We start from the raw sequence: 144,179 nt of genomic DNA, 5'->3' as shown, positions 1-144,179 counted from the left end.
AGAAGGACATTTTTTTATTTTATATTTTCAGATGCTTCTTTTGCATACAATTCCTTCTTTTTGTTATTAATATCACGAAATAATTAGAATATAGGAAAATAGTAATTTTTGAATTTTCTGACATGTTTTTAAGATAAACAACTAATTGAATAGTCAAGTAAGTTCAACGTGTTATACTCTTTAATAATTGGTTGAAAGCTTTTAAGAACCAAAATTATCAAACAAATTGGAACTTCGTGTAGAATATTTTGTAAACAAAAGTAAAGCATATAATTAAAAAAATTGTAAATTAAATCGATAAATTTTGACACAACAAAATGTGTACTACAAACGAGCCTGAGAATCTAGTTACTTTTAAATTGAGCTACAATATAGCAGCTGTTGTTGGTATAGAAATAGTTCTCGAAAACTGATGAAGCAGCCTTCAGCCATGAAGTTCAATCAAATACATAGAATAAAAGCCAAATCACACATACAGTAGGAAAAATGAAAGAATATCCATGAACGAACATATAAAACACGCTGTATTTTCCTGTCACCGTGTCACACAAAAACTTGGCCAGCGCAAGTACATGTAATAATTATTATTACACGTACTTGCGCTGGGCAATTTTTTTACAGCGTGTTTTATATGTTCGTTCATGGGTATTCTTTCATTTTTCCTTACTTACTTACTTACTTACTTAGTCCTAAGCCTTTCTACCTTTAGATGTAAGGCTGTCATAAGGCTGAAGTTTGAGTTTGGCAGGCAAAGCGAGAGGTTTTGGGGCCGGTGTGTTTGGCGATAAGGTAAATTCGGAATCGAAACCTATCACAATAAAAACACCGGTTTTTAAAAGACCTATCGTTATCGATAATCGTTAAAGATAAAAAGTGTACTTGTGCGAAATAAAAAATAGACTTTAAAGTGTATATAATAATATTTTTCTACAACCGTGTTAAAAATGCAATTTTTAGCACTCCATGCGTGCGTTAAAAATGCTACTTTAAGGCACTAGTGCTTTAAAATATTTTTAAGGCACTGCAGTTCGTATTGACCGTATAGACAATTTTGATGTAATGTCAAAAAAATATAAAAATGGAATGTCAGTCACGTCCAAGTAAAAGTTTTTGTAGATATTGTCCTGTAATTACGTTTGTAGAAAAAATATTGTAATGCGTGTTAAAAAGTACATTTTTAAGGCACTCATGTGAATTGCAGAACTCGATATCGCTCATTCTCCAAACTTTCACATGCGTGCCTTAAACGTGTACTTTTAACACTTATATCATAAATACCTATTATATTAGTGCTGACGATAACATCTACTAATTTAATTTAAAATGGCCAGTGGCGGAACAATTCGAAAGGAAACCAATAGAAGGAACGAATATAGTAGCGACGAAGAATCGAAGAATAAAAAATATAAAGGGGATGAATTGTATTTTGAAAAGAGTAATATGACGAGACGAACACCGAATAAAAGCAACGATGCAAATGAAGAGATGATAAAAATGATGCGGGAAGTTATGTGGAAAAATGATAAAATGATGGCAGAAATAAGAACCATACGGAAAGACCAAAAGGAAACGATGGAATATATTAAAGAGCTAAAAGAAAACAATAAAAAATTGGAAGAAGGTTTGAAAATGGCAAAGAAAAGAATAGAATAATTGGAAAAAGATAGACGGAGAAATAATATAGTATTAAAGGGCCTAACACTGGATCCTAACAATAGAAAACCAGTAAAGGAGTCAGTAGAACACTTCATTTTTCCTACTTGTACCTAAGTTGAAAATAGGATTTTATAAAATAGGAATGAAATATACGTTCTGTCACAAAATTTTGGCTTTCATTTTAACAAAATCAAAATAAGATCAAGTTGCCTTTAGAAACAAAAGCTTGTTTACTTTGTCTACTGTCAGCTAAGATTTTTTTTGAAGTTTTCGCTTTAAGATGTAGTATAAATTACAAATAAGAAAAAGTATCTACAAGTTGGTTCGAGAGCACTTAAAGCTGAAATCTATCGAATATTTCAGAATTAAAACAATTCACGCAGAACTATTTATAGAACAATAATGGATGTTGTTCTGAAGCTATTTCCTTGTTGCATTTTTATAATTAACTATTTAGATGAGAAATAAGCCACAACGAAATTGAAAAAAATAATTTTATTAACGCTTCGACGCCCAAATCGGGTGTCGTTGTCAAAATACAAAATACTACTAAATTAAACAAAAATGTTTTTGCTTAGTAAAAAATTCTTCTAATAATTTATTTAATCTGACTGATTTATATCGGCAATTCAGACATATATTATAAATTTTAAAGTAGAAGACTTTATGATATTGCCAATATTTATGAGTTGCGTACCTGGGACTACTTTACTGAGAGATAGTTCATTCGATTACATGAAATCAACCCCAACTCAAGAATAACTGACACAAAAAAATCATAGCATGTGATCTGTCTTTAAAAAGACAACCAAATGCAACGATGACAGTAAAATTCTCGCGTTAGAGATTCCATAGTAAATCACGAGGGAAACCCAGGAAAAAACCTCGTGATACTATCCCGACATCGTAAGTATTTGTTCTTACATTAAGTTTACTCTCAAAACTAATACCAAATTCTGACTTTAATATATAATATTATATACATATGTTGTTTAAATTATAAATAATATTAATAATACATAGATATATAAGTAATACTAAAATATAAAATATGTATTAACTCGATATGTTATTGACTTATTAATCGTGGTATTTTCTTTCTATTGACTTCCTCTTTCAGTATGAGTATCCACATCCTACTGCATTCTACCGAAGAATTTGCGACACAATTGGTTTCATTTAGCATAATTAGAGCCGCTTCTTTGATTTTCCTCTTTTTACTATCTGTTTCTTTCAGGACTATACTTGAATCTCTCCACTGAACTATATGTGCATTATCCCATGCGTGTTGACATAGTTGAGATCTATCAAATTCTCTATTTTTAGTATAAGACTGATGTTCACTTATTCTAACGTTTAATGATCTTGATGTTTCACTTAAATAAAATTGTTCGCATTCACAAATTATTTTATAAATACAATTATCTGTTCTTTCTTGTTCATTGTTAGGTTTATCTTTAGATAGAATAGATCCCAATGTGTTTGTTGTTTTGAATGTTGTTGAAATGTTGAATTTATTTCCTATTGTTTTCAGTTTCTCGGATAGTCCTTTTTTATATGGTATTGATATTTTCGTCGTATTATTTCTTGTGAATGTTGTAGGATCCCGTTCTAAGTTGTTCTGTTCCATTCGATTCAATCTTGACAATTCCTTATTTATAAACGATAAAGGATAATCATTTTTTAATAAAACAGATGTTAACAATTGTTTTTCTTCTAAAAATGAATTTTTGTTAGAATAAGTAATTTTGGCTCTATCATATAAGGATTTAATGATTCCCTTTTTAACGTTGATGTGATTTGATTTTGTAATTTAGATATCTGTTGGTGTGTGTTGGTTTTCTATACACTTGAGTCTCATATTGAGTATCCTTTTTTGAGACTAAAACATAATGGAGTGCCATCAAGGAGTACCATGATTGAGTCTACAATAGGGAACTTGCACTAAAAATTTTTTTGCATAAAATTGTTAATTTATATTTTAAAATGTTATATTCAAAAGATTACGTCTTAACAATGAATAGTGTACGTATAACATCTAATCACAGTTCCGCGCCTAAAATTTCCGTTTTAAACAACTTCAAAAGCGAGACCTGGGGTCTGACGTCACAGGCCACTCGTATCGTTTGCTCGTTCGGCGTGGGCTATTGCATTTAATGCAGTTTGCCCATAGATAAATAATATAGTTGAAATATCTTGTTTTACTCTGTGGCAAAAATGATTTTTTCTGTGACAGGCAAAATATTAACATTTTATCTCTGTTGACATGTATCAAAAAGTTCTTTTTTATGAAATTACTTTTGTCGTTTCTTGTGTTGAAGAACAAAGAAGAAACAAGTAACTTAAAAATAAACAAAACTTTTAGTAATAAAAGTAAGAGTAACTAAAAAGTATTGGTGCTACTATAGTATGCGGTCTACAGTCGGGTTTCTACTATAGCTTGCGGTCTGCCGAGGGATGCGGTGTAAGTATAAGCTGACATGATAAAGATATTAACTTGTAAAATTACAATAATGATTCTTCTTATTTATGCGTATTATTAACTTTGTAAAGAAGGATTTTGTTGGCTATGTACACGTTCTATCGGTACGTCTGCTAATCACCATAATCTTTTCTCAGAAGGCTTTGAACACAATAATGAAAGGCTCCAGTAGGTACTAATAAACATTACAATAAAATATAATCTTTATTATAATGCAAATTACACCGTAATCTTTTCCAGGATATACGAAATCCTTCGATTAGAGGTAGGTAGATAAAACCCACGAGGTAAACCGTATACTATAATATAATGGTACCAAACTATTGTTATAAACGGTTTAAACATGCTTAAGAGGCTATTAGATCTTCCTAAATTTAGTGTCCGATATTTAGAACGTTCTGAATTCAGGATAGTGTAATCGCATTTAGTCAGTTAGCATCCTAATTAGGAAGGTTTTTCGACTTCCTAAGTGGCTAAATCGTAGAGATGGAACACAATAGTATTTTTCGGTAATATTTTTTTTGTTATTGGCATACACATTAGTGATTCAGCCAGTTACAAGTTAATGTTTTAGCCCTATGCATCACATTCAAACGATCAACCTAGTTGGTAGGTACCAATAATTTTGTATTTTTAATCTAGAGCAGAGGTTCTCAACCAGTTGTACGCGTACCACTGGTGGTACGTGGGACGATTTCAGGTGGTACGCGTCGCGTGGGTGAAACAAGCTGTTACGCTGGGCCTCTGTCTGCGGATGTGGCAGAATACAGTATTCCTCGAAATATCTCAAATACCAGATGTAGTGGTTGACATAATTCATAATTCTTCACTTGGAATCTCTTCAAGAAAGTTTTAATAAATATTTCTCTGAAGATTATTCCAAACTTGACTGGATCAGAGATCCTTTTGCAGGAATCTCACCAAATGAGTTGTAATTGCAGGAAACATTCATCGATCTAATAGAAAATAGTTCTGTGAAACACAGCTTTAAAGAGAAATCCTTAGTTGACTTCTGGATTGAGTTAAAATCCGAGTATCCAATGCTCTTCTGACAAGCTATGCTGTTTTTGATGCCATTTGTCACTAATTACTCGTGTAAGACTGGTTTTAAGTACTGGACTATGGTATATATTTTAAAATTAAAATTAGACACCACAATTGTGTCTATAAAACAAGCCAATGGACATGTTTCTGATAGTAAACATGTTTCTAAAAACAATATGATCGGGGGGCATTTTTCCATTCCATGACCCCCTACCCCCAAATGATTGGTGGTACGCCAAAATCTTCAAAATATTTCAGGTGGTTCAAAAATTCAGGTTTCAGGCAAAATTTTAACAGTTTTAAATGACAACTATATCTGCCATAAATTAGAAATCTGTTACAGCCGTATTGACCTGAAATTCTTTTGAACCCATCACATTAAACAGATGTGAGATGTTGGAATCGAAACAGACGCCGCCGATGCGTTTCTCTATGGTACCTATTCCGTACCTATTTCATTTCAAATCTCTTGCCCGGTCGTTCCGAAAAGTGTACGACCGGCGCTGGAATCGAAACCGATGCCGTCAAAGTTTTGTCACGTGTAATACGTGGAATAGTCGATTGAAACATATTCCGACGTACCCGCTCCAGTTCCAGCGTGCCATCCCTAATCGAAACGAACGTCGCCGATGTGTTCCCTACTAACCCTATGGTGGCTCTTTCGATGTGGCTGTGCTAAAACCTATTCCGAGCGAGAATCCAGTTCCGAGTTTATTGTAAATTGCGGATTGCGGTCGATGCGGCGCCGTTGAAATCGAAACCGATACCGTCGACTTTTTGGTCACTGGTGCGTGGAATAGACGATTGGGACCTATTCCGAGGTACCTGCTCTAGTTCCATCATGCCATCTCTAGACCGTTTCATTCTTCTTTGGGGCACTCAAGTTTGGTTGTTGTGGTCTGGGTTAACGATAATGTTTTGGCGCCGAAGTCATGTTTGGAAGCGCACATTAGTCGGACGTCTTCTTTTTCAGATAATTTGGCATGTTCCTCTTGAAGATGTCTGATAGAGCTCCGTATGCGACCCATGCTGAGGTGATCCTTCTTTGTAGCTCGGCAGTTTGGTTGTCTGGCAATTTGGAGTTCATCCCTAAATATTTATATTTATGGACCACATGCTATTTCATTGAAGTCGACTTTTGGATTTTCGCTTGGTATTACCAGGTTTGTCATGTTTTGTGTCTTTCCAAAATTTATGTTTAAACAAACTTTCTTACAGGCGGCATCTAACGCAGTAAGCATACATAGTTCTAATCTCTCCAAAGTTGTGTGTTATAAGAGGTACCTGCTCCAGTTCCACCATGCCATCTCTAGTAAATCGGATGGATGTACATGTGTACAATCCTGTACCATTTTCTATGCACCCAAAATAATAAAAATGTCACTGGATGTACCCAAAACGATAAACATGTCACGATGCTGACTGAAAGGTAATCAATCATAATTACCTTTCGAGCCCTTCGAAGAGCGTACCTGTTTTACCTGCTTTTAAAAGTTTAACCTGGTTAAATTAGGGCAGTAAGTGAGGGTATGGGACTCCGAATTCTATCCTACTATATCGATTTACTTGATATTTTCACAATAAGTAGGGAACAGCTCAAGAAACAAAGTCTACCCTATGCCGATGTGTGCTTTTGTCTTGGGGGCGGTTCCCACCCCTTCTCGGGGGTGGAAAATTTTTTGGTTAAATAACTACGGAAGTTGCTAGAGGACCCAATTTTAAGCAAAAATTGTTCTATATTTTTTTTTTTCGAAAACTCAATAGTTTTTGAGTTATTCGTGGTTGAAAATTGGTTATTTTCATTGAAACATAACACCCTTTCAAACGGTTTTTTGCGAATACCTTAAAAACTATGCATCTAACTAAGAAAACTATATAAAATATTTTTGTAGCTTATAAAATAACAGAGATTGTTTCCTTTATGAATCTTCTAGTTATAACACAAAAAGATATATAGTAAGTGAAAAGAGTTTGTTTTCTTAGTGCATGCTCAAATCAGTGTATTCAACTTGAAATAACAGAGAAACGGTCGATTTTAGGTGTCGACCAATAATTTTTCTTGTGCTTGAAAAGACCTTTAAAATAAGCAATATTAAATGTCGATTACATTCAAACTAAGCGAGATAAACTGCAAAAAATTTGATGACTTACGTATTTTAAGAAAAAAAAGATAAGAATATTTAACCCCTCATCCACAAGTAGTTAAATGCATCGTTTTACTATAGTGTTATTTTTATGTTCAAATAGTTGGGCGGGTTTAACATGAGTGTTTGAAAAAAATAAGATTAAATTATTGAGCGCATTTTTAAATTTTCTTAAAAATCTTCCTGTTCCTCCATGTAACATGTAACTTAAATGCCATACAAAAATGTAGGTTTCTTTTAGATAAACATTTTAATTTTATTTTTCATAACCGTATCTCTTATCATTTTCAAGTTACATGGAGAAAAAGGAAGATTTTTAAGAAAATTTAAATATGCGCTCTATAATTTGATTTTATTTTTTTCAAAAACCATTCATTTTAAAGCCGCTCAACTTTTTGAATATATAAATAATACTTTAATAAAATGTATTGTAGAAGGAAAACGATACATTTAAATTCTTGTGGATGAGGGGTTAAATATACTTCTCATTTTTTTCTTAAAATTCGTTAGTCATCAATTTTTTGCAGCATATCTCGCTTAGTTTGAATGTAATCGACATTTAATATTGCTTATTTGAAAGAACGTTTCAATCACAACAAAAGGTATTGGTAGCACTATACACCTAAAATCGACCGTTTCTTTGTTATTTCAAGTTGAATACACTGATTTGAGATTGCACCAAAAAACAAATTCTCTTACGTATCATATCTCTTTTTGTGTTATAACTAGAAGATTTATGAAGAAACGAATCTCTTTGTTTTTTATAGGCTACAAAAAAGTTTTATATAGTTTTTTTAGTTAGATGCATTGTTTTTAAGGTATTCGCAAAAAACCGTTTGAAAAGGTGTTATGTTTCAATGAAAATGGCCAATTTTTAACCACGAATAACTCAAAAAGTATCGAGTTTTCGAAAAAAAAATTATAGAGCAGTTTTTGCTTAGAATTAGGTTCTCTAGCAACTTCCGTAGTTATTTAAGCAAAAGTTTCCCACCCCCGAGAAGGGGTGGGAACCGCCCCCAAGACAAAAGCACACATCGGCATAGGGTAGACTTTGAAAAAGGAGATAAGTTGAGCCTATTCCTAAAATTTGATTAAAATCCATGCAGTAGGATAGAATTCGGAGATAATAACATAGTCTTGCTCTCAATGACTGCCCTAAACCGAACCCCTGTGGGCAAAAGTTTCCCACCCCCGAGAAGGGGTGGGAACCGCCCCCAAGACAAAAGCACACATCGGCATAGGGTAGACTTTGAAAAAGGAGATAAGTTGAGCCTATTCCTAAAATTTGATTAAAATCCATGCAGTAGGATATAATTCGGAGATAATAACATAGTCTTGCTCTCAATGAGTGCCCTAAACCGAACCCCTGTGGTTTTAACACTTCTTGGTTTTCAGACCCTGTCTTTGTGCTATTTAGCATCCTAAATTTAGGATGGTGTAATAGCGAGCTACAGTGACTGAATTTAGTGTCCTAAATCGTATCCTGAATATCGGTCCTGAATTTAGGAAGATGTAATAGCCCTATTACTAATAACTCTTACTTATTTGCCTTGACACCTCGCATTTCTCCAATAGAATAGCTTTCACTACTTTTTATAGAAGTTGCCACGATGAAGACATAAACGGTAGGTAAGTTAGTCAGATTGACCTTTTGAAAAACCCTCGTCCGTCATATTATGCGTTTTAAACTCTTTACAAAGTAGCACTCAACTTTATCAATTTCAGTTTAAAACTAAGCTGATTCGGGAACTACTTATTACAATATATAAGATTAACATTAATACCTAGGAATTTTCCATTAAAGACGATTAAAATGTAATATACCCGTGATACCTACCCTAATCGCGTTGTTTCCGACTAGCTAGCCCGGTTGACCGTGGCCTGTGACGTCGAACCAATAGAAGGACGTTCAAGAGCCTCCTAAGATATTTGAATTTTATAGCATTTTCAAAGCGTCGTAATTAGCGTACAGGTTAAAAATATTTGATTTTTTCGTATGCAAGCGTTTTAAGATCATGTTACCTTATGTTTTTTAATATCATTTTAATATTTAAAAATTTATGCAAGTTCCCTAGTGAAGACTGCTTGCATTTACTGCACAGAAATCAGAGAAATTGGTGAGAAGAGCTAAAACCAGCTTGGAGTGGAAACTAGAAGGTTGGCTCGTCAATCTTCTAAGAATACGATATCGTTGGAATTGAGGAGGAATGGTCTTAAACATCGAAAGATACGTAAGTGCCATAAATACTCTCAAGCGTAACTCCTTCAAACTTAGCATCATATTATTGCTCAAGGGATACCCAAAACACCAAATACCCTTTGTTCCCAAAAACGATAATCTTCCAAACTTGCCGCAGCCTTGCCCAATAGAGGATTTTTGGACTTTACTGTCTAGAAAAGTTTATCATGGAAACTGAGAAGGTCCAGATGAAGAACAATTAAGACGGCGAATTTACAACATCTAAGAAAAATTGATCTGAATTCCGCCCAAGACCTCATGAAAAACATTCGTAGAAATTTGCGTCTAGTATAGAATATTGGGGCACTCCACATAATTTGATAGTATAGTTTAGTTAAGCATTGAGTTGTAATTTATGATAACTAGTTAGTGTTTTAATAAATTTCTTCATTAGCAAAAATAATTCGATTAATATATTGTGCCAAAACTTTTAGGACATACGTTACTGAAACATATAGGACTCATTCTCAGCATATGGATTACATTTTATTCATCAAGGTAAAATCGATACTTACATGTTCATCAGTATTATGGTGGTCAAAGATGGAGCAAAAAATTGTCATCATCAAATCTGCAACATATTTCGCCAAGTTCCGTAAAATGATAAAAGCCTATCTATCTGAAAGACCATATTATTCAGTAACGGAGTTTCTTAACCAATAACTAAGAAATTACAGTATTCTTATGTATAAGTAGAATTTTGACCTATATGAGTGTTATATGCAGCAGCTTAACTAAACTTATTAAATTTCTTAAGGAAGATTAAACAATTTGCAATGTTGTTAAATTTTGCATTAGATTGCAATTGTTTTTTGTTTCACTTCAATATTTTTTATTTATATTGACGATTTATAAAATTTTACTAAATTGTGTTTGTTGTTGTTTTTATTTATGACTCTTGTAAGCTTTGTCTATAAAATTGTAAAATTGTCCATGACAATAAAGCATATTTCTATTCTATTCTATTCTATTCTATTCTAAGAGAAAACATTAGCCTAATGGTAGGGGAGCAAAGTATGCTAAATTTGCAGTCACTCGAGCGTTATGGGGACATATTAGGTTGTGATTATTAGGTCCTAAAATCAAAAAAAGTTAAGTAAAATTTTCCATTTTAGGGGGCGCTTTCCATTTTTTAATTTAATTTTCGTTTTCCAACAATCGTTTTTTCCGACTACAGCGCCATCTATCCATAATTCGAAAAAATGTCTCGAATAAAAGTTGATTATTTTTACGTAAAGAATCCAAATCTTCAATAAAAATTTGGGGGTCCCATTTAACATTTTAAAGTAACCCCCCACCCCCTCCGTGGGGAGTCGTGTTTGGCACCATTCGATAAATTTTTCAAAAACATTTTGAAAGTTTATTTTGCAGTTTTTCGATCTGATGTTCATTTTGCGAAATATCGCGGGGTTTGTATTTAAAATTTTAAATTTACCCCCCACCCCTCTCCGTGGGGGGTCATGTTTAGTACCATTCGATAGATTTTTGAAAAATATTAAAAATGTATTTTTTAGTTTTTCGATCTGACGTTCATTTCGAGAAATATTCGCTTTTTTTTGTGAAATTATTTGACTTACCCATTTCCTTACGCCCCGCTCAAATCGTCAGATTTTTGAAATATACACTCTTTTGCATGTACTTAGCTTACCTTATCTTAATCTGACAATTTCGAGTATTTTTAAGGATAGATTTTTTTCGGGTGCCCTTAACGAAATTCCCTTTGTTAAGATCCAATATTTGGTGGAGGTCGAGTAACTGACGCGCTCGAGTAACTGAAAAAATCCCCGCTTGGGCTCCCCTACCATAACCATATTTTATAGTATCCGGATATAGGCCCAAAGTGCTTTTACAAGTGGCCATATCCCCATGAGAAGGTTGGGGCAGAGGAAGCACACAACCTCGGCAGGAGGGTTTTACCTGGTACACAGACTGGTCTAAAACAACAGATGGATCAAGTACAAGATTATTCAGTAGTGGTGGAAATGTTAACATCTCTATTCCACCAGAATGATATACCTGAGTACTCCAGGTAGAGATTTATGCAATCTTGCAATGTGCAAGAGAAATTATTAATATGGAGGTTTCCGCACTAAAGTATCGATAGTCAGCTGGTTAAGTAGGCTTTTATAAGCCCTAAAGTAAACTTTAGGCTAATGTGAGAATACCGGGAGAAACTCCACAGACTGGCGAAACGTAACAGTGTCACACTGGTATGTTTACCAGGTCACCAGGTGCTACACGACAATTAAAGGGCTTATTAACTTTCTAGAAGAGGTTCAGCTACAAAATACATACTTCGGTCCAGGGCCGACTGTGTAAATGGCAAAAAGTACCATCCGCCACCAAAAAGAAGCATACAAGAAGATAAGTCATAACAGACTTCCTTATTGGACATAAGCCAGTAAAAGGACACCTGCATACAATTAAGCTGTTTCATGGAAATGACTCTTTAGCAGAGACCTGGAAATGTTCAGTCTTACCTTACTCGACTACGAAACATTAAATTTTAGGTGACAAACAATTTTTAGATACTACCAAGTGACTACAAAAACATATGGTACTCATCCATTAGATCTGTATAAGCTGATACAGGGTTTCAAAATTCTGGAAATGGCATCATGAATGAATTAAATAACAGCTTTCAGGTCAAACAAAAACTTAAGCAAATATAAAGGCAATTCTTCGATTCGTATCACACTTACGTTGGGGAGCAGATCCAAATATTTCTTTGTTGTTTTTTAAAAATAATATAAGAGCTATATTTGACTACGTATCAATATTATACAGTGACGCATCACAGTGTCATTTAAATAAAATAGACATCATTAATAAATCCCTTAGATTGTGTATAGGAGCCCTAAGAAGTACACCGATAAATAATCTACAAGTTGAATGCTGTGAAATGCCGATGGATATAAGACGAAAAAACTTGGCATCAGCCTTTTAGTTAGATTGTATGAAAAAAAGGCAAATTTAATTACCAAAATACATCAACTGTTTTTAGCAGACTTGACAGAAAAATATTGGATAAAAAAGAAAATATAGTAGATTTATATTCAAAAATGACAATATATAATAAACAACTTTATAAATATGACATAAACCCAAATTATAATATTGATTTTAATACTATGGAACAAGTTCAGGTATACTTTTTAAGGGACTATAGCAATTTGCCTCTATCTTTAAGAAAATTAGTGTTTATATCCGACAGTTCACAAATGTTCAAAGACTGTTATATGGTATATACAGATGCATCAAAAAATATTGAAGGTGTGGGGTGTGCCTATTGGGATAGCAGTAATAAAATTAGCAAAATGTTCAAACTAAATTCTATTATGAGTATTTACACAGCTGAGTTAATAGCGATAATGGAAGCACTAAAATATTTATCTAATATAAATCATTCAAAGTTTATAATTTCTAGTGACAGTAAAAGTTCTCTAAGTAAAATTAGTGCTATAAATGCTAAATCAAAAGTGAACTACATTGAATTATATATAATAAATAAAATTAAAGAACTTCAGCAACAAGGAAAGTCTGTTAAGTTAGCATGGGTTAAAAGCCACTGTGGAATAACTGGAAATGAAATGGTAGACGAATTGGCTAAAAACGCGGTGACAAAAGGAGTATTAACACATTATCTTTGTACGTCTGGAGATATTGAATCAGATTTATTCAAGGAGCTTAAGAAAGAATGGAAAGAAAGGTATATTGATGAGAACATAAATACAGGAAATCACTACAGATCAATCAGAAACTATATCACAGATAAACCTTGGTTTTCTAAAATGGAGTCGACAAAGGATATGACAAGAACCATATGCAGAATAGATTTAACCACTGTCTTACACCATCATATATATTTAAACTTAATATAGCTGATAGCCCTCAATGTATTTGTGGTCAGTTTGGTAACCTACAACACAAAATTTTGACCTGTTCTCTTATTTCTAATAAAGTTAATATGTTTTTAAATTCACTGTATTCTTTGACTGATGTCCACCATCCCATTAATTTAAATTATTTATTAACATTAGAAAATAATGAGTTGGTATATCGACTATTATACAGTGCTAGTCAAAAGTCCGTACCCCCCTCGTATCTTTTGATCGGTTATACATATAGGTAATAGTGAAATTTGGAGTGAGGAAATAAACGGACGTACGCTTCTTAACTAGTTATGACAGGTGACGTAATAGTGACAGATGACTTTACAGCGCCACTGTGACAGATAATTTTAAATGGGACCTTATGGCAAGTGACACCTCATTTGAAAGGTATTGAAAATATCTCTTCAGTCATACTAATTTTTTTGGGTTTAATTTGATTTTGATTTTGGTGAATAAATGAAATAAATATAACTTTGTAGTTTCGCATTTAATTCTTAAAAATTAAAATGTCCGCCAATGGTTATTTTGTCAAAAAAGTTGACATTTTTCAGGTCTCTAGTAGTTTTTACGTCAACGTCAACCTTTTTGACAAGTAACCATAGGCGGAGGTTTGAATTTTTATTAATTAAATGCGAAACTACAAGTTTATATTATTTCATTTATTCATCCAAATGAGCTTAAACTCAAACAAAATTAGTATAGCTGAATAGGTATTTTCAATACCTATCAAACGAGGTGTCGCTTACCATAGGGTACCATTTAAAATTATCTGTCACAGTGGCGCTGTAAAGTCATCTGTCACTTTTACGTCACCTGTCATGACTAGTTAAGAAGCCTACGTCCGTTCATTTCCTTCCTCCAAATTTCACTATTATAAGTATAACCGGTCAAAAGCTACGAGGGGGGGGTACGGACTTTTGACTAGCACTGTATAAACATATTTTAGATATTAAACTTAAGTTGTAATTGTAAAATATAGTTTAAGTATTTCTTGTAAATTTTTATATATTAAAAGAAAAAAGAAAAGAAAAAAAAATATAAATAAAAAAAGAAAAAAAAAAAAAATAAAAGAAAAAAAATAAAAAAAAATAAAAAAAAATAAAAAAAAAATACAAAAAAATATATAAAAAAAATATAAAAAAAATAATAGAAAAAAATATATAATAAAAAAAATATATAATAAAAAAAATGAATGACGAACTTGGACAGTCCATAGTAAAAAGCTTTCGAATGAAGTAGAGGGCTAAAGAAGAAAAGAAGAATGTTGCAGTTTTTACTGTGGAACTCTGAGAACATCATTTAGAAAAAAATAAATAAAAAAAAATATAATATAAAAAATTATTAAAAAAAATACAAAAATAATTATTTATTAGTACAATTGTTTATTAGAGATTAATATTAGTATTAGTTTTAGGATAAGATACGAAAAAATGACTAATAAAATAAAAAATAGTAAAATTGGCGAATGGATTTAGTGTCCGCAGTCATATAAACCCAAATAAACAACAACAATATAAAGGCAAGAGCCAAGAGAAAAATCACTTACAGAGTGGCGTATACAAACTTACATGTGGTGACTGCCCAAAAGTCAGTTTTTTTTGTAAGGAATCCCAAAAACTTACATCGGTCAAACTGGTAGAATTTAGTTATCTGGTAGAATTGGTAGAGCAGTTACTAATTTTTACGTTATATATACGGGTTTAAAACTGCCTATGCATGCCTTATACCTACACCTAACCGCATCCACATACAGGGCCGTAACTACGATGTTGCGGGCCCCGGGGCAAACGTAATCTGGGGGCCTCCTACGCCCGGCGCAAGGGGGGTCCGGAAAAATGTTTGATATTTAACCCCTTGAAAACGCATTTTCCTTCTGTGTGATCACCCCACTCTCTTATTTCTTTTTTTTTTAGCATGTCCTGCAATAATTATAAAATTAGCAGCGTTAATGAATACATCTTCATCTGTATCTGACATTGTGGACGGATCATCAACGAATGCGTTCATTCGCTACAATGTAAATGGTCTTACTCTGTAGCGAATGAATAACCAAGCGAACTACCAAGCAAATGTAAATGCACCTTAAGGTGCCTTTACACCAGTTAATAGGGAAAAAATCATCGATTTCACGTAAAAATGTTAAGCAGGGTTTTGAAGGTTTTAAGCGATAGATGAGGTATAAATAATGATAATTCCGTGAAGACGTACAGCTAATTTTTCTTCTTCTTTTTTTAAAACAGTTATAAAGAATGAAAAACTAAGTTTTTTTACTATAAAACGTTTCTTATCCATTTTAGAGAAAAATGTTTCAAATAAATATTGTAGACCTTAAGAAGTTCTTCAATTTGGTGTGACACATATTGCAATATATAAACAATTGACCGAGATAATTGTAAAAAACTCTTATTTTTGCACTAATTTTTAAATATTAATAACTGTATTTTTTGCACAACGATATTTAATTTAACTACTTTAAATTATGCCAATTAATGGGTTATTTTAGTGAGCTAAATTTGAACCAGATCGACCAAATAGTTTATAAGTTATTCAATTTGTTTATCCCAGACAGCAATTGTTTAAACAACTGTTCTTGCCCTAACAGTGACTCTAGAGATATTTTACAAATCGCAATCGATTATTTGAGACTTTAGTTTTAAGATGTATTGAAAATGTTTTAAGATTTTATCAAAATTGTTGTTAAAAAAACCGCCTGAAAAAGACCCTACTTTTTAGGTTATAAACAATTAGAATAACTTTGACAGTTTTTACGTTACACGCTCGTATGTAGGCTCACTGAAAAGCTGGTGAAAATATACACATTAAAATAATAAAGTGGATTTTATATGACTAACAGAAATCAAGTTAGAATTTTTTTTTCAATAAATCATATTTCCATTTTTTATAAACATTAAGAGCTGAAAATTGAATAAGTTGTTTAAGAAAGTCTATATTTTACGATCCAGTTTATAGATTGCATATGCAGTAAAAAAAATAAAAAGTCATGACTCATTAAACTGATGGTACTCGTGAAACACCGCCAACAAATGTGAAGGTGAGAATAGCTTCGTTTTATTTTTTAGAATGGAATCCCAATTTGAAACATGTTGAAAAAATTTGCAGTTTAATTGCTATTACTTGCTTTAATTTTACAATAATTTCTCGTAAGAATTACTTATATTTTACTAATTAAAGAATATTCATCATCATCATCATACAACCTCTTCTGTCCACTGCTGGACATAGGTCTCTCCCATTCTTCGCCACTCTTCACGGTTCTGTGCTTCTTGTTGCCATTTCTTGGATATTCGTTTAATGTCGTCCATCCAGCGTGTTGGTGGTCGTCCTCTGCTGCGTTTGTCTTCTCTTGGGCGCCAGTCAATTAGTTTTCTGGTCCATCGTGAGTCTTTCAGTCGCGCTATGTGACCTGCCCAATTCCATTTCAGCTTGGCTATACGTTCAACGACATCAGTGATACCTGTTCTTTTCCTTAAGTCTTGGTTCCTTATTTTGTCTTTTTTTGTCACGCCGAGAATCGATCTTTCCATGCGCCTTTGTGCCACTCGCATTTTTAGTGCTGTTGTTTTTGTGAGCGTGAGAGTTTCTGCTCCGTATGTCATAATAGGAAGAACGCATTGGTCAAATGTCTTCCGTTTCATAGCTGTCGGGATGTTGCTCTTAAAGATGTCTCTTAGTGATCCATACGCCGCCCAAGCAAGTGTTATTCGTCGTTGAAATTCGCAGGTCTGATTGTCCTTGCCTATTCTGACTTCATGACCGAGATATATGTACTTTTCTGTCAATTCTACCACTTGATTTTGGATGGTTAGGTGTTCGCTGGGAACTAAATTTGTCATAAATTTGGTCTTACTGATGTTCATTTTTAGACCTATTGTTGAAGACACGTTTTCTAATTCTAGTAGCATTTGTTGTGCTTCACCCAGATCTTCGGTAATAAGTACTATATCGTCGGCAAAACGCAGATGATTGAGCATTTCTCCATCTATCTTTATTCCTCTATTTTCCCACTTTAGCATTTTAAAGGCGTATTCGAGGACCGCTATAAATAATTTAGGTGAGAGAGTGTCGCCCTGTCTCACACCTCGCTTGATATGAATTTCTCTGGTAGTATCATGTAGTTTTACACGCATTGTGGCGTTTTGGTATAATGTTTGCACTAACTTTGTAAACCGGTAATCTATTCTACTATTGTTCAGAGCAGTTATAATGCTGTCTAATTCCACAGTGTCGAAGGCTTTGTGAAAGTCTACGAAGATAAGTACCAGTGGTTTGTTATATTCTATCGACTTTTCTATTAAGGTTTTTACTGTTTGTAGGTGATCGTTCGTTCCGAATTTTGAGCGGAATCCAGCTTGTTCTCGGGGTTGGTAGAAATCTAACTTTTTTTCTAGTCTTGTCGTAATTATTCGGGTAAACATTTTATAGATGTGGTTCAATAAGCTGATTGGTCTATAGTTTTCTAGGTGCGCCTTGTCTCCTTTCTTGTGTAGTAAAATTGTTACTGCATTGTTCCATGTTTCCGGTATGCAACAATCTGTTAGACAAAGGTTAAACAAAATTTTTATTTGGTTGAGAAGGACACGTCCACCCATCTTTATAGCTTCTATTACGACTCCATCTTCTCCTGGCGCTTTGTTGTTTTTCATCCTTTTCATTGCGTCCTGGATTTCGCTTAGTGTGATCTCTGGCATGAGCTCTGAACCCTGGTTGATAACTTTGCGTGATGCAGCGGCTTCTAAATTCTTTTGGTCTTCTCTTTGGCTTGTATATAGTTCTTGATAGAAGTCTTCAACTATGTGTAGTAGTTCTTCTCTATTTGATGTGGGGACTCCTTCTTTGTTCTTTAGTTTGTTAAGTAAAGAATATTATTTATATAAATATACAATAATTATTAGCTCAGGCCCAGAAAATAAATTGGTTGAAAACACGATCTTATCCATAAAACAAAAAATATTTTTAGCAGTTAGTAAAAATAAAAAGCAATTGATTCAACTTTTACGTGCAGAGCTCAACAAATCTGGGTACCGAACTAAGTAGCAGATGAAGATGCAGACGTATTAATAGTGCAGACAGCTCTTCACGAACATACATATGAAACTAACAAGACCATTGTAATAATTGGTAATGATACTGATATACTCATAATATTGACGCAACTCTCTGCTCCGGACAATAACATATATTGTGAAAAAAAAGGCGCAAAAGGAAAATCTATCTATTATAGTTGTAATAGTTTTAAACATTCTCATCTAAGAAAATACGTTGGGTTCTTATATATTTTTACTGAGTGTGATACAACTTCCTCTTTTTTAATCAAGGAAAATTCAAATTATTAACTGCATCGTCAGAAATTGTAGATCTGATAAATATTTTTTATGACGAGAATGCTAACAAGGAGGACATCATGAAAAACGGATGTGATCATTGTTGCTTTGTATTCTGCTGCAATTGATGTTACATATAAAAAAAATAATAACATATTGGCATTAAATTAGTTACGCTTTTTACAATTTATAAGAAATACAGGGAAAAATCTTTTAAATTGGAAAATTTGCCCCCAACAGAAGGTGCAGGTTATCAGCATGTACTTCGCGTTTAACACTGGTTAGGTAAAAAACTGGATGCTACCCAGTATGGATGGAAAATAACTGATACGGGTTTTGAACCTATTTACACCTTAGATTGTTTGATATCTAAAGATATATTAAAACAAATTACATGTAAATGTTCAACGGGTTGCAAAAGTACAAGATGTGGCTGTAAAAAATATGGTATAAACTGTACGGATCTTTTTACAAACTGTGCAGTGGAAGAAGAGGAGAAAAAATGTTGTAATCGCGCTGCAGTGGTTCTTGACGATGTCGAGTCAGACTTTGTAGAGGATAAACTGTATCTTGCCGAGAAGCGATTTAGAAGTTATAGACGTTCACTAGAATAATCAAATTAAAATTCATAAACAATGTTTTACTTTTTTATTTTTATAATTAATTATATGAATTTATTAAAATATATATTACTATCAAAACAAATATATAAATTTTATTCTAATTATTGAACTTAACATACATCATTAAATAATAGTGCAAACATATTACATATTTATACTTATTAGATGCCTATCTAAACAAATATTAATAGCTTCATTAAATTAAATAACATTTCATAACAATTCAAAAACAAAATAAAACAAAAATTAGTTTTTTAAAAACTATTAAGGACTTTTAAATACTTTTTAATTATTTCAAATAAAAAAAAAATAAATAATGTATTGTACTAATTTATAATTATTTTATATTTATATAAAAAATATACTTTAATTAATAATTTAAATAATTTTTAAGGAATACTTGTAGAGTTCAATAACTTTTATAATAAAATTCAATTAATTGATTTTCACGGGATTTTCCAATTGTGCGAGGTGAAATTTACACAATTCTTAGTATTTTCTTGAGCTACTCCAGTTAAAAAAGAAGGTTGTGCATGCTATGGAAGGTGATAATATATTGCAGTTTTTTCCCAAAAAAGGAAGCGAAGCTTGAAAAATTCCCACCTTCACTTTCGTTGGAGGTGTTTCACGAGTACCATCAGTTTAACAGGTCATAAGTTTTTATTATTTCACTGCATATGCAATCTATAAACTGGATTGTAAAATATAGATGTTTATAAACAATGCAAAATTTGATTTATAAAAAAAATACTAACTTGATTCCTATTTGTCATATAAAATTATTTTTTCTTTTTTAATATGTATTTTTTCACCAGCTTTTCAGTGAGCCTACATGCAAGCGTGTGACATAAAAACTGTCAAAGTTATTCAAATTGTTTATAACCTAGAAAGTAGGGTCTTTTTCAAACGAGTTTTTTAATACCAATTTTAATAAAATGTTAATTTTCTCTTAATGCATCTTAAAAGTAGACTCTCGGATAATTGATTGCGATTTGCTAAATATCTCTAGATTCACTGTTAGGGCAAGAACAGTTGTATAAACAATTGCTCTCTGGGATAAACAAATTGAATAACTTATAAACTATTTGGTCAATCTGGTTGAAATTTAGTGCACTTAAAGAAACCATTAAATGGCATAATTTAAAGTAGTTAAATTATATATCATTATGTAAAAAGTAAAGTTATTAATATTTAAAAATTAGTGCAAAAATGAGAGTTGTTTGCAATTATCTAGGTCAATTGTTTATGTATATTAATATGAGTACTATCAAATTCAAGAACTTTTTAAGATCTACAACACTTATTTAAAACATTTTTCTCTAAAATTTACAAGAAACGTTTTATAGTCAAAAAACTGAGTTTGTCATTCTTTGTACCTATTTAAAAAAAAAGAAGAAGAAAAATTAGCTGTACGTCTTCACGGAATTATCATCATTTATCTCTTATCTACCGTTTAGCACCTTCAAAACCCTGCTTAACATTTTTTCATGTTTTTTTCCCTATTAACTGGGGTACTTAAGCAACTGCAGTGTGAGCGAAACACGGTACCATGTGGTTCCTTTCACATACCAACATGTGGTCTAGGAAAATTGGATAAGACAAAGTAGCTGGGCTGGGACCTGGGGCCCCTATTCCGGTTGCATTTTAATTTTTATTTCGCCAAAATAACTTATTGCCTCATCATCATTATCATCATCAGTGGCGTTACAGCTCTTTATGAGCCAAAGCCTTCTTCAGAACAATCCTCCATTCGCCCCTGTCTCTGGCAACTCTTCTCCATGCTCCAATTCCAAAAGGGTTCCAAATCATTTTCTAGGTTGTCTTGGTACCTAAGTATCGGTCTTCTTCTTGCTCGTTGTCCTATCTGCCCTTTTCGCTCAAAAACTTTTCTGACTATGGCATCTTCCTCTCGCCTGATTACATGACCTATCCATCTAAGGCGTGCTACCTTAATGAATTGTACAGCGTCAGGTTGTCCAAAATTTCTATACAACTCAAAGTTGTAACGCCTGCGCCACAAACCTTGTTCTTTTATGCCACCATATATTCGTCTTAGAATTTTTCGCTCAAAACGTTTGAGCAGTTCTTGGTCATTCTGAGTAAGTGACCAAGTTTCTGAGCCCTATGTTAGCACTGGTCTTATTAGTGTTTTGTAGACAGTCAATTTAATTTTTCTAGGTATTTTTGATGCCATCTGTCTTCTTAAGCCATAGTAGCACTTATTGGCGAGCACTATTCTTCTTTTAATTTCTTCACTGACATTGTTATCTTTAGTTAGCAGCGAGCCTAAGTATATGAAGGTGTCGACACCTTCCAGTATTAGGTCGTCAATTATTATTCTTGTAGGTATCGGGTTGCTTGACCTAGTGCAACACATATATTTGGTCTTTTGAACATTTATATTTAGCCCCATTTTCTGTGCAGATGCTCTTAACGACCGAAATGCTTCAGTCAGAGATTGTTTAGATCTTCCTATGATGTCTATGTCATCTGCGTATCCAACAATTTGTACTGATTTGTTAAAGAGTATTAATTTGAGACTCTCGAATTATTTTTTCTAATGCCAGGTTAAATAAGAGACACGATAACCCTGTCTTAGTCCATTTTTGCAATGGAAGGGTCTTGAGAAATCGTTCTGGATCTTTACCACGCTCTCTGCTCCTGTTAGCGTAAGTTCAGTTAATTGGACAAGATGAAGCGGTATTTTAAATTCTACCATAGCAAGTAGAAGTTTGCCTCTATTAACTGAGTCGTATGCGGCTTTGAAGTCCACGAATATGTGGTGGGTGTCGACGCCGAACTCTAGGCTTTTTTCAAGGATCTACCTCACTGTAAATATCTGGTCCGTTGTTGATTTATAAGGACGGAAACCGCACTGATATCCTCCTACTATTTCTTCAGCGTAAGGGAGAAGTCTATTTGTCTCTCCCTCATGTCTCCCTTTTTGTGTAGAGGACACATAACACCCAACTTCAAGTCTGTGGGTGTTTCTTTCTGTTGCCAAATTGCAGTTATCAGTTTATGCATGTGTTTCAAGAGGGTGTCGCCGCCGTTTTTGAAGAGTTCAGCAGGGAGATTATCCGAACCGGGGGCTTTGTTATTTCTAAGTGTTAATATGGCTTCTCTAATTTCTTCTTCGGTGGGGAGTGGCTGCCGATCATCTTCATTAATTTGAAGCATGGGATCCTCCATCTCGCCATCTTCATGATTGCCACTAAGCAGTTCTTCAAAATGTTGCGCCCATCTGTTTAGTATCTGTTCCTTGTTACTAATTATAGAGCCGTCCTTATCTTTACAGGCTATTATTCTGGGTTTTGAAGTCTTTTCTGCAGCTATTTATCTGTTTGTAGAATTTTCGTATGTCTTTTCCATTGTGGTAGTTAACAATTTCGTTTAGAGCGTGTTCGTATTGCTCTTTCTTTTTTCTTCTGAACATTATCTTTTCTTACCTTCTAAGATTTTCATAATCTTCTCTAATAAAACTAATTTCCTCAGCAACAATTTATTTCTTTACGAAAAGTCTCGGGGGCCCCAGCTTAGCCCGGGTCCCCTCTTCCAATGGCATTTTAGGTTTTGTTACGCCGAAATAACTAATTTCCTAACTAATAATTTAAATTTTTATGTTAAGGTCTCGGGGGTCCCAGCTTATCTCAGGCCTCAGAGCCCCCTGTTCTCTTCCAATTGCATTTTAGTCGAAAAGACTAATTTCTCCAGTGAAAAATTAAGACTTTATGTTGCTGTTTTTTTTTAAATTGTGTCATTTGAAAATATTTCGTTGATATCGGCTTTATTTTTATTTTCCTCGTTAAAATCTATGCACGGCCAACCAAAAGGGAGCCTCTGCGGGGCCCCCCTTGGCCGGGGGCCTCGGGGCACTGCCCTGGTTGCCCCAATGGTAGTTACGGCCCTGTCCACATATCGACGTTCCGTGGATTTTCTTACATTTTCGTTCCATGATAGCCTTGTTCTTTCCCTCTTCCTCATAATCCGAAGAACGTGACCAAACCACTTCAATCTCTTCCACTCTATTCTGTCCACTGCAGTATCTTGGGCGTGCGTTCGTCTTCAGATTTCCTCGTTACGCACTCTCTCCTGTCTCGAAACTCAACATTTCGGAGGAAGTAGTTCATTTAAATTGCATGGACTCGTCTCCTGGACTCTGCTGTTAATGCTTATACCTCACTTCCATACATCAGAACTGACTCCTCGAAGGCCTTTCCTATTCGAATTGTTGTTCTAATGTTTTTTCCAAATCTACGAAGGCTATGTAGGTCTCTTGATTCTGGCTGGTTATTTTCTCCATAAGCTGTTGAATTACAAACAGATTGTCAATGCATCAACTTCTACAGTGAGTCCACTTTGGTCTTCACTTATTTTTCCTCTTGCTTCTAGTTCCAGTTTGTTCTTGATGATTCTACAAAACAGTCTGCTAAGGGTAGAATAACCACTGAGTCCCCTATAGTTTGATGGATCTCTACGTTTGTCTCTTTTGTATATGGAAGATATGTAGTAAGTATGTTTTCGATTCTTTAGGGAGGTATGCATGAGGAGGTGGCGTTCAAAAAAGGATTTGTCACAACTAGAACAATGTTCAGAAAATCAAAAAACTATTTCTTTATTTTCCAAGTTTGTGGTTATGAGAATTTTTTTTTCTAATAATAGGCTGGTAGTTCTGGACACTAAAAATAAACATAAAAGTAAAATATTTTGTGCTTATTTTGCAAAAATAGGTTTATTCAATGGACTAAACGCGTTTTGATCGACCGCTATGGACAAAACCATAGGTCAAAATGTAGGTAGGTATGTAGGTCAAATGAATTTACAAAACAATAAATTTGATGTAAACATCAATAATTTTATTACTTATGAGTTGAAAATCGAAAGTTAACTACCACCTCTGCAACACTCTGTAATGTAACACGTGGTAGGGTTCTTAGGTTATCTCTGGAGGAGAGGTTATAATGAAACAACTTGTATCGTGTCTAGATTCAGAATGGTTTTATTTCCGCTTCATTGCACTTGTCGCTGTCACGTCACTCTTACAATGTTACCAATTTGAGTGCGTTCCGAATACTACCTATTTACATACATCACACACTCTAACAATGAAACTGAACAGAACACTGTCAAAACTCCTAACCTCAAACAACAGAGCATCATGGGTAGGGCGAATGCTGTCCTGTGATTGGCTCGTTGTGACTAAACCTTTTCTGATCAACCACTTATGGTGGACAAAACTTGTTTTATTTACCTATATTTCATATGTGAAAAACCATACGACAAAATTTATTTTGATCACACTTTTATTCATTAACATGTAGGGTTCAAAATAAGTTTTAAAATGACACCAAAATCTTAACAGGTGATTCAGGAATCTCAGGAATCTCAACAGGACAAATCCTTTTTTAAACGCCACCTCCTCGCATTTAAATTTTATGCAACTGTTCATAATATTTGTCAAGCGTTGGATATGCGTTTTTTTACACCTATTTTTACGTGAGGAATCCAAATCTGCAATAAAAAGTGGGGGTCCTATTAAAGATATTTTATAGTTTTTTCCCACCTTACTTACAGGGGGTGGAGTGGGTATCGTGTTTGGCGTTATTCGATAGATTTTTGAAAACTATTGAATACCTCTATTTTTCACGACCGTCCCGCAACTTTTGGCACACCCTAATAAGGTAAAGGAGGGTAAGAGTACGCGGTCGGCTAAAAGTACGCAGGGAATTTTTAAACACTTGGCATCACTGCAGTAATTTCGTGATATCACGTTTTAGGGTCGATTTCTCATACCTGCGGTAATCTATGGTTCAGTTGAACCAGGTTCACCGGTGATCTCCGATTTTGTTTGGAATGCATTTCTCATTGCACGTTCATGTCAGTGCTGGTTCTACAGCTTTCGAGAAATGCCAATAGATGGCAAAAGATAAAAAACTGTCGCCATTTTGAACTACCTTTTTTATGCTGTTTTTGAATAAAGTTAAATTTAAGTATTTATAGTCAAATAGTCATTTTAATAATTATAAATATATATTATAAAAACAAAAATAATGTTATCGTTTATCGTTAGGCTTAATATAATAAAATAGGATATATTTATATTATGACAGCGTTTCGTGTTAATACAACGCATGCGTAGTCCATGAAATCATCTGAACTGAGTTCTGAAATCTTTGAACGGCCGAATTCCACTGTTCAAGCATCGTTCAAGTTTAAACTGCCATCGGTTGAACGTGAATTGAGAAAGACGATTTTGACTTTAAACTGACGTTTACTAGAAGTTCAGGTTAAACTGGAGTTGAACTCGATATGAGAAATTGGCCCTTAGTGTGCTTTCAACTGGCGAAGAACCCGCATATCGTCATGCACCTTACACCCTATCTTTGGGTTTTACAAGGTAAATTGTTCTTTTTCACTTGTTTTCTTGTTTTTTTTTGGAATGTAATATTTTTACTCTAAAACGTAGGAGTTTAAGGTTACTTAACAGTGGTAGGCATATTTTGTATTAATATTAATAGTCTGGGCTGATTATCGGAGAATAGGCCATTTTTGGGAAAAGTTATTTACCAGCAATTTTATTGCTGAAATCTAATTATAAGATCCTATATATTAATAATATAGGTATGCAAAATCCTCAGATAGTGTGCTACTTTTTTTATAAACAAAATGGCGCCCGAAAATCGTGTTTTTTTTCAATTATTGCTCTAGAACTCCGAAGATTTTAACTTTACAACAAAAACACCCAAATAAAAATTCACCGTGATTAAATTCTGCATAGAGACGTGTTTTTACCGATCTGCTCCGACGAAAATTTTCCTCGGAAAATGTGGGCTTTCCCAACAAAATCTTTAATTTTCAAATAAAGTTTTAGATAAGTAATTATTTACCAATAATTAAATAATTTGGTGATTTAAAGGCCTTCTTGGTTTAGATTATAGTTCCAGAAGCTGGTGAAAATTAAACGAATATTTTAGCAACAATTCAATTGTTAATTAATAATTTACGGTCGCAATAATAACCAAAATAATTATGATACACTGATCAAACTTTTAAATCTTATAAATATGAGATGCCTATTTAACATTTTGTCGACAAAATATAAATTTTTATTTTTTTGCATAATCTTTAAATGTTTAAAAAATATATTTATAAACAAATTAACGTTTCTCAGAAAGTTTTTATTATATTATAATTTTAAAAAATAGCTAAAATGCGCATTTTAAATATCTTGAAAATGAATGCTTTAAAACTTTTTTGCAACATTTTGCAAAAAAGTTATGAAACAGCAAAATAAACATACAATTACTACGGTGTTAATAATTTTTTTTTAATTCTTTCAAAGCGTAGAAGTGAGTTTAAAGTACAAGCTAATTATTTATAAAACAATATCGATTATCAGCTTAATGGTTATATTTTAATTAAAGATTATAAATATATTTTTTTGTAATTTACACGCGCGAAAGTAGAATAATACAGTACCGTAGCTACCCGCCCACATATACAACTCGCGCGAGTTTAAGCGTGTTAGTCGCTTCGAGTGAACATTTTATCTCCGGCTCTGTATCAAGCCTACTTTCGCGCTAAAAATTACAAAAAAGAGTATTTTTAATCTTTGATTAAAATATAACCATTGCACTAATTTTTGACATTCTTTGTGAGTAATTAGAGTGTACCATAGACTCACTTTTAAGCTTTGAAACAATTAAAACCAATTATAAACAATGGAGATATCGTATATTTATTTTGCTGTTTTCTAACTTTTTTGCAAATGGTTGGAAAATTTTTTTAAAGCATTCATTTTCAAGACCTACGAAATACGCATTTTAAGTATTTTTTAAAATTAGAATATAATAAACAATTTCTAAGAAATGTTAATTTGTTTATAACAATTTTTTTTAAACATTTAAAGAATATGCAAAAGAATGAAAAATTTATATTTTGTCGACAAAATATTAAATAGGTATCACACCTTTATAAACTTTCTAAGTTTGATCAATGTCTCATGATTATTTTGGTTGTTATTGCGACTGTAAATTGTTAATTAACAATTGAATTGTTGCTAAAATATTCGTTTCATTTTAACCGGCTTTTGAATTTATAATCTATACCAAGAAAGCTTTTATTTCACCAAGCTATATAATTACTGATAAATAATTACTGGCCCAAAAAATTTATTTGAAAATTCGAGATTTTGTTGGGAAAACGCACGTTTTCCGAGGAAAATTTTCGTCGGAGCAAATCGGGAAAAACATGCCTCTATGTAGAATTAAATTGGGGTGAATTTTTATTTGAGTATTTTTGGTGTAAAGTTAAAATCTTCGGAGTTATAGAGCAATAATTGAAAAAAATACGATTTGTTGGCGCCAAATTGTTTATAAAAAAAGTAGCACACTATCTGTGGACTTTGCATACCTATATTAATAATACATAGGATCTTACAATTCGATTAAACCCATAAAATTGCCGGTAAATAACCTTTCTTTGTACTTTACTAATTAGACCAACGTATTATAACTATTTTTTTTTCAAAATTTAAAGATTATGCAAAAAAAAAGAAAAATTTATATTTTGTCAATAAAATATTAAACAAGCATCTCATCTTTATAATCTTTATAAGTTTGATCAATGTATCATGATTATTTTGGTTATTATTGCGATCGTAAATTGTTAATTAACAATTGAATTGTTGCTAAAATATTCGTTTAATTTTCACCAGCTCCTGGAATTACAATCTATACCAAGAAATCTTTGATGTCACTAAGTTATTTAGTTATTGATTAATAATTATTTACCTAAAACTTTATTTGAAAATTATAGTCTTTGTTAGGAAAACCCGCATTTTCCGAGGAAAATTTTCGTCGGAGCAAATCGTAAAAAACATATCTCTATGCAGAATTTAATTGTGGTGAATTTTTATTTGGGTGTTTTTGTTGTAAAGTTAAAATCTTCGGAGTTATAGAGCAATAATTGAAAAAAATACGATTTGTCGGCGCCATTTTGTTTATAAAAAAAGTAGCACACTATCTGCAGACTTTGCATACCTATATTATTAATATATAGGATCTTATAATTCGATTCCAGCAATAAAATTGCTGGTAAATAACTTTTCCATGAATTTTGCTAATTAGCCCAGAGTATAAGGCAAATACGATACGGTTAGCTATCTAATGAGTGGAGTTAAAGAGAAGGGTCTGTTCAGTGCAGGCCCGTAGAGGCCATTCTTTGAATCATGTCACATGAGTTTAAAGTACGCAGTCTAAAGATTTCAAAGATGGAAAAGCGGATCAAAAGGAAAAATATGAAAGATAGTGACAATGAAACCAAAAAGAAAGCTTCAAACCTCAAAAATAAACTAACTTTTGATATTGAGCAACCCAAACCATCTACCAGCTCAAACCGAGAATCAGAAGAGACTGTTGAGTGCTCAGGATGCGGACAGTCATTTAATGACAATTGGATTAAAAAAATGTGAAATGTGTGCAGAATGGTGGCATGAGGTCTGTTCAGCGTATGAAGGAAGCGGATCTTTCGTTTGCGACCATTGTAAGACTCTTAGCTAGTGCGTACTTTTAACCTAACTCTTTCGTACTCTTAGCCTCCCTGGAGCTCAAGAGTATGCACTGACACTTTTTCAAAATATTTTTTACAGAGATGTTTTTTGTTTAAACATAATAAAATATGATTATATTGTTACGTAATGAATAAAGATCGATATTCAACCAATATGGTATTGTTATGTCTTTCTTCCCGCAAGTTACAACCCAAAATAACCTAAGTGCGTACTCTTGCCCTCCTTTACCCTAACTATATGGTTTTAGCTACATCGCCCCATGAAAATCGTCCAGATTATATTTTTTCTGTAATTCTTAAAGGATTTCGTTCAAATTAAAAACAAATCAATCGCGTTCGTGTATTTCAAGATGACGTTTTTTTACAACTTTGTGACTCCATTTCCTTACGCCCAGCTCAAATCGTCAGATTATTGAAATATACACTATTCTTCATGTTCTTAACTTACCTTTTCTCAATCTGACGTTTTCGAGTTTTTCTAAGGATAAGTTTGTTTTACGGATTGCCTCCAACGCACGCCCCTGTATTAAGAGTCCACATGTGGTAGGGGTTCATTACAGGGTACAAGGGTTCTCCCCATATGATTTTCTGACGCTCTTAAGTGACGCGCAAACTCCCCGCTTGGGCCCCCCTACCATAAGCGAAAGGCTATACGGGCGATAATTTACGGCGCCGTAAGAGCAGTAAACCCATTGGTAGTTAACTCCTCCACCAATTGTAGATGAAATAGGAATTAGTCAACCAATGCCTCGTCAGGTTTACTGCTCTTACGGCGCCGTAAATTATCGCCCGTGTGGCCTTAAGGATTTTACATATTATCATGCAGTCATCGTTTTCAGCACGTAGCGTTTAGTTTCCGAAAAATATTGATTTTAATGGTTTTAAATATGAACAATTCATACTGTCCGGAACATTTCGGAGTTTTTTGGAGACTACGCTACGTGCCGGAAACGATGAGTGCATGATAATATGTAGAATCCTTTAGCCTTAGCATTAGCGTTTAAATGATATAACTACTAACTACAAATGACAAGTCATTTAAGTTATAACATAGTATCATATAATTTAGATTTTTAAGTCAATAATTTCTTTTTAAATACAGGCAACCTTTTTATAACGCAGAAAAACAAGCTATTACGCTCATACCTGCATATGTGACGCACACAAATCTCTTCAAATGGGTCTTTAATTGTTGCTTTTAAAATTGTGTAAAGGTGGTTAAAATTTGAACAACATAAAAAACATTTTTAGGATCGTAAAACATTTTAGGAATCAAAAAACAAACAAAAAGTAAATGTACGTTAAATTAAAAGGATTCATTGGTTCAAGGGTGAACGGAAGAATGATTTATGAGTTGGTAAAAGTGATTGCTTTTCATTGATTGATTTATGACATTCTTCTTCTAATTTAAGTACCGTACCCAAATTTTAGGCGTGGGTAGCTTCCATAAAAATTTGCCGATATCGTTCTCAATCTTGCGCGGCATGTAATAGTTGATCTGCTGATAAGCCAGTCCATTGACGAAGGTTTCGGAGCCATTTCTTCATACCAATTCCTCCTCTTTTTCCGTCAATGTTTCCGTTGAGTATAGCGTCGTGTATCTGCTTCCTCACATTATATGCCCGAGATATTCAAGTTTTCTCTTTTTTATCATCTTGATTAAGTTACCTTCGCCTTGACCTACTCTATTTAAGACTTCTGTGTTTGAAATGCGTTGAACCCAAGATATTCTGAGCATTCTACGATATAATCACATCTCGAAGGCTTCTAATTTGTTCATTATGTTAACCTTCATGATCCCGGTTACACGTCCATATAGTCCCTCATACAGGATACACATACACATCACATTTTAGGAACTTGATTCTTAGTTGTAAATTCAGCCGAGAGGTGCTCAGGATAGATCTAAGTTTCATAATTGCTCCTCTTGCAATTTCTATACGAGTTTTAATTTCTTTGTCCGGATTTAGTGTCTTGTTTATCCAACATCCTAGGTATTTAAAATGGTTAACTTTTGTTATAGGTTCATTACTGACAATTAGTTGCATAAGGCCGACGTCTTGTTTGCTAACCACAAGTAACTTTGTCTTTGTTGTATTTATGGTAAGTCTGTTTTTGGAGCACTCTCTAGTGACTCGATCTATAAAGAATTGAATATCTTCGATACTTTCAGCCATGATTGCGGTATCATCGTCTGCATATCTGATGGTGTTAATAGTTTCTCCCCCAATTCGAACTCTTGTTGATTGTCCAATAAACAATCCACATTGTCCTTCCAATGCTTCGTTGAAAATTGTTTCTGAGTATACGTTAAACAAAGTTGGGGATAACACACAGCCCTGTCTGACACCTCTTTGATTGCAAATTTTGTCTGTTTCTTTGCCATCTACCAGAATAGAAGCTTCTTGATTCTAATGTAGATGTAAAAGTCTCAGATCTTTATAATATATTCCAATCATTTCTAGATATTCAAACAGCCTATCATAATGAACCCTATCAAATGCCTTCTCAAAATCTATAAAGCAGACGTAAATTGGTTTCTATACTTCCCATGATCGTTGAAGTAATATTAGTACTGAGAACAAAGCTTCCCTTGTTCCCAATATTTCTCTGAAACCGAATTGTTGGTTTTCCATTTTTTCTTCACATTTCTGCTTGATTATATTAAGAGTTACCTTATTATCTTATTTATGATATATTAAGGTGTTTTCTCAGGTTCCGGACATACTGGCTCAGATGCTTATAAATATGAAGTTCAGCCTGAAATGCACATTTGCATAAATTAATTTCTTGTGGTCGATAACAGAACGTATTAACTCTCTATTGTCTTCTTCTTAAGGTGCCGTGCATTTCTGCGTAGGCGTCCACCATATATTATTGTCTTGTCAGGTGAGATGTTAGATAAGTATTCAGGATTAAACTATTCTGTTTTTAGCAGCATTACGAAGCATTTCATTTTACACCCTAGATTTCCCTTACCCTCTATCTAGTACCAGTTGCTGAAAAGTGTATCGTTCTCCTCGTAATATGTGCCTTAAATATGTAGTCTTTTTACTTTTTATATAATCAAAAACGTCCCTATCCTGCAAACCCGATCTTCTTAATACTTCCTCATTTATGGCTCTGTCTTCTTCTTCTTCTTCTTCTTTTTATATAGACATTACTCTGTCTGTTTTTTAATGTGCCTCCAGTAAGTTGCCATTCCATCTTTTTCGTGGTCTTCTCACTGATCGTCTTCCTATTGGGGAACCGTCTCTCGCCGTCCTTACTACTCTATTTGTTGTCATTCGGCTTATGTGGTCGTTCCATTCTACTCTTCTGCTTTTCACTCAGTTATTAATGTTGTCCACCTTGCATCTCCTTCGTATATCTGCACTTCTAGCTCTATCCCACAGCGTCTTACCATCGATTTTTCGCAATGTTTTCATCTCTGCTCTTTCTAGCATTATTTTGTCCTTTCTGTATCAGGTCGTGTTTCTGCCGCGTATGTCATTATTGGTCTGATGACTGTTTTGTAAATTCTGCCTTTCACTTCTTTTCCGATGTTTTTATTTCTCTATATTTTTTCATTCAGGCAACCTGCGGCTCTGAAATTAACATGTTAAATTTTCTAGCGGTTATATTAAATTCGTGCAGCATACGTTGTAAATCTTCTTCACTTTGAGAGATTAGTATTGCGTCGTCTGCATAGCAGATTATTTTAAGTTGTTTTTCTCCCATTTGGTATCCTTTTTTTGTTCTTACTTTTTTTATTATTTCGTCCATGATCAGGTTGAACAACAGAGGACTCAGGGAATCTCCCTGTCTTATCCCATTGCCAGCTTCAATTGGGTCAGTTAGTTATTCATCTACTTTAACTTTTATTGTGTTGTTCTGGTAGATATTTTCGATCGTTTTAATTATTCCTAGAGGTACCTCTCTTGCGTACAATAAATGGAAAACGTCCTTTAATTTGACCCTGTCAAATGCCTTCTGACTCTGTCCGTCCATGGTATTCTAAGCGTTCGGCGCAGGCACTACATTTTAAAGACTTCAAGTTTGTTAATGGAGCTGGTCTTTAACGTCCATACTTCCATTCCTTACAAGAGAACAGACCAAATATAACACTTAAGCATCTTATATCTCAGTTTGGAATCCAACTTGCGATCAGTCAGTAATTTACGAAGCCTCAAAAAAATATTTCTGGAGTTCAGTCTCAGGGTCCTAAGCCTCGTTCAGCAGACAAGTATTTAAACTGGCTAACTTTTCGATTCCTACTCCAGCGACACATATTATTATTTGCTCTAAAAAATAAATAAATTTTTTGAGTGCTTCCACAGAGGTGCTCTGATGAGATTTATTTTAAAATCGAAATATGTATGCCCTGTGCTGTAATCAAATCTGAATGATCTTTATTTTCAATAAATTTTCTCATGTTCTTCTTGTAGACTAGGAGCCGGTATAGGTGAAATTTGCTAATCATTTTAGCCACGATAAGACCATATAACTTAAATAGTAGAACCTAAAAGAAAACGCATGAACACTGTGCCGCAGTGTTGCCAATCGGCGGATAATTATCCGATTTGCGTACCTTTTTGAGAGTTGTCGTATCTTCTTCGTATCTTTAAACAAATCGGATATTTACGGATATTTTTCAGTGTATCTATCTACCATCGACTAAAACTTTCTCATCCATATATTCCCAACACCAACAACACATTAATTTTGTTTGGTTTCACCCAAATTTTTATAAATAGCCTATATTGGATGAATGTTAGTGACATCCGATACTTTTCATCTTTTGACAAAAGGGACATGTGCCGATTCTTTTGTTTAGAATTTAAATGCACAAGTGCATCCATTTAAGGCATACTAATCCAATTCAAATTTCAAAAACCGTCTGCCGTCCGATGTTATTTATGAGTTTTTAGTTTTTAGTCTTTAAACTTATGAAAGCTAATTCACGCACGATTTAGTTTTATTTTCATTTTATGTAGTGCAGTGCTTAAGTAACTCAGGACTCGAAAAAAATAATGCATTTTAAAAGCATTGACCAGAAATTTTGCGCCTATGCTATTATTGTAGCTGTAGTTTATTTTGTATTGATTTATTTATTATTTATTTTTCCAGTACCTAGTTTTAGGTAGTTATTACGTTTTAATAAAATAATATTTAAAAGTGTTTTTTTTTACTTAAATAATTATAATAAATTAATATAACGATCCAAATAATGAAATATTTAGATTTATTTATTTATTTAGAATTTAACACTTACGATAATACAAAATACGAATAATATAATAATAGTAAGTAAATAGTATTTACATACATGAATTAGGTAATAATCAGCTAGGATACGAGATTTTCATCTACCTACTTATAATAAACGAAAATTTTTAAACCGTGAAATAGAGAATCCAGTAGATTAAATAGGGGAGTGCATATAGATTTTCACTTCGGAAAAAATCAAACAAGATAGAACTTTTTGTAATTTCATTAAGAAATGTTTAATAAACAACATATCAAAAAGTTCTACCCGAGAAGTGGGTGCTTCATTTTTTATTAAACAAATGAACTACGAAATAAGATTTTTTTTAAATAACTCCGAAAATATAAATTTTAGAAAAAAACTTACTTGACCATTGAAAAATTCAGAAAATCTTACAAAAAAACCTTATATATAGAATTTTCTAAAATTAAATCTCTATCTTCTATAATTTTTTAATTATAACGCTAAAGTCACCCTTCTCACAAACATTGGCGCACTGTAAACTAACGTGCGGCAAAGTGCATGGTTCAGTTATTTTAATGTAATTCTTTAACTAATGGATCGAATGAAATTTTACAAATTGAACATGAAATAAGAATAATTAAGCTATCTTATGGTTATAATAGAAAGAGATAAAATATATGGGCATAACTACGGTGTGGGCGGAAAGTGAAACATGAATTTTGTTTAAAACTGATTTAAAAATGTATAACTAATACAAGTTTTCTTATAAAACTCTCAATTTTGCACAACTTACCTTTCAAGCATCTTGCTAAATGATGTTTCATTCAAAAAAAATCTCAAAAATTTAATTCAAATGATATGACGCCTCAAAAAATGTAATTTTTGAAATCGTAGTTTTATAGAGTTAGCACCAATTTAAGACGGTATTACTCAAGTTTGAAAAGATCTATTACAGTTTTATAAGTGTTTTTTTAAAGCTTTGGATGTAGTCTCTAAAATGCACTAAATTATTTTACTTTAGAAATGAAATAAACTATTTCTTTTTAAGAGAATTAAGAAAGATAACAAAAATGTAATACAAAAACCGAAAATTACCAGCTAAAAAAATGTTTGTACACAGTGATCAAAACTTTTTTGTGTAAAACTTACCTAAAATACATTTAATAATAAGCTTCAACAATAATAAATGTTCAGCAAAAAAAAGTTTTTTTAGCTCTTATACAGTATGTCTGCGTAACTTGATAACTTTTTTATTATCAGTTTTACGAAAAAAAGTTATTGTTTATAAAATACTCTGCATTGTATGTTATCTAAGATGCAATCATCAAATATCAAATTTAATTAATGTTATACGAGGTATGTCAAAAAATATGAATTTCACTCAAGAGTAAAGTACCATTACATTTCACAATATCGAAAATTGTTATTAAGAAAAGTTGTTTGGAATTAAAAAATTTGTTTTAGCGTTCAATTACATCCTTCTAATTAAAATATTGTGAATAATAAAGGCACTTCTTAAGAAAAATTCATATTTTTTACATATCTCGTATAAAATTAAAAAAGTTTGATGTCTGATGGTTTTATCTTAGATTTTAGACCAGGGAGAGCATTTTATGAAAATTAACTTTTTTTCGTAAAAGTGATAATAAAATAGTTATCTTAATTGAAATAAAATGATGATGAGTATCCGTAATTTGAGAAAAAATTTAAATTTTTTTGATTAGAATGATGTAATTGTATATTTAGACATAGTTTCTAATTTCAAACAATTTTTCATAATAGCATTTTTTGATATGCTGGAATATAAAGATACTTTACTCTTTAACGAAATTAATATTTTTGACATAACTCGTATAAAATTGATAAAATTTGATATCTGATGGTTGAGTTTTAGATTTTTGACTATTCAGAGCATTTTATTAAAAATAACTTTTTTTCGTAAAATTGATAATAAAAAGGTTTTCAAATTGTAATGCCATATTCGGATTCAGCATAATCAAAAACAAATTAGAAACATCTTTGATCAAAGTAAAATGATGAATTTAACGATATTTTTAATATTATTTATACAAAACAATTGTTATTGTTTAAAGAATTATTAAACAATTAGCGGCCAAATCTGCGAGTAGAACATTTTACTTTAACATGTATATAAACTAACAAAAAAAGTTTTAGAAAAATATAAGCTTGTTTGAATTTTTCCGAAACAATGCATGTTTTCGTTCTAATTGCACTCCTCTAAAAGGGCCGGTTGTTCGAACGCTAATCAAAAATGGAATTGGAATCAACTGATCATTATCAAATATTATTTAATTACTGTCAGTGTCAACTTTGATTGGGTTGCTGAAAACATAATTGATTACAATTATGAGATTAATTGATTAATCAATCAATTATGTTAATAATTGTTACGTTAATTGATAATTAATAATTAATTAACCAATCAATTATGTTAATTATCATAATGATAATTAATTACAATCAACTGATTGGCGTACGAACAACGGATTTTGTTATTTGATGGTTGTTAAGGGGACTAAAAGAATAACATTGTAAACATTGATTTTAATAACAGAATAATTTTTGACCTAGCGTACCTTTTCGTGAAAAATCGGATATTTTTCGAGCGATCATCTAATAATCTAGAGAAATACGATTGGCAACACTGCTGTGCCGTCACTTTTAGTGGCACATGCGTCGACAGTGGCGCATTAAACTTTCCACTTATGAACGGGATAAATAAATTAAAAACTGCCCTCCCGTACTCCCAGAATTCAATTCTTTTCATTTTTTTACATTCCATGTGATTAAATAATAAGACATAGCGTAATTTTAACCCACCACCGTCTCTCCCCTTCCCCCACTATCGAAAACTTCATTTTTCGTTTTTATTTTTTTAGGTGGGATGAAATCAATTTTAAAATTTCAAAAAATTCATAAATTCAGGTATAGTTGAGACTTGCAAAACATGTATATTTTTTATAGATCCCTAGGTTAATTGTACATAACCTCAAAAAAATAAAAATATTTTTTGTAGAAAAGCGTATTACTTTTTTCTGGAAGTAGCTGGAGATCTATTTTTTTTCTATTTTGTGTATTTTGTCAAGCGCTATGTTTTTAATTTTTTTCAGATTTTTTCATAAGGTTCGCCACCTTCAAAAATCCAAAAAACTGTTTTTTATGGGGTTTTTGGAGGGTTGAACGTGTTTCTCCCATTTTTAAATATTCCAAAGGACTCAGTTTACTTTAATTTACATATAACCTATAAAAAAAACATTGATTTGATCTATTTTGAAGTCTATAAACTAGGGAAAATCCCCAAAACACCCCAAAAAAGAATTTTTTGGATATTTAAAGGCAGCAAACCTTACGAAAAAACCTTAAAAAATTAAAAAGATAGTGTTTGATCAAATACACAAAATAGAAAAATAGACCTCTAGCCATCTCCAAAAAAAAGTTATACACTTTTTTCCAAAAAAAAATTGAGGTTATGTACACTCAACCTACGGATCTATAAAAAATAAACATGTTTTGTAAAAGCCTCAACTATGCCTATGAATTTTTTGAAATTGTAAAATTGATTGCATCCCACCTAAAAAAAATAAAAACGAAAAATGAAGTTGTTGATGGTGGGGAAAGGGGGAAGGGGGTGGCGGGTTAAAATTACACTGAGTCTAATTGTCTACACACAGAACCTAAAAAACTCAAAAAATTAAATTCTGGTAGTGAGTGAGAGTACCTTTTAATTCATTTATCCCTTCCATAAGTGGAAACTTTGATGCGTCACTGTCAACGCATGTACCACAAAAAAGTGACGGCACAGTATGCATATGTTTTCTTTTAGGTTCTACTATTTAAGTTATAGAGTCTTATCGTGCCTAAAATGATTAACAAATTTCACCTATAGCGGCTTTTAGTCTATTGTTCTCCCATATTTTTGTTTCTTCAAACATCAGGTGGAAATATTTCCCTCTTTTGTATCTGCTTTCCCGTATGTTGTCATAGAATCATCTCTTTTATGATTATCCCATTTTTTCTGTTTATTTCTTCATTCAACTTTCTTTGGATATATGAGACTATAGTGAAAAATATCAAAAATAAAATAAAAATTTTATTTTTAATTCAGTTGCAATGCGAAGGCAAAACAATCTTACTTTTCAATTAGAATACGGAGCGCAGTCCAGTCCTCTGAATCGCGATTTTCGGCTCTTATTGGAGCCTCATCGGAGAGAAAGTAGGCTTGTTCTCCATACCCCAATTGATCAGCACCGAGAGCTTTTCCCACCCATTGCAACTGAAGTGAAAATATTAGGTGACTAGCGTCATCTGGCAATTAAAAGATGAAGTTTTCGATCCTAATAGCATTATTAATAATATTTAAAAATATTAAAATATTACTAAAAGGTTTTTAAATCGAAAACTTGGTCTATTTCCTTGGTAACACCTCCAAGGCTTCTAAAACTTGCAAGCCAAATGGATGCTGAAGCGAAGAAGACAAGAGGGAATTCAAAAAACTTACAATTCACTACCCCGTCTGTTCAGCTGGTAAATTCCAACAGAAAATGGACCTAGTTACTCGAAGGAGTAAAGACCAATATAAAAATAAAATAAAAATTTTATTTTTAATTCAGTTGCAATGCGAAGGTAAAACAATCTTACTTTTCAATTAGAATACGGAGCGCAGTCCAGTCTTCTGAATCGCGATTTTCGGCTCTTATTGGAGCCTCATCGGAGAGAACGTAGGCTTGTTCTCCATACCCCAATTGATCAGCACCGAGAGCTTTTGACGCTAGTCACCTAATATTTTCACTTCAGTTGCAATGGGTGGGAAAACCTCTCGGTGCTGATCAATTGGGGTATGGACGAGAACAAGCCTACGTTCTCTCCGATGAGGCTTCAATAAGAGCCGAAAATCGCGATTCAGAGGACTGGACTGCGCTCCGTATTCTAATTGAAAAGTAAGATTGTTTTGCCTTCGCATTGCAACTGAATTAAAAATAAAATTTTTATTTTATTTTTATATTGGTCTTTACTCCTTCGAGTAACTAGGTCCATTTTCTGTTGGAATTTACCAGCTGAACAGACGGGGTCGTGAATTGTAAGTTTTTTGAATTCCCTCTTGTCTTCTTCGCTTCAGCATCCATTTGGCTTGCAAATTTTAGAAGCCTTGGAGGTGTTACCAAGGAAATGTATCTTATCTTTTAGTAATATTTTAATATTTTTTAAATATTATTAATAATGCTATTAGGATCGAAAACTTCATCTTTGAAAAATATCACTCTATACAGTTGCGAGGTATGGCCACTGAAAGAAAGAACACTGGCAACGCTGAGAGCAACGGAAATGGATTTTTGGAGAAGAGCCACAGGAAGATCTAGAAGAGAAAGGATTACCAACGAACGCATTGGAGAAATAATGGGAATCAAACGAACAATCACCGATGACTTATCGACTTCTTCTTCTTCTTAAAGTGCCTATCCGTTCCGGATGTTGGCGATCATCATGACTATCTTGACTTTGTTTACCGCAGCGCGGAACAGTTCAGTGGTAGTCGTGTTATACCACTTTCGTAAATTTTGAAGCCAGGAAATGCGTCTTCTTCCCGGTCCTCTTTACCCCATTTACCTTCCCTTGGAGTATCAGTTGGAGAAGGCCGTAACGTTCTTGATTTCTCATTACAAAATGAGACAATATCATTGAGATCAATCAATCAAATGATCAATCATGATTTCTCATTACAAAATGAGACAATACATTGACTTATCGACAAAACAACTTATCTGGTTCGGACATATATAAAGAATAGATGAACAACGAATACCAAAGGAAATACTAAAATGGCAACCAGAAGGAAAGAGAAAACTAGGTACACTGAGAAAAAGTAGGAGCGGATGAATAAACAAACTGTTAGAATATACAATATTGAAAGTGGATATTGCTCTATGGTTGCCACTTTATCTATTTGACAGTATTAATAATTGAAGTAATTTAATGTCAGAAAATTATAAAATATAATGTCAGTCAAGTTTCCTATTGTCCTGTAATTAAGAATAAATTTTTAATCGTTGATGGTCATTTAGTTAGCTAGTTAGCTCACGTAACTCATTTTATAACAGGTTATGGGCCCAGCACGCTTCCACTGCGCAATATACAATATTGAAATAAACGTACCGTTCACAATGTCTTCAAGTGCATACGCTCGTAATAACATCGAAACGTGCCATTTCCATTTTGCCCAGTCTTCGGGACTCTCAAGTTTATCGACTTGAATTTTATAATCGTTATTGCTGGTCGCCATATTTTTTCACCTGTTCACAGTTCACGTGAATTGGGCCCGTAGCCTGTTAAACCCATGCAAGTTGTCCAAAGAATTGTGGGCAGAAGCATGTAATACTGCAGTGTATCTTCTGAATCGCACAGGAAAATCATCAATTGAGAATAAAAGTCCCTATGAATTGTGGTATGGAAAGCCAGTTGGGAGTTTAAAACATTTAAGAATATTTGGCACTGAATGTGATGTTCACGTAAACAAGAATTTTCGCAGTAAATCTGATGATAAGGCGACACATGGTTATTTGGTTGGTTACGTGAATGACAGGGATGGTTTTAGAATATGGATTCCATCTGAAAGAAGAATCGTATCGAGCCACGACGTACGATTTAAACCTGAGATTACATGCAATTTGCGAATTTTTGAAGTTAAAGCCGAATCAGTGAACCAGAATCAGTCGGAATGTTTTAGTGTACATGAAAACTCCGAAGAAGTGAAAACTGGTATGAATGAAATTGTGCAATCTGAGAATATGGAAAGTGCAGAAAGTGCAAGTGAAAATCAAGAAGTGAATAGAGAAGAAAGAAATAGTGATAGTGTTGAAGAATTTAGGCGTTACCCTACGCGTGTTAGAAACATACCAAAATTGTTTAATGATTTTTTGTTAGATAAAGACCTGGAAAATGCACCTGATCTTGCCATGCTTACTATGTCAAATGAATTTGAGCCTACAAGCCTTTCTGAGGCACTATCAAGTAGTTACAGCCATGAATGGAAATTAGCCATTCAGAATGAATTAACAGCCCTCAGAATGAATAATGCTTGGGAATTGGTTGATAAACCTGCAAATACAAATATTGTTCAGAATAAATGGGTGTTTAAAATAAAGAAAAAGGAAAAGGGTGACGTAGTAAGGTACAAGGCAAGGTTAGTGGCAAAGGGTTTTACCCAAAAATATGGGGTTGACTATTCAGAAACGTATTCTCCATTCATTCGTTTTAGTAATTTTAGGCTTTTGTTAGCGATGGCTATTGAACTAAATCTAGATACAGTTCATTTAGATGTGGAGACTGCGTTCCTGAATGGTGAAATTGATGAAACCATATATGTGGCTCAACCTGAAGGTTTTAAGAACCAGACTCGGAAAATAAAGTCTGCCTGCTTAGGAGAGCTATATATGGTCTCAAACAGTCTTCGAGACTGTGGTATAAAAAGGCATACCAAATTTTGTTAAAGCTGAATTTTAAGCAATGTGAAATTGAACCATGTATTTTTGTTAAAAATAGTGAGAATTCAATCCCTTATTGTAGCACTTTATGTAGATGATTTTTTTGTTTTTTACAATAATCATGATGAGGTTAAAGTTTTGACAAATGAATTAGATAAAAACTTTCGTATTAAGGATTTGGGTCCAATTACATATTGTTTGGGTATGAAGATAGAGAAAAGTAGGTCAGAGTTTGAATTGAAATTAAGTCAAGAACAGTATATTGATAAAATACTTAAACGATCTGAAATTACTAATTGTAGCATTGTAAATACTCCTTTAGAACCGAATGTTAAGCCGGACTCAAACGACTCGTGTACTTGGCGAATAATCGTCACTTGTGTATACTGTCAATGCTGTGTGAGTGGGTTACTAGTACAATTACTGTACTATTTGTCAAACACTAATAATAATAATGTTAATACTACTATTAATTGACAAAGAATTGTACTAGTAACCCTCCCAAAAGACATAGTAAGTAACGCAAGTAACGATTATTCGCCAAGTACACGAGTCGTTTGAGCCCGGCTTTAAGCTTTCGAATGAAGGAATTTTTTATAAATGTCCTTATCAGGAATTGATTGGTTCGTTAATGTATTTAGCAGTTTGTTCAAGGCCTGACATAGCTTTCTCTGTTACTTATCTTAGCCAGTTTAATAAGAATCATACGAAAGAACATTGGTTAGCAGCCAAGCGTGTTTTAAGATACCTGAAAGGTACAAGAACTGTAGGAATTAATTACAGAAAGTCGAATGTTTCTTTAAGTGGCTTTGTTGACTCAGATTGGGGCAATAACAGTTCAGATAGAAATAAGTCGTTTTATGGATTTATTTTTTCGTTGGCTAGTGGTCCTATTTCATGGGAATGTCAAAAGCAAAGAACCGTGGCTTTAAGTTCAACTGAAGCTGAATATATTGGCATAACTGAGGCAGCAAAAGAATCGTTATATTTAACGTATTTATGTAGAGAAATATTTGAAAACAATGTGAATTGTAAGTTTTTGTTTGAAGATTTTCCGATGGTTATATTTAACGATAATCAAAGTGCCATAAAATTATCGGAAAATCAAGTATACCATGAGAACTAAACATATGCATGTCAAGTATCATTTTATTCGTGAAAAAGTAGCTAACAATGATATTAAATTAAAATATAATATGTCGACGAATGAAATGGTGGCTGATATGTTGACCAAGTCGTTAAATTCAAAGAAATTGCAGTTAATTTGTCAGCATTTGAATTTAGAATAATGTTTGTTTTGTTACGGTCTAATGTTTAGCTTATCTACTTTTCATATAGAGGGAGAGTGTTAGAATATACAATATTGAAAGTGGATATTGTTCTATGGTTGCCACTTTATGTATTTGACAGTATTGATAATTGAAGTAATGTAATGTCAGAAAATTATAAAATATAATGTCAGTCAAGTTTCCTATTTTCCTGTAATTAAGAATAAATTTTTAATCGTTGATGGTCATTTAGTTAGCTAGTTAGCTCACCTAACTCATTTAGTCCAGGGTAATAAGGTTTTTTCCATGACACTCGAGCAGCCAGGGTACTGAAGCGTTTTTTGCTATAAGAGCAAATTGTAACTATTTCCTGCGTAGGATCTGGCGGCCATTTTTATTTATAAACAATTTAGTGTCAAAAAATGGCATTCTTCCCATTTTTTTAAATCAATGGAAAACAGTGAAACTAATAGTTTTTTTAGTCCAAATATATTTAGTCCTGTCGCCAGGGGGGGTACAACGGCCTCCTGTCACGAATTTTTTGGGTAACAGTTGATCCGGATGTCGATAAGATTGTTATAAACCAAGAAGTTGAGGAATCACATAACAGCGATTTCTCGCAAAACAAAACATTTTTGTGTATTTTTTGGGCCATTCTAACCAAAAAATGTTCCTACAATTTTTTTCGTAGGATGCATAGTTTTCGAGATAAACGCGGTTGAACTTTCAAAAAATCGAAAAATTGGAATTTTTGAACCCGAAAAACTTTTGATTAAAAAATAAAATAGCAATTCTGCTTACCGCATTTGAAAGTTCAAGTCAAATTATATCGGTTTTAATTATTTGTATTGCTAAAAATGTATTATGTTATTGTTAAAACAAAGCTATAAACACCTAGTGCTTGAGTGATGTTTCAATGATTTCTCATTTAAAATCGAACGAGTACGTAGAGGAGGTAAAAGTGCAAGCGGGGCTATTTCTAAGTAGCATGCGTTAAAACGCATGTATTAGGCACGGGAAACACTATGTGTTTACAGCTTTTTTTAACAATCAAAAAATAAATTTTTAGCAATGCAAATATTCAAAACAGATATAATTTTACTTAAACTTTTAAAGGCGGTAAGCAGAATTGCTATTTTATTTTTTATTCAAACGTTATTCGGGTTCAAAAATTGCAATTTTTCGATTTTTTGAAAGTTCAACCGCATTTATCTCGAAAACTATGCATCCTACGAAAAAACTTGTAGGAACATTTTTTGGTTAGAATGACCCAAAAAATACAAAAAAATGTTTTGTTTTGCGAGAAATCGCTGTTATGTAATTCCTCAACTTCTTTGTTTATAACAATCTTATCGACATCCGGATCAACTGTTACCCAAAAAATTCGTGTTCTACGGGTCAAAATACATAAAAAAAAAACTTGGGTAAGTCCATCTGAATTAAGAAGGCCGTTGTACCCCCCCCCTGGCGACAGGACTAATTTGAGATTATGGAAAAAGCTTTAAAATGACGTATTACAAAGTTTGATATACTCATTTATTGTTAATATAATTTCGAAAAAAGGTCGGAATTGCAAACAAAATTAATTTCGCAATATATGTTGTAAAAATTAGTGTAAAGCTTTGAAATTTTTGTCATATAAGGGCTCTTTGGTGCTTAATATGTGATAAAAATTTCAAACCGATTCATTCAATTGTTTAAATTTTATTCAAATTGTTTATCCCAGAGAGCATTTTTTTGCAATACCATAAGTCAGAAAAAAATGACGTTAGAACCATTCCACAGGTGTGAAATGAAAGAGCATGAGCTATATTTTCAACTTGGTTTAAAAAAGGCGAATAAAAAATGGATTTATTAGTAATAAATAATTATGCAAAAGGATCGTAAATATTTCCTTATAAACTTTTTATTTTGAATTTTATAAGAAATTATATACATTTATTATAATTTTTTAATCAATTATGATATAAATAACATTACTTGGTAGTTATGCACTTAAAACAGGGTAAAAAAGTTAATTTTTTTGGAAAAAGTTATTCAAAAAGTTTATAAGGATATATTTACGATACTTTTGCATAATTATTTATTACCAATAAATGCATTTTTATTCGCTTTCTTTAAACCAAGTTGAAAATATAGCTCATGCTCTTCCATTTGACACCTGTGGAATGGTTCTAATGTCATTTTTTTCTGACTTGTTATTTCAAAAAAAAATGCTCTCTGAGATAAACAATTCGAATAAAATTTAAACAATTGAATATATCGCTTTAAAATTTTTACCACATATTAAGCACCAAAGAACCCTCATTTGACAAAAATTTCAAATCTGTACACTAATTTTTACAGCAGTTATTGCGAAAATAATTTTTTTGCAATTCCGAGCTTTTTTCGCAATTATATTAACAATAAATGAGTATATCAAACTTTGTAATATGTCATTTTAAAGCTTTTTCCATAATCTCAAAGATATTTGTACTAAAAAATCATAAGTTTTACTGTTTTCCATTGATTTGAAAAAGAAAAATGCCATTTTTTGACAGTTAATTGTTTATAAATAAACATGGCCGCCAGAACCTACGCAGGAAATAGTTACAATTTGTTCCTATAGGTATTACTTGTTGAAAAAACGCTTCAGTACCCTGGCTGCTCAAGTGTCACGAACAGGGTATATTTTTGTCTTATTACCCTGGTCTAATTTTATAACACGAACTGCGAGGAAAAACTATTATAGAAGAGGACCTATGGAACAACCGGACAAAGTTGCGATTGGAAGTCCTAAATAGGCGGAAAACGTTATAAACCGACATGTAGTAGTATTAGATACTTTCTTTTGGTCTTAGGTCCATGGTCAAAGCTGATAGAGAAACATGCACATTCTATGAAAATGCAGAAGAAACAACCAAACATATTGTCGATAACAGCAGGATAATTGTTTAGATAGATCTTTTTCTAGTTTCGACTACACTAATGAAGTGTAGCTATACCCATTCCAAATTCGTCTCTATCTTCTACTTTTCTGAAAGGCTTCTGTTTTTTTAACCCAGTCTAGTCGCGAATATTTTTCAGCCAAAATATTTGTCGTCTACCAGGACCCATTTGGACTTCGATTCTACCCTTCAACCCTAACTTACAAGTCGATCAATCATTTTCTGTATTAGATTTCCCCATTCTTCTCTACATGTAATTGTCAGTTCATGATGGATTCTTGAAGGATTCCTTCAGACATGAACAGCTCTGGGAAGCAGACATCGCAAGTCACTCCAAACGTCGAATACCTTCTGTCTTCGCCGATATAATTTAATTAACCTAGGGATTTTAAATGCCAATAGTGTCAACATTTCATAGATGTTAATAGTATCACAAATTTCATAATTTAGTGGAGTAAACTTGCCTGCGGTTGAACCAATTACAAACAAGCATTGGGTACAGCGCAGTAAATTTGTTTTACTTCTCTTGGTTTAAAAACGAGATATAGCTATAGAGCAAGAGCTCGTCAATAAAATTGACTTTGAAGATATTATAAAAGAATTTTCTGCAGTCAAATCTAGACAAACGCCCATTTAATTTAATTTAGATTTAAGGTCTCGATTTCTAGATTTAACTAATACATTAATGTTTTATTTTTTGCCATCTTCAGTAAATTAGTTACAAGAAAAAGAAAATTTGAGTTCTTGCAATTTCTGTGGTTTTATTACGAGTAAAAAATATAGATTTATTTCATAATTCAATATAGTAGACTTAAAGGGCGCTACTATACAGGGTGGGCCAAAGAAAAGAGTCCACCCCAATATTTGGCAGTAGTTATTAGATTTTAAGAAAATGCCGAAACAGGTCGATTGTCAATCTAAAGGGGACACATTTTTACGATACATATTTCTGTCATTTATCAACCCCCTCCCTTTCACGTCTCCAACACCTTATTTTTAAATACGGAATTAGGGTCATGTGGTAGCTCATTTGAAAGGGTATTCAATTGTCTACTCAGTAATATAAACATTATCATAATTATTTATACAGGATTTCCAAATTTTTTTTAATTAAAATGATTGACAAAAAAGAAGAATGTATGTAATGTATTTCATTTAAAATACATTTTACTGTTGTCAGAAATCAGAAATAAATGTTTATTTCAGAAATAAACATTGCTTTTCGCTTAAATTAAATGTTCAAACTTCCAATTGGCAGGTGGATGGTGGGAGCTAGCTTGAACATTGAATTTACGCGAAAAGCAATGTTTGATTGTGAAAAAAACATTTATTTCTGTTTTCTGACAACAGTAAAATGTATTTTAAATAAAATAAATTACATACATTCTTCTTTTTTTTGTGTAATAATTTAATTAAATTTTTTTGGACACCCTGTATAAATGATCATGATAATGTTTATATTACTGAATTAAAAATTGAGTACCCTTTCAAATGAGCTACCACACGAATCCTATTCCCTATTTAAAAATAAGGTGTTGGGGACGTGGAAGGGAGGGGTTGACAAATGACAGATGTATGTATCGTAAAAACGTGTCCCCGTTAGAACAAAAATCGACCCATTTCGGCATTTTCTTAAAATCTAATAACTACTGCCAAATATCGAGGTGGGCATCAAGCTGTTAATTTATATTAGCTGCATCTTCCTGTATCTTAGTATCTTCATCTTTAAGTTCACATTTGTCATATCTTTTATTAGCGGTCCTTAACATTTTTACGAGTTATTGTTATTATTACCTAATGGTGTAGTAATGAAGATGACCTCTAACACTTTTATCTTCTTTTCACGATTAACCTTCAAGAATGCATCTACTTTTTTAAGTATCTCCACTTGTAATACATATAATAAAAGATTTTATTTTAGATTCAAGAATGAGGTTAAAGGCCTGAGACGAATTTAGATTAAGTTGTTTGTTAATATTATGAGATATTTAGTTTACCTAAAAAATATCAGATGCATAAAAATACCTGATGTTGCTAAGATAAAAAAGCTGTCAAGTTATGGTAGGGAAGCCCAAGCGGGGATTTTTGCAGTTACTCAAGCGCGTCAGATTATTACTTGGGGAGAAACCTTGTACCCTGAAAATGTACCTCTACCATATATTGGCTCTTAACCCTTAAACGCCCAACCTTTTTTAGGTTCCATGTAGGCCCAAGGGTGGGTAAAAAATGTCCACCTCGAAAAAAGCTAATATATTTATTGAGAGTTGTTGAAAATGGATTAAACTTAAGAATCTTATGCTTAATAAACACAGCATCTTCTAAAATATTAATATAAACAATTTACAAACCTAGCAACAAAATTACAATGTACATCAAAATTAACATACCAGTAAAAGCCAGTAATTCAGATTTGTCGATTTTCTCCATATTCTTCCTTTCAGCCTCCTCATTGGCGGATAATTATGTAGATTATGTAATTATACGTCGATAATTATATGAATTATCTTCCTACCAACGAGAAACCTTTAGTAACAAGTTTTACCAAGGGTGTACTTTTTATGCCCATCCATATATAACTCAAGATGCTACTTTTATTTTCAAAAATATCGGTAGAACCAAATTAACATTCGATAAAGGTCTGTGTTTTTAACAATAAATAATTTTTTAAAAATTTTTAAACACGTAATAAATATGTTACAAGGGAATACGCATTAGGTGGACATTTTTTACCCACCCATGGGCGTTTAAGGGTTAATGCAGGGGAGTTCGTTAAGGGGGAGGCCGAAAAAAATATATCCTTAGAAAAGCTCGAAATCGTCAGATTAAGATAAGATAAGTTAAGTACATGCAAAACAGTGTATATTTCAAAAATCTGAACATTTGAGCAGGGCGTAAGGAAATGGGTGAGTCCCAAAATTTCACAACAAAAAAGCGAATATTTCGCGAAATAAATGACAGATCGAAAAACTAAGAAATACGTGGTCAACATTTTTCAAAAATCTATCGAATGATACCGAACACCACTTTCCACAGAAAGGGATGGGGGGTAAATTTAAAATTTTAAATACGAACCCCGCGATATTTTGCGAAATGAACATTAGATCGAAAAACTGAAAATACACGTATTCAATATTTTTGAAAAATCTATCGAATGGAACCAAACACGGCCCCCACAGAGGTACGGTGAGGGGTTACTTTAAAATCTTAAATGGGAGCCCCCATTTTTTATTGCAGATTTGGATTGTTTACGTCAAAATAAGTAACTTTTATTCGAGATATTTTTTCAAATTATGGATAGATGGCGCTATAATCTAAAAAAAACCATTGTTGGAAATGGAAAATTAAATTAAAAATGGAAAGTCCCCACTACAATGGAAAACTTTACTTAACTTTTTTTGGTTTTAGGACCTACTCTTCACAACCCAATAGATCCCCATAACGCTCGAGTGACTGCACATTTAGCATACTTTGCTCTCCTACCATTATAGGTATACAGGGTGAAAAATTTTTTTTAAACTCAAACGAACTAATTGTTTAAAGCGGGACCTGATTTTTTCTAGTTTTAATAAATCAGTTTATTAAGTGGTAATAGTGTAACGATTGACCAAAATAAGAGACACATCGATCTGACCGTTCAAGAATTATGACGAACACAAATTTCTGTCAAAATACGAGACTCGTCCTGTATATTATTAAACAATGGGAGCAGATACTTTTGAATGGTCATTTGTAATTCCCCATAGGGGCCTCTATACGAGGTAGGGGTATGTACAGTTCCTCATGACTCACCCTGTATATATATAAAAAAAATGTGTATAACAAATTAATGAATATTTTTTGCGAAAAGGGTCATGCAGATGTTATTTTTTTAACCACCGCGATGTTTATTAGCACCGCGGTAAAAACCCTAAAAAATGACAAGTCCCCAGGACTATAGATTATTAATATTGATGCAGAACTGATCAGAAATGAGAGCATGAGTGTATAACATAAAATGAAAATACATCAAATAATAAAAGAAGTCTGGGAATAAGAAATATTTCCAAAAGAATGGAGTGCTGTATTATCGTTCCAATACATAAAAAAGGCAGAAAGGATATATGTAACAACTACAGGAGAATTTCACTAATCAGTACTTATCATCATCATCATTGGCTCTATAACCCATGGTGAATCTTGGCCTGTTCCAGAATCAGCTTCCATTCCTTCCTATCCTTCCCCTTGGTTTTCCAATTTCGTACTCTTAATACTCGTAAGTCGTCTTCCGCCTGGTCCTTAAATCGTGCTCTGGTCCTGCCTCTTCTCCTCACTCCATCCGGTCTCTGGCTATAAATGTATTTCGACGACTCCGCCTCATTCATTCTCTCTAAGTGGCCTAGCCACCGCAGCCTGTTTATTTTGATAGATCTACTAACACTAGGCTCACTATAAACTCTCTTACTTCTTCGAAAGTATATGTTCCAACCGTTATATATTCAGGTTCTGCTACTTGATTATTATTTCAGGTCTTCAGATATTTAGTTTTATTAATATTAACTTGTAGCCCTATTCTTTTTGCTGCTTCCAATGCCGTGAACTTCTTGCTATGATATCGATGTCATCTGCATACGCTAGTATTTGTACACTGCTATTAATAACAGTCCCTCTTGTTGATTTTCCAGATTATGTATGTAGGATTGTAAATAGTTTACCTCATATTTTAAATTCCCCTGTATATCATTTTTCTTAATTATTAGTACGAGAACGGGATAAGGGTCTCACACATATGAACGTTGGCCCAGATGTGCAGAACGAATTGGGGATTACGGCGACGGTAGCGGACTACTTTTAACTTTATAATGAACCAAATTTTATTACTAATAGTGATCGAAATTTATTGCAGTAGAATTTTAATAGTTTCGGATTTTAAGCATGAAGAGGGGAAGACAGGAGACTGTTTTGGTTACAGAGGCAGTCGATTCTGAGATTCGAACTTAAGAGGTTGTATTTGAGATAATCATAAGGACGTAATATTGACAAGCCGGTCATATATTAAGTAGATAAACGCGAATGTTTCAAAGAACTTTCTTTTGTGAGAACTCGTAAAGTTTTAGTCGCAATTACACCCACTTTTATATTTCGTCAAGTTAATAGTATCAATAATTTACTTATCTATTTTATTAATTAAAATTGTTAAACATCAAACGGACTTTTATTACGATTATCTTTAACGAATCCTACATGTAATAGCTTTCTCTAGAGCAATGTTGAATAGAAGGTACGATAGGCTATCCCCTCTCGAAGTCCTGTTTGTGTCTGGAAAGTTCTTGATATTCCATTCTGCACTCTAACCTTACACTAGGCTGTTGAGAGGGTTGCTTTCACCAATCTCACTAAGTGTATTGTGGATATTATAGTTATTAAGGTACCAAGGGTATTATAAGGATAATAACGCTTGAGATCAATGGTGTATATACCGAGGGCCTTTGGCCCGAGGGATATACGTTAACCGAAAGCGTTATTATCTATAATACCCGTGTTGCCTTCAACGTTTAATGACCGACTAAATTATTCTTTATATGCAAAAAATTCGAATGAATTTTGAATTAATTAATTTTCAAATACGTACATTTACCAGCAATAGTCGTAACGTAATTGTGGTAACTTTAGTTTTACTTAGGTTGTTATTTGTCAACTTGACAGTATTTAACTAGTTGTTTAAATTTAATGCCCTAGGACGTTATTTTTAAAAATATGATACTTAACTGACTTCGAAATCATGTCAATAATTTTCAAATAATATACCAGTCGGACATTAAATTCTATAAAAGCCGACTGGTCTATTATTTGACAAATAATGACATTATTTCGAAGTCTATTAAGTAGGATATAACGCCCAAGGGCGTGTTATTGAAAAATAACGCCCTAGGGCCTATTAAATTTAAATAACGAGTTAAATACTGTTAAGTTGACAAATAAAACTCTAAGTAAAACTATGGTTACCACAATTACGTTACGACTATTTCTGGTAAATGTACTTATTTGAAAACTAATTAATTCAAAATTCATTCAAAGTTTTTGCATATGAAGAATAATTTAGTCGGACATTAAACGTTGAAGGCACCACGGGTATTATTATAATAACGCTTTCGGTCAACGTATATACCTCGGACTGAAGGCCCTCGGTCTATGCACCATTGAGCTCAAGCGTTCTTGGTACCTTAATAACTACATATAATTGCTTTGTATAATGCGTTTCTGTCTACACTATCATAGGTGCATCTAAAATCCACAAACAGATGGTGAGTATCAATTCCATGCTCATATTTTTTTTCCAAAGCTTGTCTTAGAAGGAAAATTTGATGGATAGTAGACTTTTCTTTGCGAAACCCACTAATCAGTACTATATATAAGATATTGGCTTCAGTGGTACTGAAGCGATTACTGCCATATACAGAGGAAATTATTGGCGATATTGGGAATATAATAAAGACGTACACCAGATCTTCATAGACTTCAAACAAGCATATGATTCCATAGATCGCTTAAAACTGTTGAGTGCAATGGTGGAGCTAGGCGTACCAAAGAAGCTGACTATGTCAATGTTTGTAAACAATTTCTTTGTACAAATTAGAATAGGAGGCAAAACTTCAAAGGCGTTCGACGTAAACACCAGACAGGGAGACCCGATGTCCCCATTACTATCTAATCTAGCATAAGAAGCCAATAAACTAAGATGGTGGTACGGAGTGATGACGACAGATTGATGACTAGCAATGTGTTTTGGGAAAGACCAGACGGTAGAAGACCAGCAGGACAGCCTAGAAAAAGGTGGAAAGGTGAAGAAAATTGAAGAAAAAGATTGAAGAAAAGCAGGCAGTACTGCCTATATAAAAGAAGAAGAAGAAGAAGATTATATTTTTCGCTGTTTATGGATTTGTACTGCCCCCGATCATCCATTAGATCTAAGATGCATTGTGTCATCCAGTCATTTTTAACTGTTCGTTGTATTAGGAAATTTTCTCGAGCTGTAGTGATTATTGTCGTTTTCTTTTGTTCCCAGCAATCGTCTATGTTGTTATAACGAGGAAATACTTAAATATAAAATAATGATGGGATTAAATATAGTTGCAAAGGTCACCAAAAAGTTTTTTCGGCATTTCTAGACATTGAAGTCATTATAAATAGCAAGATATTTAAATGACATGCCACAACATGTTCCAGGTATTTGTTTATAATTTAAAGTAATGCAAAAACAGTGTCAAATTGTAAGTATAGACTCATTATTTCTTTCTTACTAATTACCAATATAACAAACAATACTCGTTAACGTTTTAATTAAACGTATAAAGTTAATTAAAACACGTAATAAAGGGTACAGACCAATTGGACTATCTTTATTGGTTACCGATCCTATTCTTTGTTTATTTTTTTGAAGTTATACTTCTTTAGGCGCAATTGGAAAAATGTTGAGAGTGAATTTTTATAAATTCGACAGTATGAAGTACGCGCATACCGACAGTATGAAGTTAGTTGCTAAATCTTTCAAGTTACGTAAGAAGTAACAATCAGTGATATGGGAAAGATGGGATATAACATACGGTGAAGCAGTTGGGTCGGTTTCACTGAAAGGTGCACTTCACAATATAGCAGAACGACTCTTTGTTAGTATATTCTGCTCCATTACAAAATATATTATTCTAAAATTATATTATATTATACAAATATATAAATAATAAATCATTTTAATAATCAAGTAAGAACATTATATTCCATATACAGTCAGTCCAATATACTTACCGTTGCACGTCATTATCTACGTCAGAGATCTAAGTTGATATTGTTGCCCAATTACAAAAAATTCTTGAATTCATTTTAAATCAAATATATCACATAATTTTTGGGGAAGTAGATTATACAACAAAACAGATTAATATTCAACGTAAATAAATAAAAACTTTAGAAATAGAAAATAAGAATTAAGTTACAATTTTACGTAAAAGTAAATAATAAAAACAGTAAATATAATAAAACAAATACTTATACGCTCTGAGCTTCGCTGGTGTCGCTCCTAGCGGTTACTAATTCAACTTTCACCGGTAACTTTTAAATTTATTATTTAATTGTTATCGCTTAATATTTACAACGCTAAAAAGTAATTAAATTGTAATAGATTTTTTTAAAGATTTTGCTAATCATTTTGACGTTCTATTGATGAAATATTAATTTCTTACTTCGGATACTTTCACAACTATCATGTAGATGGCGCCAAGATTAATTTATAATTACATATTACAGAACATTAAAAAACGCAAATTCAGTATTTAAAACGTAAGTATATTTAAGGTAAAAATATAAACCACAGCTTTGATCAACTAATATTTTTTATAATATTGTTTTTAATTTTAATTTAAAATTAATCACTTTGACATTTATGTCAAATTTCCGGTAAACGTTTACAGACTTGTCACTACTGGCGCTCACGAATTTATAAATATCCCCTCTACGTACGAGCTCACAGCGTATAGTAAAGAATAAAAACAAATATGAACTGTCAAATAAAGGTTACCAATTTATGCCAAAATGTCAAATTTGTTCGATTGCAGTTAGAGTGTAATCCGAACAAGTGTGCTTTATAAAAACGCTTTATATTCCACTTATAAAAATTAAATGGAACATGTTAGGGTATGTTTCTTTAAATGTACATTAATAGAAATCTTCCAACATTATTTCTACGCGTTTATAATAAAATATGTCTAGTGGCTGTAATTTCAGTATACTCGGCTAAATGATTCTAAAAATGAACAGACCTAGCGCCTAAATATTTCGTGTTGCTATCATGTGACGTCACGGGTTATGACGCGGATGACGTGCAACGGTAAGTATATTGGACGGACTGTACAGTGATGAGCGCGCTAATAACCAGCAAAATACCACCAAAGGTGGAACACATATTAAGTTGTGAGATAAAAAGGAATTAAACTAGTCGGGCTGGGAAATTTAGCGATATTAACCTATAAATTTGCATTATATTGATTGTTTCCCAGAGATATGTCAAGAATAGATCTGGCTAGGGATATGCTAAACAATGCATCGGGGTGTAACGTCGATATCAAGTACGGTGGTCTAGCTATCTTTGTCTGTCGTGCGAGTGTGAGCGTATCTACCAAGAGGTGGGAGTAATGGAACGACAGTTACACAGAGGCGGCAGCCATCATATGCTAGAAAGAGAAAGCTAAGCGCCAGTAGAGAGAGATAGATAGACCACCGACCCGAACTGCTCCGCGTTACGCTATTTTTCGGAGTTGGCCAAATCTATGTGTATAAGATCTTTGTTGTTTCCCACCTTTCCACCCCAAAACTCTCACTGTCACAGTGGCAGTTTTAGTTGACATACTCATCTGATACGTGTAAAGGTGGGAAACAATCAATATAGTGTACAGTCAAAAATTTTAAAACAATTCGTTAGTTGTAATATTTACAAGAATATGTGCAAAATTATGTGTGAAATATATTTAAAAAGAAATGATCTTAAAGAAGTGCCATTACTTTTGACAGGTGCCACCGGGATTGTAGCAAGCTCTGCTGAACAACTCCAATTACAATTAAACAAAACAACACTTTCTATAAAAAAAAATAAGAACTCTAAAAATTATTATAAAAAGAGTCCCAAACGCCACTGTATTCTATCTTGAGTTAGTTCTTCATTTAGGGCCAAACCAGACGGACCACTCTGCAGCGCTACTCTGTGGATCCACAAAGCAGCTTTCGATGATTGGCCGTGATGATATGTGAAGTGGACTTTGCACCCCAGACGAGCGACTGTGGCCAGCCACAGTCGCCGAGCCTCACTGTTGTTAGTTGCGTCCACTAGTGGCAAACGCCATTCAGACGGACCACTTTTGTAGCTGCCGCAGACGTTTGCCAGACTTTATAAGCACCTAAATGGGTGAGCATCTAAAATGAATTTCGATTCGGAACGGTTTTTGATTGAAGTGCAAAACAGACCAGCTATATGGGATACAATAACCCGAGGGCAGATTTATAGGGCATTAAAAGGAAAAGCGTGGGACGTCATCTTTGAATTATTTGTTTCCGATTTTAAAGAAGGTATCGAAACGAATACCTAAATCCCGTAAGCAATGTTTTCTCTATTTATATTTGTATGTATATATCGGTTTTAGAACGTCTTTCGACGTTGTCCGATGCCTAACTTCCACGTCCTTCTATCATCCCATTGGCCATCTCTAAGATCCCTTGTACTCATTGCTTTGGTTACCCCTTCTTTCCATGTCTTTTTGGGTCTTCCTCGTTCTTTGCGGTTTGGTGATACCCACTGCATGATCTTTTTGGGAAATCTTGTGTCTTCCATTCTTTGAACATGACCATACCAAATCAACTGTTTCCTCTCAATGTCTGTTGTTAAGTAACCATCTATTGCAATTCGTCTTCTTACTTCCTCATTTCGAACTCTTTCATAGAACGTGTTTCATAGATATTGTATTTTCGCTGTATTCCTATTTCGGAGCTCTAAAGTATTCCATTTAGGCAGCCAATTGTTCTTCTAGCTTGTGTTACCCTTTTCTTTATTTCCTCATTTGTTCATTTGTTCATATTTGTTTCATATTTGTTCATTATCCTCTAGTTCGATATTGGATAGCTCAGCTCCTATGGGTAGGTATTTAGTTTTTTCCACATTAATTTCCAAGCCCCACTGGTTATATTCCTCCTTGAGTTTTCTTGCCATATACTGTAGGTCGTCTTTATCATTAGCTATGATGACTTGGTCATCAGCAAATTGTAAGGTATATAAACAAACCTCTCCGACGTCTATACCCATACCGTGGCATTTACGTTTCCACTGGTTTAGTGCTTTTGCAACATATATATTGAACAAAGTTGGTGAAATACAGCAGCCCTGGCGCAGACCCTTGTTAACTATGAACTTTTTAGATAGTGTATTGCCAATTTTTACTTGTGATGTAGAATTTCCAAATAATTTTTTAAGGCTTTGACTAGAGTGTAGCTGATGTTAGTTTCTTGTAGTGATTTCCACAATTTAGTCACAGTAACGCTGACGTATGCTTTACGCAGGTCAACAAACATGAGATGGGTCTCTTGATTGGTTGCTGATTTTTTTCAATTAATTGTTTTAGGCAGAAGACATTATCTGTGCAAGTCCTTCCAGCGCGGAAACCAGCCTGTTCTTCTTGTTCTTGTTCCCTATACTCCATCTCAATGAGATTTCTAAGAATGCGCCAGTACACCCGGCTTAGTGTACTAGTTACCGACTATTTATATTTACATTTTATTATACATTGAATGCATTTGGACTTAACAAAACAAATACTCACAATCTTGTTTGTTTTTTTATGTGGGGTCCCATCCTAGGCCAAAAACGGTTCTATTGTTTGTTGTTGAAAACAAAACGATAAGATATCAGTTAAAAGAGGGTAGCACGCTAACATGTTTACATATAATCAATGTCATCATCTCCTTAAAGGCCTCTTTCACTCAGTTGTCAGGTTGTATCAAACGATTTTAGGCCTGTAGGATACCAGCTATACTGGTTGATTTTTTATGTGCTTCTTTCTGTGATATAGCGGTTTTTGTCTGGTTCTTCTTAATTTCATTATGGAGTTTATTGGTATTTTTTCAAAAGCGTTGAAATTTTATAAAATATTTAAAACTATGGATATTACAAACACTGATTTTGACGAACACACTTTTTTTTAAATATTAGCCGGCAAGTTTTTAATCATTTGAACAAGCTTACTTTTTTCTCATCCATTATATTAAACCCCGTACCCTTCCAAACGATCCACTTCGCAGCGTAGTCGCCGGCGCTAGAAAATCGCCTGTTTCAGCCACTCTGTGGGTCCACAAAGTAGCGTTACAGAGTGGCCCGTCTGGTTTGGCCCTTAGATTTCGAGTGCTAATCGCTTTCCTAACTTCCAGAATCCAACTTTCTGGTGGTCTTCCTCGTTTTTTCTTCTCTGGGGTTGCCACATCATAGTTTTGTTTTTGGCAATCGTTCATCATCCATTCGGCTCGCATGCCCATACCAAATAAGCTCTTTTATCTGAATATCCTCAACTATAGTGCCCTCTATTCATTTGTTGTTTTATTTCTTTATTCCTTACTCTTTCGGCTCCATCCATTTCTTCCGTGGCTTCGACCTTTTTCTTACATATATTTCTCGGTTATTTACTTTTATTATTATTAGGTTTGGTAATAGAAAGGTTTGATAAATACAAATAGGTACCTAGGAACCTGGATTTCAAACAATAATGTTCAAACAACAGGAAAAAGGGCCAGGATATAAATAAAAAGAAATGCGTTTGTACTATTAGTAAAAATGAATACCATTCTCTGCAACAAATACCTTAGATTATAACTGAGAGAAGAGCTCTGAGATGCTACGTGTTTTCGACATTGCAATATAAACGAAAGCTAGATATTGAAGCAAGAACATATAAATAAGCTACAGTAGGATGCTTAGAATAGCATGGACACATAAGAAAACGAAAATAGAAGTATTGTGAGAAATGGGCAAAGAATACGAAATAATAAACACAATAAAAATAAGGAAGTTGCAATATCTGTGACACGTAATGAGGGTACAGCGATATGAAAGGCTAAGACTGATAATACAGGGAAAGATAAAAGGATTAAGGAGTATAGGAAGGAGAGAGTCATGGTTGAAGAATTTAAGAGAATGGTTTAAATACAGTTCTGGTGACCTCTTCAGGGCACCTGTAGATAAAATGTGTTGGTATTATCTGGATTAATTAAAATCCATTTAAATAAAGCAAAATTAAACATCAAGACAAATAAAGAAGCAGTTTTTGTTGCAAAATAGTCTGACTTCAATGTCACAACGTTCTAAGATTGCCACGCATCAACATTTGTCTGCTTATGGACAGTTTTGTTAACTGATAAAACAAGACTCGGCTTAAAATCTTCTGATGAATATAAATGTCTTCGACGACTTGTACATAATAGTTGTCCAAAAATATTCGTTAATGTTTGGTAGCAAAATAACATATGTTAACCAGAGAATACTATCGGTGAAAATGAAACTGATGGACGAAGATATATGGACAATAATAACAGCCTACGGAGTAAATGAAGATGCAAGAAAGAAAGAGAAAGATAAATTCTTCGGAGCTCCAAATGCAAATTGATAATGGGGAAGAAAACATAATTGTAATGGGAGATCTAAACGGTAGAGTCGGAAACAACAACAGCGGAATAGAGGAGTGCATGGGAAAAGTAGGAGAAGAAATACTAAACAGAAATGGTGAAAGAATAATAGAAATATATATATGGAGAACAAACTAGTTATAACAAATACAAAATTTAAACATAAAGAAGTACACAAATACACGAGAGTACAAGACAGCAGAAACGAAAAATCAATCTTAGATTACTTTTTGGTAAGCAGCAACAAATGGAAAACAGTACAGGATACGAAAGTGAAAAGAGCCTCAGAGATTGGCAGTGACCACCATCTAGTAATAATGAGAATTAGAACAACAGAAGAAAAAGAAGAAAAGAGGAGAAAGGTAGTAAATGAAAAAATAAAAAGTTACAAATTAAAAGAGGAAAGATATAAGAAGAAATTCCAAGAAAAATTAGATAATACTCTGAAAGGTAGGGCAAAAAATACAAATATAGAAGAAAAATGGCAATATCTAAAAACCAGCATAATCAAAGCAGCTGAGGAAACTTGTGGGAAAACAAAAATAGCAAATACCAACATGAGGAGAACGGAATGGTGGACGAAAGAAATACGAGAGAAAATAAAGAACAAAAAAGAAAAATGGAAGAGATACCTAAGTACAAAACACCCGGAAGATTACGAGGCATATAAAGAAAAAGAAAAGAGGTTAAAATAGCGGTGAAAGCAGGAAAGGAAAGGTCATGGGAGAGATTTGGACAAAAAATGACAAAAAATTATAGGGAATACCAAAAACTCTTCTACGGCGCATTAAAACAACTCAGACAAAAGAAAGAGCACACGATGCCAAATATAAAAGACAAGAATGGAAACGTACTAACAGAAGAAAAACAAATAATGGAAAGATGGAGAGAACATTTCAAAGAGCTAACTCATGCAGACAAGGACAACATAGGGGAGATACAAGAAAGGAATGAAGAACAACAAGTGGAATCCATAACAAGAGAGGAATTAGAGAAAGCAATAGAAAGAGTAAAATTGGGCAAAGCACCAGGCAAGGATCATATTACCCCGGAAATGATAAAATTCATGGGGACAGAGGGAATGGATAGGATGAAAGAACTAATGAATGATATCATAAATAGAGCAGAATTGCCAAAGGACTGGAAGAAAGACATTATACTACCAATACACAAAAAAGGAGACAAGAGAAACTGTAATAATTACCGAGGTATCACCATATCAAGTATCCCTGGGAAGGTATTCGCAAGAATAATAGAGACAAGAATAAAAACCCAAATAGAAACAACTATGGAAGACACAGTGTGGATTCAGGAAGGACAGAAGCACGCAAGACCTAATATTCACATTAAGACAAGTAAGTGAGAAGGTAATCAAGAAGAATAGAGAGATACATATGTGCTTCATTGACCTGGAAAAGGCGTTTGACAGAATCCGAAGAAAGGACGTATGGAAGACACTAAAAGAAAGGGGAGTCGACAGGTACATAATAGAAGTAATAAAGGATATGTACAAAAATAATACAAATACAATAAGAACCAATAACGAGGAATCCAGAGAAATTACTACAAGTCAAGGCGTCAAACAGGGATGCGTGCTGAGTCCACTGCTATTCTCAGTGGTACTGGATGAAGCGATAAAGAAAGCCAAGAGAAGAATGAGAAAACTAACATTAGGATACTGGCAAATGAAACGGACTCAACTATCGGAGCTACTATTCGCAGACGACATGGTATTGATAGCAGAAAACAGAGAAGACCTACAGAACAATCTTGAAATCCTAGAAGAAGAACTATCAAACATAAATATGAAAATTAATACACAGAAAACAAAAACAATGATAATTTCAAATACGAAGAAGACACACGCAATAGAATTAGACGGGAAACAACTAGAGCAAGTGGAATATTTTAAATACCTAGGAGTAATAATCGAAGCCAATGGTAAACAAGACATGGAAATAAACGAAAGAATGGGACGAACAGGAAGCTTATTTAACGCTATGAAAACAACATTTTTGGGGAAAAAAGAGATACCGGAGAAAGTAAAAACGGCAGTCGTTAAATCAGTAGTTAGACCAACAATCATGTATAGCAGCGAGACATGGACATTGACGGGGAGACAAAAATCCAGAGTCAATGCTATGGAAATGAGGTTCCTGAGGAAAATAGCAAACAGAAAGAGGACAGACAAAATACGAAACGAAACAATTAGACAAAACCTAAAACTGGAACCAATCAATGAAAAAATAGTGGAGGGATAACTTAGATGGTTCGGGCACGTGTGTAGAATGTCGAAGAAGAGGCTAACAAAGCGAGTGTTCGAAACGAGAGTGCAGGGAAAAACAAAAGAGGAAGACCAAGAGTTATGTGGGTAGATGAAATCAGGAAAGAAGTCGAGAAGAAGGGATTGACATTGGAAAGTGCAAGAAACCTAACGCAATATCGGAAAGCATGGAGACTACAATGCCAAACTCAACTCCACCAGCCTTACACCCAAAGGTAGAAAGGCTTAGGACTAAGTAAGTAAGTAAGCAAAATAAGAAGAACAAGATTATTCTAATACTGATACGTCCAGTTGAACCAACACTTGCACCAAGTGATATGATTTATAATTAATAATTCTGATTAGCATTTCATATGATTTTTTTCACAAGCCATTAATCAATCAGATTTCCACTTTGGATCATAAACTATCACCCGAAAAAATTCCTTTGTTTAAACAAATATTTACCAAATTTTTTTGTTGATAAATTATTGCAAAAAATCTCTTTTATTGTTATATGCAAATATGCTTTCAATTATGGCTTCATTAGATGGAATTTCAAAAGCCGTCTTTCTAGTTTCATGAATATTTCATGAGATATCAAAATAGTAAATATTCGTTATGGCTGTTAATAGTTTTTAGACCATTGTAGATTTACAACTTATCAATAATATCAACTTGAAAACGTCTACACACGCCCTGCTAACACGACAGACTTCCCCGACTATTCTTGTCGGGGTCTTGTATAAATAGATCATTAAAGTTTATTGCCCAACCCGATTGTCAGTTGTCAGGATGGTGGAATAGCAAGATGACCCAACCAAATCTATCAGCCTGACTGTCAGGATGACACATGTTTGTCGTGCGACAAGCCTACATACACAATCAGACCCAACGTCAGCCCGACAGTCAGGTGGTTTGGTCACAGCGTGTGTAGACGTTTTTATATAGGTATGTTTCTTTTTTTAAGTCTTCTTTTACTTTTACCCTTTGGTGATTTGTCCGTGGCTATCTTTATCAGTCTAAAAGAAGGAACTTTAACATTAAAGAAACAACTAATACCACAAATTTAAACAAACGCCTAAAAGTTCTAAAACTAAAGTTGAAGACAAGAACGAAGAATATTTATAACTTAAAAAATAAACAAGGACATGCCATTTATACATACACATATTCTATATAGAACTTTATATAGTCGAGACGCTCACATTCCAGAGGTACAAATCCCAGCAATACAAAGTCAAGGATCAGAACAACTAGCTATGAAGAACAGCAAACAATTGGACAAAAAGGCATTGTAAGTGTAATGATAAAACTAGGAGGCAATTTCGTCATAAAAAAAAAGACTAAATTTTCAATCTATGGCATATAAAACAACATTATGTTACTCTACAACGTAATGCTACTCTAAGAGTTTAATTCCAACTTAACTCATTGATATAGGAAAACAAACACTTAAAGTACAGAGTCAAATTCGAATTCAAAACGCACTAACAGATACAATACATGTTAGAACGGGCCTACGACAGGGAGATGCCCTATCCTGTGTTCTATTCAACATCACATTAGAGAAAATAATTAGAGAGTCAAAAGTCAACACCAGAGGAAGAATAATAACAAAAAGTGTACAAATATTGGCATTTGCAGATGATGTTGATATCATAGCTAGAAGCAAAAGAGAAATGATAGAAGCATTTACTGCGATAGAAAGAGCGGCACAAAACAGTGGCCTAAATATTAATGAAATAAAAACCAAATACATGAAGGCCAGCAAATCGACAGGCCAAAGAAACCTACAGAATCTGACAATAGGAGACTATACAATCGAAAGCGTAAAAAAATTTACATATCTAGGTTCACTACTTACCGCAGATAACAATGTCAGCGAAGAAGTCAAGAGAAGAATACATATTGCTAATAAAACATATAATGGACCAATTAAACATCTAATATCTAACATCACGAGAAAAACCAAATGCAAAATATACAAAACCCTGATAAAACCGGTCCTTATATATGGATCAGAGACATGGACACTGTCGAAAAGCGATGAGAACTTATTAGGTACGTTTGAACGAAAAATCCTCAGACACATATATAAGGGGGTGAAAGAAAACGACGTATGGCGCAGAAGATACAATTTTGAACTATACACAGCATTAAACGAACCCGACGTCATAACATCCATAAAAATCGGACGTCTGCGCTGGATGTGCCATGTTGAACGGATGTTGGAGACCGAAACACCAAAACATATAATGAGGCAAGCTCCAGTAGGGAGAAGGTCAAAGGGAAGACCCAAACTTAGATACATGGAACAAGTGGAACAAGATCTGAAAACACTTGAGATTACCAACCGGAAGAACAAAGCAAGGAACAGAACAGAATGGCGGAAAATCCTAGAACAAGCCAGGACCCAAAAGGGGTTGTCGAGCTACTGATGATGATGATGTTACTCTACATCCCACCAGACCGAAAACAATGGGAACCTTCGCTGGTTACACCTCCGAGGCTTCTACAACTTGCAAGCCATAACTGATGCAGAGACTAAGGAAGATGAGGGAATTTTACAATTTATAATTCACGTCCCATCTGCTCAGCGCGGTAAAGTTCCAACGAGAATGGTTCCCTTCGTACTCCAATCAGAGTAAATATGTAAATCAAAAATGAATTACCATTTTCAATTTCGTTGCAAAACGAAAACGTACAGCCGCATCACATTCTAGTACAATCAGAGAGTGCAGCAAGCACCTCTACCGGTTTTGAAACTTATTAGTCTCTCATCAGGAGGCACCTATGCTGCTCTCTCTGATCCAAGGTTCCCATTGTTTTCGGTCTGGTGGGATGTACAGTATTAACACAATCAAAAAGCGCAAACTAGAATATCTTGGCCATGTTATGAGGAATGAACAGAGATATGGATTGTTGCAACTCATTCTTCAAGGCAAGGTATTTGGAAAGAGAGGACCTGGGAGAAGAAGAATATCTTGGCTTCAAAACCTGAGAAAGTGGTTTAATACATCGACAACCGGACTATTCAAAATAGCAGCAAGCAAAGTTAGGATAGCCATGCTGATTGCCAACATTCGGAACGGATAGGCACCTTAAGAAGAAGAAGGGATTTAGAGTAACATTATGTTGTTTTATATGCCATTAGATTGAAAACTTAGTCTTTTGCTAGCAGTTGCCGCTAGGGCATCTATGCCATTTCGTTCGTTGCAATCCGTGACTGCACGCCGGGGTTTGTTTTGGTTGGATCAGCACATGTGTCTCCTGATGAGAGACTAATAAGTTTCGAAACCGGTAGAGGAGCTTGCTGCACTCTCTGATTGAACTAGAATATGATGCGGCTGTATTTTCTTGTTGCAACGAAATTGAAAATGGTTATTCATTTTTGAGCATCATAAAAGCTTTAAAAAGCACCTACAAGTAATAAAATTCTTGATAGAGAAAGTTATAGAGTACAACAAGCCATTGATATTAATATGCGTAGGAATATGTGATCAAGATCGGATCTTTCGTTTCATTCATTCCTGGAGACACACATATCGATTGCTAGTATTCGTATTTGATTCAGATGGGCTGGGTATTTTTTTTCCTGGATGTCTGTTATGAACCAGTCGTACTGCAGCCACTTGGCTTATTGTACATCTTCCATTCCTTTATGAAACCCATTTCAGAATTCTGGAACCCTGCACTACCTTATAGTCTAAGAGCTAGAGCCGAAAAATCATCGTCATAAGTAATATGGAGTTTGGCATGTGAAATGTGTCTATTGTATATTGATAATTATGACCCCTTTCAGGCTGACACCTCAGTGGATACAGGAAGTAGCAATAAGGGATGAAAGGGGAAAGTTAGTAGTCTTTAAAGGTTTTCACCTCCTATTTTGTTAAACCTCCATCGATTTGCATGAAAACTGGTAACTAATGTCAAAAAATATGAATTTCGCTCAAGAGTAAATAAAAATACCTTTATTTTTCACAATATCGAAAATTGTGGTTGTAAAAAGTTGTTTATAATTAAAATCTATGTTCCAATATGTAATTATATCCTTCTAATTGAAATATTCTGAACTATAAATGTACTTTACTCTTGATCGAAATTCATCTTTTTTGACATACCTCGTATAAAATTTGATATAAGATGGTTGTATAGGTTTTAGTCCGTGCAGAATTTTTTATGAAGAATAATTTTTTTCGTAAAATTAATAATATAAGAGTTATCATAATTGAATATAACTGAAAATAATGTTGGTTATCCACAACTTAAGAAAAATTTTTAAAGTTTTTTTTATTAGAAGGATGTAATTACATACATATTAGAATACAGTTCTTAATTCCAAACAGCTTTTCGTAATGACAATTTTCGATATTCTGACAAATAAATCTAGTTTACTCTTGAGCGAAATTCATATTTTTCGACGTACCTTGTACAATATTCATAAAATTGGATATTTGAAGGTTGAATCTTAGGTTTTAGACCATGCAGAGCTTTTTATGAAGAATAACTTTTTTCGTAAAATTAATAATAAGAAGTTTTCCATGTGGTTCCTACTTACAAGGACATATTGTTGAGTCACTTCGATGTCTTCGAAAAGTGTTTGCCGCCTTCGATCCAATGCCTCTCAGTCATATAAGATATGGTTGACTGTTTCAGGTTCTCTTTTACAGAGTCTGCAGCTCAAGTCTTCATGAAACAGCCCCATTGTATGTAGGTGACCCTTAATTAGCCCATGCGCAGTAAGGAAACCTGGTATAACTCTGAGCTGATTCCCGCTTGTTTTCAGCAGTAATTTAGCCCTAACTAGCACATGTCCGTCCGACATACATATTGCCATGTGAGTGCCTTTGACACTCCCACGGCCGGCTCTGGACCCAGTTATTTTGAAACTAATGTTCTCCTAGCAAATCCATCATCTCTTTCGTTGCCGTATATGCCCTGATAACCTGGAACCCATATCAGTATAACTCTGTTATGTTGCGCCAGTCTGCCAGGTTCTTGTCGACATTCCCACACTAGCCTAGAGTTCACCTTAAGGCTTATAAGAGCCCCAATGGCTGCTTGGCTATCTGTGCATATGTTAACCCGCTGAATTTCGAAGCTCTTTAAGTTGTTTTCTCTTGCACGCTGCAAGATTGCAAAAATCTCTGGTTGAAATACAGAGGTATATTCTCCCAGTGGAATAGAAATGTTAAGATTTCCACTACTACTGAATATTTCTGCGCCCGACCCTTCTGCAATTTTAGACCCGTGTACCAGGTGTAAACTTGCAGTCGAGAGTGTCCTCTGTCCCGTTCCTTTCGTGGGCAAATGTCCACTTAAATAGGTACTTCAGGCTTGTATATGGATGTCATATGGTCAGAAATCATCATCCATTCGGCATCGTTAGTTTCATTTATTATTCTACTATATCCTAATTTAACTGGTTTGTTGCTCAGGTTTTATCGCAGTCTATAATATCCCATTTTCGCCTCACCTCTTCTCATTATAGGAAAAGGAGGGAGATTCAGTAGTGGCTCCATAGCTACCGTAGGTGTGCCCCTCATAGCTCCCGTGATCCCGAGACAAGCAAGTCTTTGCACCTTGCTTAAGTTGATGATGGCACATTTTTGCTGCACTTTTGGCCACCATACCACTGATGCATATTATGTAATTGTGGGTTTTACCACCATGTTATAAATCCAATGTACCATGTCTGGTCTCAAACACCACATTTTTCCGTGAGTACGTCTGGCTACCATTAACGTAATGTGGGCTGGGTATGATGCATGACCAAATTTTATTCTTTTTAATGAGACAATTTGTCTTTGGCTGAAGAAGCAATTGCTGTACCAGTAGGTTTTCAGGATATTTTGTGAATCAAAAGCTGTGTAGGTACATAGATACTGTGTTTTATTTGTGTTACAATAAGTTTCCGAATAAGTTTTCCATTTTTGATACATATACATAATACATTTGTATGCAATATGATAGTCAATTATCTTCAGTTCCTAGTTCTCCTGTTCCTTATCTTCGATTTGTTTTTGGAGAATAAATATTGCATAACCTCTGTTCCTTCCTCCATTTTGGATGCATCGGTGTACACGGATAGTTTGCGTATATTATTTTTTTAATATTTTTTTAAATTATTTCTTCATTTGTTTTTTGAAATTTTATATTATTTTGGTATTTTATTTTATATGATATTTTTAATATTTTTAAATTATTTGTATATGTATATCGAAATATGTAGCAACTGAGATTTCATGGAAGAAGTAGGAGAGTATAAGACCAAGAAGACCTATGGGGAAACGCTTAGGCAGGACAAGGCGGTAAAGCGGATTGATGCTGATATGACCCAAGATAGAAACTTATGGAAAAATGCAATTATGAACAGGGCCGTAACTACGATGTTGGGGGCCCCGGGGCAAACGTGATCTGGGGCCCCCACCGGGAGTTCTGGGGAATGTGCTCCTCATCGGAAGGGGGGGTTCGGAAAAATGTTTTATATTTAACCCATTGAAAACTCATTTTTCCTCCTGTGTGAACACCACACTCTCTTCTTTCTTTTGTTTTCAGCATGTCCTGCAATAACTATAAAATTAACAGAGCTAATGATTACATCTTCATCTGTATCTGACATTGCGGACGGATCATCAACGAATGCGTTCGTTCGCTACAATGTAAATGGTCTCCTTTGTAGCTAACGTAAATGCACCAAATGGTGCATTAAGCAACTGCAGTATGAACCAAACACACTCTGTGAAGCTGGTCAGTGTACTGGTGCGACTGATCCTAATGTGCTGATTCTGTCTTACCCATATCTTTCTTTTCAATATGTGGTACCATGTGGTTCCTTTCACGGACCAAGATGTGGTCTGGAGTAAATTGGTTAGGACAAAGTAGCTGGGACCTGGGGCCCCTATTCCGGTTGCATTTTAGTTTTTATTTTGCCAAAATAACTCAGCGCCCCCTCTTCCAATGGCATTTTAGGTTTTATTACGCCGAAATAACCAATTTCCTAAGTAATAATTTAAATTTTTATGTTAAGGTATCTAGGGCACCAGCTTAGCTCAGGCCTCAGGGGCCCCTGCCCCATTTCAATTGCATTTTAGTCGAAAAGACTAATTTCCCCAGTGAAAAATTAAAACTTTATGTTGCGTTATTTTTAAAAGCTCTTTTTAAAATTGTGTCATTTGAAAATATTTAGTTGGGATCTTTCAAAATACATATTTTTATTTTCCTCGTTAAAATCTATGGCAATATCTGTCAAGCAATACGTAATATCTCGGCCAATCAAAGGGGACTCCTGTGGGGCCCCCCCGGTTGCCCCAATGGTAGTTACGGCCCTGATTATGAAAGCAGACTTCGTATAGGCATAATGGCAAAGAAAATGATAGTGATGCTGATGATGATGATGATGATGATGATGATGATGATGATCGAAATGTTTATTGCTTATGATTTTTGTGAATTTGCAGTGCGCTGCAATATGGGACCGTGCAAGTTCGGAAAAGCGACCTCTATTTCTACGCTCTGTACTTTTATTCGCACTTTTAATTATATTGGCCAATTATATTAGTCCTGGTTGCTGGATAATTGTCAAGGCCACAGTCCAAAAAAATAATAAGAAGAAAAAATAAGATGCAGGTTATGTTATGCAAACGTAAACAATTGTATGTAGTAAATAAAATTAGTTATTAAAATGCAGTACTGCAAGCAAAATACAATTAATTAAAGTTACCTTTATATAATAATTGCATATCATATCAATATTGTGGAGCAATATATAATTTTTCTGCTTCAATGACAGAAGGTATGAAATATACGTCAATTTGACAATTTCAATTGACAATTATGAATTATTTAAGATAGTTGCAATATTTCTCCGCGACTCGCGCACGGTCGTTTCTCGTTTCCCTTCCAAGCACTTGCACACCGCGAAAACCTATGCATAATGGAATAGTAATAGAAGTAGTTCTTTGTTTTTCCAGAAAGTCTTGGTCATTGGTATTTAATGTATAAATTTTATTTATAATTAGAGATTGTTCCATTTTGCATTTTAATATATTTTTTAGGAAATTACTTATTAATTAAAACATTTTTGCAGGCATCTCATTAGACAGTAAAGTTGTTGATAACTTCGGTGGATCTAAGGCAGGAATGTATATTAGGCCCAATAAGATGAAAGAAGTGATATTGCTTACTATCTATTAAGCAATAGTCTATCAGAAAGTTCATTCACATTTAACAGAGGACATTGTTCAAGGCTCACATTTTAAAATGTAATATATTATTATAACGTTCATGTTATAGACTTGATAATTTTCTACTTAAATGAACAAATTACATAATAGAAGTACCTACGTCTAATACAATATTATTAACATTTAAGATTATTAGACAAACAATATTTTGTTTTATTTTCCTTTAATAATAATTAGGTACTGTAGCATAATTTTTATTTTATTTAAATTTTATTTATTAATTATTATATTATTTATTATGTAGTATTTATTTTGATTCAGAACCATATAGAATATCTTAGTACAAAATATATATTCTTCTCATTATCACTTAGAGATTATCACTTAGAGCAGCGTTTCCCAAAGTTTATTGGTGGTCGAGGAGCACTATTCAGGTCAGAAATTCTGTAGTGAGCGCTTACCATATTGCACCTGAAACCTATATTTAAGAACGAGAGATATTAGTTGGGGGGAGGAAATAACAATTTTCTATTCACTTTGTTCAATTTTTTTTTCAATCCCAAACATGAGAAACTTAATTACATATAACGAAAAACAAAAATAAAATGAACACACAAATCATATTTTTTCTAAAATCTTAAGAAACGTAATGTCTTCATTTTAATGTGAAGAGTGAGGCTGCCTTGAATTGCATAGGTTAGCAATATCTGGTTGAATTTGGGATAACTGACAATCGAATGTCAGGTTCCGCATTCGGTCGAGATCTATATTTTGTTTTAGTGGCCACATAGGCAGAGAATGCTGCTTCACATAAGTATGTTGTTGCAAAAGGGAGAAGAATAATTTTCGCTTTACCTGATAAAATTTTAAATCGAGTTTTTTTATCGCAGAATCCGATGTCAAATCTATCAGGCATTCATACTGCTGAGATGTTAAGGAAGCTGTTTTTTTACCATTGCAGGGTATGGATCTGCAACCCAGAAGTTTTCTTTAATTTTGTCGTGGAATTCCTCAGGAAAATAATTATGGAAGTTTTCAAGTAAATTTAGCAGATGAGTGTGAAACTCGTTAAAGACAGCTTCAGGTATGTCCGATTCCAGTTCTTCTCTAAATTCTGTGATTAGTGGAAAGCTATCTAGATTTTTATTTTTCACCGATGTTGCCCAAAAAATTAATTTCTTCTTATATGTACGCTTGTATTTTATCATTGGCGTTAAAGACAGTTATTGTCTTTCCCTGAAGTGAGAGACTAACTGCATTGACCTTGTTAAAAATATCTGTTAAATATGCCAATTTAATTAACCAATGCTCGTTACACAATCGATCACCCAAGGCAAAATTGCTGTCAATTAGGAAGGTTCTAACTTCAGCACTGGCGAAGCGTCCATGTAACCACTGTTACCATTGGTAACAGTTAAAAATCTTGCAAATAAATATTTTATGACTACTATGAAATAATTCCATTTATATTTTTTACCAACAGAAATATTTGTTAATACGTAGTACCTACCAAATTCAGTAAATAGCCAATTAAACGCACGAAAATATTGGCGAGATTACATGTGAATACATTTGAATCCGTTGCAGGGTTGCACGTTATTATATTCCGTTACCACTTCTAGTTCTGGTAACGTGGTAACGAAAGATGATTCTCGCTATCGGTCGAGACTGAAAATTTTGAAGCAATGACGGCTCCAGAGACGGCGCGGGCACGCTGTGTATATCAGTATTGTCACCATTTTACAATATGGTAACGTTAGTTTAGTAGCTATTCGTGCATTTGAATTTGAACATGGAAGAATGTTGCTGCATAATCGATCAACTACTTGAAAAGTCATTATCCTTGTATGTTTTTTTATATATAATTTTGAAGAAAAAAATGAAATTATTGAAAATAGAAGATTTTAAATATATAAACACTAGTTTTCAAAATATGTTCTGTTCCCTACTTGTTTATTTTTGATGTTATTTTATTGTAGAATAATCTGTTTAGTTTGTTTATTATTTATTGTTATACCTATTACATGCATATAATACATGTATACATAATTACAAAAACTTATATTTGGGAGGTTCAAAATAATTGTTATCTACTTTTTATGTCATATTATGTATAAGTTTTTAGTTTGTGAAAACTGTCATTATACCCACTTTCAATGGGTTTTTTGGCACACTTTCATATAATCAAGTATCCTTAACTTTCGCGTTGTCATATTTATGACAATATGAGCAATGACTTACAATAGGGTAGCCGAACGTCCCGAAAAAACGATATTTTCCCGTTTTTTAACGATTTGTCCCGGTGTCCCGAAAAAGTCTCTCGGGACGCCTAAATGTCTCGTATTTTTTCTTCAATTTCAATTGTTTCTTCAATTTTGGCATTTGTTTTCGTTATTATTTCTCCCTCTCTTATTACATTGTGATCCAGTATTGTTCTCATTATTGTTCGTTCAAATTTCGGAATGCTATGTTCCTCTTTCTTATTAATCGTCGTTGTTTCCATCCCATATGTATCAACAAGGCTTATTAAGGTATTATATTATTTCATATTATACTTGTCTTGTTTCTCAACAGATTTCTACTCATTCCACATGTTTTTCTGCCTTTCAGAATTCTTTCCTCTGTTCTCTCTTTTCCGGTTTTCCATATTGTTACTCCCAAGTAGCTAAAGGTGGATACAAGTTTGTCCTCCTTATGCTTACTTTCAATATCAGATTAAATAATAGTGTCGGGGAGACAGAGTCACCTTATTTCACTCATTTATTTACATTTATCTCCTTAGAAGTTGTTCGTTGAAACTGATCCTTGCTTTGGTGTTCTTTAGGCTTACTGTTAGCATAATTTGTCTTAATATTTCTGGGATTCCAACATTCTATATCTCCTCCATCATTTTCGTCCGATTGATTATATCAAAAGCGCTTTTAAAATCTATGAATATTCGGGGAATTTCTCTGTTGTATTCTCTAGATTTTTGAATTATTTGTTTCACTGTATGTGTGAAATTGTGAAATTAATCATCGACCTCCTTAGTCTGAATCCATTCTGGTATTCTCCTAATATTCGTTCAGCGCATTATTTAGGTCTCATGTTTAGTATGTTTGCTAGAATGTTATATGTGGTGTTTAATAAACTTATTGCTCTTTAATTCTGGCACTCCTCCCGATCTCCTTTTTTTCATATATTATAGGTACTATAAGACCTGGGCTCCAATCGTCTGGTAGTCAATTTTGTCCATAATTTGTTGTATTAGTTGGTTTATTTCTTTATGTAATTCTCTTCCTCCGTATTTTTTTAATTCCACTACTTTTTAATCTTCTCCTGCTGCTTTTCCGTTTCCTAGGTTTTTAATATTTGTTTTTGTACTTCTTCTGCTGTGAAAATTTCGACTTCGTCGTTATCTTCTACGGTTTTATTTCTTCATCGCAGTGTGCTTCCTTCTTCATAGTGAATAGCATTTTTTCGTAATATTCTTCCCATATTTTGCTGATCTATTTCTCTTCAAATACGGTTTCTCCTTTCTGGTTTTTTAGTCCTCTTGTTTTGCTTGATTTAATGCTGGGCTTATTTTTTGTTGCTCTGACTTTTTTGTAAAATTGCTTTATTTACTGTTCAGTTAACAACTGTTTTGTTCTGACGGATTGTTAATCCATGATATTCTGGCTGAGTTTTTTACTTTGTTTCGCAGTCTTGATCGTACGTAAATTACATATTCAAAGGTAAATTGAAAAGGATTTGTAGGTCCCAAATTAGCTAAAAGACCATGTTTCATCCTGCCTATTTGGATATCGCCCCAAACCCTCCTTGGCAGTGGCGTACCCGGAGAGGGGACTTGGGGAGTTAAACCCTCTTTCCCCCAGGGCTTATGAAAAACATATAAAAAAAAGTAGGAAAATGTAACTTGTCTTTCACAAACAAAACAAAAAAATACACCAACCCCCCTCCCCAGAGAAAAATTCTCCTTGGATGTGTCCCGTTTTTTCAAGTTTATGATCTGGTCACCCTAACTTACAACAAAATTTTTGACAGTTTTGTGGTTTGAAAGTAGTTAGGATTTTTAAATGTCAAAGTTCTAAAAATTGTAGAATAGAAATGAATTCCAGTGACGAAGAGCTACAGTTTTTTTATTTGTTTATCGTAGATAAAATATTGTATGAAACTGTGCGTGAAGTACTTTTTGCGAACTTACGCGATGTATAGCACTCGCTCCGTTGTCGCTCGTGCTCTAAATATCGCGTGCGTTCGCAAAAAACATACTTCACGAACTGTTTCATAAATAACTATTTTTCAATAAGATTTTTTTACATCTAGTTTTGGTAACACTTTAGAAAAAGTCACGCTTCGCCACTCAACTTCAGTTCTCATTTCAAAGAGCCTAGCTGAACATTTGCCGCGAGAAGAAGATTTCCGTATGAAGAAGTAAGAAGTAAAGACGAATATATACTGCGCATGTCATCGCACATCACTCTAAGCATACTTGTATTCAGTGGTCGTGATTTGATAAAATTAATTATAAGAAAAAAGACTAAGTTCTAATGGCATATAAAACAACATAATGTTGATATAAATAATAATAATAAAATAATAACAATAATAATAAAACAAAACTCTACATCCCACCAGACTGAAAACAATTGGAACCTTCTCTGGTTACACCTCCGAGGTATCTACAATTTGCAAGTCATAACGGATGCTGAGACTAAGAAAGATAAGATCTGCTCAGCGCGGTAAAGTTCCAACGAGAAGAGTTCCCTTCATACTCCAATCAGAGTAAACATGTAAATCAAAAATGCAGAAATACAGCTGCATCATATTCTAGTCCAATCAGAGAGTGCAACAAGCACCTCTACCGGTTTCGAAACTTATTAGTCTCTCATCAGGAGGCACATATGCTGCTCTCTCTCTGATCCAACCAAAACAAACCCCGGTGTGCAGTCACGGATTGCAACGAACAAAATGGCATAGATGCCCTAGCGGCAACTGCTAGCAAAAGACTAAGTTTTCAATCTAATGACATATAAAACAACATAATGTTACTCTACATCCCACCAGACTGAAAACAATGGGAGACGTTGACTTAGAGAATCCCCATATTTTTCTTTTGGTCCACAAACACGGCCGGCCCCAGGGGTGGGCGAATCAAGCCGCTGCCCAGGGCGACATATTTTTAGGGGTAGCAAATTTTAGAGAATAGATAATTTTTGTCTACCAAGAATCTATTAAGTGAGGGGAGGTGCGGTCAACAATCTTGCCCAGGGCGAAACAATGCCTAGAGCTGGGTCAGCTCATAGACATATTTATCTTGCTCCCACCAGTCCCACCTATTGATTTAATATATTATTATATCTCACAATTAGAATCAAAAAATCAAACAAATTGTTTAGACCACGCACCGGTTCTGAAAGTGTGAACCCACGCACAGAAGGAGGCTATGGTTATTAGATCTGAGTTCAAAGGTACAAAAAGTTATCCTACGTAAATGGTTTAACCAACAATATAATTAAGCTGCTGAGTGGATTTCCTAAAATCTTCTTCTCTTCTGTTTTTCAATATGCCTCCAGTAGGTTGTCATTCCACCTTTTTCGTGGTCTTCCCACTGATCGTCTTCCTATTGGGGAACCGTTTCTCGCCTTCCTTACTACTCTATTTGTTGTCATTCGGCTTATGTGGTCGTTCCATTCTGCTCTTCTGTTTTTCACCAAGTTATTAATGTTGTCCACCTCCCATCTTCGTCGTATATATGCATTTCTAGCTCTATCCCACAGTGTCTACCATCGACTTTTCGAAGTATTTTTATATCTGCTGTTTCTAGCATTCTTTTTGGCCTGTCTGTATCAGGTCGTCATTCTGCCGCGTATGTCATTATTGGTCTGATGACTGTTTTGTAAATTCTGCCTTTCACTTCGTTTCCGATGTTTTTATTTCTCCATACCTTTGTTTTATTCAGGCAACCTAGCTGCGGCTCTGTTTGCTTTATTCGCCCGATCTTCCACTTCTGTTTCGAGCCTTCCATTAGCTAGATAGTGTGATGCCTAGGTATTTAAACTCCATCACTTGTTCTATTATCTGACCTTCCAGCTCCAATTTACATCTTATTGGATCTGCTGTTATAACCATGCATTTAGTCTTTTGCGAGGAAATTAGCATGTTAAATTTTCTGGCGATTATGTTGAATTGGTTCACCATACGTTGTAAATCATCTTCACTTTGAGAGATTAGTATTGCACCGTCCGCATAGCAGATTATTTGAAGTTGTTTTTCTCCCATTTGGTATCCTTTTTTAGTTCTTACTTTTTTATTATTTCGTCCATGATCAGGTTGAACAATAAAGGACTCAAGGAATCTCCCTGTCCTATCCCATTGCCGGCTTCAATTGGGTCAGTTAATTCATCGTCCACTTTTACTTTTATTGTATTGTTCTGGTAGATGTTTTCGATCGTTTTAATTATTCCTAGAGGTACCTACCTCTCTTGGGTATAACAAATGGATAACGTCCTTTAATGTGACCCTGTCAAATGCTTTCTTAAGGTCCACGAAACATAAATATGCCGGTTTGTTGTATTCCAATGATTTCTCTTGAACTTGCCTCATTATAAATATAGCGTCAGTGCCTGACCTTCCCGACCTAAAATCTTGTTGTTCTTCTGCTAATGTTATAATATCATTCAATTTATTTATTATCACTTTGGTTGTTAATTTTAATGTTGTGTTTAATAAGCTATATTCCTCTGTAATTCTCCGGGTCCGATTTGTCTCCTTTTTTGAAGAGAGGTATTAGGATGCTTGATCTCCATTCTTGTGGTACCTATTCTGTTTTGTTTTTTGTTCTATTATTTTTTGTATTACTTTTAATAGTCGTTTAGTTAGATCTTGTCCTCCGTACTTTATGAGTTCGTTCGATATTCTGTCCTCTCCTGGAGATTTTCATCTCAGGATTTTCTTCCTGCAGAAAGCATTAAACTGTTAAGGCCGCGTCCCACCATCAAATAATTTGATCAAACTGGTTTGAGCAAACTGAAGGTGACAGTTAGTGATGTCACATCCTGAGTGTTCATTGTGGATAATAATGAAAAATTTTAATTTTAAATAAAGTACAAACAAGTTAGACAACTCAATACAAAAAATTTGATCAAACTAGACTAGGCCGCGTCCCACCATCAAATAATTTGATCAAACTGGTTTGAGCAAACTGAAAGTGACAGTTAGTGACGTCACATCCTGAGTGTTCATTGTGGATAATAATGAAAAATTTTAATTTTAAATAAAGTACAAACAAGTTAGACAACTCAATACAAAAAATTTGATCAAACTAGACTGATAGTGAGAGCACAGATTTTTAGAATTTCAAAAATACTGCAATTCTGACGTCACTTTGACGTACTTCCGGAGTTTGCTCAAACTGTTTGATCAAATTATTTGATGGTGAAACACGGCCTTTAATGCGTTAGAGAGAATTTGATAATCTGTGACGCACTGAAAAAAGAGGTTTGGGTTTGGGATGATCTGTACAATAATAATTTTGTTTGCAATCGTCATACACACGCCACACACTATGACGTTGCTTGTATGTTTGGTGGTAGACTTGGATGAATATTTTGGATTTTGATATAAAAAATATTAAATATTTTTTTAAACCAAATAACTGCTTATGGACTATGGTAATTTAGAAATCATACCATTCTTTATATTAAAATTCTTTGAATTAATCAACATGATACCATGATTGGTTTCAGTGAAAGAATTTTAATTCGATAACCATCGATTGTCATCGATACATTACATCGATGACATTAAAGTTGTCAGATGTCAAATGAAGAACAAGTAATGTCATAAGTCATTGTCATAAACGTCATGAGTCATAGGACTTTTTTTTAGTTTTGAAAAAGGATAAGAGGAACGACCAAACAAAAATTATTTTATCTCCTCTTATCAATTTATTATAGTGAAGACTAATATCCGGTGATAATAGGATACAATTATACAAACAAGATGTCTAAACCAAATGTGTTAATACTTGGAGGTAATTTCTAAATAATCTGATGAAATATTAGTAGATCTCTAAGAATAATTCATATTTTTCCAGGTTGTGGTTTTATTGGCCGCAATTTAGTTGCATATTTAGTCAAAAATGATCTCGTTAGTGCAATAAGAGTAGTGGATAAGGTGCCTCCACAGGTTGCTTGGTTAAATGAATCTCATACTGAAGCCTTTCAAAATAACATTGTTCAGTTTAAAAGTGCTAATTTAATCAATGCAGGTAAGAGTGTGCATATTTAGAATGCACTTGACACTTAACCGGATAGGTGGAGTCTCTGTGACTATTTTACAATTATTAAAGATAAGGCTTTCCAGAAACTCTCTTCACAATAGAAAACTGCAATTTTTTAGACTCTTTAAATACATCACCATAATCTTCTACTTCTGCTTTTCCCATTATGAGTTCGCCATTTTTGTCCTCCACAGCACTCTATTCTCCCAGTCACTTTCTCTGAGGTGTCTATCTATCAGGACCGTAACTACGATATTGGGGGCCCCGGGGCAAACGTGATCTGGGGGCCCTACCGTGGGGTCTGGGATTTATCCCCCAGCGGAATGGGGGGGTCCGGAAAAATGCTTGATATTTAACCCCTTGAAAACTCATTTTAATGCATTTCATGACCTATTGCTAATAATTTATGTTATGTTATTTTAGTTGACCAACACAAAAAATTTTGAAATCACCTTATTTTAAGTTAAATAACTGCAAGTACCATGTTTCTGTTTTATGCAAGTACGTTGTTCGGCTACAATGTGGTTCCTTTCACGTACCAATATGTGGCCTGTGGTAAATTGGTTAAGACAATATACCTGTGGTAAATTGGTTAAGACAATATACCTGCCCATATTCCGGTTGCATTTTAGTTTTTATTTCGCCAAAATGACTAGTTTTCTCAGTAACAATTTATATCTTTACAAAAGGTCTCGGGGGCCCCAGCTTAGCCCGGGCCTCCTTTTCCAATTGCATTTTAGGTTTTATTACGCCAAAAATAACTAATTTCCTAGGTAATAATTTAAATTTTTTTGTTATGGTCTCGGGGGCCCCAGCTTAGCCCCCTCAACTTTATGTTGAGGGCTAGGGTGCATCTGTAAGGTCTTTTTAAAATTGTGTCATTTGAAACTATTCGTTGGGATCGGCTTTTAAAATACATATTTTTATTTTCCTCATTAAAATCTATGCACATCAAATAAAACGAGGGCCCTGCGGGGCCCCTCTTGGCCGGGGGCCCCGGGGCAGTGCCCCGGTTGCCCCAATGGTAGTTACGGCCCTACTATCTATCATAGCATTTCATATGTAAGTTTTCCATCTCGGAGCAGGTCTTCCTGGTGGATCCCAGTCCAATATTATTTTCAGCCACCTGTCCTCTAGTAGTCTTTATACATGCCTGTACCACTGCAGGCCTCTGTTTTCTAGAATGAGACCCTCAATGTGTAGTTTTCGTTTGTGAAGAGATATTGTAAACAACATGAAAGTTTTGCCAACTGTGTTCTTTATTTTAACAGAATAATTAAAGCACACATATCGAGGGTCTAATTCTAATAGCCCATATCTGCCAAAAGAGGTTTTTTCCAGTAGGAGGTTTTTTCTGTTTTTTACAATACCCTGTATCTTTAAAAATATTCATATTAAAATTACAGCAATATCCCATATTGGGAATAGACTATGCCCTACCATGCGATATTCTGAGTACAAACTCAAACAAATTATTATGATATGGGGAATTTCTTATCAACTTCGTCGTGATATTCAGTTAAGGGGTATTAGATGACCTGTATTAGAGGTTCTTGAATTTTTTGTTTAGATTGGAGTTTTGTGTATAGATGGATATCTGTTTTGTTAATCGTTTGCTGTGAAAATCAGAAATTCAGTTTTTTTTGCAGATACAGGGTATTAGAATTAGACCGTTGATATTCAAATACAGATGAAATGTTACTTAGAGAACAATGTTTTTAATTTGCAATTTCTTATTAAGTAAACCCCACCCCTCCCCTATTGACTTATTTATTTTTAGCACGTTAGCAAAATGCTTGGACAAGTCGATTTTTAAAATAATCATAGTATATTATAGCATCAATGTTTCGAACTTTACGCGATCCCTCTTCAGGTGACAGTCATAACTTTGATTTTTTTAAATTGAAAGTGGAAATTGCATCATATGTCACCTCATTTAAAAGCTTTTGAGATACTGATTTCAGAAATGTATAATAATTTGGTTCAAAAAATTTGCAGAATTTAAATTATGCAAGAAAGAGTTTCAATGTACCTGTAGATCTGGTTAAAAAACTTACCTAAAGGTAGAATTCCGCACCAAGCGACCGAGACAGGAGACCGTGATAGGCGACAGATAGGTCACGATAAACGATAGTTGGTCGCTCTTCTCGGTTGCGGGCTGCAGAACTACCCTGATATAATAGCATTGAGAGCTGTCGTGGGGAGACCTCGCCTGTCACGGTCTCCTGTCTCGGTTGCTTGGTGCGGAATTCTACCTTAATGATCTTCTTTAGTTGCATAGCAACTAAACTATCATTGGTAAACATAAAAATACAAAAATTAACCCAAACAAACAAAGAATCATAAGTTATGACTGTTATCTGAAGAGGGATCGTGTAAAGTTCGAAACATTGATTCTATAATACAGTAATACCTCGACTTACACTACCCCGACTTACGCGAACCCAGAGTTATGCGATTTTCAAATCTTGTCGATTTGTCATTTGATATTACAAATGACAAATCTTGTCATGAGTGAAGAGCTTGACCTATATAATATGAAAAAGAGTACTATGTTACATAAACTGTGATACTCATATTTATTGTTTTAAAGTGTATTTATTTTATTGTATTGTATAAATTGTATGTTCTTATTTCTTTGTATTGACCAACTGTGTGTTTATAAATGGCATCATGGCTGTAAATGTGCAGTATAAATAAATAAATAGATATGCGATTTTAAAATCTTGTCGATTCATTATTTAAGCACCACACAATCGTTTAGTTATCGACGAGATATTATTACCAGCCACACACTATTGCTCATCCAATGTCTTTTATACATGTTTGGACTTTTCACACGGAATCAGCGATTTTATTTTGTATTAGGTATTTCTTATCTACAGTTTTGTCTAATGGAGTGAGTGTTTGTTACTTTTATAAAGGGGTTTTTTGTTTTATATCTAAGAAGACTTGAAAGAGTAATACTGTCATCGAAATATACATATATACGAAATTATACCCTGACTTACGTGAATTCGACTTACGTGATTATCGCTCGGTCCCACCTATCGCATAAGTTGGGGATATTACTGTATACTATGATTATTTTTAAAATCAACGTGTCTGAGCTCTTTCCTTATGTGCTAGAAATAAATAAGTTAATAGGGGGAGGGTTAACACTTATTAACCCAATTTGTTTGTCTAGTAGTCTAGTTAACCCATTCGCTGCTGATCATGGGCCAGTGTGTGATATGGTCACTTCAGTCAGGTGCCATTCACGCACCAGTGAATGATATGGTTACTTCATTCACGTGCGGTTCAACAGAATTGCTCCTTGCAGAGTTCCAGCCTTTTCCATTGGCAGTGAATGGGTTAACCCCTTCGGTACGGTGATGCACCCGTGTGCATCATGCTTGACTGTCCGCTACGTATGGTGATGCACACAGGTGCATCATGAGCTGGAGTTGGCTACTGGGTAAGCGCACAGATCCGTATATAAGGTGCAACTTGTTGTGCGCGAAGGGGTTAATATTGACTGCACCTTGATATAAGCATTATTTACTTAAAACATTTCTTTTGAATATAGAATCATGTAGAAATGCATTTCAACCACCTGAAGAGGGTATTTGGGATATAGTTGTCAATTGTGCTGGAGAGACAAAGTCTGGCCAAACAGATCCAGTGTATAATGAAGGCATATTAAAACTTAGTCTTAATTGTGCCAAAGAAGCTGCCCAACAGAAAGCCAAACATTACGTAGAGCTGTCATCTGGTAATATGTATTCTTCAGAGAAAGTTTTACATAAAGAGGATGGTCCTATTGAACCTTGGACTTTCGTAGCTAAATGGAAAAGACAGGTAAAAAGTATTATTTTAATTAAGTGCCTTTTTCCCCTATCTAGATCTCAACTATTTTCTGTCATAAGTCTTTAATATTTACCCAAAATTATAAAATTTTAGTTAACTGAACTAAGGCATCAGTTTATAATAATTATAAACTGATTCAATTATTGTTCTGTTTTGAATTTTTTTTTCTGTTTTTCTGTTTTATAAACACCATATGTACCATCACGAATGTTAGAAGTTACTGAGGAGCAGAAGACAGCAACACAGATCATTTTATGGTAGTAGAATAGTTTTTTTAGTAGCTTATAAAACAAGCAATTCCAAAAGAAACCTAAGCAGAAACTAAACGTAATCAAGCGTTATAATGTAAAAAAGACAAAACATGAAAAGTCAAAAAGCTGTTAAAACCAGAAATAATAAAAAAATGAGAGGAAAAAAGAAAAGGAGAACCCACAATACCAAATGAAGGTACTGACCAGCAATGGACACAAATAAAGAAGATAATAATGGAAGCGACACAAAGACAGTAGGAAAAATAAAGCAAACAGTAAAGATTGATTTACTACAGGGTATAAAGGGGAATTAGAAGGTAGATGAAAAGCTAGCAAATAAATTGAATACAACAGAAACAAAGAAGTGTTATGAAGCAGCAAACAGATTTGCAGAAAAAAGAAACGAGAATACCGAGAAATGAAGCTACAAGATGTGAAAACTCAATAATAGACAAAGGGATTAAGAATTTTTACCAAGAGGTCAAAGTCTATAAAGCTCCAGGTCCCTGAATCATATCGTCGCCTTAATACTATAACTTGATAACTCGAAATTAGTAGTTTTGAGATAAACGAGTTTAAAGATTTTAAAGATATTTGTGCTGCTACCATGATGTTGGTAAATACGGAATTCACTCTGCGGCTCTAAAATACTGTTCCCTAACATTTTGGCAACTGATCTATTTAGGAATATGGTGTAAATTTATTTTCCAATATGGAAAAAAACATGAAAAATTAAAGTTAATAACTTTTAGCACTACCATAATGTTAACATTTGGTAATGTCGCATGTTGTGCTAAGTCGCATATAAGTGAACTTTTTAACACAACTAATATTTTAAACATTATTTTGTTGAAAATTAGCCCTCTGCCATGGGGGTAGCCAGATCTGCTAACAATTCTCGAATTCTTGCATTAAAATGAACCGAATAAACACAGCAATTATGTGGTAAGTTCAATGGTTTCAGAGAAACTCGTGCTAAAACTAGATAACTCGAGTTATCTAGTTATAGCATTCAGTGTATGTCGTATTCACGATTATTTCGATTAAATAATAGCTTGATAACTTATCTTGTCAAGTTTTAGCACTGAATATTAGTGGCATTTGAGTTTTATCAACTTTCGTCAATCATAAATAAATACTTAACCCGTTTGAAGTGAGCTATCAAGTTTTTACACAATATGGAGGCAAATAAAATACATCTTGTGAACTAGTTATCTCAAAAACGTCAATTTTGGAGTTATCAAGTTATAGTACTAAGGCGGCGATATGGTTCTATACAAATAAAAAAGGTGGACTGAATACTATGAGAAACTGATAAACCCAGAGGAAAATACCGATGAAATACAATCACAAAGCACAGGTTCAAAACAACTATGAGGCCAAAATAAAAAAACTGTCAGATCTGGAGATACAGGAGATAATAAAGCCACTGAAGAATAACAAGAGTCCAGGAGAAAACAGTATCACAGCAAAAATATAAATTGAAGGTGGACTCTTGCTCTATTATTATAGATCTATTATTAAGATATTGGCTTTATTAAAAAGAAACCGGCCGACAAAATATAAATCTGAAATAATAGGTGAATATCCGAGATGGTTTAGAAGAGTCAGTGCTACAATTGATCAGATGAAACAAATATTGCACAAGAATTATGAACAAAATCTAAGTTTGTACATTCGCCTTATATATTTTAAGGAGGCATAAAATTCACTCGTAAACCTAAAGTTTTTAAACTGGGCATCATTCCAATTAAGATGATGAGCAAATGCCAAACTTGCCATCTGGTGACATACATATATACAACTTGGCACCACTATTTTTATAGCTAGTTTGCAAACCTTTAACGCAGCTTCGCTAAATCAAAACATATTTTTGTTCTGTACTAATGTTAAGTGTTGATTTCTTAAGACAGTGAAAACATTAAACCTGGTATCAGCACAGAAGTCTTAAACTTTTGATCACTTCCAGATCTTCATTCATTGCTATCAGTTTCTGTACATCACAACTTGATTATCTCTGTATAGTAAAATAACGGCTTTTTCCATGCTTTGTGAATTAATGGGGGATAATTTTCCTTCTACAAAATTATCAAAATTGTTCCTTACACAAAAAAAAATTATTTGAGGTAAATAAGTTTGTCATTTTAAAACGACCTTTTTTAGCACCTAAGTCCATTTTTTACTTATTTTTCAATGTTTCTTATCTTTCCTATGTCTGTCACATCCATCCTCCCTGCAACCTATTTTAAATTTACCTTTACCTACTTTTATTTTTATAGAGTTACGGCTTCCTTTGAAATTGTTTTTAATAAAATATGCTAAACTACATATCATAGAATTGTATGTAATCCAACAAAAGTCCATAAGATTCCTTTTTTACAAAATGTTTCTTTGTCGTAGACAATTTCCAAGTATGAAAAAAGTCTGTAGAGCTACCGATGTTGCCATAGATCTAATTTTGGTTTTTCTTATGTGGTTTCTTTGTGTTTTCTTCTTATACTATCTTCATTTTGATGTTAAACATTACAAAATAATGTTCAGTTAATTTGTTTTTACTTTTTAATGTAAACATATGTTTTTTTATGGTTTACCTCCATAAGAATTTGTTGATTTTATAAAAGGAAACTTCCACTGTTGATAAATAAACAAAGCAAGCATATACAAATACAAATAATTTAAAGTTTGTCCTTATCTTTTAACTCCTGTTCCTTGACTTCAAATGAAATGACTCATAATAAATTCTATAATTAGATGATGCACTATAATACAGGAAACATTATGAGTAATATATAATAAAACAAGTTAAAACATTTATGATCTAAGTGGTCAAAGAACTTTTTAATAATTAGTATAGACTAAGTGCCAAATTTTTGTGTATTTTTTTATTTGTTTATTATTTCTAGAAATAAGTTTCTAATTTAGTTTTTTTTTTATTAAGAAAAGGCACCTTAGTCTTTTTGGAAAACTGTGTTTGTATTAGTTTTTGTTATCTCTTAAGGGATCGGTACAAAGTTTCGGCTGAAATGATATTTAAATGGGATTCATTTTTTTTTTTCGAATCCTGAGAAAACTAATAAGTATTTTTGAAAAATTTAAACGCAGAGTGAAAGATTAGTTTCTTACCGAGGGCCGAAAGTCCCTGAAAACTTCTATGTTTATTTTAATAAGTTACAGGGGTGAAAACTAAGAGAAAATGTCGTGTGATTTTTAATTTCAGATATCTCATTCAAAAGAAACTTTTTATTTATTCTAAGGGACTTCTCGATATTAATTTAGTCTTTCATTCTGGGTTTAGATTTTTAAAAAATATTTATTAGTTTTTTCAAGATTTGAAAAAATCCGTGGTGATTTTCCAAATCGAACATTCGCTATCTTTGTCATACAACGCACTGAGTCGAATAGAATATGGTGACAAGACAGTGCCAATTTTAAATATTTGACATGGCATTGGGAATATTTTGAGTTGTTGATTAAATAATATTGATAGTGTATTTGATAAATAATGATTGATTTAAGACGTGAACTTAATAAAAAGTTATTTTTTGTTTATTATTTATTCAAGCAGAGAATACACCAGGATATATTCTGTGATCCAAGTATTTTGTTGTTTAAGATGTTCAAAATTGTAAGCATTTCATAAAAACAGTATATTATTAAAAAATTACTTTTCATCTTTTCTCGATTGAGTATTAGCTTTTGTTGTACAGTATATAAATTATGACAACCACTGAATACATAGTGAAAAAATTATATTAACTGAATTAATAATTTAAACAATTATACAAGTAACAGTTATCAAAGAACATTCAAAAGCCATCTCTTTAAAGGTAATGATGATATTGTCAAGTAATGTTGATATATCCATACCAGTGAGAATTTTACTAAACGTAATTTGCCGTGTAAAGACAGAAAAAGTAGGGTATAGCCGTAAAATAATTGAGCCTACACTCTTAAACTTGTGTGCTGGCCAAATAATAAATACGAACATAATGAAGAAGAATTCAGAACATTTTCAACATGGTTGCATTAAGACTGATACTTCTGCTATCATCTGATAGCTATTTCTAAGTATTTTGACAAGTGTTTAGTAAGAGTATGTTATAAAATGCATTGTTTTCCCGTTATTTAAGGTGAATACTTAGATTTGAGTAATCGCTGAAAAAAAAATAGACATTCAATTACCTAATACCCACTTTGAATTAATACAAAAAGGTTTTTCGAGTAAGGAGTTTATTCGATTTTCTATGATCTTCAATTTTGGTAATTTTAACTTTTTTGTAAAAACTTTTTAGTTTAGTTTTTGGGTTAATTACGAAAAACCGCTTAAAGACACGGATTTTAGTCACGAAAATGTAAAATCTTTGATCTTTAATAGCTCAAAAAGTATTGATTTGTTTTAATAACTTGATATTAACAAATTTTGCTTAGAATTTTTGCTCTATTAATTTATGGGGTTATTTCTAATTCCCAGGGTAAAAGCTCAATTTGTTTCTTGAGGTATCTTCTAACTACTCACCAATTTTCATGCCAACCGATGAAGGTTCAACGAAATCGGAGGTAATCGCTCACATCCACATTCAGTGACTGCACAATTAACAATTTGAAAATGTGCTACCCGTATTTGTTTATTGATTTGCAATAGCTTAGTAATAAATTGCAGCTGATATACAACAATGGCCAATGAGTAAAAATAGAATCAAATCTAAAAACATTGAACGAAACTAGTTTTATTTTCAAAGATGCTTATAGCTTAATGTGCTTGGTTGTGACTATTCCATCCACAAGAATGTCTCGGTAGAACTGAGTTTTTCATGCCTCAAGAGGATAAAAATGGACCTGCGCAACACAATGACCGAAGACAGACTTTCGATCTTATCAAAAAGTTTCTAAGAAAATGATCTAATGAACGAACTGATAAATACATACCCGTTTTAAGAAGACATCATCGAAAAATTTATAAGTCAAGACTGTTTGCGTATTTCGACTCGATCAGATACCCCCTCCGTGGCTCAGTGGTAAGAGAGCCTACCTTTGGACCCGAAGGTTGTGAGGTCAAATCTCAACTGAGTAGGAAATTTTTATTTATTAAAATTTAATAAATTAAAATAATTTATATCCTTGTAGGATCGGTATTCACCTGACGAATTGCAGACGTTCGGATACAAAAAGCGTCTCGTTGTAAAGACAATGAAGTCGACTTTACTAAAGTAACAAGATATTTACTCAACACACACACTCTACACATTACTCCCCTGAGTTAGTGATAAGTTATAGTCTTGTGACGATAATATAATTTTATCGTCTAGAGCAGCGTTTCCCAACCGGTGGGTCGCGACCCACTAGTGGGTCGCGACGTGATTTTTACAGTAGCTGATTACGGTACAGTGACCGTTCACAACCTGGCAACGGCACCAGTCCGTGGGTGATTGATGGGTCGCGAATATGAAAAATCATCAGAAGGTTGGTCGCCAGACATAAAAGGTTGGGAACCACTGGTCTAGAGTACGCCAATGTATTAAGCAAAACGTGTTTTTATACCGTCTCTGACAGTATAAAAGACGGAACGAAAGCGTAGTTGGATTAATATTCTGGGAGCGTTGATCGGGGAATAATAAACAACAAGGTATAAGAGGTGAGTTAAGTATATCCCGACCATTTTCCGAAACCCTACAACCACCGTCGTTTTGGTGCATTGAACGATTTCGACGGTTTCATTTTACACATCTTATATGAGAGGTGATCGTAATTCCTTACATGTCTTTCCCCCTGGCGAGTTGAGCGAGGTGTCCTCTCTTTATACATCCATTCCATATTAATAAATAAACATAATTCCTAATCCACGCGATCGTCGGTATTATTCATTCATGTACCAAATATCGTCACATCGACCCGAGCCGAAGGTCCGATACGTAAATAATGAGCACCGCATAAAATAACACAAAAAAATAAGTGGTATTTTGCATTACAAGTTCAGTAGGTGAATATCAAACTAAAATACGTGGGTAGGTTAGAAACAGAAATGAAAAAAATGAAATGTTGGGTACGAATTATGGTAGGGGAGCAAAGTATGCTAAATGTGCAGTCATTCGAGCGCTTTGCAGACCTATTGGGTTGTGAAGAGTAGGTCCTAAAACCAAAAAAAGTTAAGTAACATTTTTCATTTTAGTGGGCGCTTGCCATTTTTTAACTTAATTTTTCATTTCCAACAATCGTTTTTTCCGATTATAACGCCATCTATGCATAGTTCGAAAAAATGTTTCGAATAAAAGTTACTTTTTTTTTCTTAAGGAATCCAAATCTGCAATAAAAAATGGGGGCTCCTATTTAAGATTTTAACATAACCCCCCACCCTACCTCTGTGGGGGAGCGTGTTTGGTGCCATTCGATAGATTTTTTAAAAATATTAAATAAGTGTATTTTACAGTTTTTCGATCTGATGTTCATTTTGCAAAATATCGCGGGATTCGTAATTAAAATATTAAATTTACCCCCACCCCCCTTTGCGCGAAGCCATATTTGGTATCATTCGATAGATTTTTAAAAAATATTGAGCACATTTTTTTAGTTTTTCGATCTGTCATTAATTTCGCGAAATATTCGCTTTTTCCTTGTGAAACTTTGGGACTCGCCCAGTTCCTGACGCCCGGCTCAAATCGTCAGATTTTTGAAATGTGCACTCTTTTGCATGTACTTAACTTACCTTATCTTAATCTGACAATTTCGAGTTTTTTTAAGGATAGATTTTTTCTTTCGGGCACCCCTTAACGAACTCCCCTGTGTTAAGAGCCAATATATGGTAGAGGTACACCTGCAGGGTACCAGGTTTCTCCCCATATGATAATCTGACGCGCTCGAGTAACTGCAAAAATCCCCGCTTGGGCTCCCCTACCATTAGTTACGTTAGAATAGCTAACTTAAGATTAGGTTAGATCAGGTTCATTTAGACAGGATTTGCTTCACCTATTTCGAAACTAGCGAGCCTGCCACTGTTTGATATAGAATATCTATTAAGAGGATCGGTACGTATTTTCGGCTGCAAAGATATTCAAATGGGGATTCATTTTTTTCGAATCCTGAGAAAACTAATAAGTATTTTTGAAAAATTTAAACCCAGAATGAAAGATCACGTTATTAGCGAGGGCCGAAAGTCCCTGAGAACTTCTATAATGGTTATTTTAATAAGTTGCAGGGGTGAAAAACTAAGAGAAAATTTAGTGTGATTTTTAATTTCAAATGTATCATTCAAAATAAACTTTTTATTTATTCTAAGGGACTTTCTGCCCTCGGTAATAATTTAGTCTTTCATTCTGCGTTTAAATTTTTCCAAAATATTTATTGGTTTTTTTCAGGATTCGAAAAAAATAAACACAATGCCGTGGTAATATTTTCCAAATCTATCTTTGTCTTACAACGCACTCAGCCGAATATAATATTGTCAGCATATATTGTCAGTCAGACACTGACAATCAGTGACAATTTTAAATATTTGACATTGCATCGGGAATATGTTGAGTTATTGATTAAATATTATTGAAATATAGTGTATTTGATAAATAATTGATTTAAGACGTGAACTTAATAAAAAGTTATTTATTGTGTATTATTTGTGGAAGATCCAATCAGAGAATACATCAGGATAATATATTCTGTGATCCAAGTATTTTGTTGTTAAAGATGTTCAAAATTGTAAGCGTTCCATAACAATATATTATTAAAAAATCACTTTAACACTTTTCTTCTTCTCTCGATTGACTATTAGTCTTTGTTATACAAATAAATTATTACAATCACTGAATACATAGTGAAAAAATTATCACATTTATTAACTGAATTAATAATTTCCAATTATAAAAATAACAGTTATCCAAGAACATTCAAAACCCATCTCTTTAAATTAATGATGACATTTTCAATGTTGTTCTGAAGCTATTTTCTTGTGGCATTTTTATAATCAAGTATATTCAAATGGGAAATAAGCCACAATTTTACCTAAAAATGATTTTATTAACGTTTCGACGCCCAAGTCGGGTGTCGTTGTCAAAATACAAAATAATACTAAATAAACAAAAATGTTGTTGCTTAGTAAATGACATTTTCAAGTAGAATGACATTCTAGTAATGTTTACATATCCATACCAGTGTGAATTTTACTACACGTAATTTGCATTGTAAAGACAGAAAAATTAGGGATACACGTAAAATATTTGCGAATTATGTATCCATAGCCTTAAGAGGAAACCGTAGCGAAAACGCGTTCCAAGATTGCGGCTGTGATTTTGAATATTTTTTCCAGATATTTGGCACACGTATTCGTAATATAATAAAGAATGGCGGTACAGAGCCCAATTTGAAAAATATATTAATGTGTGGAAATTACTCTGTAATTAAAAACAATATTAAAAAAACGAGCCTGTACCGCCATTAAGAAGAACAAAAAAATACACTTTCTTTAAATAAACTTTTTTATCCGATGCCTAGATTTTGTGTAATTTTGGAATTACTAATGAAATAAAAAAATTTTAGTAGTTCCAAAATGACACAAAATCTAGGCATCGGATAAAAAAGTTTATTTGAAGAAAGTGTATTTTTTTGTCCTTCTTAATGGCGGTGCAGGCTCGTTTTTTTAAATATTGTATTTAATTACAGAGTAATCTCCACATATTAATATATTTTTCAAATTGGGCTCTGTACCGCCATTCTTTATTATATTACGAATACGTGTGCCAAATATCTCGAAAAAGTATTCAAAATTACAGCCGCAATCTTGGAACGCGTTTTTGCTACCTGTTGATCGCTACTGTATTACCTTAATTTTATATTAAAACTGTAACCTATACCTATGTAACATTTGTTTGATACAGGTAGAAAAAAAATTGGCAGAAATGTCTGAACTCACCTACACAATCCTCAGGCTTCCAATTGTTTATGGATTAGGAGACAAAAGCGGTTTGATGCCTAGAATAATCGCAGCATCCATATATAAGCATGTAGGAGAAACCATGAAACTTCTATGGAACTCTGAACTTAGAATTAGTACAGTACATGTCCAGGATGTATGTAAAGCAGTATGGTTCGTAAGTAATAGAGAAGACACGAATGGACAGGTAATGAGAAACATTTTATAGTCAGTATATGTAGGTCTAAGCTATGTGTAATTGTAGATCTATAATGTTGTGGATGATGCAGACTCTACTCAAGGCTCAATATCCAACGTCATGACAGACATATTCAATGTCAAAATCGACTATTACGGCAATCTTGTTTCCGCGGTGGTAGACCTAGCAGGGGCTGCAGATGATGCCAACGACAAACATTTAGCGCCATGGGCAGAAGCTTGTAGAAAAGATGAAATCCTCAACACTCCTCTCTCACCTCACATGGACTCAGAACTGCTTCTCCACAAACATCTCAGATTAGATGGCAACAAACTGAAACAACTTGGCTTTGAGGTGACACAACCCAAACCTACAGCTGATAATATTAAGGAAATTGTTGATGATTTTATAAAAATGAAGGTGTTCCCCAGATCTCTCCTACCTTAAATCATTCTATATGTGTCTTTAAGTCACGCATATCTTTTGGTCATTTTTTGATAAACAGAGACGTAAGAGACTGTACCTAAAATGACAGTGACTTAGTATCTACTAAAAATTGATTTCGTTGGTTTTTAAGGTACAGACGTAGAAATATCACCTGGATTCGGTATCAGTATATCACTTTAAAAAAATTTGAAGTATTAAAATATTAAATAAGTTAAGTAAAATGTTGGATAAAACAATAACTGAACCGAATTTTCAGTGTGATGAGTCTACAGTTCCTGAAATTTGTCACATTTAATCAAAAGACAAGTGAGAGAAAAATCTGATATGTAGTTTGTTTTCGCTTTACAATATGTTAGGAGAATAATGCTACATACAATACGTTTTGTTTTCGATTAGATATAGGCCACTGAAAGAAGCGCTGAAGTCTGCAACATTGCTAATTCCACTATTGATGTATAATCGCCGAATAACGGCGGTGGACGGAGCGACGGAGTTAGAATCGGCGAGAATCGGGTGCTTTAGCGTGGGAAGAAGGGAACGGGTCTTGTACTCGGCGGCGCGCAGTGTTGCCATTTATAGGGCGTATCATCATCATTATCAATGGTGCTACAGCCCTATGAAAGAGCCTCGACCTTCCCAAGTCTATTACGCCAGTCAGTCCTATCCATTGCCAACCGTTGCCAGTTTGCTGCGCCTATTTTCTCCATCCTCATCAACACCATCTTTCCATCTAAGTTTTGGCCTACCCCTATTTCTACTTCCCACATGTTGTGACATAAGGATTCTTCTAGGAGGGTTGTTATGCTGTGAACTTGCTAGATGTCCTGCCCATCTTAGTCTTCCTATTCTTATAAGAGATACTACGTCTTTACCACCAAATATATGTTTATATCTGTGGTATACCTCGTAGTTGTACCTCCTCCTTCAAATAACATTTTCACAGATGCCACCGAATGTGCCTCTCGGGATCCTTCGTTCAAATATAAACAGAAGGTTTTCATCTGCCTTGGAGATGGTCCATGTCTCCGATCCATATGTCAACACTGGTTGTATAAGGGTTTTGTATATGGTTATTTTTGTTTTTTGGCTAAGTTTCTGCTTCTCATATGTCTACTCCAGTCCAAAATAGCATTTGTTCGCTAGGATTATCCTTCGCTTGATTTCTTCCGTCATGACGTTCTCCTTGGTGATCAGGGAGCCTAAGTATGTGAATTTGTCCACCACTTCAAAGGTAGAGTTATCAACAGAGAATTGGTGACCGATGTTTCTGGCTCTATTGTTGGGTGTTGATGCCATCATCTTAGTTTTCTCCTCGTTTACTTTCAGGCCCATATTTTTTGAGACATTTGAGAAGGTGGTATACATTTCTTCTAGTTTGCGTGTTGTGCGGGCAACTAGGTCCACGTCATCGGCATATGCCAAAATTTGGGATGATTTATTAAAAATATTTCCTCTGTTGTCTATTCGGGCATCTCTGACCGCCTTTTCCAGAGCTATGTTGAAGAGGAAACACGCCAGCGCATCTCCCTGTCGCAGCCCAACATTCGTTTCAAACGCCTGTGATTGTTCGCCCTGTATTTCGACTTTGCAAACGACTTTACGCATTGTAGCCTTAACCAATCTTATCAGTTTGTCAGGGATGTGGAATTCATCCATGGCTTCATACAATTTATTTCTTAGAACACCATCATAGGCCCATTTAAAATCTACGAAAAGATGGTATGTGTCGATATTGAATTCATTGGTTTTTTCCAGTATTTGCCTTAGCACAAAGATCTGCTCTGTTGTTGATCGACCAGGCCTAAAACCACTTTGATATTCTCCAAGAAGCTCCTCTGAATATGCACCTAGGCGACCATATAAGATGCTCGAAAATATTTTGTAAGCTGTATTAATGAGGGTTATTCCCCTATAGTTTCTACATTCCAATTGATCACCGTTTTTGTGTAGCGGGCAAACGATTCCAATACACCAATCTTCCGGGATTTGTTCCTCATTCCAGGCTCTCAGTATTATTTTATATACATATTTGATTAATCAGGGTAGCACCTCCATATTTAATAAGTTCCGCGGATATATTATCACTTACTGAAGATTTATTATTTTTTAGGTGTTTTATTACATCCCGTACTTCTTGAATTGATGGAGGCTCTAATGGTGTATTGTTGGTTGTTCTTGGGTTAGGTTGATTTGGATCTTCTACTTCGATGGTAAGTAGTTCTTTAAAGTGTTCCACCCACCTTTCCAATATTTCTTCTTTTGTATTGAGTATGTGCCCCTCCTTATCCTTACATAGTCTTAGCCTTGGTTTGAATTCTTTTCTTGCATTATTCAGAGTTTTATAGAATTTTCTTGTTTGATTTTCCTGTTTTAATGCCTCAAGCTCTTCCAGTATTCTATTTTCATAAATTCTCTTTTTTCTTCTATGAATGCACTTCTCTTCTCTTCTAAGGTCTTTATATTTTTGTTGTTTTTCTCGGGTTCTTCTTTGCTGCATCTGTTTATATGCATCGTTCTTTCTTCTTGTAATGTCCTCACACTCAGCATCGAACCAGTCATTGCGTGATGGTGGTTTGTCTGGCCCTAGAATATTATTTGCTGCGTCTTTAATATTACTTTTACACATTTCCCATTGTTCGCTGGTTGTTAGATTCTCATTAATTATGCAGTTAGTTTCGATATAGTTTTGAAACCTTTCTACCGTTTGCGGATTTTTGAGGAGTTCAATATTAAGGCGCGTTGTTTTGGTACTTCTCTCCTTCTTCGCGTTTGAGATTCTAGCTCGAATTCTTGTGCCAACTAGAAAGTGATCTGAATCAATATTGGCGCCTCGATAGGTCCGGACATCCATCAAGTTTGAGAAATGTGTAGCATCTATGAGCATATGATCAATTTGGTTGTTCGTTAATCCATCGGGCGAGGTCCAAGTTCCCATAAGTATTTTTTTGTGTAGAAAACATGTGCTTCCTACGATCATGTTCTTTGCGGCTGCGAAGATGACTGCTCGGTGTCCATTCGAATTGGTATTATTATGGAGTGCTTATGAATCTGGTGCTTTAGCGTGGGAAGAGGGGACCGTCTCTTGTACTCGGCGGCGCGCAGTGTTGCCATTTATAGGGCGTATATCTAATTTAAAACTAAACATGCTGTATATGGTAGGAAAAATATAATGCATGCTTTTGCTTGTGTAAGAAACTCGTTCTTAAAGCGGTAAAAACATAAATCCGCCAGATTTTTACTCACTTGTCTGAAACTAATCGAAGTTAACTGAGTTTTCCGAATAATGATGCAATCGTATTTTTGAAATTTAGAATTTTATCAATGTTAAATGTTCTATACAAAAAAGATATTGATGTTATTATTGTATTCAACGTTACATAATACTCTGTCCGTTGGTTCTTTGTACGTGAGTCATTCAATTTATACGAAACTTTTATATAAATCAAAACATTTGGTACAAATCATATGTCATTGTGAAAGTCTTTTTTAATATTATAATATTTTTTTCGTCTTCGCGTGCCTTGTCCCTACCCCTATTCTCATTCAAAAAAGTAGTCGATTACGTCATCACGCCCAAATGGATGACGTCACTAGTACGATATATATGTCAAAAAATCATAATTTATAAATCGAATAACTTTTGTATTTTACATTTTTTTCTAATTCTGTAAATAAAGCAGTTTACAAGGGGGCCAAAATATAGTGAATAGCCCTGTACATTCACTGGGGCCGACCGACCGGCTCTGTCCCGTCATACAGCTGACCGACTATAATAACTTTTATTTATATTTAATTTAGAATGTGTGTACTGATTTTCAGCCTTGGTAAATGGATTTAATTACCTTCGTAGGAAAGCAACTTTTATACCCTCTCAGTAACCCCTGTTCTACGTTTAGCTTGACCGACCGCAGTATTTTTCTCTACACAATCACAGTAATCAACTGTGAAAAATCTAGCTTTAGTTAATTCAAAGAGATTTTTCAGCCTGCCTCTTGGACTATTACCCCAAGAAATCGAATACTGATTTATTTTTTAGGAATTGCAACTCTTTCTGAAAAAAACTTCCGCATACCAAAATGAATTTAAGTAGTTAAAAAATTAGCGCCTTGGTAATATTGCTGTTTTTATTTCATATATTTTATTGTGTAAGGACTAGCGGCCTAATTTCATGATTTTGGGATCTGTTAGTAGAAAAAATATGGAATATAAAAAGTAATTCGTGAATAATGCCAATACATGTGCAAACAACCAGCGGACGGACTTCTAGCAGTTTTGATATGTGCTTAGAAACGTTTGTAAGCGGAAAAATCGAACATGAAATACCTAATCTTCCATTGACATAGCTCTGTTTGATTTTTCTACATACAAACATATTTGTTTACTATGTTAACTTAGTGATACCATCTCTAATAGTCTACTTACTTATTTAAAACTGTGATAACTGCCTTCTCAGTTTGCCACACAGGGTTTTTGTACTCACGCAGCAGACTCTTTGGTTTTTTGATACTTGTTTTTTCTTAAATTTAGTACTTATTTTTGTGATATTTTCGTCTAGGTCTTAGTTTTAAAATTGTTACGCTCCGGTGTCTGCTCGAGGGGTATGAAGAATTCGTGACAAGACATCTCATAACGCGACAGTTCGTAACTACATATTCGTAAGGTCAAAATTGAATTATTCTGTTTATTTTTGTTAACGTGGAGACTAACTTTTATTACAGTTACAATTGAAATTATGTTTATCAATTTAATGAACCAGCATCAGGATAAACATTTTGGCACATTTCATATTTCGTGGAGAAATGATGACACATTGAAAGACTGAGAAGAACTTTAAATTATAGTCGTATAGATATCGTCCCTGCCATTTCCAACTATCGAATGTGAAAAGTGGTACTTTTCAGGAGAGCAAAATAACTCTTTTTTAGAGACTCCTAAATCAGCGCATTGACAATTGGGAAAATTTTTATATTTTTTGTATGTAATGTTTAATCCTTGTTAGATTGATAACAAATTTGAACTGCTTATCATTTTTTCTTTCCAAAAAATCACATTAGTTACTTTGCTTTTTGTATTAATCAAAGATTTGTTTCGATCCGATGTTTCAAAGTAGCGAATGTATAATAGCGAATAACTATAATCAAATAATGAAAATCCGTTAAAGTGAAATCATAAACTGCCTCACAAGAATTTCTTGGAAACGATACTGAAACAAAATTCGCACAAATTGTTAACACGTGCATTTTGTTCTTCTCAGCAGTCTAGCATTTTCGACAGTTTACAGAGTATAATTATTGAATAACTGTTATAAATTACAACACAAATTAACGAATCTGACACATTCTACATTTAGCGTTGTACAAATATACCTATAGTCAGGTGCGGTTTCTCCATTGGTTCACTTGTGCAGTGAACACCCAATCAAATTTCATTAAAATACAGCTTTTTAAAAATCTAAATATTATAGTATCATTAAAATATTTTTTCTTAAATCTCTTAAATATCATAGTATCATTAAAATATAACTGGTTTTATTAATCATATAATTTATTTGAATTACACCGCTACGCTAGATGCACGTGGCAAGTACAGAATTCAAATTAAACCCAGCCACTATACAGTAAACCTGTAGAAGAACGAGAGATCTTATATCCGTGAACCAGCGATTCTCCTATCTTAAAACATTGAGGATTTGTGCAGTGCACACAGAGACCGGGGCGGAGTGTTTCGATTCACAGTTTGGCATTTTCTGTTGTGGGAATTTAGTAAATACAATATTGGTAGTTTTTTTAGGATGGAGCCTTATTCAGTAAAGTTTATAAAAGAAAATGCAAATATTTTTGAAAATCGACTTCTTATAAAAAGAATGGACTAACTTGGCCGGAGATAAACTTTGTACAAGAATGTGCAATAAGAAATAAAAAGTTTAAACATTGTTTTAAAGTTGAAGAATATAGAAAAACTTCGTGGTTATGCGGGTGTGATAAACTACATTCTTTGTTTTGTTTTCCGTGTTTAGTGTTTTCAAAGAATGAAACTATAATTTCAATCTCGGTCTTTGGATGCCGTTAAAATAAACGGATTTTTAAATAGTTTTGACAAAGCCATTTTAATATTTGTAACTTCATCGTCCACCTTCACCACCGAAGAAGCGCCATCATTCAGTAGGTATATTCTGCACAAAACAAAAAAAGTGTGTGACATCCTGATTAATCGGGTCAAAGATAGGTTTCATTTTGCAGAACATCTTTTGGCGAGGCCCCCAAAGATTTTTCGCCTGCGGCGCTTATTCACCTTTTGTATAATTACTTTCTTTAATTTAACACCCTCCTTAAATTACCACGAGCCGCCACTGCCTATAGTTATACCTTTAGTTATATTTATACAAAACAAAAGTATCGAATATACCATTTTCGTCAGTTTGCAGTCAACCAAATGAAAAAATGTTCATATTCGATAGTTTAAACAGCATATTTCCCGCGCTCCAAATCAAGCTACAGTAACGAGAATTTGCCACAAGATTTATCACGTATCAGGTGAAAAAAGCCTCTGAGAAGCACCATATTACACCGTAGGAAAGTGTGTAAAATGCGTTTTTGTATAAATTCGGTAATACTAAAGGACATCGCACACATCTTATGGAAAATATAATGTCACTCAAATTCAATAAAATTTATACGATTAGATTCGTTTTAATATAACGATCAATTCTTATCATTGCGCCAACTCTTAATTATGATTAATTACGGCGCAAATTGCAATTAAAGTTTATCGAAATCACATTTTTGGAGTCCATAAAATGTTAGTTTACAATCATTATTGCTCTGAGTGCTATTCATAACAGCTTAAATCCCGCTGGGCCTAAGCGGATTAGTGAAACTAATCCGCTGATTTATGGAGTACCGAAAATCTGGGTATTTTAAAATATTTTCTCTCTCTAACTTATGTACCTACCCATTTGATTTCAGATTTATTTATATCAATTTCTGCTCTTATTTTTGAAAATAGAGAGTTGGCGCAATGATAAGATTTGATAGTTAATTTAAAACGAATCTATTGGTATAAATTTTATTGAATTTGAGTGACATTATATTTTCCATAAGATGTGTGCGATGTCCTTTGCTAAAAAAAATTAAATGTTGACGTTACGAATTGTACCGTTACGAATTTGTATAGTTGCGAACTGTCGTGTTACGAGATATCATGGATCCGAAGAATTATCGGTTGTTAAACGGCACAACGTAAACTTTATACAATCTACGTGTTTGTGATTTACACAAAATTGTACTACAGTTAACTTCTTGTATGTTTAATATTGCTTTTTATTACATTAGAATTTTGTTAGTTGTTTGTGATACAATCAAAAGTTCGGGCTCAAATTGGTGTCGTGTTCCTTAAAATGAAAAAGCTGTTAATCAAATATTACAGAGCGTTGATATTATAAGGTTGGAACATGAAGGTGAGGGAAAATAACCTTTATAAATGTTGAGAACACTCCCAAATATGTTGTTTATGTTCAATTGACCTTACAAATATGCATCTAGTGGTTAAGAACCTCATGCGGTGAGGCCACGAAGATCCTGCAGATCACACAGATCCTGATGGTAGAGATGTTGCAACCCTGGATGTCTAGGGGTACCAAAAAACTATGCGAAAACTTCTTATGCATACTTGCAGGTTTGCACAGAAGGTTTGTGGGTACTACAAACTTATACTTTCTTAATGCTAAAAGCGGAACAAATCTTTAACAGATCGGAGAGCACTATATGTATACATAAATGTGGAGCAAATCCTTGACGCATTTTTGAGAGCTTCTACAACGGAGGTGTTGTGTCCGTCTTATTTCGCTGTGGCTTTTATATTAACCAGGGACACTAACACTGTTGTCATTTATATATGAACACGTTTGGCAACGTTGGCAAATTATTGTCAAAAGCGGAGTTGTCAAAACTTTTATTACAAAATAAAAAATATTTTTAAACATTTTTAGATGTGCAAATTGATTTATTCTAAGAGTATCGTATTTATTTAATACAGACTATCGAAAATCAAAACGATATGCATCTAGTATATATTAAAAGGATATTCTAGATTTTCTTGGGTATTTTCAGTCAATTTCCAAGAAAATCGGAATCTTCAGTGATCTGAACTCCAAATAATTTGGAATTTAAAAGGCTAAAGACTAACGCTCGGTTTCATAATCAGTTAATGTGGACTTTAAATTTTAAGTTGGTACCTGTATCAATGCAATTCATATGGGTAAATGTCAACGTTAAAGTGAACTTTAGTTAATGTTCACTTTAATTTCACAGATTATGAAACCGGGCGTTAGTTTTCAATCTAATAGCACATAGAATAAGACGAAAAATATTACTCTACGCCCACCAGACTGAAAACCATCGGAACCCTCTCTGGTTACACCTCTGAGAGTTCTAAAATTTGCAGGCCATAACGAATTCTGAGATTAAAGAAGATAAGGGAATTTTACAATTTATAATTCACGTCCCATCTGCTCAGCGCGGTAAAGTTCCAACGAGAATGGTTCCCTTTGTACTCTAATCAGAGTAAACATGTAAATCAAAAATGAATAACCATTTCCAATTTCGTTGCAACACGAAAATACAGGCGCATCATATTCTAGTTCACTCAGCAAGCACCTCTACCGGTTTCGAAACTTATTAGTATCTCATCAGGAGGTACATATGCTGCTCTCTCTCTGACCCAACTAGGACAAAGCCCGGCGTGCAGTTACGTATTGCAACGAACAAAATGACAGGGATGCCCTAACGGCAACTGCTAGCAAAAGACTAAGTTTTGCTAGCACATAGAGCTAAGCTTATTAGCACATAGAATAAGACTAAAAATATGTGTTGCTGCTAGGGCATCCCTGTCATTTCGTTCGTTGCAATACGTAATTGCACGCAGGGGTTTGTCCTGGTTGGGTCAGAGAGAGCAGCCTATGTGCCTAATGATGAGAGACTAATAAGTTCCGAAACCGGTAGAGGTGCTTGCTGCACTCTCTGATTGAACTAGAATATGATGCGGCTGTATTTTTGTGTTACAACGAAATTGAAAATGGTTATTCATTTTTGATTTACATGTTTACTCTGATTAGAGTACGAAGGGAACCATTCTCGTTGGAACTTTACCGCGCTGAGCAGATGGGACGTGAATTATAAATTGTAAAATTCCCTCATCTTCTTTAGTCTCATTATCCGTTATGGCTTGCAAATTTTAGAAGCCTCGGAGGTGTAACCAGAGAGGATTCCCATGGTTTTTAGTCTGGTGAGATGTAGAGTAATATTTTTAGTGTTATTCTATGTGCTATTAGATTGAAAACTTAGTCTTTTGCTAGCAATTGCCGCTAGGGCATCCCTGCCATTTCGTTCGTTACAATACGTAACTGCACGCCGGGGTTTGTCCTGGTTGGGTCGGAGAGAGCAGCATATTATGTGCCTCCTGATGAGAGACTAATAAGTTTCGAAACCGGTAGAGGTGCTTGCTGCACTCTCTGATTGAACTAGAATATGATGCGGCTGTATTTTCGTGTTGCAACGAAATTGAAAATGGTTATTCATTTTTAATTTGGATTTTTTTTTGTTCGACTGTAATGTATTAATATGAAAACAAGATAGCCTAATTGAAAATGCTTCGAAATGTACTGTCAATATTCAGTCGGTCTTCCACGTTCACGTATTTATGAACCTTGTTCAAGTTATTAGAGATTTAGATAAGATAACTGAGTTGAAGCTACTTTTATGCCTTGAATAAAGATATAAACGATCTTTCAACGGGTAGCTGTCTTGGATACCAGACTCAGTAAAATGCAAGTTGAATTCAAATAAAAATGTATTCTGTTCTTCTGTATTGATTACATGTGAACAATAAATACAGTTAATTGAAGTGACAAGACGATGCGTAGTACATATACGCAAATCCAGGCGAACGAATGATTCGATGCTGGTATAGGATTAGAGATGGGACGGATCAATCAATACTCAATCTGATAAGGAACGGCACTGCGATTAATCAATATTTAATCGCCGCGGCTGGACGGTTTGGCCTTAAATCAGTACTTTATACGCCCGGTTTGGGAACTGCTACTAAATCGATCCTTTAGCAGAGGTGATTGGCCTCCAGTTAATAACCTTTGGCGGAAAAAGTTGTACCAGATCATTTCTCCGGCAGAACTCATTTCTCTATTGTGACAAACGTCGTTTTATATAGTTGCCGGTGATCCATCTCCACCGTACGTCAAATGGAAGTGGTGGGTAGTGAGCGCGTGTATACGCAGCGCTTTCAATCTAGTGGCGCGAGTTGTTACACCCCCTTCTCTTTGGAAAAATAGTTAGTATACGTTTTTTTTGTGACGTACAGCTTACAACGTTATTGCCTCGGAAACGGAGTCCGGACAAAAAATCCCCACAAATTATCCCTGGGCAAAAAATCACCGGACAAATCACCACAAAAAATCCCGGACAAATAATCCCCACAAATTTTTTGGACAAAATATCTCCACAAAAAATACCCAAGAAATATTTGCAGCCGAATAATTCTCTAAAAGTTTTCCCGAAATTTTACTAAATTTCGAATTCCAATTCCATGCCGAAAACTTCAAAATTTACATGACAAAAGAGTGTGAGTTTTTTCAAAAATCGTGGAAGATATGGGGAATGAGCTAAGGCTGTGGGAATCATGCTGTAATATTATTCTCTTAAATCTTTGACTGACTGTGCTTTGAATAACTATGTTCAAAACATGGCCTATTATCTGTGTGCATCACCAACGCATTTAAAATAAAACGGGGAGTGCGACAGGGAGACACAATTTCGCCAAAATTGTTTACAATATTATTAGAGCAAATGTTTAAGAACGCATATCTGAGTGAATAGGGAATTAATGTCTACGGAAAAATTCTTAGTCATTTGAGATTCGCTGATGATATTCTTATTGCTTCTTTTTGTTGTTTTTGTTCTTTTTTGCTGACAGCATCGATGATATATTCAAATATGAGCAAATATTTCTTGGGGATATTTTGTCCGGGGATTTTTTATTCAGGGATAATTTGTGGGGATTTTTGTTCGGGATTATTTGTCCTAGCTTCCTCGGAAACTGGTCTTGGATGACTGTCAAGAAGATGCTCCCCTCTGAAGATATTTTGCATGGTCCCATCAAATCAATTGAGTGTGTCAAGGCTTTTCTACAGTGGATAGTTACATTTTTCCTGCTGGTTTCATCTGCAATGGTTACACATAAGATATTTTCTTTGTACATAGTCAGGCCACTAGTATTTTTACGCTATGCAGTAAATGATTGTCGCAATCCTTAAACGGTTCCTATTCGGGGTAGGTTCCTATTCGGATCCTACAATGTTGCAAACAATGACGTATAAAGAATACGTCAATTTATGGTCGCCCCTCTCATATTTATGAATCCTCGAAAACTAATAGAGAATTATATGAGAAAAATAACAAGATAACAAGTGGAGTTGACAACGCTTCTAAACCTTATATCAAAGGCCTATCGCTCTTCCGTGTCGCCTTAAATTTAAGGGCATAAAAGCTTCCGAAATTCTTATCAAAATTTGAGCCTTGCTTTTTATTATCTATCGGTAAGCCAAAAGGAGCTATGTAAGTTTTGTAAGTTTTTTGCTTCAATTATTTTGGTTATAACAGAAGTTTTTAGATAAATGGTATTTCTACTGAAAATAAGATTGATTGTAAGTGTGTTGGAAATTTCACAAGATGTAACTTGTATGATGAACAAATAATATATTTTTTGGTCGATTTTGCTCATATTTATTTGTATGTCTTATACGCGTTTTTAAAGTATGTACTTGATCAGTCTTGATTTTGGTAAAAATAACTATATTGTATTGGATTTTGAGACAAATGTCAATTGTCAACTAAGTGCATAGGTACAGTTTGTCAAACCTAGGAATAAGTATGAAAATCTTACAATCGCCATGTGGCGTTATGGCAAACTGTGCTAATAAGGATAAAGCAATGAAACGTTAGAAAAATTGTCAGTGTTTGTAATGAACTTTTGCCCTATGTTTGATGTTTGACAATTGTGTACTTATATTTGTACCAAGTCATGTCAAGTTCATGTCACCCTGAATAATGATTTACTTTTACAAAAAGTGTTAATATTGCCAGGTTCTTTCGATTTAGACTAAAAATAGTTGTTAAAGGAATTGCAAATAATGAAGACAAATTATAACACAAAAGACGATTAGTCAACTGAAACTATATTTACTACTATGTACTACATTTGCAGTATTCGAATGTAATGGAGGTATATCTAAAACAAAGTAAAGTTCTTCTCAGAGCCTTTTTTCATTTCGTCATGAATTTTGACGTCATAATATAAGTATAAGAATTTCTGGAATCATTTCATGACATTTTAGTTAAATCTGACTGCTGTCAGAATCGTAATCAGTCAAATGTGAAAAAGTTATTGCATTATAACCCTTTTATTTGCAATTTGGTATAAAAACAAATCAAGAGTGTTGATTGAGTTTATAAGAAGTTCTTCTTTGATTCGTATACTCGCATAGATTGTATAGATTACAGTCGTATATATTACAGGTAAATCATTTTTTCCGACTATAGCGCCATCTATCAAAAACTAGAATAAATGCGTGCCTTTTTTTCTGTCTCTTTAAACTTAATGCGTTAGAAAGAAATCGTGACGCACTGAAAGAAGGCTCTGAAGAGAACAGTAGCGACTACAAGAACTGAATATGTAGTTAAAAAATATGTACTCGTTTCAAAACAGTTTTCACATAGAAGTGAAAAGTGCAATTGCAGAAGCTACAAGTAAGAATGACAGCGACATGTTAATATTAACACTAGTATTTAAATACCGACTGAATTTTTGCTCAACTCTTTTTTGATTACTTAATTAATCTTTTTTCGCTGAACTTTAGTATACGTTTAATTATAAGTATTCTGTCATTGTACATTAATAATGTTAGTGTTGCAAAAATTACTGAAGACAACAGGTTAGGCATACATTTTGTATGATGCAAAATTCAAGATATAAATCATATTCGCTTTACTTCTTTGAGCACATTTTCAAAGTAATAAATTGAGATGTATTCGCTTTGTGCGTGACCATGGTGGGGTACTCTACAACGATGCCAGCGTGAGTATCGGCGAAATTTGACAATATTGGAGGTATCTTTGTATTGTCATTGTTTGTATAAAAAATTTGATTGTTTATTTATGGTAAATAAATGTTGCGTATTTAATTGTGCTAATAATAGCCAAAAAAGTAAGCGTAATTTTTATAGATCTCCAATGATGACAAATAAATTAGAGAAAAGATTTAAACTAGTAGGAGTAAACTCAAAAGACAGATTCACACCAAATAATGTCACTATAAAATTCACCAGATTCATCTTCTTTTTTGGTTAACCTTGTCAGCCTTGACGGTAATCCAGTAATCAGTATCGGACAACTTATAAGATTAATAACAATTCGCTATAGAGTTCTAAATACAACAGGTTTTTTATCTAAATGCAGACTAAAAATAAAAGAATAACTCAACTAAAAGAAAACAAAAAATCGACGATATAACTTAATTAACCTCGGAATTGTAAATGTCAATAGTGTCAAAATTTCATAATTTAGTGGAGTAAACTTGCCTGCGTTGTACCAATTAACAAACAAGCATTACAGCGCGGTAAATTTGAATTACTCCACCTAAAAACGAGGATAATTTTTTTCCTTTCTGTTCCATTTGGGGTTGAAAAGATAAAGTGTGATGAAATTTTAGAAACCCAATTCTTAATACCACATCCATTTTATACATAAATTGGAAAAGTATCGTTAAAAAACTAATTATTAATAATTTGTAACTTCACAATATGTATTTATCATACTCTTAATCTCAAATTGTGATCTCCAAAAATGTCAGGTGAGGGCACTAAATGTCGCGTCAGTCATTCACGGAGCGAATAGATTAAAAAATGATATTGGGAGCTATTTTAAATCAACGTTGTGCAGCAAAATCTTGTTTAGTCTTAAATATATTCAATTGTGGAGTGTCGTGGTTAAACCACCAAGAATCTGTCAAGTCACGAACATATGTTTATTTTTTTACTAAATAAAATTCAGTGCTCGATATCTGCCTTTTATTTCGTAAAATTCATATATTCGAGCATTCAACCACTTCCTATTTTATATGTTTATTTGTTCAGATGCACTCCTTGCTTGCCTTACGACTTCAATAAGTAAAGCTAAAATTATATATATGCACACAATCAGAAATTATTTTCATGTACTTATTTATTTCTATGCCACTTTTTTATACATCGTGATTACGTTGTAAACTGTGTTTCGTTCAACCAAAACTTTATTTATTTCGATAGTCCTATTAGTTTAATTCAGTAACACTAAATACATACAAAATGTACAGAGTTGAAATAAAAATTATTTAGACTATAAATAAAAAAAATAAATTAACATTCTTAAATGAAAATAACTTCTTTAATTTTTGCAACAATTAGGTGATAAAAACATTCCAGTTGTGTTTTTTATTGTGATTTGTTTTCAAAAGTGTCAATTTTAGGATAAAAAGTGCTCAATTTGTTCAAAGGTTCTCACGGAGCTTTATTTTCATACTGTTATAATCAAGTTACTATTATACCTATTGTTATTGTATTATATTGGTAATAAATATATACTATTGATGCGATGTTTTGTTGGAGTTCCTATTCCAGAATTTTTCGATCACGTTTCATGAACACTTGTTGGGAATTGCATTTATTGCAAAAAATATAATTTATAAACTTTAAATTAATAAGAGCCCACGAATCAGCTACTTAAGAATAATACTCAATAGAAAAAGCAAAATTTAACCGTGTTCAGGGCTTCGTAATCAGGTATTGGACAAGTTTTTTCGTTAATATATACCAGGGTTGTCCAAACTGTGGCTCGCTAGCCACATGTGGCTCTCAATAAATTTACCTGAATTACTTTTAATTTTTGTAAAATTAAAAAATCTACAGTTTCGTCTTGATTTAGGTCTGTCTCCTGCCATCCCCCGATAGTACTATTTCTAGGTCTACCTATTGTCAAGGAGACTCTGTAGAAGACAAATTTACACCAAAACGTCCATAGTTCTCGGTACAAAAATAAAACTATTTATATCGTAGTATGGTTAGTTAACGGGGAATAAGTGAAATAAATGTCGACTTGTTTCAAGTTCTCTGTTTAACCCAGATATGACAATATCAAATGGCACCGCTAGGAAAATATTCCAATATGCGGTTCAGAGAACCTGTATGAATCGAGTCTGCATTAATTTCACTTATTCCCCGTTAGAGGGCGTTCTAATCATACTACGGTATAAATAGTTTTATTTTTGTACCGAGAACTACGGACGTTTTGGTGTAAAGTACCCTGCACAAACCTTATGGAAATTAGGTCCCAGTGGATTTCGTTCATACTTTGGAAAAATACTGTTTGAAGCATCCTGATAAAAAGTTCTTATGGGCACAACTCAATCGTATGAAGGATTTTCAAGATATAGAGGCACAAACTCTAAGGAAAATTATAAGATTTACTGTGTATTCCAATTCTCTGAGTTACTGGTTATTTGGCAACATGTAGAAGTTTGGATTAAGGAAAAGTACTAGTAGTCTAGGATTTTTCCTGGATACCCAACCTTTACTTTGACCTTCACCTTTCGAGGGTTTTCGGCAATAAATTGATATAAACAGATTGAACATGGTTTTTTGGGATCGCTAAACACGAATATGCCATCAGAATTTACCTCCGGATGACGTGGTGGCCATGGCCACTGTAAGGGACGTCATCTTCTAGAGTTTCGATGGTTTTCGGCATTTAATTGATGCAAATGAATTACTGGAGGGTGTTTTGAGGTCGCTAAACACGAATATGCCATCAGAACCGACTCCCGGAGCACCTGGTTTCCAAGGTAAATGAAAGGCGCTCCTGGAGTTTTGAGGGTTTTTGGTACTACATTAATGCAAACGGATTAGTTATAGATTTTTAAGGTTGCTGAACACGAATTCGTGATCAGCACAGACTCTGAGCACCTGGTGTCTAAAACAGGTTATCTTCTGGAGTTAAAAACCTAAGAGTAATCCATTTGATTCCTCCGAAACTCCAGAAGATAACCTGTCTTACGCACCAGGTGCTCCTGTGTCTGTACTGATCAAGTATTTGTGTTCAGCAACCCCAAACACCTATAACTTATCCGTTTACATTAATGTAGTACCAAAGACCCTCGAAACTCCAGGAGCCCCTTTCATTGACCTTGGAAACAAGGTGCGCCGGGAGTCGGTTCTGGTGGCATATTCGTGTTTAGCGACCTCAAAAAACCCTCCAGTAATTCATTGGCATCAATTAAATGCCGAAAATCATCGAAACTCTAGAATATGACGTCCCTTGCAGTGGCCCTGGCCACCACGTCCTCCGGAGATCAATTCTGATGGCATATTCGTGTTTAGCGATCCTAAAAACCCATGAGTAATCTGTTTATATCAATGTAATGCCGAAAGCCCTCGAAACCCTAGACTCTAGAAGAAGAAGGTCAAGGTCAATGTAAAGGTCACCATTGGATAGCCAGGAAAAAATCCTAGTCTACTAGTACTTTTCTTTGATCCCAACTTTTACATATTGCCAGATAACCAGTAACTCAGGGAATTGGAATACCCAGTAAATCTTGGTACCAGTAACTGCCATGGTATTTCCAGAATTTGTAGTATGGTAGATCGTCGATATGTTTCTTCTGAACCCACATTCAAAGAGGCTAATGCTACATTCCACAGATGGAGTTATCATGAGATTCCAAAAAAAACCATCCTCTGTAAGCCATGGAAGTGTAACTTAGGAATTTGCTAGTGTTTGCTGAGAATTGTCACGAATGAAATTTTTTCCAATGAAGTTATCTGTTGTAAGAGTAGTTCATTTGAAGCAAATTTCATTGAAAGCAATTTTGAGCTGACACAAGTTAAGTAATGTTTTCCTTCCATGGTTTACTGAGGACGAGGTTTTTTTGCATTCTAAATTTGTAAACACAAACATGAATGATTTAGATTTTTTAAAATGAGACTGTAAAAAACATATTTTATCTATCGTCTTATTGCCTAACCTACTTTGACTTGAAGAGAAAGCCTTCCCGACCTCTACGATGGTCGGTTTTAAGGTCATCAAAGAGTCATAAACCTTGGAGAAATAATCGCCTTTCACTCCTTTGGTCTCATAAACGGTCATTTCCTTTTTCAAAATCTTTTCGTAATCTTTTTAGGAACCAGTTTTTTTATAAAAGTTTTCTTTCTCGTTTCAGTTCAATCTCAAGTTCTTGTTCTAAAGTAAAATTCACGGGCTCTGGATCAGTTGGCTCATCTTCTACTTCCATTATGTCCTCTTGCACTGATTCCACAATCACTTGTCTATTTATTATACGACTCAACAATTTTTTTATCTCTTGTCCCATTCAATCGCCCTTGTGGCACGTTCTACCTGCTAGCGCGATAGAATGGCAAGTTAACCTCTTTCGAATTTGACACGTTTGCGGATCCAGCACGGTTTGCTGCATACAGCATGTAAAAAAACTTCTCTAGAAACACTCCTTTCATTTCTCCGGCAATCGTTCTTCTTGCAATATCATAATAATGCTGTTGATGGAGTGCGTCTCCAAAGAACATTAAATATCCTTACTAGGTGATGCAACAGAGAAAAAGTGTCTGTCAATCCTAGTAAAACGTAGTATAGTCGGTTCGCTAAACTCGGACACAATTGGCTAGTGATTTTAGTAAGTAATTTTGCCAATTTCTTAAAATTGGCCAAAAAAAATAATTACTAAATAGTTAATAATTACTAAATAGTTAGTAATTTTGCCAATTTTGGCAAAATTGGCCAAAAACAAAAAAATGATCTTCAAAAATCACTAGCCAGTTGTGTCTGAGTTTAGCGAACCGACTATACTATAGTTGATTTTTTAACCAAGAGGAGTAAACTAAAAAGACAGATTCACACCCTAGAAAAGTCACCAAATTCATCTTCTTTTTTCGTTGACCGCATCAGCTTTCGATGATAATCCATACATATTATATTATACTAGCACATCGCTAAAGAGTTCTAAAAACAACTGTTTTTAAATAATAGTAGACTAAAAATCTAAAAATTAAAGGAATAATGCAGAAAACAAAAAATCGCCGATATACTTAATTAACCTATAAAATGACAGTGTCAAAATTTCATAAATGTCATTAGTGTCAAAATTTAATAACAGTGGAGTAAACTTGCCTGCGGTTGGACCAATTAGAAACAAGCATTACGGCGTGGTAAATTTGAATCACTCCTCTTGGTTAAAAAACAAACAATAGATAACATAGTATGGCTAACATTTAATATTGGCTTTTAAATATGAGGCTATGCAGAATAATAGTAATCTTGTCAGTAGTTTTAATATTATAAAATCTTTAAAAATAATACCAACTTTATTTAGGCATCTAACAATAAATTTTTGTAAATGTAACTTTTAGGTATATTACATATATTCAACTTTCTCATATTCCTAATCATAAACACTATGTGCTAGGTAACAGGAGCAATCACCAAATTCAGCTTCAGTGAGTCCCTGTTGGGTCCTACAAGATAAACAGGCTCACTTTGGTCTTGTGAAGCAGCCTGCTTATTCAGCTCATAGAAAGGAATAAGATTGTCAATATTCACTGTCCTTTCTTGATCGCTAAAATGGTGAATAACTTCCTTTACTTCCATAACATGTTCCACTCCTCCTTGCATTCCATATATCAGAACTGATATTTTGACCCTCGAAGTTGACTCTGATAGCTCTCTGCTTGTTAGAGAGAGCCTCACTGTTGTTAATATCTCTTCCGGGACCTCTAATGTGCCTTGCCATACGATCAGGAAACATTTTTTGAACCAGACACCTTTTGGATATAGATCAACCAGCCATTCGTTGATATTGCCTGATTGATGTTCTGCTGTGGAGAGACAAGAAGAAAAAACAAAGGTGCTAGTATGGTAATTTGGAATGCTGTTGAAGTTGTCTATTGTCAAAAGGGCACTACAGCTATCACAGGTATATAATCTAGGAGTAAACAGTCTTTTGCCTTCATCTGTATTGAAATATTGTTTGATTAGTTCTGTATAACCAGAATGGTAGTTCATACTAATAGACATTCTGTCCATATAGAACTCTTTATGCAGCTTTAGCACAGGTGACAGAACCAGATCTGCCAATTCTCTTGGACTCATCATTGGAAATCTAATGTAAGTCAGGATTTTTTCAGTCAATAATCTAAATTCTGTCTCAATTTCCTCAGAAGTCAATCCATGTTGGTACAATTTAATCCTCTGTAAATCTAACCATCTAACGGCACAGTTATATAAAACAATTTCATTATGAACGACTATATCATTTTGTTCCAGAATGTGAGAGAACATATTGATATCAAAGTTACAAAAGTCTGGAGTGTTGGCAACAATCTCAAAGTTCCTCTTGATGTAATTTTGGCACGTTTCAAACACTACATTATGGCCACAAGCTGTTGCATACTGCCACCAAGAGAACAACTGGTTGTGGTATACTGCATGAGGGACATGTTTACACATATAAGAAATGCATATTCGTGATAAGCTCTAAAAAAGAAAATTAAATAAATTATTAATATACAGGAGTGTCTTCTTTATGTTAATACTGACCTTTTCAAATACCTTTTTGGGAATAAAATGTAAATTACAAAAAAAACTTTCAACTTGAATTGGAAAGCATCAAACAAAGGATTTATAGTCTAACAAGCTATCTAAGAGAGTCAGGAATATTCAGCTCAGCGCAGTACTATTGTTCTGAGGTGTGAAATTTCATCAACAAGAAATCTAAATATACATATCAGTTTGAGAAGTCCAGGTACGGGTTTAAAGTAGGTACGTTAATTGCCCGTAGTCTCAGCTACTAGCTATATAAATATATTTTTTCAGATATTTCTTATATAATCAAGAGGCGTCTTTTATTTCAGTTCGTTCTCATTAGATATCCTCAGAGGATGTATATATGACTACCTCTGAAGACCCTAGAGGGACCAGTCCTCTAACTGAGTATCGGGACCGAGTTTTCGTTGGAATTTGACCATGAGGTCAGGTAGTGAGGTGCAATTTTTAGACCTCACCGTAGTCTCCGTGTCTTCTTTTATTTATCATTCGTTTGGTTTGCAAGTAATAAAAACCACGAATAGACGTAACCAGAAACTTGGCCTCATTACAGGTTTTATTTCTCTGGAAATAAAACTTCGAATTGTTAAATTGTTACCCTTTTGGGGATTATTTTTATCTGTTCAATAAAGTGTCTAAATTTCACACGAAAACCTGTGTCCAAATTAAAAGCGTAAAGTTAAGGAGAGCAATGCAAATCGAGAATGACAAAGGGATTATAAATAAACCGTCATTATAACCTCATTACTAGTTATTAGCATGTATGTTAGTTTAGTTTCGTTTTTAGTAATATTAGGGGGTGTCTCTGACTTTAGGCAATTAAATAGCATTTACAATTTTAAACCACACCCGCATCAGTGAAAGTTAACTTGGAGAGAAGAGGATATGGGACTACTGATGAGGGGCAAAAAAGCCCCGAAACCATTATAGACTCTTCCTGCACTCTCCGATTTAACTAGAGTATAATGCTGCTGCATTTTCAGGTTGTAAAGAAATTGAAAATGTTTATACGTTTTTAATTCATTTACTCTTTTGTGGAGTACTTAGGAAACCTTCTCGTTGGAACTTTACCACGCTGAGCAGATGGGACGTGAATTATTTAAAATTCCCTCATCTTAATGTTCGTCTCGGCACCCGTATGGCTTATAATTTTTGAAAGTCGCGGAGGTAGTAACCAGACAGTTTCCATCTGTTGTCAATCTAGTGGTATGAGAACGATATTTATTGATGTTTTCTGTACTACTGGATTGAGAACTTAGTTTGTTTCTTAGCAGATGTCGCTACGATATCCGTGACATTTCTTTCTTTGCAATCTGGGAAGGCACAGATCGAGGTACCTGGTTTAATTGGAGAGAAGAGGATATGGGACTACTGATGAGGGGCAAAAAAGCCCCGAAACCGGTATAGACTCTTCCTGCACTCTTCGATTTAACTAGAGTATAATGCTGCTGCATTTTCAGGTTGCAAAGAAATTGAAAATGTTTGTACATTTTTAATTCATTTACTCTTTTGTGGAATACTTAGGAAACCTTCTCGTTGGAACTTTACCACGCTGAGCAGATGGGACGTGAATTATTTAAAATTCCCTCATCTTAATGTTCGTCTCGGCACCCGTATGGCTTATAATTTTTGAAAGTCGCGGAGGTAGTAACCAGAGAGTTTCCATCTATTGTCAATCTAGTGGTATGAGAACGATATTGTCGTTTTCTGTACTACTGGATTGAGAACTTAGTTTGTTAAATGAAACAGTTTCTTAGAATGATTTTATTGCATTATTGAAAATCGTAATAGTTACTTTTTTACTAGGGGATTACAAACCAGGTAGACTAAAATCATTTTAAAATAATTTTGTAAGTTACCTATTTACTTGTTTGAATTTGTTCAGTAAGGAAGCAAAATTGTGGTATATTTATAAATGTTTTGTCTGTAGGAAGACTTCTTGTGAAGTTGTTGATAATAATAAAGCCTAAAGACATAAGTGTTAAAAGACCATTAAAACGAAATATTTTGTCAGTTGACACAAAAAAATATATGTGAAAATATATGACAGTTACATTTGACATTTACACTACTTTCGACGACTTTCCAAATTGAATGCAGTGAAGGAAGGGGCGACCTTAACACTACCTCAGACCAGTGCAGACAGTGTGGTCCATATCAAATACCTAAATCGATAATAAGTAGAATAAAAAGAAAAGACTATAGTAAATATTTTTAAAAAATTGGACGAGAATGATGTGGAAGAAAAATTTATACCATGTATTCCGGCAGGTGTGAGTTGACGGAATTAATTAGAAATAATAAAAATAAGTTAACAACGAACAGAAAAAAAAAATTTATTTATTTTGGTAACAAAAAGGTGTTGCTTAGTTAGACCTCGGAAAAGGGTCGGTCGTTAGCGAGTAGTGCCTCGGTTGCACGCTGTGAATAGACTGTTAAGAAAAGCCACAACCTATTATCGATGTTATGCCTTTCTACAATATGGTCCGGAGAGGACAATAAATCGCTCCGATCTGACGCATAAAAACAGACACACTTCTGCAGTTTTAAAAAGGAATGCATGTCCCAAAGTGAGTAGTTGACATAATGGTCTGATATGGTAATTAATTTATGGAGACTTCAGTTTGTTAAACTGACACTCCAAAAACATATGGTCAGGGGATGCATTCGTTTCGTAAAACCATGTCTTTCTTAGCGTCTGGTTTGTATAATAACGGTGACTTTATATGACCCGTATTATTTCGTTTTGAGAAAAAATATTAAAATTAAAATTAGCAAAAATAGTAATTAAAGCGTATCGCTATACATGTATGAAGAACGGATGATTCCCATGTTAAAAACCATCATGTAAATATTGCAGAAATATGACACAGGACTCAAGTGTTCTGGTGAGACAGTAAGACAATGTCTTTTAAAAAATGGCTTTACAATACGAAAGATCTGTAAATGAAAAGTGGTTATGGAATCTGCTCATCTACTAAAATAAAAGATATAATTCTTAATTCAAATTCATGAATGCAGAGAACCCAGGACATTACAAATTATGGTCAGGTAGATTCTTCTGGCCGTTGCACAACAAAAGCTCCAACAACTAAAGGCAAATGCATTATCATAATACATGCTGGAACAAAAAATGGTTTTATTCCACAAACATTAAGGAGTTCTGTATCGACTACCATGATGATATCACATCAGAATTATTCAAGAATTGGTTTAAAACATGTGACACCAAATACTGTTCGTTACCTAGGTATTTATTTTCAATACCTTGTTAATTCTATCCAATACATATATTGTAAAGAGCAATTCTTAACTGTAACAATTGGTAATGATGAAATTCGATACAAACTGCATGTTACATAACTCTGTATCTTGGAAGAATAAGGGCCAATCTCCAAAAATTGCTGTTTTTAGCTTATGGTACCAATATTCATGTCTTTTTTCATACTTTCAGTAGTAAAGCGGCCAATCTCCTAAAATTGATCATTTAAAAAATAAACATCTGTTTTAACGGCCAATGTGCCAACTAGCTGAATTTTATAAAGGCCAATGTGTCACTTTGGCCCTTTCAATACGCAGGATAAGCTAAGCCAATGTGCAGATTGGCCCTTCTACTTGTTTTGGAAATAACACCATTTGAAAAATTTATTAAATTACAGAATCAAACCTAAGTGCAATTTTTGTGAAAGGTATTACCCAACTGATAAGACGTTTTCGTCAGATGAAGAGTTAGCATTGCTGGACAACTGGAATGACAGTACAGACATATATTTAAGAATATAACCTGTCTTTTCATCATCCTGCTAACGACACATGTTATAAGTGTGAGAGGATTAATTTAGTCTCAAATCCTTAGCTAGTCTAAAGGAGGTTAATGAGCAATAACAGGAAGAAAGAGCGACGCTGGAAAAACAAAAAGAGAACCATTTGCTTCTCGCATTAAAAACTTACTCAATGAAAGCAGCAGATAAAGAAAGTTCCAAAAGGGATGGAGCAACAGTTACAGCTTCTTTTGATTTGGAAAAGTGTTGATTTGTGTTTGCAAATGATGATTTGTGTTCTTTACCAGAATCTATAACAAAGATAAATTTTTACAGCGGCTCATGCTCGGGACAAAGTAAGAACATTTACTTAATAACAATATTTTGTACTCTTATGCAAGAAAAAGGCTCCGTAACTGAAATTAATTATAAGTTTATGGAGCCTTGACACACACACATGGAAGAAGATACAATTCATGCCTCAATTGAGAGGCAAAAAAAGAAAACCACAATGGACATTGAGGTACCACATGACTGGTGCAATTTCATTAGGAGTGTACAGAGAAAATCCGCTTTAAATGTCCTCAAAATGAATCAAACTGATTTTATAAAGTTTGGGAAGCTATTGACTAACAAGCTTGTTCACAGGAAAAAGAACGAAGAAGGTGAAGTAATACCATGGATTCAAATCAAGTGGCTAAAATTCACAAAAGAGGCATTTGTTTTTTTCTATAATAACTTCGAATAACTATAATAACTAACTTCGATGCCACGAAATTCAAAAAAGTTGATCTTAGGAGAGGATCACTTCGAAAACGAGAAAGCAAAATAGATTTTTTATTGGCGCCCATTAATAGCGAACCCCTACCATTACCTGAACCTAAAGTGAAAGCCTTAAGGAACTATTGCCCTACATCAGTCAATACAATAGACGATTTCATGAAGAAATTAGCTATTCTAAAGGAAACTTAGATGATTTTCCAGCACACGAAGGAGATGATTTTTCTTATTCTGACAGCTAAAAATAATAGTGTTTTGTTCTTTATCATTATTTTTTATTATTATTATTATTAATAATACCCATACTTTGTAAAATTAGAAGTTTCTCTTGAATACATTTTATTAGTAATCGAAATTATGATTTCATTAACCATGTAAGTCAAGAGAGTGAGTGGCACAGATGCATAATAAAAGGGCCATAGTCCAAACCAAAATATTATACGGTAAATTGAAAAAGGCCAATATCCACCTAAAATAACATTTCTACTAAATTTTGAAAAAAAAATTCACACCACTAATGGTCCTTGTTATACAAATACAGCTGCAATAAATAAAACCTGTATATAAAATACCCTAAGGAAGACAACGAATTTTAAGAGCGAGAAACCTAATAAGTGGAATTACTCAAAAGTAAGAAATTGGACTTTGGCCCTTCTTCTTCCAAGGTACAGAACTTACACTAGACAATAAATAGTTTTTGCTGTGAACTAGTCGTACTCTGCCTTTGCTGGAAGCCCTGTTCAAATAAATGCTTATCGATTTGAACAATAATGAATCTCTTAGATAGCTTGTAGAACTATACTTCTCAATTTATTACTTACTCCCTAAGATATTTGAAAAGGAAAACTGACTACAAAGAAACAGTTCTAGCTAGAACAACATTAATACTAACCTTTACCATGTATTTATCTGCCAAAGCCAGAATAGGCATGACATTAGTATGTGTAATCATAATTTTTCCTGTATAAAAATACTCTAAAAACATTGGGAAGACTGGTTCACATACAGACATTTCTTGAAGTTCGATTCTACTTTCGTGGCATTCTGACCACTCTGGACGCATAAGCATTACCTATAACAACAATATATTGGTTAGAAAATATCATACTAAACATATCGCTCGTCCGGAAAAAAAGTGACACAACTGAAAAAATGCATAATTCCAGTTCGTCTTTCTAGCATGATCGATAATGCTAGTAGGCTCCTGCCTGTTCATTGCAATCAAGTCTTCCCCAGACGATGAGGTCCAGCATTCTAGCCATCGTTTTGGTGGTCTCCCTGTGGTCTTTTACCTACTGGGATATTCGTTTTTGCGCTTTTATTTATTTTTATTTATTTATTTCAACGGTAGGACCATTTACAAAAGAATACAAAAAAAAATAGTAAAAGTAAAGATCATGTATAAAAAACATCAAAAAATCAACGAATAAAAGACAATTAAACAATAAAATTTGTAAAATAACACAGTATATCAAATCACAGAAGATGAAAAATATCACATATTTAAATCATTAAACTCCCAAGCTGCCTTTTGAAGATATTAATGTTTGGACAGAATGGATCAAGTAGCATGTCATTGCAAAAGCTGAGCATTCTCGACAAGGGAAAATGACGAGCATACTCAGTCCTATGAAAAGGAATATAAAAGAGTGCAGTGTGTCGAGTTCTATGTATTGTGTTTAAGTACACATTATCCAATAACGAGGGACAATTAATAGCATTGTTTAGAATTTTAAATAGAAACAACATATCCGCTCTCAACCTGCGGTTCTTCAGTGTAAGCAATGTTAAATTGAGACATTATTCCAGAATAATCTATGACGAAATTTTCAGTATTTCTTATATTAGTATGTGCTTTATAAGCTAAAGATCTTAGAAACTTCCGCTGAACGCTCTCCAATCCATCAACGTAGACTTGATGAAATGCAGACCAAACAACAGAGCAGTATTCAAGTCCTGGGCGCACTAGAGAGCAGTACAGTAATTTGAATACAGTAGGTGAGAGATCATGACTGTTGCGATAAATAAAACCAAGATTGCGAAATCCTGTTTCCTTAATTTTAAGATAATGGCTTCTAAATGTCAATGCACAATCCAATAATACACCCAAATCTTTAATCTTAGTAACTGAATCCAAGAGTACATCATTGAACATATCTATTAGCTGTTAGATGAGTGTTTCTCAACCGCCGGTCCATGGACCGGCGCCGGTCCGTGGAAAAATTTTGCCGGTCCGCAGAAAATATGTTGCATTTGCAAACCCCCCGCGAATTTCACGCTCTGAGACAGTGACATCCAACAGAAGAAGTTCGTTGGCCTGTGCACTGATGGAGCAGCTAATATGACAGGAAAGCACTGTGGTGTTGCTAAAAAAATTCAAGAAGTTTCGTCCTCAGATCTCATCATTACACATTGTGTCATACATCGTCAACATTTAGCAACGAGAAATTTGTCACCAGGACTAAATGATGTTCTTTTGCGAATTTATAAAAATCGTGAATTTTAATAATAACAGCGATTTAAATTCAAGATTATTTGCAAGACTTTGCCAAGAAGTAGGGGCAGAACACTACTTGTAACTACAACTAATAACTATTACTTCATGCTGAAGTAAGATGGTTGTCTCGGGGCAAAGTATTGACAAAAATATTTGAATTACGAACAGAAGTGAAAATATTTCTAAATGAAAAAAAATCTTCATTATCGAATTATTTTTCCGTTACAGAATGGGTCGCAAAACTGGCCTATCTGAGCGACATATTTTCTTACGTTAACGATTTAAATTAAAGTCTTCACCTTCGGGGTAGTACAACAGATATATTTAATTTGCACAGCAAAATAGATGCTTTTAAGAAAAAGATTAAGTGTTGGTTAACGCAAGTTAAACAAAATAATTGTCAAATATTCTCCGCTTACTTAGATTTCCTAAATACCAAAAAAGAATTAAATTATATAAAACGTAATGCAACAATTTGTATCCATTTACAAGCATTGTATGATGGGTTTGAAAAGCATTTTCCCACAGGCATCGGTGTACGTACTTGAGAGTAATTTATCGATAATACAAATCCTTTCATTTGTAGTGTTAACAAAATGAATCAGGGATACAAAATGGGTAACCGAACCATGAGAATACTTGCTACGCAGATGATGCAATCTTAATAGCCGAAAACGAAGATGACTTACAACGCCTACTACAAAAATTCAAAATAACCGCCGAAAAGTATAACCTGACACTATCCACAGAGAAAAAAACCCAATCGATGGTAATATCCAAGAACCCAATTAGATGTAAATTAGTAGTGGACGACCATATAATCGAACAGGTAATGGATTGTAGATATTTGGGTGTGGAAATATCTAGCGACAGGCATCTGTGGCAATAAACAAAACAGCAGGTAACGAAAGCAGCGAGAATATCTGATTTCCTGAGGGATATAATCTGGCGGAATAAATATAGGAGCAGCGAAAGCAAAGTCCGCATTTATAAGACATGTGTTAGACCCGTACTGACATACGCAGCTGAGACAAGGGCCGAGACAACAAAGACCAAACAAATAATCAGAATAACAGAGATGAAAACCCTAAGATCCATAAGAGGTATCACACTCAGAGATAGAATACGAAACGAAGACACATTGAGGGAGCTAGGCGTTCAAGACGTAGTGAGATGGACAAGAGCACGACGACGCATGTGAACAGACCACATAGATCGGATGGACCCTGAACTTATGGCGCAATGGGCGAAAACACAGAAGCCCAACGCCAAGCGACCCAAAAACGATGGTACGAGAGCTGGAGCTCCGGATCGCAGCAGAGACTGTAACAGAAGAAACAGGACATAGTCCTATTACAAGAAGAAGAACAAGAAGAAGAAATCCTCTCATAGAATATCTTCTTCTTCTTCACGTGCCATCTCCGCGACGGAGGTTGGCAATCATCATGGCTATTCTGATCTTAGATGCTGCTGCTCTAAACAGTTCGGTTGATGTGCATCCGTACCATTCCCTCAAGTTACGCAACCACGAAATTCGTCTCCTTCCTACACTTCTCTTGCCCTGGATGTTCCCCTGTATAATCAACTGAAGTATGTTGTATCTCTCATTACGCATAACATGCCCCAGGTACTGCAGCTTTCGTGTCTTGATGGTTTCCAATATGTCCAGTCTTTTGTTGACTCTTCTCATGACTTCGTTGTTTGTTATATGCTCGGTCCATGATATCTTCAGGATTCTTCTATACACTCACAGTTCAAATGCTTCCAACTTTTTAGTAGTCGATGCGTTAAGAGTCCATGCTTCTATCCCGTAAAGCAGAGTCGAAAAAATGTAACGCCTTGCCAGCCTAACTCTCAAGTCTAATTTCAGTTCTCTTGCACAAAGTACCTTTCTCATTTTATTGAAGTTTGTTCTTGCTTTCTCTATTCGAACTTTGATTTCTTTGGAGTAATCGTTTGTGTGATTAATTATTGTGCCAAGATAGTTATAGTTTTCTACTTGTTCTAAAGTTTTACCTTTAATTGACAGGCTTTCATCATTATTTTGGGTTTTTGATATCCTCATAAATTTAGTTTTCTTGATGTTTATTGATAATCCATATTCTTCTCCATACTCAACTATCTTGTTCATTAGCTTTTGGAGGTCTTTAAGGTTGTCTGCTATTATGATAGTATCGTCCGCATATCTAATGTTGTTAATTGGCGTTCCATTTACCTTTAGTCCTGCTGTTTCTCCCTCAAGAGCTCTTTTCATAATTTCTTTAGAGTATGCATTGAATAGTAGTGGTGACAATACACACCCCTGTCGCACTCCTCTTTTAATTTCGAACTCTTCTGATGTGTGTTCGTTAATGCGTATGTGTGCTTGCTGTTTATAATATAGATTATAGATTTGTTATAATTCGAAGGTCATTGGATTGTATTTGTTTTGCTTTGAGGACGTCCATTAGCTGTTTGTGGCGGACTTTATCGAAAGCCTTATTGTAATCTATGAAACAGACGTACATATCCTGGTTCACTTCCAAGCATCACTGGATTAGTACGTTGAATGCAAAGAGAGCTTCACGGGTACCTACGCCTCTACGGAATCTAAATTGTGTTTCTTCAATATCCATATCAAGTGTTTGGTAAATGCGTTTATGAATGATCTTTAAAAACATTTTAAGTGTGTGAGACATCAGGCTTATGGTACGGTGGTCGGTGCATTCTCTAGCATTTTTCTTTTTTGGGAGACAAATAAATGTTGAGGTCAACCATTCATTGGGTATGTTACCCGACTGATAAATTTCATTAAATAGCTTTAAGAGGACATCTATGTACTCATTTTCTATTATTTTAAGAATATCAATAGGCAGTTGATCTGGCCCCGGGCTTTTTCCGTTACTGGTGTTTTTTAGTGCATACAATATTTCTTCCTTTGTAATTTCTACACTTGTTTCCCTGTTTTCGAAAGATATGTCTTGTAGGCTTCCTCTTTCATCGTCGAAAAGCTCTTCCATATATTCTTTCCATCGTTTTAGCTTTTCGTCAGTCGTTTCATAGAATATGAAACTCTTCAATTAAACAATGAAGGGACACAACATATTTTAAAATTGGATTCTGATTTGACGTTAAAGGTAAATTTTTCGACAATGACATCCAATGAATTTTGGATCAAAATAAAAGAAGAATATCCCAGTCTTCACAACCAGGCTATGAAGATGTTGCTCCCTTTTGCCACAACATATTTATGTGAAGCGGGATTTTCGACAATGACAACAACTAAAAACAAAGCGCGGAATCGGTTGTCGATAAACACGTGACTTCGATTAGCACTAACCAATTTACAACCCGAAATGGACACTGTTATACAGAAGAAACAGACAATGACATTAAACTGTTAAAAATTTTGTGAAAATAGTTTTTGTAATTTTAGTTTTCAATAATAATTTACTAAACATGTAGGTAATACATATTTGAAAAAATTATTGGTCCGCTAAAAATTATCCTAAGTATTACCGGCCCCTGATAAGAAAAAGGTTGAGAAACACTGTGTTAGATTATTTATACGACCAAATGAAATACATGAACATTTAGTCGGATTTAGGCTTAAACCATTTTTTTTCGACCATAAACATATATTATTAACATCATCTTGCAGGAGATCTCTATCTGATATATCATGTATGTAACGAAATAACTTAAAATCATCAGCAAATAGTAGAAAGTGTGAGTTTTTGATAACCTTACCAATATCGTTAATGAACAAGTTAAAGAGCAAGGGACCACAATGAGACCCTTGTGGGACACCAGAACTACAATGGAGATACGAACTTGTTGTGTACGTCCCATCAAAAAGCTTTTAATCCAATTAACAATGGGTTCACCAAAGCCAGATGCATGAAGTTTATGAACCAACAGGTTATGATTAACCCTGTCAAATGCCTTAGAGAAATCAGTATAAATGCTGTCGACCTGAATCTTATTCTCAAATGCACCCAACAAGTATTGTTGGTAGTTGAGTTAGCAGAAGTAGCACTTTTAACGAGTTTGCTGTCTTCTATTCTCTTTATATGTTTGTTCCAATATCTTCGTCTCTGTCTGACCCACCTTCCTATATCCTGTATTCCACAGTTTTGTCTGATGTCTTCACTTCTTATTCTGTCACGTGCAGTTTTTCCTTGTATACTTCTTAGTGTTCTCATCATTTGTAACGTTCTATTTGTGTCTGGTCTTGTTTCTGTAGCATATGTTATAATAGGTCTTATTGCTGTTTTACATATTTTGACTTTGCTTTCAATATTTAGATATTAAGATTTCTTCCATAAGATTTCTTTCAGGCATCCCGACTGCTTTCATTGTTTGTTCTCTGACCTCTCTTGAGAGATTTCCATAGCTTGTTATATCCGCTCCAAGATATTTGAAATGATTCACCTATTCCACAGTTTTGGAGTCAATTTCTAATCTGCATCTTATCGGTTCTTTGGAAATTACTAGGCACTTAGTCTTCTCAGTGTTGATGAGCATAACAGGCGGACTGAAAAGTTCGTAGGCTAACATAGAAAGACATTTTTTTTGATAAAATTTGATTTTATTATTCAATATAGTTACCTTCGAGGGTGATACAACGATTATGGCAGTCATACAACTTTTCAATACCTTTTTTATAATACAATTTGTCTTTAGCCTCAAAATAAGTCTCAGTTTCAGCGATTAACTCTTTATTGGTGCTAAATTTCCAGCGAGCATTCTATTGAGGTCAACTAACAGGTTGTAGTCGCCGGGAGCCATATCTGGTGAATACGGTTGCTGCGGAGGCAATTCGAAGCCCAATTCATGAAATTTTGCCATCATTTTCAGTAATTTGTTACACGGTGCGTTGTCTTGGTGAAACAGCACTTTATTTTTCTTCAAATGGGGCCATTTTTACGCGATTTCGTTCTTCAAACGCTCCAATAACGCAATGTAATAGTCGCTGTTAATTGTTTTTTCCTTTTCCAGATAGTCGATGAATATTATACCATGCGCATCCCAATATACTGATGCCATAACTTTGCCAGCCGACTGTTGCGTCTTTCCACGCTTTGGAGTCGGTTAATCAGGTGCAGTCGACCCGGCAGACTGTCGATTGGACTCTGGTGTGAAATGATGGAGCCATATTTCATCCATTGTAATATATCGACGCAAAAATTCGGTTTTATTACGATTGAATAGCTTCAAATACTTCTCTGAAACACCAATTCGTTGTTGTTTTTGATCGATTGTGAGCTCTCGCGGCACCTATTTTGCACAGAGCTTTCGCATACCCAAATATTCATGCACAATATATCCGTCACGTTCCTTTCATATCTTTACAGTCTCAGCTTTCTCGAACAACTTCACTTTATGGTCATCCAAAATTATTTTGTGGACTTTTTTATGTTTTCATCGGTAACAGCCTTTTTGGGGGTCCACTGCATGCATCGTCCTCGGTGCTTATTTCGCCTCATTAAAACTTAGCAAACTATTTCCCAACGATTGATTTTCCTGGTGCAGACTCTGAATATTGTTTATCAAGCCAAGCTTTGGCTTCAACAGTATTTTTCGCCAAAAAGCAATCAATTATTAAGGTGCGAAATTCCTTTTTATCCATTTTTTTTTTAAACTAACATAAGTTGCTTCACTTAAAATGCTATATCTTTTAAATTAATAGTTCGACAGCTGTCAAATTTATAAACGCATCTTTTGAATGTTAGGGCTGACTAAAAATGATATGGATTTAATACTAGTAGCGCCATCTATGTGTCAGCCTACGAACTTTTCAGCCCGCCGATTATTTAGTTCTTTAGCTTTAGCATTAAATGCATGCAGTAGCCTTTGGATATTGTCTTCAGAATCGGCGATAAGGACAGCATCGTCAGCGTAGCAAACGACTCTAAAGAATGTGTTACCATCTTAAATCCAGCTGTTTTGGGAAGGTTTTCTATTATTTTGTCCATTAAATTAAATATGAAAGGGCTCAGTGAATCGCCTTGACGGATTCCTGTGTTTATAACTATGTCTTCTGTTGTCAAATGTCCTACTCTTATTTTTGTTTTACATTGTTTGTTAATATCGTGTACTAGGTTAATTAGTCTATGATGGCTTAGCCCTTTTTCTCCCATTATTTCTAACACATCCTTTAATCGCATTCTGTCAAAAGCCTTGGTCCTATCGACAAAACACATATATTATTAAATTTTATGGATTGTTCCGCTATCTGTCTGATAACAAATATTGCATCAATGGTAGATTTATTTTTCCGGAAACCTTGTTCTTCCCGTATGGTTATAGTTTTGGTGGTTTCTTCCAATATAGTTTTTGTGAATGCTTTGAGAGAGCTGTTAAGCACTGTTATTCCCCTATCGTTTTCTGGATGTGTTTTCTCTCCCTTTTTGAAAATGAGTATTGTTATGCTGTTTTTCTATTCGCTACATGCTCTGTTGTTTGTATAATTCCCGTTAACTTGTTAAATTGACTCCAAAATTCCTATACTTTTGCCAGGAAAAGTGTCGCATAGATGTTTACTTCAAACTTCGGAAGATGGCGGTAGTGTCATTATTCATTTGGTAGTGAAATGAAATGGAGTAGGAGATTTAAAGATGATATGCCATGCTACCCGATTAGCAACCGGCGTCCTCGAGTTTCCGGGCTGGACGATGTGAAATCAGAGACCGGCCACGCAACGGTGGGTACCAGGCCTTGCGTGGAAAATATGCGACTGGATAAAACAAATAAAACAAATGAAAATATCAGAAAATATACTGTTAAGATAGCTACATGGAACGTAAGAACTCTTCTTCTTCGAAGATTTACAGATGATGCTAAATAGAGTAAATACAACTGGCAACCGATCTGGACTGAAGATCAATAGAAAGAAAACTAAATTTATGGTGATCAGTAAAAAGACCATTCAACATATCTACCTGAATATTGAAGCCGAACGTATTGAAAGAGTACACCGATTTAAATAGCTGGGATATACAGTAAATGATAAGTGGGACCCAGACGTAGAGATTAGGATCCGAATTGAAATAGCAAGATCCAAATTCATAAAAATGAGAAAGCTCTTAAGCAACCGCAACCTAAGCGTTAACCTCCGATGGCGCGCCACGAAATGCTACATACTCTCTAAGCTACTTTACGGAGTAGAAGGGTGGACGTTAACAGCAGCAACTATAAAGAAGTTAGCGGCTCTAGAAATGTGGCTGTATCGACGCATACTGAGAATACCTTGGACAGGCAGAGTGACCAACACAGAGGTATCGAGACGAATGGGTAAAGAGGTGGAATTGTTAACAACTGTTAAAAGGGGGAAAGCGTCATACCTGGGCCATGTGTTCCGTAATGATAAGTACAGTCTGCTAAAGCTTATCGTGGAAGGCAAGAATGAAGGTAGAAGAGGTTTGGGCAGAAAGAAGAAATCCTGGCTGAGAAACTTGAGAGAATGGTTTCAAATACCAGAAGCTGCGAACATAATACATGCGGCACAAAACAGAGAAACCTATCGTTTGATGGTCGCCAACAGGCGCGGATACAGAGGGGGTCAACGGGGCTTTAGACCCCCCTATTGTACTTAGTCTCTAAATATTATTTTTTTACAGTTTTACAATTGTCCCGACGTAAGCAAAGGAACATCACTGCTACAAATTATCATTTTGTGTAACTGTTTTACGCAGAGTGTTTGATTTGAATTATTAATTTATCAACAATATGTTTCCACATTTTAAACAATGAACAGTATGTCCGAATGCATTCACACAACGGTCGAGATTATGTGGCAACATTGGAACATTCAATACAGTTTATTCACTGTTGTAATTCGGTTTGGGTGTAGCAAAACTAGCGGTATTTAAAGACAATCAGATCCAAAACGACAATTTCTGATATGGATGTCAATCCCAAGGAACCATCCAATATCTTACCGGGGGATGCCAGGCGTTTGCTGCAACTGAATAAGGAACGGCATGACTCAGTAGGAAATATCCTTCATTGAGAGATCAGGTATATCAAATCAGGTATATTAGGCATATCAGATAGGGTATCAAAGTGGGACTTCTCCAAACCAACCATCTCCCATATTAGAAATACGTCCATGAGAGTATGCTTGAGAAATACAATTACTGGGACAGCAGACTAAACAGTGGCATATAATAGAACAGATCTCATTCGTTAATAAATTCATGATACAAAACACTAATTAATGTGGCGATACCTAACAACAATAACCTGCGTGTCAAATATAATGAAAAGACAGCCAAGTACAGAGATTTGGAAGTACCCAAACAATACCTACCTATTATTCTCTCTACTACTGGAGTCATACCGAAGAACCTTCTAGAATACATATAACAGTTGGGTCTGAATGAACATCTGTATAGACATAGACTATGCTGAAAGCTGTACCACTTTCAACGACCAGATAATGTACACGAAAATTTTATTTTTGGGAGATACTCTCCAGCATACTGTCACCTAGGGCTCAGTAGCACGGAAAAGGATAGGATAGAGATAGTAGTACCAGAGCTCAATCCATTGAGTGCAGTAGAGAGAACAACATTACCGTGGTATCGAGGAGGAAGAGGACATAGGGTGCATAGGCAAGCAGCTGAAAAAGCTGGTTGCTAATTTTAGAACTTATTGTCAAACGCAAGCCGAGACATCTACTTTAAATTGCTCAATTTGGGCATTAGATTAAACAGCGCGGCTTAATGCAAGCAATGAGCATAAACCACTTTTCTAAATAAGAAAATGCAAAACTGGATGATTTGAACTACTAGTTGATATCAGGAAGGATATTTGCCGAAGCAGAGGAAAGATTATTCACCAGGAATTTACCAATAAACTGGGACTTCTCCAAAACGACCATCTCCCTTGTTATCAATACATCCCTGACAACATGTTTGAAAACGACAACTACAAGCTATACTGGGAGCGCGAGCCGTACGGCTAAATCTGGATAATAATAATAATAATAATAACATTTTCGGGAAGTCCAGCCCCCCTATTAAGAATTTCTAGATCTGCTCCTGGTCGCCAACCTTCGGTAGAAGACGGCACATAAAGAAGAAGAAGTAAAATGAATATTTTTATTCCAGAACAATGACACTTTTGAGTTCTGGTGTTCGAAGAAAATGTACCTATTGTTATTTATTTTGAAAACCGTTATATTTCAAGAAGTATCCTAGGTATTTTCCGTTAATGTTTAAAAAAGTGACCAATATTTTAAAAGAAAAGTGACATAACTCAAAATGTTGATCTTTTTTCTTTGTTAAATCAGATACAAGAATAAAAAACCGCTAAACGCCGTAAAAATGAGTGGCGCATAAAATATTCCAGCTACAAAAGATCTGATATGAATGTTACGTGGCGCGAAAATGGATTTTCATTTGATGCAAAACAAAATTCTAGTTTTATTTTAAAAGATTTTTCCATAATATTTGCTAAATTTGAAGTAAACGCGCCACAAAAGAGTAACTTTGATACAGTTTGAATTTTGAAACTCTTTTGTGGCGCGTTTACTTCAAATTTAGCAAATATTATGGAAAAATATTTTAAAATAAAACTAGAATTTTGTTTTGCATCAAATGAAAATCCATTTTCGCGCCACGTAACATTCATATCAGATCTTTTGTAGCTGGAATATTTTATGCGCCACTCATTTTAACGGCGTTTAGCGGTTTTTTATTCTTGTATCAGGAGTTTTTCAAAGTTATTTATAAATTAAATGTATGAAGTTGAATGCAATGTTCCTCTATTACACGTCAAGCTTTATAAATGGTCACCTTTGTTGCATTATCTCCCAAATTATCTAGTGTCCATCGAATGTACACTAGATTTTTTCTCTATTCGAAATAGAATGAAAAAAAATATTGAGATGGCCGGTAAATGAAGTCGGATTGCCCGTTGCCAGATCAAATTTAGCGTCTTAACCACTACAACTACATAAACCATTTGGGGAATAATCGTTAATTGGATTATAATTTTGTAGCTTAATAACTTCTAAACGGCTTAACCAATTTTGATCAGTAAACATGAGTTTGAAACGTATTGACCAGTACTTAGTATCTGATGGATCTAAGGTCAAGTATGATAACTAAAGCTATTACAGGAATTATTGAGCTTGGGAAACCGTTTTTCCCACAGGAAATAGATTTTATCATATTTATGAAGCATATAACTTAAACATTCGAACTTTTCCGGATATGAGGTATACACCGTTAGATTCGTCTTGAGTCCTTCTACAACCGCTAAGTTATTGGCGCAATTCGTAGGTTGAAATGTTGAGTAATTGTCGAAAAACCAAAATTTTCAAAGTTTAGTTTTTCAGTTTTTCGGCTATACTGAGCCGTGTGTATGTCTGATCCTAACCGCTTAAACACCAAATGAAAGCTTAAGTCAGCACTATTGATTTGATGTATTTGCGGTTCTCCTGCCTCTTCTTGATCCGAATATAGATACTCCCAAAAAACATGCCGTTTTGTACCTACCAAGTCCTATAGCTGGCTTATGGTTGGTCAAAAATCACAAACTACACCGGTTCTAAATTTGCCCTGACCCCATCTTTAAACACAGAGAAAAAATATCAAATCGGTTTAACTTTCAAACACACATACATACATATCCACAAACATTTTCCCTTTTTAAATAAAAATTGAGTCACATTTCTAATCTCTATAACTTTTGAATGGTATAACCGATTTTCAAAATTAGACATGCGTTGGAAAGGTACTGGTCAGTTCTATTAGAAGCCGCAAAGGTTGGACTTAAATTTTTAAACTTTTTGGGAGTTTTGGGGACGAGAACGGAAAACAGACCCTAAATAGGAAGGGCCGTAAAATCTACACCCTTGGACCAAAATCGATGGTGGACATATAAATGGGTGAGCCTTTTTCTGAACTTTAAGATGGGAGTTGGCCCAATTTTCAATTCACTCAGATTTAGAAAATCGAAAATTTTGTGTATATATAGTGTCGCGTGTAGGGGGGTGTGGGTGTGCGCCACTGGCAAGAACTGCCGTTCTCTGGTAATGTTCAAAACTAGACATGCGTTGAAAAGGTAATGATTAGTACTGTTAGAAGCCGCAAAGGTCGGACTTAAATTTTTCGAAGTTTTTGGGAGTTTTGGGGACCAGAACGAAAAACAGACCCTAAATAGGAAGGGCCGTAAAGTAGACACCCTTGGACCAAAATGGATGGTTGACATATTAATGGGTGAGTCTTTTTCTGAACTTGAAGATGGGTGTTGGCACAATTTTCAATTCAGTCAGATTTAGAAAATTTCGTGTATATAATAGTGTCGCGTGTAGGGAGGTGTATTTCTGCGTCACTGGCGAGAATTGCCGTTATCTGGTAATCTTTTCGATATAAAACTAACAGCTTCGATAACTAATAAATCGAAAACTATTCATTTTATCAAAAAATTGTATAATGAACATTTTTTGCTTATAATTAATATTTTTACCAGCATTTGCGGTCAAAATATAAAAAAAAATTTCCACCCTCGAGATGAGGTGGCAACCACCCCATGGTAAAAGCGTCTTTCGGCATCATATAGATTTTGATCCTTGGACTATCCACTACTTATTGTTAAATTTTCAAGTAAATCTATCCATTCTGTAAAAATTGCGATATGAAAAATTTCAGTTCCTGGACTAATTATACTTTTGGAGCTCTATAACTTCTGAACGGCTTACCTGATGTTGATCACTAAACATGAATTTGAAACGTATTGATAAGTAGTATCTGATGTATCCAAGATCGAGTATGATAACTGAACGTATTACAGGAATTATTGAGTTTGAAAAACCGTTTTTCACATAATAAATAGATTTGATCATACTTATGAAGCCTATAACTTAAAAATTCGAATTTTCCCAGATATAAGGTATACACCGTTAGACGCGTCCTGAGTCCTTCTACAAACGCTTAGTTATTGGCGCAATTCGTAGGTTGAAATGTTGAGTAATTGACGAAAAACCAAAATTTTCACAGTTTAATTTTTCAGTTTTTTGGCTATGGTGAGCAACGTGTATGTCTCAGCTTGATCGCTTAAGCGCCATTTGAAAGCTTAACTCAACCCTATTGATTTGGTGTATTTGCGGTTTTCCTGTCTTTCCTTGAACCTAAGATATATACGCCCAAAAAATATGCTATTTTGTATCTACCTAGCCCTCTAGCTGACTTACGGGTAGTCAGAAGTCAAAAATTAGACCGGTTCTGAATCGGCCCTCACACCCTCTTGAAACACAGAAAAAAAAATTCAGATCGGTTTAACTTTTCCACACACATACATACATACATACATATCCACAAACATTTTCCATTTTTTAAATAAAAATTGAGTCATATTTCTGAGCTCGATAACTTTTGAATGGTATAACCGATTTTCAAAATTAAACATGCGTTGGAAAGGCAATGATCTGTGCTATCAGAAGCCGCAAAGGTCGGGCTTAAATTTTTGAAATTTTTGGGAGTTTTGGGGACGAGAACGAAAAACAGGCTTTAAATGGGAAGGGCCGTAAAATCCACACTCTTGGACCAAAATGGAGAAGTAACATATGGATGGACGAGTCTTTTCCTAAACTTTAAGATGGGATTTGGCCTAATTTTCAATTCAGTCAGGTTTAGAAAATCGAAAATTTCGTGTATATATAGTGTCGCATGTAGAGGTGTTGTGCGCCACTGGTGAGAACTACCGTTCTCTGTGGATAGTTTATTTTGGTTTTGCTTCTTACACAATTAGAAACATTCGCGTATCCATATTCATAGTTTTTATTTATAAATTTTAGCAGTTCTTGTTTAAAATTTTACAGTTAAATTAAGATCAAGAAAATTAATTTTTGTCTCCCCTGAAAAAAGTTGTTTTTTAGCTGTGACATTTTTCTTCCATATGAGCGATGTGTTATTAGTTTTTTAATATTTATGTATTTTAAACTATCTAAAAAATATATAATAAACAATATTTACGTGAAAAACATCACTGGAGGCACATAAAATGATTCTGTGAGCACCATACTCCTTATGGCCCACGACAAAATAGACATCGCACATTTCTTTTTCGAAATAGAGTCTCTTCAAAACTTTAAGTACGTTCTCAGAGTTGTCTACCTAAAATAAACCACAAGTAAGATACATTTTTCACTTTCACACAGTAAAAACAGATAAGTATTTGTAATGGTTATCTGTAATCTAGATACAACAGTTCTTAATCTGTAGTACATGTAACACTGGTGGTACATATCATTATTTTTGGTGGCATACAAAATGCAAAAACACAAAAACAGAGCCAAAATCAGCATCACATAAAACAATAAAAAAAAAACTTAAAACTTAAAAATATAGGAGCATTGTCGAGTAGTAGTACACAAGTGAGTTGACGTTAGCTGCATACCTTGTTATTTTAATTATAAAGTAATCAATAAATGGTTACAGAACTGTAGAAGCTGTAGAAGAATGTTCTGTTCAAGAAACAAGTGATATATCATGTACTTCAAGCAATGTAACAAACAACGATTTAAACATATATTGTAAAAAACAAAAAACAGTTACCAGATGATATGATTCAAATTGTTTAAAAATGGGATTTTTTGTCGATATTAACGAAGAGCCCGCCCGCAATTTGTAATATTTGAAGTATCTAAAGCACAAGAACCTATCAGGACAACCGCTAGATTTTTTTTAAATGAAAGAAGGTAAACTTTCGTCAAGCAATTTAATGAGTATTTCACAGAACATTATTCTGAATTTGAAAAGATACACAATCCCTTTTTGTTGAGTTGTCAACCCAGGAGTTAAGTGCAAAACCAGGGGTGGGGGTGTCCTGCTGGCAGTAAAGAAGAAATTTAGGGTCGAACCAGTTCAAATTAATGTAAGTTGTCATATTGAGTGCTTACTACTAAAAGTCAAACTTAAAAATGTATTTTTCTATTTATGTCTTACATATTTGCCTCCTAATACATGTGATGATGATTATGTAAAGTTTTTATCTATTTTTGATGATATTTTGGGTACTAATGTAAATTTTTTGTTGTTAGGTGATTTTAATTTGCCTTTTTATGGTAACAGGGGCTGTGCAAAATGTGATTTGTTAACTAATTTTATTGATATACATAACCTTACCCAACACAACTCAGTGTATAATCATATGCAAAGAAAGTTAGATTTAGTATTTTCAAACATGAATGTCAACAATTTAATAAAATGCAATGTACCACTTGTTAATGAGGACATATATCATCCTTGTCTTTAATTTATGGTCACATTTAATTTTTTAGATTCAACCGAGAATTGTATCAAAAATTCATTTTTCTATGACTATGCAAAGGGTGATTTTCATCTTTTGTATGGCCTCATTCAAGATATGGATTGGACAAAGCTGGAGGGGTGCTTTAATGTGGATGTATGTATGCAGTTGTTTTATGAAAAGCTGTATGCATGTATTGATCAGTCAATACCCAAAAAACAGTCAAGGAATGTATTAACAACAACAAACAGGTATCCAATCTTCTTTACTTCGGAACTTATATCAAAGATTAAATGTAAGAATCGTCTTCATAGGCAGGTAAATAAATCTGCAAATGCTTTGGTTTTGGATGAATATAAATCACTGAGGCGAGAAGTGAAACAGCTTAGTAGGGAAGCATATAGGTGTCACAATATAAATATTGAGAATAATGTACAAACTGACCCTAGTAGTTTTTGGTCCTTTATAAAATCCCGTGGTGTAAATAATAAAATTCCAACATAGGTCTCTTATAGGGGTGTGGACATAAGTGGCTGTCAGGATATTGCCAATGTTTTTGCAGAATATTTTGGCTCTGTATTTCAAAGATCAAATAGTCTCAATAGTACACTGAATCAGGGGGCTTTTCACTTTTCAAAAGTAACAGTTGAGAATGTTCTCCAAAGCATCAAAAGACTAAAACCAAAAAAGCCACAGGTAAGGACAATATACCAGCATACATTTTTAAAGGTTGTGCAGAGGCTCTTTCTGTCACTCTTACACTAATTTTTAATTGTCCCTTAAGCAAAGTAAATTTCCAGATAGCTTAAAGCATGCAGTTATAACACCTATATTTAAATCAGGTAATGCTGGTAACATTGAGAACTATAGGCCTATATCTGTCATCAATTCAATTGCTAAGATATTCGAGAACGAGCTTTATAACAATATTTTGAATTACTTTGGAGATAGGTTCTGTCCAGAACAACATGGTTTCTTACCAGGGAAGTCCACTGTGCCAAATTTGTGTGTTTTGCAGCAGAGGCCATAAATAATAAAACTCAGCTGGATGTAATTTTTACCGACTGCACCAAAGCTTTTGATAAGATTGATCACTCTATACTTATTGAAAAGCTAAGCAAATTTGATTTTGATTCAGAAGCATGTATGTTTCTGAGGTCATACCTTTCTGATAGGTTAAATCAAGTCAAAGTAGGAAACAGTTTATTTAAGCCATTTATGTCGACATCAGGGGTGCCACAAGGTAGCAACTTGGGTCCTCTTCTGTTCGCTATATTTATTAACGATTTGCCTCACTGTGTGAAGTTTTCGACAAGCCTGCTATTTGCAGATGATTTTACGATTTTTCGAGAAATTTCAACTCTGCAAGACTCTGAGATGCTGCAATGTGATCTGAACTCAGTAAGTCAATGGTTTGATGACAACAAAATGTTTCTAAACAGTTCTAAATGTCATGTTTTTACTATCACTTGAAAAACACAATACGTGGAGAACTAATACAAAATTTCTAACACTGTACTTGGAAGAAAGAACACTTGCAAAGATCTTGGAGTAATGTTTCAGCAAAATTTGAGATTTAGTGAACATTATCGGATCATCATTGGAATGGCATTCAGAACTCTTGGCTTCATAATTCGTAATTCAAAATTTTTTAAAAGAACTGAAACTCTAATATCGTTATACAATGCACTGGTAAGACCTCACTTATAGTATGCCTCTATTATATGGGCACCACAAGCCGAATTCAATGTTGATCTGATTGAAAAGGTTCAAAAACGATTCTTGAGGTTTCTTTATATCAGAAAGTTTGGTATCTATCCCTACATGATTTCCTATAATGCTATGCTAACTTGTTTTAAAGTTCAGCGACTGGATAATAGAAGACATTTTCATTCAACTCTTTTTATATACTATGTTATAAATCACATTAAATATAAAGATTGCTTATTTATAAATAATATTAAATTTCATGTTCCAAAAGTGTGTATTTGGATTCCGAGCAGTAAAGACGTACCATATCGCTCTCGAGATCCAAGTTACAAGTTTTTGTGCCGGTCTCGGCTATCGGCCGGGACTAGTTTATGGTAATTAGTGAAATAATAATTAAAAAACGATTTGAGTGATTAATTCTAAATTACTATTTATGTGATTAATTTTTAACTCAGTGGCGTACTATATTAAGGAAATGTACCACCAAAATCAAGTGCCAAATGGGGGGTTGTATAATGTGCCCCAAATATATACACAGCCTCAACAACCTCCAGTAATATCGCCCCCATTTTATGGATTCCCGAGCAGCCAACAGACAACAAACCAATATATCCCGCCTACTCCATTCCCAAACAATAATCACCAATATAACCAAAACCTCCCTGCACCTCAAATGGATCAACCAAATACATCAAATGCTTCCCAATACATCCTCAGTGGAGAGGAACTTGTCATGGAAAACTCAAGCGATGAAGACGACGAAACCATAGAAAATGTCCATGATTGGCAAACAGTCAAAAAAATTACAAAAAAAAGAAAAGCAAACCCCAAAGATGATAACACAACAACAATGCAAGTGAGTACAAACAACAGATTTGAACCATTAGAAAACCTAACTGATAATAATAACACACCAGTAACACCTAAACCTCCACCTATATTTATCTATGGGGTAAATGATATCAAAAAGATGACTGAAAACCTATCGACAGTCATTAAAGCAGAAGACTACCAGTCGAAAGCTCTCCCAAATGACACAATAAAAATAAACACAAAAACTATTGAGTCATACAGAAAACTTATACAGCATTTAAATAGTAGCAAAATAGTTCATCACACATACCAAGCAAAACAAGATAGAGCTTATAGGGTAGTTATAAGAAATTTACACCACTCGATGCCAGTTGAAGAAATAAAAAGTGAACTAGCTAAATCAGGGCATACTGTCCGTAATATCATTAACGTATTACACAGAGTTAATAAATCACCACTGTCAATGTTCTATGTGGACCTAGAACCGAAAGAAAACAACAAACACATCTATACACTGGATTCTATCGGCAATATGAAAGTCAGCTTTGAACCTCCTCACAGAAAGAAAAATATAACACAGTGTCAGCGCTGTCAACGTTATGGACACACAAAAGCGTATTGTACAAGACCTTACGCATGCGTGAAATGTGGAGGAAGTCATCCAACGCCAGAATGTACAAAACCCAGAAATACACCAGCAAAATGTGCCCTGTGTAACGGAGAACACACTGCAAACTATAAAGGCTGCGTAATTTACAAGGACTTGCAAAATGTAAGAAATAATAGACAACGCGGAAATCAGTCAACCCATAATAATCAGAACCCACATCAAAATGTTAACCCAGCACCAACTTCACAGTATCAGAGTCAACAATCACAGTACCAACAACAGAATGGAACCCAATCCTATGCCCAAGCAGTAAGAGCAGGAAATCAAGTAGCTGACATAGGGTCTCAGATGAACTTATTCTTAAACGAATTTAAAGCAATGTTCACCCAACTAATGAATCAAAACAGCATGATCCTTACCACGCTAACAACATTAATTAATAAAATTCATTAGATCTGTTCGAATAGCCGAATGGAACGCAAATGGTTTAGCAAACCATAAAGCAGAAGTAATCCAATTCCTAGAGGACAACATAATAGACATCCTCTTTGTATCCGAAACGCATTTCACAGAAAGAAGCGTAATTAAAATACCTCAATACTCAGTCTACCACACTAGTCACCCAGATGGAACAGCCCATGGAGGATCTGCAATAATTATAAGGAACAATATACAACATCATCAAATGCCGGAACATAAAACAGATAAGCTACAAGCAACAATACTTAATATAAATGCCAGGCCTTGGAACTTCGAAATTGCTGCAATATATAGCCCTCCTAGACATAGAATCACAACTGAAGAATACGAAGAACTATTCAACAAGCTAGGTAACAAATTCATTGTTGGAGGTGATTGGAATGCTAAGCATACGAATTGGGGTTCACGACTCATTACACCAAAAGGCAGAAGCCTACTAGATGCCATCAACAACACAAACTGCACCTACTTATCGACGGGACAACCAACGTACTGGCCGTCCGATACAAATAGACTACCAGATCTACTCGACTTCTTTATCCTAAAAGGAATTGCAGCAAACTACACAAACATAGAAGCAAGTTGGGATCTCTCGTCTGACCACACACCAATCATAGCAACAATCAGCACCCACATAATCAAACGACCTGAAATACCCAAGTTGACTTCCCCTAAAACTAATTGGTGTGAATTCAAGTACCAGCTTGACACGAATATAAATCTTGGAATCAGACTCAAAGAAAAAGATGACATAGATAAGGCTATAAACCACTTCACCTGTCAAATTCAGCAAGCTGCATATCGAGCTACACCATCAACTCCAAAGCAAGAAAACAAAAATACCACTTCGAATTATATTAGACAACTAATAGTCGAAAAACGAAGAGCAAGAGGTAGATGGCAAAGAAGCCGCAACATTAATGACAAACACGAATATAATCGATTAACCAGACAATTAAAAACAGCGCTAAATGAAGCACGCAATGCCACATTTGAACACTACATTAGTACCTTGTCTAAAGAAGATCACTCAATATGGAAGGCAACAAAACACTTAAAGAGACCTACAGAACACAACTCGCCAATTAAGAAAGATGATGGTACTTGGGGAAGATCAGACGAGGAAAAAGCTTCAGCATTTGCAGAATACTGAGCTGGTATTTTTAAAGAACACCAAGTAGAGAATAATGATGATGGAAACTTAATAAGAGACTTCCTGGATAGTGCTTGCCCTATGACGCTTCCAATAACACCATTCAATACATCAGAAGTTAAACTAGAAATAGAAAAATGCAATAACCACAAAGCACCTGGATTTGACCTAATAACAGGATTAATACTGAAACATCTTCCGAGAAGAGCATTGGTCATGCTAACTACAATATACAATAGTGCAATCAGACTGACATATTTCCCAATCACATGGAAATTTGCGCAAATAATAATGATTCACAAACCGGGTAAACCTCCAAATAAAACATCATCCTATCGGCCAATCAGCTTGTTGCCGATAATGTCTAAGATCTTCGAAAGACTACTACTTGGTAGACTGAAGAATGACATTAACCTAGATGTAGAAATACCCACACACCAGTTTGGTTTTAGAGAGAGACACTCCACAACACAACAGACTCATAGAATTATAACAAAAATCCTTACTGCTATTGAGGAAAAAAAATATTGCACAGCGGCATTCTTAGATGTAGAAAAGGCATTTGATAGAGTATGGCATACTGGACTTTTATACAAACTCAAATGTATTCTTCCAACCCCCTACTACCTAATCATGAAATCCTACATTGAAGATCGTTACTTCCAAGTAAAATATAACACAGCAACTTCTACATATTTTCCCATTAAATCAGGTGTACCACAGGGTAGTGTCCTGGGCCCTCTCCTCTACCTATTATTTACCGCAGATATCCCAACCACTGAAACAACCCAAATCTCAACATTCGCTGATGACACCACCATAATCGCTGTCAATGAGGACCCTATTATCGCGTCTGCACAACTGCAAAACCACCTTGACCAATTGGGAACATGGCTCAACAAATGGAAGGTGAAAGTAAATGAAACGAAGTCAACCCAAGTTACATTTACAAACCGAAGAGATGTATGCCCAACAATAACACTAAATGATACACAATTACCAGTCAGCACACAAGTCAAATATTTGGGACTAACCCTTGACAAAAGATTAACATGGAAGCCGCACATCCAAGCCAAGAAAACCCAGATCAACATCAAAATACGACAAATGAGCTGGCTTATTGGTCGAAAATCAAAACTCAATATTGAAAATAAACTGCTCCTGTATAAAACTATGATAAAACCAATTTGGACCTATGGTGTTCAACTCTGGGGATGCTCAAAGCCATCAAATATCAAGATAATACAAAGAGTCCAATCAAAAATATTGAGGATGATATTTAACGCACCCTGGTATGTAAGCAATAAAACCCTACACGAGGACTCAGCTACACCCTTGGTAGAGGAAGAAATTCCAAGGATCACAAAGAGCTACCTTGATGGACTGAGAAGTCATCCAAATGATGAAGCAAGACTGCTGAACACTCCTCCCGAATTCGCAAGACGACTGAAGAAACTATGGCCAACAGATTTAATAAATTAAATATATACATATTGTGATCAAATGTAAAAAATTATAATAGGAGGGTTGCCACAGGGCAGCTTCTCCCTCATGTATTTAACATTCAAACTATTTGCTTATAGCTTCGATGAAGCAGATTGTAAATGAAAATATGTAATAAAAAAAAAAAAAAATAATAATCATGTTCCAAAAACACATTTAACCCGCCATTACACGCGCTATGAGGGAATCCCTCACCATATTTGTTTATAACCAATGAAATTGTGTAAACTAATACGATAACCTTAAGCACCCAGGAATGCCTTTAGCATGGTTCATGAGAGGGTATGAAAAAGTTATAGAATATTTCTGGCGGTCAGTGTGCTGTGTGATAGTTGAAAGAAGAGACATCCCTCTTCAAGTGAGGGAATTCCTCACTGCGCATGCAATCACGGTGAAATCACGTTTCTGTTATCTCAAAGAAACTTTTAGGTTTTTATTTAATATTTAGGTAGGTTTAATTAAAATATTATTGTTTGGATTAGGTTAGGAACAGTGGCATACCGAGTGAGGGGTTTAGGGGTTAAAAGCCCACCCAGAGCATAAAGAAATATATAAAAAAGAAAGTAGGAAAATGTAACTTGTCTTTCACAAATAATACAAAAAACTTTCGGTGCCCAAGCTAAACCCCCCCTCCCCCCAGAGGAAAATTCTAGGTGCGCCACTGGTTAAGAACCCATTTTTAAATTTACCTATTCTAATTGGGAAATAAGCCAAAATTTAACTTGAAAAATTGATTTTATTGACGTTTCGAAATCCACCTCGGACGTCATTATCAAAATACAAAATATTAATAGTTAATTACATAAATACCACAAAGAAATAGCTTCAGAACAGTTGTTAATTTTAATTTGTATTTTTAGTAAAATTAATTCGCGTAAAGAACGTTAATTTTTTCAGTGGCTTGCTGAAATTGAAAATTAAGAAAACTTGCTTTTGATCTATGTATATTATTTTTACTTTTGTTTTGTTAAATTAATAAAAAAAGTTGGTATACGAGACTTTCTATAATATGTGAGTACAACCCATTTTATATTTATACATGTTGACATTCATTCTTCTTCGAAATAAGTCGAACTTATGTAGGTGAGGGCGACGCTCATACGCGTGCAACCACGTCCAAATAGAAGATGCGTGTAACGGCGGGTTAAGAATTAATAACAAACGACTGTTCTCAACTAATAAGACTGATTGTTCACCCATAAATAAGATGTTAGAAGAATGTAACCATATGATAATTAACTGTGATATAGACTTTTTAAATTCTTCTGTGAAACAAGTAAAAGTTGCTTCTGAAACAAATTTCTAGTCTACAAAAGTTGTTATCATAAAATTTTATTTAGATGTATTTATTTGTATTTAGATGTATTTATTTGTCTAGCTGTATTTGTGGTGTTTTTTTTACTTGTTTTTACTTGTTCTATTCTGTTTAGGTTTACTACATAATAATATAGGAATTAGTTTTTAGCAGTAGTAAGCACTCTTTTGATGTAATAACAATTATTTTGTGTATTAAAGGAGGTTAAATAAATAAAATAAACAAGAAAAACAATTGATTGTCGTATGGCGATGAAATAAAACTGGACTTTAAGTAATGCGACCTTGATGCATTTTGGACAAGAAGAAATTTTGATTTCCCTTCACATGCAAAACATAGTTTATTCTACTTGATACCCTTTTCGATAAAATAAGTACCTGTGCGACAATGGATTTTCCACAATGCTACCATGGTTGGAGTTGCACCAACTCGGATATTAAGTTATGTGGAAATACTCAAGCACAATATAAGGCGCTCAGAGCAACAGTGGCCTAGGCCACAAATTGAGCATTTTTAGATTAATATATCAATAAAAGCAGCAACATTAAATCTTCGGATTAACTAAACAACCTACAGTTGTTGTCTAGACAAGGGTGTAGACACTTACTCTATATTTGGCTAAATGGCGCTACATAATTTGCAGCGCCATCCCATAAGCACAATGGAAATACGAATGCAAAGATTGCATTTATCTCAAAACTTCTTTTTAGGCTTAGGCCACAAATGCTCTGAGGGCCTCATATATGAAATATAAAAATATAACCTTAAAGAATATTAACCTTGTTGAATTTTATTTTATCCATTCCTTCAAATTGCAGCACAAATATTATAGTTTATTAAATTACCTAACTACAAAGGTATTTGAGTTAGGTGGTACAAATTACAAAAAGAATGTTGTGGTAATGCAACAAAAAGATGGTGGTTGCTTAAAATGATTAAGAACCACTGTTCTAGAACGTATTTGGATAAGTTACGTACCATTTTTTGGCACGATTCGGAACTGTCTCCTGTTCCAAACTCATAGGAGCCTTTTCTACGACTTTTTGAAGGCGATGGTTCGGGACTATCGTCCCTGTCTCCTTGATAGTCCATATTCTCGTGAGAATTTTTTAAGAACAAAACTAATGAAGTCCGACAGTGTTAAAAAGTAATAAACAAATATAAGATAATTATTATACCCACTTCAAATTTATTTATAAACAATGTAACATAACCTCACTCTTTGTTTGACAGCAGACAGCACATTTGACAGAGGGTTGTGTGTTGTGATCAGAATGTTTGAGCATGTTCAGATTTTGTGACTGATGTCATTTATTTTCCAGCTAAATTGTGGAATTTTCCAGCTATTGATGCATGATTGAGGCTTCTTTTGTGTTCAAAAATGTCCGATTTCAATGTCCGAAATACAAATCAGAAAGGTATCGGGCGAAATTTTTAGACAGAAATTTTAAATTCAAACGTTCACCTTTTTGTCCCAAAAACATTTTTTTAGAGTTGACACATTCGCGACCAACCGTCACACATGTGTGACGGTGAAGTTTTCGTAAGAACTGCTGACACATATGTGTGACACCGAACTTACGTGATGAAATGTAAAATAATTTTACCACGGTTTATCACAGTGGGTCTAAATTTGGCCACAGTCCACCTGAACAATCCTTCTTTCACACGCTATGGCTGGGTTGTGTTCTGGACGTTTAAAAAAAAGAAGAAATAAGCTATAAATTTATAGAACGTATGTAAACGTCGAATACGAAAAGTATCGTTACTGTCAAAGAATACATATCTCCCTGTGAGAGATACATATCTCCTGTGAGAGATATGTATTCTTTGTTACTGTGTATAATTTAGAAAGGTAATGTAACTTATTTATACACGGTGTAATACCCAATGGTAATACCTTATTATTTGTTTCAGACGTATTAATGTCAAAACGACATCTATAAGTAGGGAAGTTAGTGAGTACAGAAATGCCGAAAATATTGAATATGAATTCGAGGAGGACCATAATCGGTGACCATAATGATGAAATATTTTATTCTAGTGGAAGTGAATATTCTCCTTCTCATTCTGGAAGAGAGACTGAGGATACTAGCAATGATGGGGGAGAGTCGAGCAATGATGGCGGTGAGTTGAGTAATGATGAGGGCGAAGCGAATGATGCAAATACAAATGTGGTACAAGAAAATGATGAGGCGGACTGGCTTGATGTAGAGGAAGATATTGAGATACACATCAGTTTACTGAACAAGAAAATATAAAAGTAGAAATTCCTGTTGATGCAACACCTATACAATCTTTTTCATTACTATTTGATGAAGAGCTTTTGATAAAAATCGTAGAGTGGACAAATCACAGAGCTGCTTCACGTAAAGAAAACCCTAATTTAAAGAAATATTTAATTTTTGGGTCTCTGTATAATAATGGGAAGCATTAAACTTCCCTCCTTACGTTTATACTGGAGCACAGATCCACTATATATCACTTTTCAATATTTGGAAAAACTATGCCCAGATCAAAGTTTGAAGCTATTCTTCAAAATATTTGTTTTTACAAGCCGAAAGACGTAGAAGTTCAAGATAGACTTCACAAAATTAAAAACGTTACGAGTCATATTATAAATAATATCTTTAAAGTTTGCTATCCAGGAGAGAACTTAAATCTTGACGAAGCCCTCTTACTGTGGAGAGGGCGGTTAATATTTCGACAGTATATGCCGAAAAAACTAGTAAATATGGAATAAGAATTTATGAGATTACTAGCTCTGATGGATTTTTACTAAATTTCCTAATCTACAGCGGCAAGGGGACAGTATAGTAAATGAAAATGGGCATGCGTTTGAAGTAGTTCACAGGCTTGTTACTGAATAATTAGAGAAGGGGCACACTATCTACATGGACAATTATTACAACAGTTATGAGCTTGCCAAGTTTTTACATGAAAAGAAGACCTACGTTTGTGGTACATTAAGAGAAAATAGAAAAAGTAACCCAAAGAGTGTTATTACAAACAAATTAAAGAAAGGAGAAGTCGTATGGCAAAGAAGAGGTCCAATCACAGTATTAAAATGGAAAGATAAGAGAAATGTAATAATGATTTCATTAAAGCATGGTTCCGAAATGGTAGAAGTTGAAAATCGTAGAGGCCAGAAAAAGTTGAAGCCAGTAATGATACGTGACTCCAATTCCTTTATGTCGGGAATTAACAGAATTTACGAGATGACTTCAAATTATGGCACACCACGAAAAACTTTGAGATGGTACATGAAAGTTTTCTTTCACTTACTAGATATTTGCATGTGGAATGGCAACTGGTTAGTTGAATAAAAATAGGAACACGTCAAATAAAACAAGAATGTCGTACCTTCAGTTTAGAGAGGAAGTGATCAAACATTTATTGGGACAAACAGACCGGCCAAGCAGAAAAAAAGTTGTTGCGGCACACAACTTGAAAAAAGAAAATAAGCGGAAAATATGTTGACAGTGCAGTGCAACCAAGAAAAGGGCTGTCACCTGGTACACATGCCAGGAATGTAAGGGGAGTGATGAACAGGCCATTGGGTTATGTGCTACACCCTGTTTTGCTGAGTGGCACAGAAAATACAATTAAACTTATGTTTTATTTTTTATTGGAAGTAGTTTTTAGTTTTGTTAATGTTAAATAAATCAATGATTTTTTATAAGTACCCAGCAAACAGACTTGAGCCCAATTACGTGATAATTACGTTAAATTTACGGCAAATTTCAACGAATACGTAACTCGGTGATTTTTGACGGGGAAAAAACGTATTTCAGTGCCAAATCATTCACCTATATATTAGTGCTTTCTTTATACATGTTTGACATTAGAATAATATAAAATCATAATGACGAATATAGTACATGTTTTTTTTAATATTTGTGAATTTTGGTTACATCGCAAAGGTACGTTTATTTCACGTAATAATCACGAAACAGAAATAACTTCCTTTGGTTATATTTTGAGGAATATTTTGGAAACAAAATTTTACAACGGTGTTGGTTAAATACGTATCGCTTGAATTTTACTCATTGTATTTTATGGACGTCGAAAAATTAGATGTATTTCACGTAAAAGTAATGTAAATAATACCAATATTTAAACAAAAAGTTTATGATTTCGCTTTTAAGATTATTTAGCAT

General features: G+C 34.3%; 2 protein-coding genes across 3 annotated transcripts; one reads left to right on the top strand and one right to left on the bottom strand.

Annotated features, from left to right (window-relative positions):
* The first annotated feature begins 77,388 nt into the window (after positions 1–77,388).
* On the top strand, positions 77,389–106,139 carry LOC114334218 (uncharacterized). Its single transcript, XM_028284253.2, has 5 exons — positions 77,389–77,553; positions 77,617–77,790; positions 81,371–81,642; positions 90,764–91,006; positions 91,064–106,139. The coding sequence occupies exons 1-5, from the start codon at positions 77,523–77,525 to the stop codon at positions 91,442–91,444; spliced, it is 1,101 nt and encodes a 366-aa protein (XP_028140054.2). The 5' UTR covers positions 77,389–77,522; the 3' UTR covers positions 91,445–106,139.
* Positions 106,140–109,900: 3,761 nt separating this feature from the next.
* Positions 109,901–141,243, bottom strand: LOC114334220 (kelch-like protein 4). Of its 2 annotated transcripts, none has more exons than XM_028284254.2 (4): positions 140,998–141,243; positions 131,160–131,300; positions 116,590–116,769; positions 109,901–111,087 (listed from the first exon to the last, which is right to left on the bottom strand). In XM_028284254.2, the coding sequence occupies exons 1-4, from the start codon at positions 141,109–141,111 to the stop codon at positions 110,017–110,019; spliced, it is 1,506 nt and encodes a 501-aa protein (XP_028140055.1). In that variant the 5' UTR covers positions 141,112–141,243; the 3' UTR covers positions 109,901–110,016. The 2 variants fall into 2 exon arrangements, with proteins under 2 accessions (XP_028140055.1, XP_028140056.1); XM_028284255.2 differs by lacking the exon at positions 140,998–141,243 and adding an exon at positions 140,799–140,956.
* Between the last annotated feature and the right edge of the window lie 2,936 nt (positions 141,244–144,179).

This window comes from Diabrotica virgifera, chromosome 1 (genome assembly GCF_917563875.1).
Source record: "Diabrotica virgifera virgifera chromosome 1, PGI_DIABVI_V3a".
Taxonomy (NCBI): Eukaryota; Metazoa; Arthropoda; class Insecta; order Coleoptera; family Chrysomelidae; genus Diabrotica; species Diabrotica virgifera.
This window is presented reverse-complemented; position numbering and strand designations above follow the sequence as displayed.

Bases quoted from the DNA above. Each gene is read 5' to 3' on its own strand.
- LOC114334220 (XM_028284254.2), bottom strand. From the start codon at position 141,111: ATGGACTATCAAGGAGACAGGGACGATAGTCCCGAACCATCGCCTTCA. The intron at 116,770-131,159 runs GTAAATATTGTT...TTGTTGTTATAG, and splicing joins CCTCCAGTGATGTTTTTCAC to GTAATGCTTATGCGTCCAGA. The intron at 111,088-116,589 runs GTTAGTATTAAT...TTTCTTTTTTAG, and splicing joins CAGATAAATACATGGTAAAG to AGCTTATCACGAATATGCAT.
- LOC114334218 (XM_028284253.2), top strand. From the start codon at position 77,523: ATGTCTAAACCAAATGTGTTAATACTTGGAG. The intron at 77,791-81,370 runs GTAAGAGTGTGC...TTTTGAATATAG, and splicing joins TGCTAATTTAATCAATGCAG to AATCATGTAGAAATGCATTT. The intron at 81,643-90,763 runs GTAAAAAGTATT...TGTTTGATACAG, and splicing joins TAGCTAAATGGAAAAGACAG to GTAGAAAAAAAATTGGCAGA.